General features: G+C 48.6%; 3 protein-coding genes across 31 annotated transcripts in view; 2 read left to right on the top strand and 1 right to left on the bottom strand.

Annotated features, from left to right (window-relative positions):
• CACNA1G (calcium voltage-gated channel subunit alpha1 G) overlaps nt 1-19,573 on the top strand; it is a 62,805-nt gene extending 43,232 nt beyond the window's left edge. For 3 of the 22 annotated variants that reach the window (XM_053568694.1, XM_053568696.1, XM_053568692.1), the window contains 16 exons: nt 726-851; nt 1,722-1,811; nt 2,343-2,535; nt 4,356-4,409; nt 9,336-9,487; nt 10,182-10,291; nt 10,948-11,081; nt 11,331-11,401; nt 11,520-11,598; nt 11,694-11,815; nt 12,152-12,499; nt 13,115-13,258; nt 14,845-14,979; nt 16,578-16,755; nt 16,994-17,163; nt 18,530-19,573. In XM_053568694.1, coding sequence (XP_053424669.1) covers nt 726-851; nt 1,722-1,811; nt 2,343-2,535; nt 4,356-4,409; nt 9,336-9,487; nt 10,182-10,291; nt 10,948-11,081; nt 11,331-11,401; nt 11,520-11,598; nt 11,694-11,815; nt 12,152-12,499; nt 13,115-13,258; nt 14,845-14,979; nt 16,578-16,755; nt 16,994-17,163; nt 18,530-19,264 — 2,841 coding nt within the window. In that variant the 3' untranslated portion in view covers nt 19,265-19,573. Of the gene's footprint in view, nt 1-725; nt 852-1,721; nt 1,812-2,342; nt 2,557-4,355; nt 4,410-9,335; nt 9,488-10,181; nt 10,292-10,947; nt 11,082-11,330; nt 11,402-11,519; nt 11,599-11,693; nt 11,816-12,151; nt 12,500-13,114; nt 13,259-14,844; nt 14,980-16,577; nt 16,756-16,993; nt 17,164-18,529 lie in introns of those variants that run through there. The other 19 variants (XM_053568707.1, XM_053568704.1, XM_053568700.1 and 16 more) reach the window with 13 other exon arrangements.
• Nucleotides 19,574-26,868: 7,295 nt separating this feature from the next.
• On the top strand, nt 26,869-92,608 carry ABCC3 (ATP binding cassette subfamily C member 3). 7 transcript variants are annotated; one of them, XM_053568719.1, is made up of 31 exons: nt 26,871-27,060; nt 57,703-57,879; nt 58,241-58,366; nt 58,534-58,671; nt 59,277-59,402; nt 59,607-59,668; nt 60,343-60,465; nt 61,484-61,747; nt 64,981-65,158; nt 65,251-65,412; nt 66,439-66,531; nt 67,737-67,940; nt 68,059-68,205; nt 68,575-68,662; nt 68,987-69,053; nt 69,551-69,677; nt 69,763-69,939; nt 74,198-74,365; nt 74,620-74,809; nt 76,273-76,390; nt 76,570-76,714; nt 76,813-77,020; nt 77,206-77,516; nt 79,961-80,160; nt 80,322-80,448; nt 81,760-81,861; nt 84,718-84,864; nt 85,047-85,205; nt 85,806-85,972; nt 89,375-89,569; nt 92,003-92,608. In XM_053568719.1, exons 1-31 carry the CDS (start codon nt 27,025-27,027, stop codon nt 92,109-92,111), a joined length of 4,641 nt encoding a protein of 1,546 aa, XP_053424694.1. In that variant the 5' UTR covers nt 26,871-27,024; the 3' UTR covers nt 92,112-92,608. The 7 variants fall into 7 exon arrangements, with proteins under 7 accessions (XP_053424698.1, XP_053424694.1, XP_053424697.1 ...); XM_053568722.1 differs by having other exon boundaries at nt 26,872-27,060; nt 61,556-61,747; nt 76,276-76,390; XM_053568721.1 differs by having other exon boundaries at nt 26,872-27,060; nt 61,556-61,747.
• A 1,492-nt stretch (nt 92,609-94,100) lies between these two features.
• Nucleotides 94,101-108,030, bottom strand: ANKRD40 (ankyrin repeat domain 40). 2 transcript variants are annotated; one of them, XM_053569882.1, is made up of 5 exons: nt 107,641-108,030; nt 100,824-100,972; nt 100,258-100,743; nt 97,496-97,677; nt 94,101-96,473 (listed from the first exon to the last, which is right to left on the bottom strand). In XM_053569882.1, exons 1-5 carry the CDS (start codon nt 107,772-107,774, stop codon nt 96,327-96,329), a joined length of 1,098 nt encoding a protein of 365 aa, XP_053425857.1. In that variant the 5' UTR covers nt 107,775-108,030; the 3' UTR covers nt 94,101-96,326. The 2 variants fall into 2 exon arrangements, with proteins under 2 accessions (XP_053425857.1, XP_053425858.1); XM_053569883.1 differs by having other exon boundaries at nt 100,258-100,737.
• Nucleotides 108,031-120,691: the final 12,661 nt, after the last annotated feature.

The raw sequence follows: 120,691 nt of genomic DNA, 5'->3' as shown, positions 1-120,691 counted from the left end.
CAGCCCTCAGATGGATTTAGGTCTGTTCAGAGCAGCTTGCTCAGATTCCCTGGTCCTCCCTTCTCTGAAATCCCTTCTGCACCAACAGTCATAGCCTGGTATGAGGATGAGCTTTCTAGTCAGGAAGACCTGGGTTTGAGCTCCCTTTCTGCCAACCACTGGTTATGGGACCTTAGTGAGTGAATTATTTTCTCTGAGCCTCAGTTTTTCTCATTTATGAAGTGAGGTCAATGACACCTACCACTCTAGCCCATAATTACTATGAGAATTAAATGCCCAGCTTGGTGGTTCTCAAACTTGAATTTGCATCAGAATTACCTGGACAGCTCAAAGATCACTGGGCCCTTACCCCAGAGTGTAAGGTTCAGCAGGCCTGGAAGAGGCCTGGAACATGCATTTCTAACATGGTTCCAGATGATGCTGATGGGGACATCCTCTTAGAGCTTCGCTGGTCTGGCCCTTAGAAGATGACTGTTACCACCTTTCCACCCCATCCTAGTACCCACCCCCAATACCTTTCCTCCCCTTCTTAGGGAAAGGAAAGGCAGAGTGCCCGCAAGGGAGATTCCCTGATTGACTCTCCCCAGAGTGGAGCACCTCATGCTCACCCATGGTGTGCCCACAGCCCTCAGGCCCCAGGGCTGCTGTAGGCGTGGGGCTAAGAGGTCCTGGCTTTCTGCAGTCACAACTCATTTCTCTCTGTCTCCGGGAATGTGTGTGTCCAGCTCTTCAAAGGGAAGTTCTTTGTGTGCCTGGGCGAGGACACCAGGAACATCACCAACAAATCTGACTGTGCCGAGGCCAGTTACCGGTGGGTCCGGCACAAGTACAACTTTGACAACCTCGGCCAGGTGAGCCCCAGGCTCGGAGGTGGGATGGTGGTGGAGGAGGCTGGAGGGGACACAAGTCCACACTCTGGGACACATGCTGCCTCGACTGGAGGTAGACAGCCACAAAGAGAGCAACCCTTTGCACCCTCTGCTGTCTAACCATCCTCATGTCACAAAGCCCAATCCATGCGGCGCAGCCCAGTAGGTGAATGCATAGGGGCCTGTAGCCTGCCTTAAAGATAAAAAACAGAAGCTTGGAGAGGGTAAGGGGCTCACCTAAGGCCATAGAACTGCATGGCAGAACAGAAAGTCCCTAGGAGGTTGGAGGGTTGCCCTGGGAGTACGTCCTACACCGTCATTGTCAATTCAGTGGCCTTGGGCAACTGACTTATCAGGGCTTCGGTTTCATCGGCTTGTGAATGTGGTCATCACAGTATCTTCTCAGAGGTCGTAGAAAGGATGCGAGGAGAGGATGTGTATATTTGCTTAGCGTGGTGCAGAGTACAGATATATTCACAAGTCCTTCTCTCACTCTGTGTTTACAGAATCAGAGAAATGTAGGAAAGGAAGTAGCTCACTCAGTTTTGCTGGTTTGTTTCCCAGACCCAGCCTGGTTTTGGTTTTTGGATTTCCAGGGTTTGGAGGCCCTTTGCCCTACCTGGCTGAAGTCAGACAGTGTGACCATCTTTCATGGCTCCTCTGCCTTCAGACTAGCTATGGAGCCCTGGGACAGAGAGCTCTCTGGAGCCAGGAGTGGGACTCCAGCCCTCCAGCCTGACCTTTCAAAGACTAGGGTACCCCTGAGCTGCTTCCTGGAGGCAGTTAGGGGCAGGTGGAGGGAGGTTCAGCCACACAACCTAGATTTTACATGATATCCCACCTCTCCCCTAGGCTCTGATGTCCTTGTTCGTGCTGGCATCCAAAGATGGTTGGGTGGACATCATGTACGATGGGCTGGACGCTGTGGGTGTGGACCAGCAGGTAGGGCTCAGGTGGGCAGGATCCATCTTTGGGCTCAGATCACTCAACATGGACTGATTACGGGCATAACTGCATGGGCATAGGGTAGAAAGTTCAAGGCAGGTTGGAAAAAAGCCCTTGAAGCGGTGTCACAGCTTACAACAGAGGCTGTAATTGGTGGCCTCTGGGCCAAATCAGGGCATGTTTTATTGGCTGGCATCATATTTAAAAATTTTAGAATTTGTGATGAACGTTTAAAACCTGGTGAATTTCACATGGATATCCAAATTTGGGTCTACTTGTGAAGAATCTGAAGATCTGAGAACCCTGGGCCTGTATTTCCCTAGGGCAGGAGTCAGCTGGAACAAAGAAGCAGCTTTTGGATGGAGAATGTACTCTCTCCTTGGCGATAGTCTCCACCCCTCCCTACTGCCCAACATCAAACCCTCATCATTTACATCACCTACTGGGTCCCTGCAGCTATTTGGGTTTGCAGGAACTCAGGCTGGGGGCAGCACCTGATGCTACCCCGTCCTTCCTGCTCCCCGCCAGCCCATCATGAACCACAACCCCTGGATGCTGCTGTACTTCATCTCGTTCCTGCTCATTGTGGCCTTCTTTGTCCTGAACATGTTTGTGGGCGTGGTGGTGGAGAACTTTCACAAGTGTCGGCAGCACCAGGAGGAGGAGGAAGCCCGGCGGCGGGAGGAGAAGCGTCTGCGGAGACTGGAGAAAAAGAGAAGGAGTAAGGAGAAGCAGATGGCTGGTCGGTAGTCTTTCCACATCTCTCTGGGTCATGCTTGACCTTGGCCTTGCGACTCAGGGGGGTAGGGGCTGGGGCTGGGGGTAGGGAGAAGATGCTCCCAACCCCCTCCTCATCTCCTCCCCACCTGACAGCATGTCTGCCTTTAGAGCCCGCATGAAGCTGGCCACTTCAGCCCCAGGGGTGCAAGGAGCTGCCTGCACCCTGGGGGACTCTCTGGGTCTCAGCATTATCCTCCTCGGATGATGCCAAGTGGGAGTAGACACATGGCCTCTCCCAGTGCAACGCTCAGAGGAGCCTTGTGGGATGCTGCACTGCCCAGTGCTGCATCCAGCCACCTGGGGACTGGCACCCCAGGGCTGGCAGGAGAATCTCTTGACCCTGTGCCCACCTAGTGTCGAGCTGCCAAGGAAGGCCTCCGCAGAACCTGTAAACGGACAACACCACAAGCGAGAACCCAAGCCCACCTCCCTTCCTGACTCCAACAAAACTACCTGGCTTTCTGACATCATTTTTCATGTTATATTTTTTTGCCAAACTAAACAAGAAGAAAAACTCCCCCAGGCTCAGGGGAGGTCAGGGTCATAGGAATGCAGGGCACTGCAGCCCCTCACCTGTGTTCTCCAGCATCTCTTGGTGTTGGGTGGGTGAGGCCCCCATCCCATCCCTTCTCTTCCTCTTATGCCATGGGTGGGCCGAGACTAAGGGAGAAGACAAACAGGGCAGGAGGGAACTGAGAGAAGTGACAGGCATCCTGTCCCGTTGTTTCTGGTCTGTCTCCAGGTGCCTCTGCACCTGTATCCGTGTCTTCAGGGCTCCCGTCTATCTGTGCTCAGAGTCTCCGTGCCTCTCTTAGTCACAGCCCACACCTCTCTAAGTGTCTTTGTGTGGGTTTCCCCAGGCCTTCGTGTGTCTGTCTGTGTGTCTACCCCTGTTTGGGGTGTAGGTTTCCCTTGCTCTCTCAGCCCTTTCACAAACCGTCTTTCTTCCGCCGATTAAGATGCGTGCAGTGCTCTGAGTTTTCCCTTTGGTGTGTTGAAATGTGAGTATCAACCAAATGAGTTAGGGGCTGCGGTACCCCCGCCTCCCCTCTGCCCTCGGTGCCATCTCCTGCCACCTGGGAGAGGCACCTAAAGGAGGAGGAAGAGTATGGGAGTTGCAGATGAGGGTGGGGGTGGGACAGGGCCCATGCTCTCTGTGAGAGGCGGAGGCTGCTCCAGAGGGACGTGGAGGAGACGCTGGCCTCTGGGCAGCAATGGCGGTGCAGTTCTCCTTGTCCCACATCCTTGACAGCCCCAAGGCCTCCTGCTTGGCTCGAGGTAGGCCTGGGCTTCCCTATGGATGTCTGAAGCTGAGCAGGTGCACTGTCCCCAGTGGCCACGCTCCCACCCCTGCTCCATGCACCCCACCCCCGCCTTGCAGTCAGGCAGATGGAATTCTTTTGGCAGGAGGCACTTGTGGCCCCTGCCTGACCAGCTGGCTCCTCTTCTGGGGTCTGTAGCTGTTTCAGGTGCAGCTGAGGCCACACGAGGTAGGAGTGGACATCTGTTCTGGTGACAGGCTGCCTGCCCTCCTGTTGCCTCCCTGCCCTGTGACTCCGGCCAGCTGGCGGGATCATTTGTCTTCCTCAAGTGCCCTGTGCCCCCACTTGGGGCTAGACATTCAGAACCAGCCACCCATGCTTAGCGCACCTTACTTGTAGGCAGAGTGAGGGTCGGAGCCGAGGGGAAGCGAGCTGCTGAGGGGCCCTGCCCAGCCCACCTGGTCCGGCCAGTGACCAATGTCGTGTTTCGTTCTTTTAGATCTAATGCTGGACGATGTAATTGCTTCCGGCAGCTCAGCCAGCGCTGCGTCAGGTACTGCGTCTTGGGTGTGGGTTCATGCGTGTGGGGACATGCTCTTTGCTCCCTCTCCATGGCTCATTGATTCTATCCTCTTGGGGTGAAGGGGTGAGGGTCCCTGGGGCCCCCAAGAGGGCTGGGACTGAAGCCCTGAGCTGAGCTGGACGGGAGGGGAGGGCCTGGAGCCCTTCCTCCCACACCTCCTGGAGAACCCAACTTCCCAGCAGAGGCTTCTGCAGCCCTGCTTCCCCTCCTGTTCCTGTGCCCTGTATCTCACCGGTCGATTATTAGAGCTGCAAATCTCTCCTGTCTCCTTTTGTCTGAGGGGAAGACTTTGATCCAAAGAGAGCAGGATGAGAGGAGCAGAGAGGGGAAGGATTTGTTTTAAAAATGTAACGATGAATAATTAAACAGACCCATTAATAGTCAAGTAATCACAGTGGCCGCGTCATCGCTACAAACAGCAGGAATTGGGAATCGAAGGCCTGCGTTGGCCACGAGCTTTTCCCAAAAAAGCCAAATTTGGGAGTGAGATGGGTCCTTGTCTGTCTCCGGGAGGGCCCTGTCCAGCTCGCCTTCCTCTGATCCCTTGGTCTCCTGCTCTGCTCCCTGTTACTGCTGGCCCCCAGACAGAGCTTCGAAGGCTCAGAGAGTCCGTGGCAGGACTGTGGGGCCTGGCCACATGATGTCTCAGGCAGTGGTTCTTGAGCTGTTCCTCCCAAAGGTCCCCCTTTATCATCTCATCCAACAGACCCCACATTTTAAAAGGCTGTCTCTGAAGCTAAGAACACTTCAATAACGACTTTGTTTCACATTTTTGCTCATCAGTGGTACATCTAATTGCTAATCAGAGCTTCTGAGCTGCAGAAGGTTACAATCTAAATGATGGCAAAGAAAGACCATTTTGTTGTTAAATTAGTCTGTGGGGTCTTAACGCAGGCAAATGTAGAATTTCATTTAAGCTTTAATATTGAAAAGAACGTAAGGACCTCATGTGGCTACTGAGGGTCTGGGACCTCAGTCTGGGAGCTGCTAGCTGCACCTTTTTCCACTGTAACCCTTCCAGGCCTGGTCAATGGGGGCTCAGAGACTCACCCCATGGAGGACCCCTGAGCCACCATTCAGTAGGTCAGCCCTCGCTGGATCCCTTTCTCCCATCTCCGTGGTGCTGAGCTGTGGTCTTTGGCATTGAGAGACCATCCTTCTGGGAGCTCGGGAGTCTCCAGCTCATTTGTGTCCAGATTGCCAAGGTCCCTACCACCCTGTATCAGGTTGTCTTGGAAATTCCGGAAATGTCAGTGGATTGGGTCTTTCTCCCCACAGATCTACCTAGTCTATAAATAAAAATGCTCACACCTTCATGCTCACCCCAAAACACTACCCTCATACAAGGCAGGCCGGCAGAGGCTTCTCTGTCATAGAGGTTGTCCCGTGCACACTGCCACAGACCCCAAGATAGGACACACCCACTTGATGCCAAACACTCTGGTTACTCTTGCCCTGCACCGCCATTCTGGGGACACGAGGCCTTGCTCCTAATGGCACAGACAGGCATGTACACTCATTACCTTCTCTGGCTGTTAATGAGGACTCAGAGACCCTGAACAGGGGCTCAGATCAGTCCATGTCCCTCTTCCCAGGACTTGGAGTTTTGTATGGTCTAGACTAGAGCTTTTCAAACTTCATTGTTCACAAGCATCACATGGAGAGCATAAACATAGATTCCTAGGCCCTACCCCAGAAGTTCTCCAGAATGGTTTTGGGGGGGACCAGAGCATCTGCATTTCCAATCAGCTCCCAGGTGTTAGTGGTGCTGATACACCAGTCTACCTACTGGGGTGATGGGGACAAAGTCATGACCCTGGCCTGGGGCTGCTAGGAACCAAACACATGCACCACACCCCTCTGCTGGTCCCACTGTCCCAGAGGGGGCAGCCAGACCCTTATCTGGGGAATAGGGCTGACCAGACACCTGGGACCAGCCTAGCCCAGCATCCCTGGTGGAGGAGGGACCCAGACTGCTGGGTGATCCGGCCCACCCCAAGTGACTGCTCAGCCTCTAGCCCCAGCTCCATTGCCCTCGGCCACCAGCGGTATCCACCTCCATTTACCCTCTCCTTCTAGCAGGCTGGTGCCCAGTGATCAGGCTTGACAACCAACAGCTGAAGGTGTGGCCTCTGCTGTGAGGCCTGAGTCTCCCTGAGCATGACTCCTGCCTCCTACCTACTAAACTGCCACTCTCCTTTGCCAATCCTCACCCTGGCCGTGCTTTGGGCTCCAGTGACCCTACTAACTCACCATGCCTGTCACCTCACAGCCCCTCTGCACCCCTTCCCTGCCCTTACCCCTGACTGGGGTCTGGGCAGTCCTAGATGTGCCCTTTACCACTGATTCTGGTATTTTCTCTGGTAAGCTCAGACTGATGGGAGGCAGGAAGATGGAGCCACGGCCACCAACTTGCCAGTGACCAGCAATACAGGCCCTGCCTATGCTGTGGTTCATGCTCTCACAGCAGCAGACCTGCCCTGGGCTCCTCCTTGGGGCTTCTATTTCTCCTCCAAACCCCGTGCTTGCCTATAGAACCGAGGTCTAAGGAGCAGCAACAGGGGATGGGGGGTGGGGTGGCTTTATCCAGAGCCCTCTACCAAGGGCATCTTCCAGGCTAGAGCCTCAAGCCTTGTGTCTAAACTCACCTGGAAGTGAGCGAGGGCTTTGGGCTCACTGGAAGTTCAAGTCCTGCTGGGTCATGCTTCACAGTGTGCTGGAAGAATCACTTTTTACTGGGCCACATTCTCTCTCCCTGTAAAACAAAGGGGATCCCAGGGAGATGCTGATCAGGTTGGCCGTACTCTAGACTTAGGCTCTAACGGGGGATTTCTGGCAGCCTTGGCACCTGCTGATCTAGGGTAGGGGCCAGCAGTGAAGGGGCATTTGTACAGAACTCAGGGGTCTGGGGCCTGTTGTGGTAAGCAGATGCCCTGCCTTGGTCCTTCTGCCCCCACCTTCTCTGTGGGATGTCTGGAAGAGGGTCCTCAGCTGAATCAAGCCCACCCACTCTGCAGGCTCCGGGAGCAAGACTGGAAGGCAGAGTTGGTGGTAGCAGGGACTCCATTTGGCCTGGGGCTGCCTATAGAGTCAGGCTGGGGTGGCAGGGGAGAGGGGAGAGCTCTCTCTTCCAGCCCCTCCCCTCTCCTCTACATTGTTTCTGCTAATAATGGGGCTAATAAGGAGCCACTTTTTCTAACCTAATTGTATTCAAACATTTTAGTTAATTCTCCATTCATATTTTAGCATAATGGGATCGGGTGCTTTCGGCATTTGTGGAGATTAATGCAGAGAAAAAGTTCCGGCTGCTAAGGCAATGAAGGGCGACTAGCGCCCTCTGGTTCTCGTGGTACTAAAGGAAGGAAGGAAGGAAGAGGCCCAGCTCTCCCGGTCCGCCCTCCACCATCGCGGTGTGGATGACCCGGGACCTCACGTCCCCTGCCCAGGGCTCTTCACCCCCCATACTCCTAGGGGACAAGAGGGCAACCTGAATAAATGAAGCCATATCTCTGAAAACAAAAAGATGGCCTGATGTGCCCCTGAGGCACACCAGAACTCAGGGACTCCGCCCCTTGGTTATCCACACCTCAAGGCAGATGCTGGAGAGTGGCCGTGTGGGCCTGGAGCATGACAGCCCGAGAGGCTGAACGTGCAGCTCCTGGGTGCTCTTCTTCCTTCGGCCTTTGGTGGGGGCCCACCCCAGGCCACCCCCTGCCTCAGTTTGCCTCTCCGTTAAATGGTCCTCTGCATGGGAAAGGACAGTTACATCTGAGCTGGCCTGGGCCCAAAGCTTCCTGCTGCCCCTGAGCCAGCCAGCCCCTGGCACGGGCCTCAGAGGCTGCAGCCCTCGCTGGCTGGCATCCACCCTAGACCTCCTGAGACGGGGAAGGGCTGTCTGGGACCTGAGGCTGCCCAAGCCTCCCCTTGTGGAGCCTCCTCCTTCTCTGTGGCTGCCTGGGAGACCAATCTGTCAACCTCCTCCAGATAATATGTGCCCCTACTTGGCCTGGCCCTTCCTCGGCACCCAGAGGAGGGGCCCCCTACAATCTCCTGCCCCCAGATTTATTCTGCCTGCTCAGCAGGCCAACCTTCTGGCACCATGATTTTTATAACTAAGTGGTTCACTAATTATAAGAGAAATATTATGCCTCTGACAGATCTCAGACAGTGTTTCCAGCCTAGCCTGCAGCCTAATGCTGCCCAAACACCCAGGAGCAGGCTAGGCATTGCCTCATTAGAAACTGGGTGAGTCTACAGGTGGGACCCTCCCAGCTTGAGTCTGGGATGGAGCAGAGCCCTGAGGCCTCCCCTCTGTCCTCCCCCACATGAGGATGCAGGAGGCCCAGGCTCTACCCCCTGGAGGCCCTCTGAGTGGGTCAGTGCAGCCAGCCAAGAAGATGTCCAATTTCCAATCTCCGGTTTTATCTTCAAATCCCAGCTCTGTGTAATCTCTGCTCCTCTCAAGGGGCTGAGCTTGGTGAAGGAGCAAAAGCGTTTGCCTCTCCATTGATGGAGCCTCCTCTGAGCCCAATAAGACCGGTTGTTTTTCATCTTATTGATCTGGCCTCTTTGTGGAACACTGAGTCGAGGGCATTAAGAGGGGCTGGTGGATTTTAGAGGCTGTCTTGGGGAGGGGGCTCACCTAGTATCTAATGAAGGTGGGGAGCTCTGCATGTCCTGACCCAACCTGCCTCCAGTTGCAGCCAGTACAACAGATGCTTGAAGGGGGACTTGCCGAGAGAGCGGTCCCTCCCAAAGGGTAGTGGGGGGAGGGCAAGGATGCTGATGACTCTGGAATGTTGGCGTTAGAGGCTGGCAGCTGTGAGGGATTGCGGGTGGAGGGGTGCCAGGGACAGGGGCCTAATGTTTGCTCTGCTCTCTTCCCTGCCTCACCAGAAGCCCAGTGCAAACCCTACTATTCAGACTACTCCCGCTTCCGGCTCCTTGTCCACCACTTGTGCACCAGCCACTACCTGGATCTCTTCATCACAGGTGTCATCGGGCTGAATGTGGTCACTATGGCCATGGAGCACTACCAGCAGCCCCAGGTAGGAGCAACCGACCAGCCACCTGGTCCTCGCTCCAGCCATGGAAACTCTGGATGAGGCTAACACACTTGAGCCAGGGCACTTCTGTGCCAGGCAAGTGCTGGGCATGTTACATGTGCCCTTTGTGGTGACTTGGGAGGTGGGTATCATCTCTGTCTTATAGATAAGGACACTGAGGCTCAGAGATGTTGGTTGACTTGGCCAAGGTCACACAGCTAGAAAGCAGAGGACCTAGTTTCTTTACCTAACAAGTATGTATTAAGTGCCTTTTATGAACCGGACTCTGGACCTTGGAGGGGAAAGAAGGCAGATTGGTATCTGCCCTTCTGGAATTCCACCTGTGATCTTGCCACTTTTCCAGTCAGCTTCCCTTGGCTGCCCTCCAGCCTTCAGTTTCCCTGTATGTACAAGGAGGAGGTTGAATTGGTAATGCATAAGGCCCCTTCCAGCACATTCTTATGTGGTCTCCTCGCCATCTCTTAGGGGAAAAGGGTTTGTATCATTTGTGTGAATAAGGACCTTATTTCATCCTGGGTTGGGGGCGGTGGAGGATGATCAGCCTTCAAGGTAGGAGCAGGAAGACTGGTCCTTAGACTTATCCTGTCTCCCATATCCCAGTGGTATGTTGGAGGGGTGGGGCAAGCCTCAGCCCTAGGCCTCAGGAGACCCTGCATCTTGCCCTCATCCCTTCCAGATCTTGGATGAGGCTCTGAAGATCTGCAACTACATCTTCACTGTCATCTTTGTCTTGGAGTCAGTTTTCAAACTTGTGGCCTTTGGTTTCCGTCGGTTCTTTCAGGACAGGTAATGGAGAGGAGAGAGGTTTGGGGGAGTTGGGTGACAGGTTCAGGGGGAGAGGGGTGTGTCTCTTGGGGAAATACGCAGGAGGACCTACTGCCTAAAGCCCTTTTGTAACTCCCGAAGTCCAGCCCCCATCCTACAGCTGATGCAGGACAGGGCAGCAACCAGGGCCTTGTAGATGGGAGGGAATGGAAGGAGTTTGACAAGACAAGGTCTGGGGGGCGTTGGCAGCCAGAAATGAAAGTGGCCAGACCTGGGGCTTAAGAGTGTAGAGCCTGGAGCTAAACTGACTGCACCGAATTTGAATCCTGGTGTCCTTGGGTATGTTACTTAACTTCTCTGTGCCTTAGTTTCCTCATTTGTAGAATAGACAATTGTGTCCACATCACAGTTGTGAGATTATGAGATTATGAAAGTGGTGCATAGTAAACACCACATAAAAGCGAATGAATAAAAATAAAAAGCAGAGGCCGTCAAGCTAAAGTCCTTGCTCTACCTGTGCCACCGTGTGGCCTTAGGTAAGCCATGCTCTTCTCTGCAGTGGGGAGCCTGGAGCAGCTGGCCTCTGCCCTCCTTCCCATCCCTGTTTTTCTGTGCCACAACTGCCCCTCCTCCACGACCTCTGCCCCCACTCAGGGGGCCGTGTCCTGGACTTTCAGGTGGAACCAGCTGGACCTGGCCATTGTGCTGCTATCTATCATGGGCATCACACTGGAGGAGATAGAGGTCAATGCCTCGCTGCCCATCAACCCCACCATCATCCGCATCATGAGGGTGCTGCGCATTGCCCGAGGTTGGTGTCCAGCCGCCTACACGCACACCTGCTCCCCTCGGCACTAGCCAAGGACAGATGGCAAGGGTCAGCTTTGAGGCTGGCCAGGGACTGGGTGGTGATGGGTTCCCCTGGGTCTTTCTCCAGTCTCTGCCAACAGGGAAGGTTGTAGGCTGGGCTGAGGGTGGGGGTGTGTGGCCTGGCTGTGCCAGCCAAGGGGCTAGGACCCAGAGCGGCCACCTCATGATGTTATCCTGTCCTGTCCTGCAGTGCTGAAGCTGCTGAAGATGGCTGTGGGCATGCGGGCACTGTTGGACACGGTGATGCAGGCCCTGCCCCAGGTAACTGGAAGGGGAAGAGCCTCTGGGGAAGGGGGTGCTCTCCAGAGGGGCTGGGGGTTCAGGGAAGCTGACCGGGAGATCCAGAGGCATGTTTTCCATTTCTTTTCCTCTCTTCCAGGTGGGGAACCTGGGACTGCTCTTCATGTTGTTGTTTTTCATCTTTGCAGCTCTGGGCGTGGAGCTCTTTGGAGACCTGGGTGAGTTGGGGTGGGGGAGGAGGGAGGAGCCAGGGCTGGAGATCCAGGGGCTCCCAGGACTAACACAGTCCTTTCCCCTCCCCCTCCTCCCCCAGAGTGTGATGAGACACACCCCTGCGAGGGCCTGGGCCGGCATGCCACGTTCCGGAACTTTGGCATGGCCTTCCTGACCCTCTTCCGAGTCTCCACAGGTGACAACTGGAATGGCATTATGAAGGTGAGAGCCCACCCTTAGCAGGTCCCTCCTAGGGCTGGCCCAGGGACCAGGGAGGGAGCCCTATTTCCTGAGTCAAGTTTCCTTGGAAAGATGAATTGATTGTGAATAAAAGCATGTGACTTTCTCTTTCCCATCCCAGAACGCTCTGGAACTCCCTCTCCCCAGGACAAGCTCTGACTCACACTCCCCCAGGCAGCATCTAATGCTCTTCTGCCCCCAGGACACTCCCTCCGCCCTTCCCTCCTCTTCCAATGCTCTGTGACACCCGTGACCCGATTTTCTACGACAGCCCCATCCACTGTCCTCCCCGCCTCACCCTCTCTCCTGCCACCCCAGGACACCCTCCGGGACTGTGACCAGGAGTCCACCTGCTACAACACGGTCATCTCACCCATCTACTTCGTGTCCTTCGTGCTGACGGCCCAGTTTGTGCTGGTGAACGTGGTGATTGCCGTGCTGATGAAGCATTTGGAGGAGAGCAACAAGGAGGCCAAGGAGGAGGCCGAGCTGGAGGCCGAGCTGGAGCTGGAGATGAAGACCCTCAGCCCCCAGCCCCACTCGCCACTGGGCAGCCCCTTCCTCTGGCCTGGGGTCACGGGTCCTGACAGCCCTGACAGCCCTGATCCTGGGGCCCTGCGCACCCAGGCCCATGCAGCCTCCCGTCTTTCCCTCGAGCATCCCTTGGTGAGCAAACCACCCCACTGCTGTGAGGGCACCTGGGGCAGGAGTAGGGTGGGCAGGGTGGCCAAGGCTCTTCCTGGATGCTGGGGAGCAGTCCCTGCCCCTCCCCAGAAGGCTGCCCACATGCACCCCGCCTGGCCACCCTCAGCAAACCGACGGACATGCCAACTTATCTGTCCCTTGCTCCTGTGGCCTGGTCTGGCCTCCCCTTTCTGGCTCTTAGGTCCAAGGCTAAGTTTTCTGTTTCTTCCTGTTTCTTTCTTACCCTTCCCCACTGCCAAAACTCTGTCCTCCCCACCCTTTAACCAACCTGATTCCCTTCACCTCTCTATCTTTTCCTCTATCTTCTCTTTCCTTCTCCCTCTCTCCCCATGGGCTCTACTTCTCTTCCACCTCACATCTCTCCTTTTTCCTCTCACACCTTCCCTCTTCCCTATGCCCTCCTCTTCCTCTCTCTCTTCCCTGCTCTGTGTGTGTGGTGTTTATGTGTGTGTCATGTGGTCTCACCTCCTCTTTTTCCCTTTGTCTCTTGTCGACCCCCCATGACACTTCCCCTCACTGCCCCTCTACCCCCTGCTCCTTGGTTCTCCGGCTCCCCTGTGGGCTGGTCCTCCCCAGGACAGACAGCTGTTTGACACCATGTCCCTGCTGATCCAGGGCTCCCTGGAGGGGGAGCTGAAGCTGATGGACGAGCTGGCAGGCCCAGGGGGCCAGCCCTCTGCCTTCCCTTCTGCCCCCAGCTGGGGCGGCTCCGACCCACAGGTTACTGTGCCCTCACGCTGTGCCCCCTCCCCTGACCATGCTGGGCTGTGCCATGCTGTGTCGCGCTTTCGGGGAGGCTGGGGGTGTTGCCTGCCCACGGGGCATCTGTAGGAGGGGCAGCTTCAGGACCTCAGTTAGTGTTAGACCTGGCAGGAGGCTGTCAGGGATTCTTCTAGGCCTTAATGGATCCAGAACAGATTTGGAAGGGAGGGATGTTGAAGTTGCCCTTCCAAGGGTAAAGGATGGAGGGAGGAGGAGCTTGGGGAGGGGTGATTTGTAAGAAAGAATCCAGAAGAGAAGAGGGAGATGGAGGAGAAGACAAGTTAGCAGTGGGACCTTAAGGGTGGAGGGGTTGAGGGGCCAGACACAGGGGGAGAAGGGCCTCCAGGAATAGTGCAGTGGCTAGGGAACCCAATGAGGGGCAGTCCTCCTCTGTGGCCAGCACCCCCTCTAGTCCTGTTTGGTGGTTCTTTAAGCCATGGAGCCCACTGGGCACAATGAGTGCTGTCAGTGGCTGCTGACTTCTGTTCTAAGAAGGATGGAAGGCTCCAGCCAGGTGTGGACTCTGAGACCTGGTGTGAACTAGGACTTGGCCTCCTCGGCAAGCCCAGCCCCTGCCCCCAGCCTCATATGCCTTTCTCCCCCAGTCCCACCGAATTAATCCTGGATCTTCTGCCTTCTGGGTTCCTTCTGCCCTTGACCCCTTCCACTTGGCAGAGGGCCCCTAATGGGCCCCCAGGTGGAAGGTCAGAGGCTGCAGACCTGGACTGGGATAGGAGTCAGCTGGAGATAGAAAAGCCTAGTCTTCCTCAGGCAGAGGCACAGGCAGGTTGCTGGGAACCCTTTAGCCTGATCCAAAAATGTGGACAGGGATCATCTTGTGGGAAGGGACCTTGCCTCTTGTTGGGATTCAGTCTCAGCCAGATGGTGTGGCAGCCCACCCAACTGCGCCCACTTCGGGCCAGTGGGAGCAGAGCACCTCCCTGAGCCCAAGTTGGAGAGGGCGGGCTGCAGGCTGGTGGAGGAGGGCCTGCCAGGGGAGAAGCCAGAATCTGGGGGCAGGCCAAGTCCTGCCAGGCTTTTGGAAGCAGAGCGAATAGTCAGAAAACAGCCGTCAGATTGGTGGCATTGTCCCCAGCGCCCCCCATGCTGCTCTGTCTGTGCCCAGAGGAGAGACAGTGCTTTGCTGGCCTTTCTTCATTTTTCTTTTTGGTACAATCTCTATGAACGTGGAAAGCCCTCCCCCCTCCCTGCTCCCTCCCTGGGCGGTGGTAGTGTGGGAGGGGGCTGGTACAGTTCCTGGGGTGTCTTTAGAATATGTTTCTGTGTCTTCTCGCTTTGTCAGTGTTTGCTCTGGCTCTTTGGTGTCTGCTGCAGCCTCTCTGATCAGAGCAGGGGGTTGAAGTGGGTGAGGGAAGGCGCTGTCGGTTTGTTTGGGAATGTGGTGGGGAGAGAGAAGGGATGCCTTTCTTCCCCATGCTTTGTGGAAACCGGGAAGTGGGGACTGAGAGAGAGTGTGCGTGTGTGCACACGCACGTGTGCACTGCCCTGGTTTCTCATGCCTGATCATCTCTCTCCCTGTCTAGATCCCTCTAGCTGAGATGGAGGCTCTGTCTCTGACGTCAGAGATTGTGTCTGAACCATCCTGCTCTCTAGCTCTGACGGATGACTCTTTGCCTGATGACATTCACACACTCTTACTTAGTGCCCCGGAGAGCAATGTACATACACTGCCCCTCACAGTCCCCGGCCATCCCGCGGGCTGGCTGGCTGCAGGGCTCCAGATCGGCCCAGGGAGGACCCTGGCCATCTCCTCTAACTCTGCCACCAGGCTCCATCCAGAGGCATCAACTTGCAGGCAGGCTTTGCTGACAAGAGATCTTCAGGTCCCCCATGGGGGACAAAGAAATTAGATAAGATTAAATTGGGGCCTTGCCCAGAAGGGTGCAGGGATAGTGCTTATGAAAGGGTTAAATCAGACACCCAGGAGTGACACAGCCCACACAGAGGTGGCATCAGAGCCAGTCTCTGTATTTGGAGCCCTGTGCAAGCCAGCCCTCCTTGTCCCTGCACCCCTCCTTCCCACCCTCCCCGTGAGACATTCACCACCACGTAGTGGGTGACAGCCGCATTTCCTCCACCACTGTCATGGCCTTCTTCACCTTCTTCACTGGGGTGCTGTTCCTGTCTCCTCTGTCACTGTGCCTGTGTCTCCCTGTGTCCTTGCCAAACTCAGCGGGGTGGGGGTGCTTCTTTATGTCTGAAAACTCCCCTACCCTGTCCCAGCTCCCTGTCCTCTTCCAACTGTGAGCAGCCCCTCCTCCCGCCCTTCCTGTCCTACTGTCAGAGCAGGGCCCAGCGTGGGCCAAGCCTTGACTACCGGCTGGGGGTACCTAAGGGTCATGGGTAGCTGGCGAAAGCAGAGCCTGGGGCTGAAGCAAATGGAAGGAAGACTGGCCTCTCACACAGCTGTGCTCGGGCCTGAGGGGCTATTCAGCTGTCTGGGCTCACGTGGGGACAGGAACCTCAAGCCTCCCTGAGAACTAGGAATGGATGGGAGTAGGGGTGGGGGTCCTTAGGGTCATGGAGAAACTTCTTGGGAGCAACCTTTGCTCCCTCCAGCAGGGTCCAAGGCTGATTACCAGAAAAAAAAACCCTCCCACTGCAAGTCTGTCCACTAAGGGAGGAGCTGGTCCACAATACCCAGGCCCCCACACCCTCCACAATCTTTGTGTTGTTACCGTGGAGGTGGGGGAGACTGATGTGATGTCTCCTTGATGTTCAGCTGTCATTCAACCCACATGAGCATAGTGCAGGTCCCCGGCTGGAACTGGGGCTGAATTAACAGCCTTATCCCTATAGGCTATCATGGGCTGCCCAGTCCTCTGCTCACTGCGAGGGCCCTCTCCCATCCCCACTCCCCCCACAGCTCCAGCCAGGGGTTGAGGGCTTCTGTTAGCTTTTAATCCCCTATAGACACCAGAGTCTCTAAATGGGGCTTTGCAGTGAGCTTGTGAATCACCTGCAGGGCTGGGGGCTGGGGGCTGCTCTTCCTTCTCTGGATACCTCCTCCCCTCCTCCATCACCCCACTGGAGGCTTAGAGGTAATAATGTGCATAGGTTCCTGGGGCAGGGCCTCCTCCCATCCTCTTCCTTCTCATGTCTACCCCTCCCTAGCCCCACTCATGTCCATCTCCACCTTGTCCTGGGAGGGGTGGGAGTGAGGCTGGAGGGCTGGCTTCTTTTGTCCAGCTCTGCCTCAGTTACCGGACTCAGACACCCCTCTTTCTCCCACCTTCCTCCCCTGTTCCTTTTGCAGATGGAGCCCCACCCTGAAAAGACTCCTGTTACGCTGGGACCGGACTTACTGACTGTGTGGAAGTCTGGGGTCAGCCGAACGCACTCTCTGCCTAATGATAGCTACATGTGTCGCGGTGGGAGCACTGCTGAAAGGTCCCTGGGACGCAGGGGATGGCGGTTCCCCAAAGCTCAGTCAGGTACCGGGCTGGGTAGCTTGGCTTCGCTCACACAGGGAGACCCTGTCCTTCCCTAAGTCAGTCCTGGCTTGGGTTGGGGTGACTGAGGCAGCAACAGGGGGTTCTCCTACCTCTGAGGAGCCCCCAGCCCAAGGAGAGTGAGGGTAGTTTCTGATGAGAGAGAAAGCATGGAAGGGAGGGGCTTAGGAAAGAGAGCCTCTCTCTTCCTCACCCCTCCACTGCTCCCCTTCCTTTGTAGGCTCTGTCTTGTCTGTTCACTCCCAACCAGCAGACACCAGCTATACCCCACAGCTTCCCAAAGATGCGCCCCACCTGTTCCAACCCCATTGTGCCCTCATGTGGGGTACCATCCCCAAACTGCCCCCACCGGGCCGCTCCCCTTTGGCTCAAAGGCCACTCAGGCGCCAGGTGAGCAGTTGTGGCATGGTGGGTATGGGCCTGGGGGCTGGACCCTCTGCTGGGAATCTGGGCTGGTGGTGATGACTAGGGCCAACAATTTCATTCTTCCAGCAAGGGTGTGCCAGGCCACTTCTAGGTACCCAGGATACAGTGTTGGGCAAAGCAGAAGTGGTCTGTCCCTTCTTGAAGTTCGCACCCACCCAAGGGAGGCCAGAGGGTGCAGTGGTCCCCCGGGGCCACACCTGTCCAGTTGGAGATAGAACCCAGGCTTCTGCACTTCCTTTCCCCCACTCAGAGCAGCTTCCTTATTCTTCTTCACACTTGGGACTGAGCTGAGGGGCATGCAACAGGTTTTAAGTGTCTTCACTTTCAGCCAAGCCTTGAGCCCACCTTCTGGAGCACATACTCCAGGGGCACAGAGCAGAACCACATGGAGCCAGGTGAGGCTTGTCTTCCCTGCCTGTGACAAGGCCACAGTCCATGCCCTGTCTGTGCCCTTCTGCATGAGCATGAGAAGCTGCTCAGTCCCATGCACTCAGGCAGCAGACGCAGTCTGTCTTTATTCTGCAAATATTCACTAAGCAGCCTCTGTGTGCCAGCACTGGGGACACAGCTCCTGCTCCCCAGGGCTCACAGTCTAATAGTGGAGGCTATACACCATCAGACCATTACAGCAATGGGTTATTTTTGCCAGATGGTGCAGTGGGGAGCACAGAGGAGGAAGGGGTCGATTTTACTTGGGGGTAGACATTGTGAAGTCCCACATCACAGAGAACCTGAGTCCATACAGTTGAAAGGTGCTTTCCAACTGGGAAGGAAATTCAAAGCCAAAGGGATGGGGGCTGCAGAGAGCCTTCTGCAAGCTTGAGGGAGACCAGAGCAAGCAGAAAGGAAGACAGGATTTGGGGTGGGGGGAGGCATGGTAAACCATAGACATTAAGCTGTACATGGACCCTCTCTCCCAATAAGAACAGCTACTTAGGGTGGTGCCTATGGCTCAGTGAGTAGGGCGCCAGCCCCATATACTGAGGGTGGCAGGTTCAAACCCAGCCCTGGCCAAACTGCAACAACAACAAAAAAATAGCCAGGTATTGTGGCAGGCACCTGTAATCCCAGCTACATGGGAGGCTGAGGTAAGAGAATTGCCTAAGCCCAAGAGCTGGAGGTTGCTGTGAGCTGTGAGGCCACAACACTCTACCGAGGGCAACAAAGTAAGACTCTGGTCTCAAAAAAAAGAAGAACAGCTACCTATACCTCTGCTGCTTAGGGTGATCCTGTAGCCGCATGGGTGCAGGGCCGATTCAGCATGACAGAAGGGACAATTCACTTTTGGATAGGAGACTCCTGCGCTGACCCATCCCCCCACCCCACACAGGCAGCAATAAGGACTGATTCCTTGGATGTTCAGGGCCTGGGCAGCCGGGAGGACCTGCTGTCAGAGGTGAGTGGGCCTTCCCCACCTCTGGCCCGCGCCTACTCCTTCTGGGGCCAGTCCCGCATCCAAGTGCAGCAGCATCCCCGCAACCAGAGCAAGATCTCGAAGCACATGCCCCTGCCAGCCCCTTGCCCACGTCCAGAGCCCAACTGGGGCAAGGACCCTCCGGAGACCAGAAGCAGCTTAGAGTTGGACACGGAGCTGAGCTGGATTTCAGGAGACCTCCTGCCCACTGGCGGCCAGGAGGAGGCCCCATCCCCACGGGACCTGAAGAAGTGCTACAGCGTGGAAGCCCAGAGCTGCCAGCGCCGGCCTGTGTCTTGGCTAGATGAACAGAGGAGACACTCCATTGCCGTCAGCTGCCTGGACAGCGGCTCCCAGCCCCGCCTGGGCCCAGGCCCCTCGAACCTTGGGGGCCAGCCTCTTGGGGGGCCCGGAAGCCGGCCCAAGAAAAAACTCAGCCCGCCCAGTATTTCCATAGACCCCCCCGAGAGCCAAGGCCCTCGGCCCCCACCCAGCCCTGGCGTCTGCCTCCGGAGAAGGGCTCCATCCAGTGAGTCCAAGGACCCCTTGGCCTCTGGCCCCCCTGACAGCATGGCTGCCTCACCCTCCCCAAAGAAAGACGTGCTGAGTCTCTCCGGTTTATCCTCAGACCCAGCAGACCTGGAGCCCTGAGTCCTGCCCCACTCTCCCACTCACCTTTCTCCACTGGGTGCCAAATCCTAGCTCCTCCTCCTGGGCTATGTTCCTGAAAAAAGTTCCATATAGACACCAAGGAGGCGTTCCTCCCTGCCTCGGTGGCTCTGGGCACCTGCAAGCAGAACTTCCAAAGAGAGTTATAAAACAGTAGCTCTGGCACCTCTGGATGCAAAAGAGAGGCCCAGTGCAGCTGAGGTTCCCGACACCAGGAGCTGTTGGGAGAAAGCAATACGTTTGTGCAGAATCTCTATGTATATTCTATTTTATTAAATTAATTGAATCTAGTATATGCGGGATGTATGACATTTTGTGACTGAAGAGACTTGTTTCCTTCTACTTTTATGTGTCTCAGAATATTTTTGAGGCGAAGGCGTCTGTCTCTTGGCTATTTTAACCCAAAATAACCAGTCTAGTTATATTCCCTCTTCTTGCAAAGCACAAGCTGGGACCACGAGTGCATTACAGCTCCGACGGTGGCCCATCTTCAGCAGAGAGTGAAAACTATTTTGGAAACTGTAATGTAACTTATTTTCTCCTTTAACCTCGTCATCATTTTCTGTAGGGAAGAAAAAAGGAAAAAATGAGATTTTACAAGTGAAATGGAACCTTTTTATATATACATACATACATCTCTATATATATACAATAAAGTAATTTTCCTAAATAAAAAGTATATCACAGTCCAGAGTAAAGGCCAAAGAGATGGAGAGTGAGGCATCTCCAGATGGTGTTGGAGAGAGATTCCTGAAGATGGGGAGTGGGTGGCAGGAAGTGAAGGGGTGTGTGAGTGTGTGTGTGTGCTTGTGTGTGAGGGAGGGAGAACCCAAATGCCTTGCTCTGGAGGACTGCAACCTTTGGCCTGCCCTCCCTGGGCTGAGAAGGACAAGAGAAGCCTTCTGCTTGGTGCTAGGCTGGGGAGGCAGGGTCTCCTCCTTCTGTGCTCAAAGCTTTGTTGCTTCCCCTCAGCCAGGCAGCTCAGTGAATGTGAGTAATTCCAGATTAACTCTTATTTCTGCTGACAGCTATCAGCCACACATTGAAAGCTGGAAATTGGCATAATGAAGCTGTTTTGGTTAATGGAGCTGACTGAGGCTGAGGGAGGCTGCAGAGCTGCACTTGTGAGTTGGTGGAGGAGAGGGGCAAATGCTTGTAGGTCTTCCTTTCCCAGGCTTCAGCCCTGAACTTGCCACACTTCTGGCTGGATGCCTGACCTGATGGGTCTGGGCTTCAGCCTCCTGCCTTAGGGAGGCCCCAGCCTGCCCACCTGCTGGCAATGGAATTAAGCTGTGCAAATCAAGTGGGATGCTCTGACCCAAAGATGAGGGGGCCAGTGCTGGGTGTCTAGAGGCGACCTTCTGATAGAGTTGGCTGCTGAGCCGGGAGCTGGCGCCCTGGGGGGTGATGAACGAGTGCCATCAAGGTGTTTACACGGTCTGTCTGCTGCCTGCCCAGTGGGAACCAGCAGAGGGGGGAGTAGAGAAGGCAGCCACAGGCAGGCAGAAGGAAGACAGAACTGTGGCCCAGAGCCACCTTCTGGTGCTACCACAAGCAATATTCTCTTGCCTGTAATGCTGAGGCCAAGATGGGGTGACCATGGGTTCAGCCAGCCTGTCACCTGCCAGTCACCCCTAAACATCTGCCCCAACCCCACACTCCCTTGGCAGTCCTGCCCCCTCACCTGGGGCCTTCACACCCCAGGATTGGATTAGATTCTGGAAACTTCAGTGGCAGCCTCCATCTGAACCAGGCAGCTGGGAACTGGGGATGCCAGGCCGCTGGGTGGGTGGCCCTGGAGGCATTGTCCAGTCTTGTGTTTTCTAAGCTGGTGAGAGCTTTTCTAATTGCTCTTTTGGACTGAAATGATACCACTGCTTAAAGCAAACACCTAGTTTTATTCCCTGAGGGTGTGCAATAATGTCAAACTCTTTTTCCCCTGGCCTCCTTGGGTTGGGAGAGGAGGTGCTTGTAGGACCTGCTTTTTTTTTTTTTTTTTATAAGCAAAGCTGTACAAAATTCCTAGAGCTTTGTCACCTGGATCTGCAGATGAAGCTTTTATATTTTTGTAGAATTCTATAGCTGCCTATTCTCTATGAGGATGGAAGATGAGGGTACGGGGTGTCTGGAATGTTTTTTTCTTCTAGTGGTTGGAAGCCAGAGAGCTTCCCCTCCATTCCAGCACCATCACCACCTACGCTGGACAGCATGGCACGCTGTAACACTGTAAAGTCATTTGGGTTGACTCTTAGCATAACTGATTCCTTCTGGGGTCCCTTTCTTCTGGCCCCCTCCTCCAAGTAGGGGCCTGGGAAGCTTATTTGGAGTGCACTGACTATGCTTGTGAGTTGCTCTCTAGAGATGTCAGTGGCCAGCCTGATGGAAAGGAAAAGGCTGCCCACCCCTCCCCATCCCCATCGGTGAACTGAAGGGTTTCTCTGGAAGAGGACAGTGCCTGCAGAGGGCATCTGGGCAGTGATGTGGAAATATTAGTATGTAGCAGAGTCAAAGTGGGTATTTTGGGGGAGGAAATTGTGCCTCTTCCCCAATAATGTAAAATCTTTATCAATGATGGAAACTGTTTTGTCTCATTAAAAGGGTTTGAAGTGAAAACGATTCTGCTGAATCTTATGTATGCCAGTAATAATAATGGTGATGCCAACCTCACGATGCTTCTCTGGGTGGTTATTTGATTCTGCTCCAGGGTACATAGCAGGTGGCGGCAAGGGGTGGAGAAGACTAAAGGAGGCTGAGTGGGGAGGGCTGGTGGAGGCAGCAGGCCTTAGATTGGGTCCTCTAGGAGCAGCACTGGAACTGGTCAGGGGCTTCAGGAGTGTGGGGCTTTTGGAGGCAGGAACATCTACCCTGTCATTTTTGCCCTCAGCCTCCTCCTTGGGGGTTCAGAGGAAACTGTGTCAGCAGCTGTAGCCCCCCCCGCCCCCCGGGCTTGGCTGCTTCTGCTTCTTCCACCCCCAGGACTCCAGGAAAAGGTCTATCTGGGGGTGGGGGACTGGGAAGAGGGGCGAGCTGAGCTGGTGCTAAAAACAATTCCGAGGCTCATATGCAGTTTCACTCGTCAAAACACCCTAGCAGGGAAGTATAATTCCTATCGTTTTCCATGAGGCAGCGGGTTCAGAGAGGTTAAATGACTTAGCCAAGGTCACACAGCCAAGAAATGTCACAATTGGGATTTGATCCTAGGTCTGCCCAACCTGAAATCCACACTACCCCGACTCTTCTCATTGTGCCGGGGGCATGGGACATGGTGGGAAGAGTCCTGCTTACAAAATGGCTTGCTAGGGGGCCCTTTTCCAAAGCAGTCACATTTGTGTTCATAGAAATATACGCACACGTTCCCAGCTTGGCATACTCAGAGGCTTAGAGAGGCCTGCAGTGTCACACCTCATAGGCTTCCAGCCTTCAATCACAGGCAACAGTGGGGAGAGGGCTTCGATTTCAGGAGAGGATGTCCCTAGGCTCCAGATGGTTGTGCAAGAGCTGGCAAGGCTGGCTCTGCAATCACTCCAGATTCCCAGGCCCCACCCTTCCCTGGCATAATGTTGCCCTTGAACCTCAAGGTGCCTGTTCTCCTCTCCATGCCACGACCTTCCTTCTTCCTGTTCTCTGCCCCTGTCCCACCCAGACCTCACCCACTTTCCAAACAGCCTTTTTTCTCCACCCTCACCCTGGTTCCCACCCATCACAGCCTGGTGCCCCATGGCCTCTTTTTCCCTCACCTGGGCTGACGACAGCAGTGCAGCGAGGGCATCAGACACCAGGTGGCAGCATAAGGCGGTGCCTCACCTGGTGCTGCTGGTACCCCTCTTGCAGAGGGAGCAAGCTGGGGAGAGGACACCCACACTGGTGTCCCTTCCAGGAATACATGCTCTCTCCGACTCCCTAAAGGAGGAAGCAGGCTTGCAGGGTCCACTGAAGGACTTTTGTGTGTGGAGAAGCCTAGACAAGGATCCTGGCATCTGAGTGTTGAGCCCACGGTGCTCAATGATCCCTGCTTAAAGCTGGAGGACTCAGGACTAATCCAGGACAGTGGTTGCCAGGAGGGGAATTCACTTTCAAAGCAAGTTTAGTTGCTCTGGGGCAGAGCAAGGCCAGTCAAGGAGGCAGCTGCTCCAGAGAACCCCCAGGGGGGAATTCTGCTAAGAACTTTGACCCTCTGCCTGTCTTAGCTCTGGTCCAGGTGTGGGAGCTGCTGACTGTGGCCTGCAGAGCTAATTAATTCTTCTTGCTTTGAAAACGAATGGGCACAGCAGTCAGAGTTTTCGCCTGCATGCCAAATCAGATCAGACACAGGTTGGGGGCAGAGAGGCCGCCAGGCTGGGGTCTGGAGGAAGAAGGCCCACTGCTTAAGAGGGGACAAAGACAGGCTGGGGTGTGGGAGCTGGAGTCTGGTTTGGGGGTGCTCCTGGCCTTCAGGGAGCTGCTAAAGAACTCAGATGGTGAGAGGGGAGGGAGGCTTTGCCATTCTACACCCTGCCACTGTCTCCAACTGCAGTATTTCCTGTGCCTGGGTCTCCCTGTCCCCCCTTGCTCTGCTTTCTTCTCTCAGCTGTCACGCCTGCCCTGAGCTGTACCTTGCAATTATCTTATCTTTCCATCTCCTTGCCAGGAAATCCCTGATGCTGGGTTCCCCTGGGATGCTCTGCTGCGGGGGAGGCTGCACATGCTCCTTCCATCCTGCCTGGAGCTGCAGTCAGTTGGGGAGAGAGGATGGGGCTGAGGCCACTAAGGCTGGGAGAGTTTCAGTCTACCTCTCTGCTGCAGCTTAATGCACAAGGCATTTGTTTCTTCTCCCAGGAACCCTCCCACAGAAACCATCTTGGATCTGAAAATTCAAAAGTGCAGTGGGCAGTGCCACTGCCATAGTAGCATAGACACGATGTTATCACTTCTTCTTAGGAAATGTGGTATTTGCTTTATCAGTCAACAAACACTTCCAGAGGACCAGCTTTGCCAGGCATTTTCCTGAGTGCTGAGGACACAGTCCCTAACTTCAAGGTATCCACAGTCCTCTGGGGGAGGTAAGGAAGATAGTTAGTGAATACAGTATGGGAAAGGGGATTGTGCAAGGAAGCGTCCCTAACCTGGGACTGGGAGGGCAGAGGCCCCAAACAGGCTTTGAGGAGGAGGAGGACTCAAGCAAAATCTTGAAGGGTAAATAGAGTTTTCCAGGTGCAGAAACGGAGATGGGGTGTAGGGAGGAGAGTGTGTGGCTTTGAGTTGGCTGGTGGGGGCATGTTCAGAAAACATGGGGCTTATCCTCCTGGGCCAGGATAAGCCTTAGGGCCCTGGGCAAGCTGTAGGCTGACGGGCTCAGGACCTCAGATTTCTTGCTCTGGTGAGAACAACCAAAACAATAACATCCTGGAAATGTTGTGGGTGTTATTCCAGGGCTGTGTGAAAGGAGTCATATTTCATGAGTGGCCAGGAAGAATGAAGCCCCAGTGCCTCAAATGAGATGGATCTCCAAGGGCCCCCACCATGATCTTAGAGTCTCCCACCCAGTGCTGTAGCCTTGGGAAGGTGATGGCAAGATGAAAAGCCTGGAGTCCAAAGGGATGGTGCCTCAGCCCCAATGCTGAAGCCAGACCTAAGGGTCCTGGCTCCAAGCTTGAGATCTAACCAATGGCTACATGGCCAATCTGAGGCTGGAAGGTCCCACATCAAAGTCTGGGCTGGTTCTGGGCTCTCCATCTCAGGAAGAAGGTCTGATTCAGAAGCTCAATTCCTGAATCAACCTAAAAGAAAATCCCCAGGTCTCCTCAATCTCAGAGCCAGCCTTCCTGATTTATCTGGTGCCTAAGACCCCACAAGCCTTAGAGAAGGACTAGGAGAGGACAGAGAGTGAGGGGATGCTGGCGGGCAGACCAAGGGGTGCTCATGAAGTCTGACCAATGTCGGGAGAGGGGTGGAGGAAGATTCCCAGCTGCCTAGGCCATAGCAGCTTGCATCACCAGGGCTGGAAGAGAGCATAGATGACAGCCTGTCCACGTTGCTCAAGAAACTAAGTCCAGGAGACATCAAGGAGCTTGCTGAGATCACACACGGTATATAAAAGGTACTAACTGAGGCACTGGGGGAGGGGATTAGAGGTGACTCAGTCAGTCCTTGCCCTTGGGGACCTCTCAGACTGGCGGGGAAGACAGAGTCTTCAAAACTAAATATAACCCAAGGCACACTGTGACAAAGCCTGAAAGCTTTGTAAAGTCTTCTGACCAGAGAGGCGGTAAGAGGAACAGGAGAGGGTGGGTGTGAGTGGGTGAGTGCAGAGGAAGGGGGCAGATAAAGAGGAGACTAGGAGGACTGGCCCAATGGAGGAGGGGTTGAGGCTCCCAGTCTAGATGGGGGTTGGAGGAGCTTTATCCACCCCACTCCCAACCCCATCCCAAGCCTGCCCAGATCCCAGCTCTGATAGTCTACAGTTGAAGAGATTTCCCTGTGGTGACTTTCTGCCTGTTTAGAGAGACAGGCTGACCACTTCTGTGCTATCTTGCTGGCTCCTGTCCATGCCTGCCACTGAGAAGCCAAGGAAGGAAACACTTTCTCTTGAGAAACAAGTGCCAGGAAAGGGATCACCAGGATGAAATTAGACCTTGCAGGCAAGGATTGAGGAGAGATGGGCCAGGCAAAGATCTGCCTGGGAGAATTTGTTCTCAGTTCCAGGAAGGGAAGATAAGTGGCTGTTAGGGAAGAGAGAGTGACTAGGGGAGTGAGAGATAGAAGGATCCCAGCATGGCCAAGCAGGAAAAGGCCACTGACCCCAAACCCTTACAGATGGGGAATGTGGGATCTCAGCCTTAGGAGGATGCTAATGGGGGTTCTTCCTGGGGCTTCACCTGCCCACCCTCACCCTGATCAGGCTGCAGTGGAGAAAATTAACATATGTTGGGTGCCTACTAAGTGTGCTGGTCAATATGCTTTTCATACTCTTCCCATTCAGCCTCAGAGAACTCTCTGAGGAAGACTCTACTATGATTCTCCCTACTTTACAGAAGTGAAAGTGAAGACACAGGGAGACACAACATCAGGGAGCCACAGAGCCTCAGAAGGTGGCAATTTTAGAGTGCCATTGGAGGTCACCATCTGGATGATGCTGTGACCTCCTTCCAGTCCCCACTCCACAGGTACACACAGGCAGAGCACACACCTGCTCACAGTGCGCTGGTGTCTGCCAGTTGTCTCTGGCAACTTGTGGGGAAGAGGTAGCCTTCATGGTCGGGCACAAAAACTCTTCCCATTTACAGATAAGGAAATTGATGTCCCAAGATGGCTCTGATCACCTCAAAATTTCTCTTTAAGAGAGGAATGCTAACTCTCTCTGTGTGTCTTCCTGATTGGCTGGACGCCCACGGAGTTGTTGGGAGTGCGTGTGAGAGCCTGTGTACTCCAATTCCTCCCTTGGAAACTCTCTGCTCTGGGCCTATCAGCCTCAATTTCTAGAAGGCATGGTCCAGGGGCCACTGGAAGAGGCTGTCCCTGTGTCAAAGGCTCTCCCGCCTCTGCTCCAAAGTCCCTCCCAGCACGGCAGTTTTGGGGAGGTGCTGTAGCAACCCGCCAAAACAGAGGCAAGAGCCTGACCCAAAGGGCCTGCGGGTAGGGCTCCGCGTCAGGGCGGGGCTCAGGGTGCGGGGAGGCGTCTCCCAGGCAGCCCACAGCTCCCGGCCGGAGCCGCGGTGGTCGCGCTGCACTCGCCTCCTTCCTCGCTGCTGCCACCCCTCGCCCCCATGGACGCCCTGTGTGGCTCCGGTTCCAAGTTCTGGGTAAGGCGCGGGGCTCAGGGGTCACGGTGGCGGGGACCAGGAACTGTCCTGGGACGGAGGGCGCGCACAACAGAGCCCCTGAAACTGCATGGGCGACTAGCAGGGGGAGATGGGGCACGGGTGGCAGAGGAGGGTGCTTTGTCCGCGCCCTGGTCCCCCTCACAGCCAGGTCCCACGCAGGGTCCTGCTCCGCCCTTCTGGCAGCACAGAGAAGCCCACGAGGCATCCCGGGAGTGGGAAAGTGCCTCCACTTTCTGCTTCGCTCCAGCCCCTCTGTCGCGTGCATAAGGAACATTTTGCCATCAACCGGTTCCTACCTAACCCTTCTGCCGCACAGACTAAGGCTTGTTGGCCCGCCCCCTGCTCTGGGACCCCGGGGCATCCAGAGCGCCTGCTCAACCAGGTACTTTGGGAGGTGGTAGTGCAGGTCCTCACGCTTCTTGGGAAGGGTTCCTGCCACCTTCCTTTGTTTGCGAAAGAGCCAGCCAGCTGCAGGTCGGAGAGCAATCCATTGTCACCCCCCAGGACTCAGGAGGGAGAGGCTCTCGGGTACGGGGAATCAGGACAGCCTGAGTCCAACCCTCTCCCTCTCCTTTTACACCTGGAGAAAGGGAGTCCCAGAGAAAGGAAGGGACTTCCCAGAAGTTATCCAGTTCAAGGAAGGCAGAGCTGGGATAGAAAAGCAGGCCATTTGCTGCTGATACCCGCCCCCCGAGACAGTTGGGGTGCATTAAATGTATACAGACTAAGTGCTTTCTTACCAGCTTTCTAAAGCCACTTGCCTCTGTGGGCAAGTGATAGTGTGATGTTTGTCTTACAGATGGAGACAAGGGGTTTATGGATTAAAGGGGTTTATCTGTGGTCATCCAGAAGTGCCCATAGGTTGATCTGAAATCCAGGACCCTGGATCCCAATCTCTAAGTCTTTTCCCCATTTTGAGTATACAGGGACACTTAAAAAATGTATACACGTTTTAAGAAAGCAAAAATCTGTATTAAAATTGTAATGCTCAATATATACCCATAATGTTTTTTATCTCGTATAACATATCTTATAGATAGTATCTCTTGTAATTGGAGAAGTCAAACATGACTCTAATATTACAATTTTAATATAGAGTTTTCCTTTTGAAAATGTGTTTACATTTTGGGGCACCCTCTGTATGTGATCTATGTGCGTATGGATGTGCCCATATGGTCTTACCATAGGTGCGTGCTGTACACGGGTGTGTGCATAAGTTTAAAAGTCTAGAACCACACTTTTGGGCTGTGTTTGGGGTAGGTTGACATTACATGGATTTTTTTTTGAAATTTGGGGCAATGGTAAAAAATTAATTTTCAGGTTCTCTCTTTTCCTCTGGGTGACCAAAAGGTTAATCTGAGATGGTGCAATTTCTCTGTCACTGTCCTTTCCTGGTCCCACAGAAACCTCGTTTATTATTCAGCTTGGACCGTATACTTGTCACAAGGGTCCAGAGGTTGTGCCCTTGCCTCATAAGTATAGTTCCTTTCACTGCTCACTTGACCAGGACATGGTCATAGGGTCTGGAGTGCTTAGGCAGAGAATCAAGAGGGAAGTATGTCCAAGCCTCAGGTATACCCTTGTTCCTGGGTGGACAGCTTAACCTTGTGAGCTCGAGACTGTACAGAGATGGTAATCTGCTCTCAAAGAACCTAGAATTAGAGAATTCAAGACTCTCTTTTTGTCCCAAGTTCAGAGATCCTTCCGTGTGACTGGAGAGTGAAGAAAATCAGAGCTTGGGGGCTAGTCCAACCCTTCCTTGTAGAAATGGGGAAATTGGGCTCGGTGCCGATAGCTCAGCAGCTAGGGCACCAGCCACATACACCGGAGCTGGCGGGTTCAAATCCAGCCCGGGCCTGCCAAACAACAGTGACACTACAACCAAAAAAAAAAAAAAAAAAATAGCCGAGCATTATGGTGGGCACCTATAGACCTAGCTAATTGGGAGGCTGAGGCAAGAGAATCGCTTAAGCCCAAGAGTTTAAGGTTGCTATGAGTTGTGACGCCACAGCACTCTACAGAGAGAGACATAGTGAGACTCTGTCTCAAAAAAAAGAAAGAAAGAAAAGGAGAAACTGAGGCCAGGAGCGAAAAGGTCACATACCAATCAATTATAGAGTGCTGGAATAGGAAATACGACCCCCAACACATGGTTCCAACCTTGCCATTGCCTGACATTGCACCTTTGAGCTTCTGAGTCCTCTGGCCCCTGAACTTCTTGCTGCTCAGGAGCACCCCAGTGACGGTCAACTCATCTATGTTATGAAGCTCTTGTGGGGCCTCTGCTTGGGCACCTTAAATGGCAGGAAAGTGACTACTCCCTTTCCCATCCAATCTCTAAACATCTTTCACATTATCTTCTTGGCTCCTAAGAGCTGTTCCAGGCCACATTTAGGTTTTTTGTTTTTTTTTTTTAAAGGCATTTGACCATCTTCATGTGTACACATTCTTTTTTTTTTTTTTGTAGAGACAGAGTCTCACTGTACCGCCCTCGGGTAGAGTGCTGTGGCGTCACACGGCTCACAGCAACCTCTAACTCTTGGGCTTACGTGATTCTCTTGCCTCAGCCTCCCGAGCAGCTGGGACTACAGGTGCCCGCCACAACGCCTGGCTATTTTTCTGTTGCAGTTTGGCCGGGGCTGGGTTTGAACCCACCACCCTCGGCATATAGGGCCGGCACCCTACTCACTGAGCCACAGGCGCCGCCCCCCAGGCCACATTTAGGGTGGCTGATGAGTGGGAGCAGGGGAGTGGAGGTGACAGGAAGGAGCCAATCTCACCTCTGAGCATTTGAATTGCTGAGAAGAGAAAGGCTGAGATTAGCAACTCACCTGTAACTCAGTGACACACAGAGTCTGGGTGACTCTCACTTGCAGTGTGGTATGCTGTGTTTCATCTGTTCTGCATATTATTTAGTCACACCTCCCCCAGGACCCTTTACCTTAGAGGCCTGTTGGTGACACCCTCTACTGGGGGAAGCAGTTCAAGGTAGCCAGAAAGTACCTGAACCAAGAATGAAAATGGGGTGAAAGGGAAGGAGAGGGGATGGGGTGGGGTGTTCATTCTTGTTTACCAAGACATCCACTAGCTTATCCTCATAGCCTTAGTTTTTCTACCTGTGAAATGGGGAAATAACCTATCTCCAATGCCCACCTCACAAGATTTTCACAAGGAGCAAATGAGATAGGGAACATGACATGATCCTAAGAACTAAGAAACTCTATAGGTAGCAGGTTCTGACACTCCCAGGAAGAGGACAGAAGAGAAAGAGAAATGGAGTTAGAAGGGAATATAAAACCTGGGGAAACCTATAAGAAAAGGACTGGCAGGGTTGCTGGGCCAGAGGGTGCAGGTTAGCTCTTTTCTGGGGCCAGGGGAGCTGAACTTGGCTAGATCTGAGGGTAGGAAACTCAGGTGACACGTGACCCTGGGGCATATGCACGGACATCTGTGTATTTACACATAATATCCTGCTGGATATATGAATTATCTCTTCGCCTGAATCCTTTCTCTCATCTCTATCCACTTTGGACAAGGTTGCCAACATCTCTGAGCATGCCTTGGGAGTTTTTGTGAAAATAAATTTCAAAAGAGGGAGGTGGGGGGAGAAATAAATTTCAAAAGAGTGAATCATGCAACCAAACTACTCATGAAGTCAGAGGTGCCTCTAGAACAAGGGAGGTGGTGAGGTCCCTTCACTCTACTCTCTATCCCCTGCCTGGAGGATTACTCTCTGTTTTGAGCAATAGAGGTTGGGGTGCACTGGAGTGGCAAGGAGAAAATATGGAGGAGACGCCCGGGCTGTTTACTTTCAGATAAACACCCGTTTGCTTAATTAACCTTGATCTGATGGCTCCAGGAAGCACAGAAATCTGAAGATCCTGACCATGAAAGTTGTCCAAAGATGGCACTGATCGCCTGGGAACCAGGGAGCTCCTGGGTCACCAGGGATATGTAAGTGCATGATTAGTGACCACTTGGTGGGAATGCTGGAGAGAAGATTCAGGGCAGGGAAGGAGCTGGGGTCCTCAGAGTCTGTGACCAACTAACTGGGAAGAGGGAAGATGTGGCTAATGAGGATTCACTGAATCCTCCTCTGAGATTTTCAGACTCCTCTTTCCTGGGCACTTTCTGTGCTCTAGACATGGAGTACACTTGGCAGCTTCTGCTAGAGGTCCATGAGTCTCCCTCGGGTTAGGCCCGTGTGGGGAAGGTGCCCTTACCGCTCTCTTTGCTGTTCACCCACCCTGGGGAGGAAGAGCCCCGGCCCCTTGGCGGCTAAGCTCCCTGTGTCTCTTGCTTTGCTCTAGCTAGTCCCCATTCTCCCACTTATGCATTTTGTGACGTTGGGCAAAATACTTTCCCTGGGTCCAGCTGTATTTAGGAGGGGTCCGGGGACCCCTTCAGGTCTGGAGTTGCCTAGTGATTATTCTGGGAGTTGCACCTCGGGCTCAGGGGCTGAGGCCGTGATTAAGGCCCTCCAAGCCTCCCAACTCCTGGGAATCAGGATCCCCTCTGCTTCCTGGTAGGCAGCCGCCAGAGCACATGAGTAATAGACGGGGCTCCAATGTCAATGTATCTCAGCTCTCAAATGGAGATGGTGACCTGCAAAGCTATGGGGAAACTGGTAGAAACAGGTAGCTGAGACCCAAGTCCCTTGAGGGGGTCAGGTGGATGGGAAGTGGACGGGTGTCCACGAGGACAGGCCTATTGGTTCTGTATTCTGTAGTTTACAGTATTTGTGCTATCTAGAGTAGTGCCTGGCAAGGAGAAGGCACTTGGCACCCAAGTGGACTTCCAGTTGAGTGTAAAATGAAGGTGAAGACAGGGTCAGTGGAGGTCATTTCCTGGATCCCATGACACTCTCTAAACTCCTCAGGGCAGGATGGACTGTCCATTCTCAAGGCTCTCCAGCATTCCTTTCTGATGCCCAAAGCCCTCGCCAGCTAGGAAGCAGGAACTGGGCCCATAGTCTGCTCCCCAGCCATCACCCACACAGCTTCCACAGCAACAATAGCTTCCTTAATAATGCGATTAAACAGCTGGATGGGGCTGATAAGGGGGAAGCCCCCAGAATGGACCATGCAGCAGATGCCCCTGCATGGCCACTGAGGCTGAAATCCCTGCAGATTCAAATAGGCGGCAGGTGGGGGTGAGGACCCTGGAGCCTTCTGCTCTAGCTCTGCCAGGGACCTTTCAGCCCTCTGGGCTCAGGTCTGTTGATAGGCTCTGTCATGAGAAAAGTCATTACTTCCTTAATCCTGTGTGGTGGGGGAATGGGGAAGCCACCAGTGCTGTGCTGCTCCTGAGGTCACAGATTGGGATGGGATTGACTGACAGATCATTTGTCTCAGCAGAAATGGGCGTGCAGAAAGGGGAGAGCGTGCTCTGTCTCTGTTCACCCTCACTGGCCAAAACAGGAAGCTTTGGAAGGCCCGAGGGGTCCAAAACTGTCTGTACTGGGTTAGTCTGGCTCACAGGCCCAAGAGGCCAATCTGCTCTGAAAGGGGCCTGCCAGCCCACGATGACTCTGATTCCAGGAGCTCCACTGTGGGCCAGGATTCGCATTTCATATTCGTGGCAGGCAGCTGAGACCCAGGGAGTCTAGCTCCAGAGTTGCAGCCCCTAACTACACTTGCCCCTATGCTCTGTAGGGCTCCAGCATAACGTCCCACCTTGGGAACAGAACACATAAATCCAGATCACCTTTCAGCCAGGCAGCCACCCTGGCATCGCCTGCTTTTTTCTCTTTTTTCTCACGGAGCTGAGGGAGAGGGGCTGCCAACACCTGGGCAGGGGACCAGCTGGGGCTATAGGAGCCCCAGGACTAGAAACCTGAATATCCAGTTAGGAGGGGAAATCCAATTCCAGGGTTAAGCCTCCATTCCCACCCACCTCCATCCAACGACTGCCAACCTGACCCCGGACCTGCACCAGAAACAGAAATAGGTCCAGGTGGGGGAAGGGCCACAACAACAAACGGGCTCACCTCCAGCCCCCAGGGTCCTGCTCCACCTGCCCACCCCTAGGACAGCTCCTCCAGGGAGACACAGCCCAGACACTCTGGTCCTGTCTTCTGAGGGGTCAGCTATAGTCCCCGCTAGGACTTCCCTCCCTGGAGGCCTGCCCAATACTTCAAGGCCATTTCCCTGTCTGGGGGCCACAGGCAAGATTGGCAAAACTCCCTCCCGAATGCCACTTCCCTGACTCACCACTTCTTCTCTAAGTCTCCTACCCTCAGAAACCCAGGCCCAGGGGACTATGGGGGGAACAGCAGGGCTGGGAGAAACCAGCCTGGAGCCACAAGGGAACAAATCCCCTAGCCAGAAGCCAAGAGTTCAGAGGTCAAAACTGTCCAGTACTGAATTCACTGCCCCAGGTGGATTGGAGGAAGGAAATTCGAGGCACCCGGCAAGGACAGGGTTCTTGGGAGCAGGGGTGTGCTCTGGAATAAGATGCAGGGATGGGGTTGGGAGATGGTTGGGAGTGAGTTAAGATTTTAATTCAGAAGGCCCAGAGTGGAGAGGGTGAGAGCTGAGCAGAAATGTGCAAGCTGATGAGCCCAAGAGCCAAGAGAGCGAGAGAGTGCAGGTACAGGCCTGGGTGTGGGGACTGAGAGAGGGGTATGGGGAGATAAGAGTGCAAGAGGAACACTCAGTGGCCTTGACCAGAAGAATGATTTGGAAGTGCTGTCAGCTCAGGTTCCACAGGGGGCTGTCTCTGCTGCTGTGCTGGAAAGACAAGGGCACTGTAGCAGAGCAGGAAGGCCAGCTGGATGGCAGGAGGCAGGGGCAGTGCAGACAGAGACAGAAAGAGAGACAGAGACATGGAGACAGAGAGGGAGATAAGGAGAGACAGAGAAAGATAGGGAGAGACAGACATGCACACATACACAGAAGCAGAGAGATAGACAGACGGACAGACGGAGACAGACTGAGAGAAACCGAGAGAGAGACAGAGATGGAGGGAGAGGCCAAGAGAGACAGAGAGAGAGAGACATATACACACAGAAAGATAGAGACAGAGGCTCAGAGAGAAAGACAGGGAGAGACACACAGAGACAGAAAGGGAGGAGAGGTGCTGGGAGACACGATCGATCCTGGGTCTTCCATGGTGGGCCAGGAGATGCTGCCTCTATAGATGAGAACAGTAGAGCACAGCACTGTCGTGTGGTTCAGCGTAATAATCTGAGGGTAGAGTGGCAGGGTTTACTGGGGGATGGGATGTGGGGTATGGGAAAAGGAGAAGCAGCAAGGGTAACTCCAAGGACTTTGGCCTGGGAGAGGAGGAAGGGAAGGAGTTGTCATCCCCCAGGGCAGGCAGGCCAGGGGAGGTACATGGTCAAGAGCTCAGTTGCAGAAATGCACGTCCCACAGATGTCCTAGCAAGGACTCTGGGCACACAGTCAGGATACAAGTGTAGGCAGGTACCTTCTGCCGCCTAGGGGGCGCTCTTACCCATAGGGACATGCTTATCTGAAGGAAAGGAGCCCAGGCTGGACCTCCCTGAGGTTCAGAGGAGCCACCCAGTCATCACAGCCCCAGGGACTCCTGCTGCCATTGCAGCTCTGTTTAAGGCAAGGTGCTTTGCTGGTCATGTTCTCCCCTGCATGGAGGTGGCTGGGACACTCTTGTTGGTCCCATGAACAAGTGGAGACCAAGCTGAGGCATGAAGGAGCTCATCCACAGTTATGTGGCTCAAAAGTGGGAGAGCTGTGCCAGGTTCCCTGCATCGGGCTTGGGTTCTTCCTGTGGCCACTCCCTGCCTGCCTTAGGAAACCATGCCACTGGCTTGCACATCCACATGGCACTTTTCACTTGCCTTCTTGCACAGGTTCCCATCATCTGCACACAGCCTTCCTGGCTGGGCAATGCAGTTTCTGGGCCCCTCCTGCATACCTGGCCCTGTGCTGGGAGTTGGAGGGTGGCAGGCAAGGCAGGAGAATGAGGGGAGGGCACAGTGTCTACCCTCAGGAGCTCACGTGGCTGTAGGAGAATTTGTCCACACACATAGGTCCAGGCAGCATGCAGCGGGGAGGAACCGCAGCATGGCCTCAGCTCTATCCTGCCCAGCCCCCTTGGACCTATGGCCCAGCAGGTGGAGTCTACTTTCTTTTATGTAAACTGGCTTAACCTGGTCCGCTTCGGTATACCTCTGGAAGTTGTTCTGAGACAACAACTGGATAACGACCACGTAAGTGCAGCAATAAAATGTTAGAGAAACATTAGGGGCCTTTATCACCCCCACTTAACTGGCTGCCAAGATAAAACAAGGAAGAGTCGGCAGCTAGGGTGGCTCCAGAGAGATTTCCAGTAAGACATGAGGCTTGGGCTGGGCCTGGAGAGGTGGGAAGTATACTCTAGGCCTAGAGACCTGCTGGCCTGAGTTAGGGATGGCCTTGGGACAGGCAATCTGGATGGCAACTAACTAGGGTACTTGACCCACCCTAGTGATGTTCCCAGCTCTGTGACACAATGTCTAGCCTGGGCTGGCATGTTGGAGCTGAGCAAGAGTGTATGGGTCCATGGCTTACATCGTTTGAGCAACTACTAAATCCTGACTGGGGCTTTCAAGTACAAGATGTATGTGGTACAATCTCTGCCTGCTTGGGGCTTGGGTGCAACGCCGCCAGGCAGCATGTCCTCGCCCGCATGTTCCACAAGGCAGGGATGGGTTTGTCCAATCAGGGACACAGAGCTGCATTTCGGGAAGAGTCATCTAACAGCATTGGAGGGTGGAGGCTGACCCAGATGGGACTGGGTGGGGGAAGGCAGGCTGAGCCCACCTGACTCAATTTTAAGATTAAGATCACCAGAATGGAACTTCTCAGACCATCAGCGTACTGTGCATTCATTAGCCACATCCTTCCCAAACACATCGTTGATATTTCAAGATGTCTCCACTACAAGGGTTCCACATGGAACTCATATTCAAAAATAACATGAGTTTTTGACTTACCCATGTTTTTACAAAAATTTCTGTAAGCAAAAAAGATTGAAAGATAGTCACAAGCCAAAATGTACATTTGAAAGAAGATGTAGGCTCAGCACCTGTGGCTCAAAAGGCTAAGGCGCCAGCCACGTACACCTGAGCTGGCAGGTTCAAGTCCAGCCCTGGCCCACAAAGCAACAATGACGATTGCAACCCAAAAAACAGGTGGGCATTGTGGAGGGCACCTGTAGTCTCAGCTACTTGGAGGCAGAGGTAGGAGAATCGCTTGAGTTGGAGTTGGAGGTTGCTGTGAGCTGTGATGCCATGGCACTCTACCCAGGTTGACAGCTTGAGGCTCTGTATCAAAAAAAAAAAAAAAAATGAAGAGGATGTAACTTGGGAAAAAAAAAAAAAAGGGCCAGGCATAGTAGCTCACACTTGTAATCCTCGCATTCTGGGAGGTAGAGGCCCGAGGATCCTTTGAGCTCAGGAGTTTAAGACCAGCCTGAGCAAAGTGAGACCCCATAGCTCCTAAAAAATGGAAAAATTAGCTGGGTGTTGTAGCTGGCATCTCAAGTGATCCACTTGGGAGGCTGAGGCAGAGGATCACTTGAGCCCAGGAATTTGAGGTTGCTGTGAGCTAGGCTGACACCAGAGCACTCTAGCCTGAGGCAACAGAGTGAGACTAAGTCTCAAAAAACAAAAACAAAAACAAAACAAGAAGTGTCACAATGAAATGTCAGAGTTATCAACTGTCAAACTTAGTACTTAAGGAAATCGTTCATTTCATACTTAATAACCTAATATATTTACATACAACAGGTTAAACACGCACAGTACTTCCCATTGGGGGATGTTAGTATTACAATTAATTAAAGGGTTCTAAGGCAACTAAGGCAGATAAAAACTGTCCAAACTGGTCTTAAGACTTATGACCATCTACACAAAAGGAACTATTTAAGAATACTCTTTGTCCAAGCCTTGTAGTGGGCACCTGTAGTCCCAGCTACTTGGGAGGTGGAGGCAAGAGCATCTCTTAAGCCCAAGAGTTTGAGGTTGCTGTGAGCTGTGACATCATAGCACTCTACTGAGGGCAACACAGTGAGACTCTGTCTCAAAAAAAAAAGAAAAAAACAGAGAATACCCTTTGTGCTTTGAATTTCTTTCAGCATTTTTGCTTTGATCTATATCTCTGAATTCAAAATAAACCTGCATGAGTTCTGTTCAACATGAAAAGCCAAGGTTGGGAAACTTGTATTTTTCTCTCAGTAGTTTATAAAGAAAAGAGGTTTATTTGGTTCACAGATCTAAGGGCTGTACAAGAAGCATCAACTTCCTGGGAGGGCCTCAGGCTGCTGCCACTCACGGCAGAAGGGGAAGGGGAGTGGAGGGTGCAGAGGACACACAGCCAAAGAGCAGAAGGGGTGGGGGTAGGGTGGAGGGGTGCCAGACTCTGTTCAATAATCAGCTCTCATAGGAATTAGTAGAGGGAGAACTCTCTGCTTAAGAGAGGGTGGTTCCAAGCCTCATGAGGAATCCGCCTCTTATGAGGCATGCCATGAGAGACGTGAGGGAGCCAAAAATATGTATGCATATTTTAAACCATCTTGCTGGTAGCAGCCACTTAATCAGTCTCTAATAACTTCCAATTTTTATCTCATCTTCCTGTTGCTTCTTTTTCCCCTTTTCTCTCTCTCTTTCTTTCTTTCTTTTTTTTTTTTTTCTGAGACAGCATCTCATTTTGTTGCCCTGGGTAGAGTGTCATGACATCAGAGCTCACAGCAACCTCAAATGCTTGGGCTCAAGGGATCCTCTTGCCTCAGTCTCCTGAGTAGCTGGGACTATAGGCGCCCACCTTAATGCCTGGCTATTTTTAGAGACGGGTCTTGCTGTTGCTCAGGCTGGTCTCGAACTCAAGCAATCCACCCGCCTCAGCTCTCAGAGTGCTAGGATTACAGGCGTGAGCCACTATGCCTGGCTCCCCTTTCTGTTGTCTTCTGACTTCTCCAACTTCTGCCCACCCCCCAGTTACAAAGGCATTTCCATGTTTTCGGGTATCTATAGCAACACCTCATTGCTGGTACCAGCTTTCTGTGTTGGTCCATTTGTGTTGCTCTAAAGGAATACATGAGGTTGATGCATCAACTGTGGCTCAGTGGGGAGGGCGCCGGCCTCCTATGCTGAGGGTGATGGGTTCGAACCCGGCTCCAGCCAAACTGCAACAACAACAACAACAAAAATAGCTGGGCGTGGGTGTGGGCTGAGCCTGTGGTCCCAGTTACCCGGGAGGCTGAGGCAGGAGAATTGCCTAAGCCCAGGAGTTGGAGGTTGCTGTGAGCTGGGACGCCACAGTACTCCATTGAGGGTGATAAAGTGAGACTCTGTCTCAAAAAAAAAAATGCTGGGGCATTTATGAGGAAAGAGGTTTATCTGACCCAAAGTTCTGCAGGCTGTACAAGAAACATGGCACCAGTATCTGCTTTTGGTGAAGGCTTCAGGGCTTCAGGCTGCTTCCACTCATGATGGATGGGAAAGGGAAACTGAAGTGTAGAGAGGGCACATGGCAAGAGAGTGGAAGAAAGGGGAGAAGGTGACAGACTCTTTTTAACAATCAGCTCTCACAGGAACTAATAGAGCAAGAACTCACTCATTCCTGGAGGACAGTACCAAACCATCCTTAAGGGATCTGCCCCTACAGCCTGAACAGCTCCTGTTAGGTCTGACCTCCAACTTCGGGAATCAGATTTCTACATGAGGTTCGGAGGGGACAGATATTCAAACTATATCAGCCTGGAATCCCGTGGCAGTTGCTCATGAAGAAGTGAGAGTCTACATCAGTGTGATGGCTGTGGGGCCAAGTAGGAGAGATCACGTGGGAGATATTATCATCCCAATGTTACCCTTAAAGAAACCAAGGCCCAGAGAGGTGAGAGGTTAAACACCTTGCCCAAGGTCACACAGCTTAAAAGAGGTTAAGCCAGAACTCGGACACCAGTCTGTTCAGCTGCTATACCTCTGCCAGGAATCAATGGTACCTGTGTCCTGATAGGTGTCATGGTGGCTGGGAGAATGGTGGTGCCCTTGGCAGAGGCAGGCAAGGCCAGGAGAGGGGCTGGTCCTGGCAGGGAGTAGACAAGCTTAGTACCAGAGGTGTTGAATATGAGGTAGCTGAGGACAGATGGAAAGCCATGTGAGAGGCAGCAGGAAATGGGGGCTGAGGCTCAGGAGGTGATTTGAGCTGTTGATCTGGATTTGGTGCTCCTCAGTGTGGTTTGTGAGCAATGATAAGGGAGACAGCCAAGGACCACCAAGGTCAGAACTTGCGGGCTAGGGCCTATGTCCACAGGCTGACGTTCAGAGGAAGAAAAGGTGACAGTGAAGAATGCCAAGAAACCAGGAAGACAGGGAAAGGGTAGTTCCCAAGGGATGGGGGAAAGCTCACTCTGTTGCAGGGAGGTACAGAGAGGTCGTGCATAGAAGCTAAAAGGGGACTACTTAAATTGCAGATGGAGGGACTTCTGGTTCTATAGGGTGGGTTGAATATGGGACTTTATCCCCCACCTTCCTCATTTTCTGCAGAAATGACAGTGAGAAATAAAAGTTGTAAACCTACAAGGACAAAGAAAAGGAGACAACAGACAAGACAGCAACACCTTTTGGAAAGTGGAAAACAGGTGGAGGTGTAATCACTGACACAGTAAAGGGAAGATGCTGAAACTGAAGGCCATTTGGAGTCTGGAAAAGCTCAGGGATTGGAGGGCTGCAGAAGGCAGGGGGAGGGGCAGGTGAAAGCAGGGTCTGACTGGGAGAATGCCCAAGGAGAGGCTAAAGCCCTGGTTACTTCCCCACACCCTCTCAAAGCCAGGCAATTCCCAGCCATCCTGCTAGAAGAACAGCAGGTTACCCTGAGGATTAAGCAAAAGTCTGCATTCTGAAGGATAGCTTCCTTAGCCCTCAGCCCCAAACTTGTCCTAGAGAAAAGACTCCAGATTCTTCCAGTTGTGGGGAGGTCTTCCCTAAAGGACCAGGCTCCTGCTTGATCAGTCTATACAGTGAAGCCCAACAGCCAACAAGCCCCACTCACCCCCCACCATGCACAGCATTCACCTCTTTAGTGTCTCATTCTAATATAGTGAGACAGTCAAACCTCAAGGGTTACCACACATCTTAGCAAAATTTGTTAAAAGAAAAACTTTATTTATTTTTTTCTTATAATTGTGTCTCACCTCCAAGAGCTGTGTCTCACACTGTGACCCCTCACCCCACTCCCTCGTTCCCTCTCGTCACTCCCCCATTCCCACACCCCCACTATGCACTAGGTCATCAATTGCCCTCATATCAGAATTGAGTACATTGGATTCTTTTCTTCTTTTTCTTTTCTTTTTTTTTTTTGAGACAGACTCTCACTATGTCGCGCTGGGTAGAGTGCCGTGGAGTCACAACTCACAGCAACCTAAAACCCTTGGGCATAAGCAATTCTCTTGCCTCCGCCTCCCAAGTAGCTGGGACTACAGGTGCCCACCACAACGCCTGGCTATTTTTTGTTGCAGATGTCATTGTTGTTTAACAGGCCTGGGTTGGGTTTGAACCTACCAGCCTTGGTGTATGTGGCTGGCACTGTAACCACTATGCTATGGGCACCAAGCCTACATTGGATTCTTGCTTCTCCATTCTTGTGATGATTTACTAAGAAGAATGTGTTTCAACTCCATCCAAGTTAATACAAAAGATGTAAAGTCTCTATCTTTTTTAGTGGCTGAATGGTATTCCATAGTATACATATACCACAGCTTGTTAATCCATTCCTGGATTGGTGGGAGTTTAGGTTGTTTCCAGTATGGCAATTGTAAATTGAGCTGCGATAAACAATCTAGTGAAAATGTTCTTATGATAAAATTTTTTTTTTCTTCTGGGTAGATCCTGGGATTGCAGGATCAAATGGGAGATCTAGTTTGAGTTCTGTAAGGATTCTCCATATTTCCTTCCAAAAAGGTTGTATTAGTTTGCAGTCCCACCAGCAGTGTAAAAGTGTTCCCCTCTCTCCACATCCACACCAGCATCTGCAGCTTTGAGATTTTGTGATGTGGGCCATTCTCACTGGGGTTAGTGATAACTTAGGGTGGTTTTGATTTGCATCTCTCTGATAATTAGGGATGATGAGCATTTTTTCTTGTTTGTTAGCCATTTGTCTTCTTTAGAGGAGGTTCTATTCATCTCTCTTGCCCATTGATATAAAGGATTGTTGGCTTTTTTATGTTGATTAATTTGAGGTCTCTGTAAATCCTAGTTATCAAACTTTTGTCCAATTCATAATATGCAAATATTTTTCCCATTCTTATGATTGTCTGTTTGCTTTGGTTGTTGTCTCCTTAGCTATACAGAAGCTATTCAATTTAATTAAGTTCCATTTGTTTATTTTTGTTGTCATTGCAATTACCACTGAAGTCTTCTTTATAAAATCTTTCCCCAGTCTGATAACTTCAAGTGGTTTCTTCAAGGAGTTTTATTGTTTCATGCCTTAGATTTAGATATTTTATCTATCTTGAATCAATTTTAATGAGTGGAGAAAGGTGTGGGTCCAGTTTCAGTCTTTTACATGTGGTTATCCAGTTCTCCCAGCACCATTTACTGAATAGAGATTCTTTCCCCCAGTGTATTTTTTTGTTTGGTTTATCAAAAATTAGGTGGTTATAAGATGTTAGTTACATTTCATGGTTTTCTCTTCAGTTCCAAATGTCTATGTCTATTTTTGTGCCAGTACCATGCTGTTTTGTTCACTATGACCTACTAGGCCTTGTAGTGACCTACAGCCTAAAGTCTGGTAGGCTGATGCCCCCAGCTTTATTTTTATTATTAAGAATTGCCTTAGTAAAATAGCTGGGCATTGTGGCGGGCACCTATAGTCCCAGCTACTTAGGAGGCTGAGGCAAGAGAATTGCCTAAACCCAGGAACTGGAGGTTGCAGTGAGCTGTGTTATGCCATGGCACTCTAGCGAGGGTGATAAAGTGAGACTCTGTCTCTACAACAAAAAAAACAAGAATTGCCTTGGCCATATGGGATTTTTTCTGGTTCCATTCTGTACAAAATGAATAATTATTTTCTCCAAATTTTGAAAGTATGATGTTGGTATTTGCATTGACTCTTCAGATTGCTTTGAGAAGTATAGACATTTTCACAATATTGATTCTTCCCAGCCATTAGCATGGTATGTTCTTCCATTTGTTAATATCTTCTGCTATTTCTTTTTTTTTTTTTTTTTTGTAGAGACAGAGTCTCACTTTATGGCCCTCGGTATTTCATTTTCTTTGAAGCTCCTGTGAAGGGAATTGCATCCTTCATTAGCTTCTCATCTTCGTTGTTATTGGCATATACAATGGCTACTGATTTGTGGACATTGATTTTATATCCTGTGACATTACTATTTTTTTTTATCGCTTCCAGGATTCTTAAGGTTGACTCTTTGGGATTCTCTAAGTATAAGATATTGTTGGCAAAGAGGGAGAGTTTGACCTCCTCTGCCACCATTTGAATGCCGTTTATTTCCTTCTCTTGCCTGAGTGTATTAGCTAGAACTTCCAGCACTATGTTGAATAGTAGTGGTGATAGAGGATGACCTTGTCTGGTTCCAGTTCTAAATGGAAAAGCTTTCGATTTTACTCCATTCAGTATAATACGAGCTGTGGGTTTATCATAGATAGCTTCTAGCAGTTTAAGAAATGTGCCACCTATGCCTATTTTCTTCAGAGTTCTAATTAGAAAAGGATGCTGGATTTTATCGAATGCTGTTTCTGCATCTATTCAGAGGATCACATGGTCTTTGTTTTTGCTTCTGTTGATATGGTGAATTATATTTATGAACTTGCATATGTTAAACCAATCTTGTATCCCTGGGATGAAACCTACTTGATCGTGATGTATGACTTTTTTAAGGAGAAGCTGTAATCCATTGGCTATGATTTTTATTGAGAATTTTTGCATCTATATTCATTAGTGAACTTGTCTTTTCCTGGTTTGGGTATCAGGGTGATGTTTGCTTCATAGAATGTGTTGGAGAAGATTCCTTCCTTCTCAATTTCTTGGAATATTTCTGCAGTATGGGTATAAGTACTTCTTTGAAGGTTTTATAGATTTCTGGTATGAAGGCTGGGCATGGTGGTTCATGCCAGTAATCCCAGCACTTGGGACGCTGAGGCAGGTGGATTGTCTGACCTCACAGGTTTGAGACCCGCCTGAACCAGAGAGAGAACTCGTCTCTAAAAATAGCTGGGCATTGTGGCAGGCATCTGTAGTCCAAGCTACTTAGGAGGCTGAGGCAAGAAAATTGCTTAAGCCCAGGAGTTTGAGGTTGCTGCGAGCTGTGACACGACAGCACTCTACTGAGGGTGACAAAGTGAGACTCTGTCTTAAAAAAAGAAAAAAAAAGACTTCTGGTGTGAAGCCATCTGGCGTGAAGTTTTTTTTACTTGTTTCTTTGATCTCAGTGCTTGAAATTGGTCTGTTCAGGAGATCTATTTCTTCTTGGTTAAGACTAGGGAGAGGGTGTGATTCCAAGAATTGATCCATTTCCTCCACACACATTGTCAAATTTCTCGGCATAGAGTTTCTTGTAGTATTCAGAGATAATCTCTTTATCTCTGTGGTATCTGTTGTTATTTCCTCTTTATTGTTTCTGATTGAGGGTACTAGATAGAGATTTTACTTTTCTGTTTCTAGTTAGTCTGGCCAAAGGTTTATCTATTTTTTTCAAAAAACCAGCTTTTTGTTTCATTAATTTTCTGAATGATTTTTTTGTTTTCAAATCTCTGGTCTAATTTTGGTTATTTCTTTCCTTCTGCTGGGTTTAGGATTTCATTGTTCTTCCTTTTCCAGTTCCATAAGATGGTTTGTGAGTTTGTTGATGTGCTTTCTTTTTGTTTTTTTGAATGTAGGTATCTATTGCGATAAATTTTCCTCTCACAACTGCTTTTGCTTATCCCACAGGTTTTGGTAACTTGTGCCTTCATTGTATGTTGGAGAAATTTAACAATTTCCTCTTTCATCTCTTCCTGAACCCAACTATCATTCAGCATACAGTTGTTTGATTTCCATGTCTTTGTCAGGGGATGAACATTTTTGTTGGAATTGAGTTCCACCTTTATTGCCTTGTGGTCTGAGAAGAGACAAGGTATAATTTCTATTCCTTTGATGTTGCTGAGGTTTGATTTTTATCCTAGAATGTGATCTACTTTGAAGTATGTGCCATGGGCAGATGAGAAAAATGTATATTATTTTGCTTTGGGATGGTATGTTCTGTATATGTCAATTAATCCCATTTGTTCTAGGGTCATGTTTAAGTCCTTTGTATCTTTATTTAGTTTCTGTTTGGAGCATATGTCCAGTTCCATAAAAGGGGTGTTAAAGTCCCTGGCTATTATGTGTTATGAGAAATCATATTGCTCAGACACCTCAAAGTCTGTTTTCTAAATCTGGGAGCATTTACATCAGTTGCATAAATATTTAAAATTGACATTTCTTTTTGTTGTATCGTTCCTTTGACCAGTATGAAGTGACCATCTTTGTCTTTCTTAACTTTGGTTGCTTTGAATCCACTTGTATCTGAGAATAAGATTGCAACCCCTCCTTTCTTCTGATTTCCATTTGTTTGAAATATTGTTTTCCATCCTTTAACCCTGAGTCCTGATTTGTCCTTCAAGGGTAGATGTGTCTCCTGGAGACAGCATATGGATGGCTTGTGCTTTTTTATCCAGTCAGCCAGCCTGTGCCTCTTCAGTGAATAGTTAAATCCATTGACATTTGTTGAGATTATAGATAAATGTGGTCAAATTTTATTCATCTTATTATGAGAAAGTCTGTTATGTAGATTTAGCCTTTGAGCCATTGTGGAAGCTAAGTGTTAGGCCCTTGCTTCTAGGTGTTTCTTTTGCTGGTGGTCCATTGTGGTGTTCAGTGTTGAGAATAGATCTAAGTATTTCCTGTAGAGCTGGCCTTGTTGTGGTGAATTTCCTCAGTGCTTGTATATCTGCAAAGATTTGATTTCTTTGTCAATTTTGAAGCTTAGTTTAGCAGGATACAGAATTCTAGGCTGAAAATTGTTTTGTTTAAGAACATTTAAGGTGAATGATCATGGTCTTCTGGCTTGGAAAGTTTTAGTTGAAAAGTCTGCTGTCATCCTAATATCTCTGCCCTTGTAGGTCAGTTGGCGCTTATTCCTAGGTGCTTGCAGAATTTTCTCCTTCCTCTTGACCTTGGACAGGTTCTTTACAATGTGGAGAAACTCTGTTAGAGTTGACATGACCTGGGGATCGATATTCATCTGAAAGGAGTGTGTCAGGGTCTTTAGTAAAACTTGGGAAGTTTTCATTTATGATAGTCTCCAGTAGGGCTGGAGGACCTACTTTTAGGACCATCTTCTTCCGCTTCAGGGATTCCTATTATTAGTATGTTTGAATGCTTCAAGGAGTCTCGTAGTTCTCTAAGTGCATGTTCTGCTTTATCTCTCTTCTTTTCTACCTCTGTAACTACCTGGGATAACTTGAACACTTTATCCTCTAGCTTTGATGTTTTTTTCTTCTCCATGGCCTAATCTATTTTTGATACTTTCTACTGCATCTTTACATTCCTTGTCTCCTTCGTTTCCTTAACCATATCCTTTCTATATGCTACATATCTCTCATCTGACTTTTGGTTCTGTCTTTCTATTTTCTCATCCATTCCCTTTATTGTCTTAATCATCCAAAATTTTTTTAAATTTTTAAATTTAATTTTTAATTTCAGCTTGCTTGTTCATTCTTCTTCATTTGAAGTACTTTTTTTTTTGTTTGTTTGTTTGTTTACTTTCTTCTTCCTCTGGTGGTGCTCTGTCCCACTGTTTTTGATGTTAGTAGAGACAGGGTCTTACTCTGGCTCACTGCTGTTCATACTGGTCTCAAACCTCTGAGCTCAGGCAATCCACCCGCCTCGGCCTCCCACAGCGCTGGGACTACAGGCATGAGCCACCACGCCCGACCTAGTCAGCCAAATTTTAAATTCTCTTTCTGTCAAGTTCATTAACTCTTTATAGGAAGAGTCTTCTATAAAAACTGCCTCTTAGTCCCTTGGAGGAGTTGCTGTATTTTGCTTTTTCATGGTGCCTGAATTTTTCTGTTGGTTCTTCCTCATGTGTGCTTTCTTCTCATTAATCTCCTAGTGCTCCTTTGTTCTTCACTCTTCCTCCTTTGCTTTAAATTACCTTGTCTCAAAATTAAGGTGCTGACAGCGTTCTTGGTATGAGGCCAAAGGGAAGAGAAGGGTAAAGAGCAAGAAGGGAGGAATAAGAGGAAAAGAAAGAAAGAGGAAGAAAGGAGGAAAGAATAAAAGAAAAGAAAAAGAAAAAAAGGGAAGGAGGAATAATAGAAAAAATTGAAGAACAGGAAAGGAGGACAGGGAAAGAGGATGAGATTGATAGAAGAAATGGTACTGATCAGCACAGTGTAAGGCCATCCCTGTAACTCAAGGATTTTGAGGGGCTGGGCTGGGTCGGTTCTTTGAAATCAGGAGCTCCTTACCAGCCTGAGCAGAGCCAGACTTCTTCACAGCTGGACCTGGTCCTAAAAGAAAAACTTCAGACTGATTAAATTTAGCAGAGCTTATTTGAGCAAAGAAGAGTTCATGAATCAGGCAACACCCTGAACAAGTAGAGGTTCAGAGGGCTCTACCCAACAACATGGGCAGACAATGTTTACAGACAGCAAAAGGAAGTGATGTACGGAAACGGCTTGATTGATTACAGTTTGCCATTTGCTTTATTTGGACTTGATATGATGAGACATTTGCCTTATGTGGAGGAGGATGTGTTTTGATCAGCTTGTGAGTGGCTGAAGGCTCAGTTGCTATGTTTGGCTGAAGCTTGGATACTTGTTATAAGAATATATTCTCAAGTTAGGTTGCATTAAGTTACAGTTCTCTATCAGTATAGATGCAGCTGTAGGCCATATTACATTTAACTCAGTAAGTCCCCCCACCCCTTTTGATTAACCTTTCAAAACTGAAAGACTGACCAAAACCGTGGCCACTGACAGCACTTCTATCACCATGATAACAGACTTGTTTTGGTCTCAGTATGAAATTCATAATGTCAAATTAGTTGGATGGTTTTTTTATGCTTTCTTCATGTTTTTGTTATTCCAAATGTAGGCCAGATGATGTAGACCATTTAATGTTCAAAGGATGGCTACATACAAGTATTTAGGACACTTAAGGGGATTCAACACACCGAGGAGATTATTATGATAGCAATCAGGAGGGTAATACCAAGAAATTGAAGTATACTTCTTAACTGGAGTCTTTATGAACCAACCTAATCAAAATCAAACTATTCAAAGTTCAGACACTTATGACAGTGATTTTTTTTTTTTTTTTGAGACAGAGTCTCACTTTGTCACCCTCAGTAGAGTGCCATTGTGTCATAGCTCACAGCAACCTCCAACTCCTGGGCTTAGGTGATTCTCTTGCCTCAGCCTCCCAAGTAGCTGGGACTACAGGTGCCCACCACAACACCTGGCTATTTTTTTGTTGCAGTTTGGCTGGGGCCAGGTTCGAACCTGCCACCCTTGGTATATGGAGCCAGCGCCCTATTCACTGAGCCACAGGCGCCGCCCCAAGACAGTGATTTTGCCATGGCACACTGGTGTGCTGTGAGAGGATCTTAGGTGTGCTTTGAAAATTTTTAAAGATAATTAATTAAATTATTTTCAAAACAAGTTCAAAGCACAGTAAGTATATTCTTTTTTTTCACTCTTTTGTTTTTGATCAGCATAATTTAAGTGTGCCATGGAAGTTTAACTATAGGCTCAAGTGTGCCATGAGATAAAAAAGGTTGAAAAACAGGCCCAGCATGGTAGCTCATGCCCATAACCCTAGCACTCTGGGATGGTTAGGCCGGTGGATTGCTTGAGCTCAGAAGTTGAAGACCACCCTGAGTAAGAATGAGACCTCATTTCTACTAAAAATAGAAAAACTAGCCAGATGTGTTGGTGGGTACCCGTAGTTCCAGCTACTTCAGAGGCTGAGGCAAGAGAATAACTTGAGCCTAAGAGTTTGAGGTTGCTAGGAGCTCTAATGATGCCACAGCACTCTACCCAGGCTGACAGAATGAAACTGTCTCGAACAACAAACAGACAACAAAAATAACAAAAAACAAAACAAAACATAAAAAAGGGTTGCAAAACACTGCAGGAAGGATAGTTCAACATGCTTAATCATAGTTTTTGTTTAGTATATGATGGTAATTAAGAACCATAGTCTGCCATAAAACAGACAAATTGAAAGATGTATGTACTTTTATAATTATTCTGGTAACAAGTCCTGGTATCCTGGAGACCCACTGAAAGAAACATAAAGATGAGAAAAGCTTGGAAGAGCCAAGCTTGCCATCCACTAGTCAAGCTGCCTGCAAACCAACTGTTAGCTAGTCTTGTAAACACATCACATGATCTTTTCCCCTGAGAAATTACCTTAGTGTATTCATGGGCATTGTTTAGACAAACAGCAGTTATCAGCCATCTTTTTATTTTTTTGATTTTTCAAATAATAAACAATGAGAAAAATATATATTCAAAACGTATATACTATCCAAACAGTTTTAGTTGTATCATTTTAAATATTTTTTAAATTAAAGAGGGAAAGGAGACAAACAAATTTGTTAATGCCTGCTTTACACACAATCTGAGGGGTGAAAGTAACTAAAACTGAATATCCTTTTAAATAAAACTTTTAAGTATAAATAAGCTCATTGATGCTTATCTTTATAAATAATAACTTTACATAGTAGTTCTACAATTAGGGTTAATGTTATGTGACCATGTATTAGAAAAATATATATTCTTTTTATGTTGTTTAATTTTTTTTATTAAATCATAGCTGTGTACATTAATGCGATCTTGTTTAATTTTTGAGACAGGGTCTTACTTTGTCATCCTTGGTAGAGTGCTGTGGTATCATAGCTCACAGCAACCTCCAACTCTTGGACTCAAGTGATCCACAACAGCCATCTACTTTTTAGAGATGGGGTCTTGCTCTTGTTCAGGTTGGTCTCGAACTCCTGAGCTCAGGCAATCCACCCATTTTGGCCTCCCAGAGTGCTTGGATTACAAGCGTGAGTCAACAGGGCTGGCCTTGTTCTTCATTCAGCCAAACAGCTGGTAATCCAAAAGTTTTTTAACATTTACCATACTAACATGGAGTTTGACATTTGTTTTCATATACAGTCATGTATGTGAAACAATCCGTGAACTGGGTTGTTGGGGCATTTCACTGTTGTGTGCACAGAGTGTTCTTACATAAACCTAAACAGTAAAGCTTATTACCCGCCTAGGTTATATGATATAGCTCCTCAACTACAAACCTGTTCAGCATAGCATAGTATTGTATTGTATTCTGTAGGCTCAGCCATCTTTTTATTTTGTTTTTTTTATTATTATTTTTTAAGACAGAGTCTCACTTTGTCGCCCTTGGTAGAGTGCTGTGGCGTCACAGCTCACAGCAACCTCCAACCCTTGGGCTTAAGCAATTCTCTTGCCTCAGCCTCCCGAGTAGCTGGGACTACAGGTGCCCACCACAATGCCCGGCTATGTGTGTATATATATACATATAATTTTTTATTTTTTATTTTTGCAGTTTTTGACAGGGGCTGGGTTTGAACCTGCCACCTCCAGCATATGGGGCTGGCGCTCTACCCCTTTGAGCCACAGGCACCACCTCCTGGCTGTATTTTTGTTGCTGTTTGGCTGGAGCCGGGTTTAAACCCACCACCCTCGGTATATGGGGCTGGTGCCCTACCCACTGAGCCACAGGCAACGCCCTCAGCCATCTTTTTAATTAAGCTTCTGGTAGTCATGCAATCAAGACGGGACATTCAGTTTTGTTCAGCCCCCAACGCTAGCTCCCAACATGGGCAAAGAGGAGATCTAAAGCCGATGATGCTCCATTAAGTGATTTTGTTGAACACAAATATTCTCATCTACCTTTCAGGGGGTGGCTTCGACCGTCTGAACCCCTGGGAGGTCTGATTGGTTCAAAACCCCAAGATTTTCCACAGTTGACAGATTAGCCTAAATTCCATACAATCAGCACTCCACTACCACCAAGAATAAATCCCCAGGAGCCCTATTGAAATCTTTTCTCAGTGGAAACTAACTTATCTTCATGTATTTTGAGGATTGTACTAATTTTGATTTGGCCTCTGATTATGGGAGGCTTTCTGGGAGCTTTCAGAGAAAGCTGTTCAAAAGATAGGAATGAGCCAGGCCAAGTAGCGAGCCAGATTCAAACCAGTAAAGGAGGCAGGACAAAGACTGCGAATTCTCCCAGCATAGGCCCTGGGGGAGGGGACGGGTGCGTGGAGAAGACCACATAACAGGCATTTAAGCAGAGGAGAATTAAATGTAGTCATCTGTAATTCTGCATAGCTCCTGAGCAAGGTCCTGTGGTCAACCTACTTTTTTCTGTCCTTTGATAGCATCGTGTAAGGGGGCAAAATTGCATTAAGTGGAAAGGGACCTTACTGTATTTAACCCAATGACATCATACAAGCCATTGCTTATACGCACATAGGGAGTCTCCAGGTCTGGGGTACGCTATGCCTGGAAGCACAATATACCTTGCAGGCATCACTTGGATAAGTTTTCTATAGTTGATTGCTATGAGGTTATTAATTGGCAAGGTCAGGGTACTGTTTCCAACAAGCGTAGGAAAGCAAGTGGCAGTGATGTCTGGAATATCAAGGATAGCTTTCCACTCCTTTGGGGTTTCTGTGAGACTCTTATTGGGAACACAGAGAGGCTCTGGCATTAGTGGAACCACTTCCTGATTTGGGGGCTTTAGCTCATATACTGAACAATTGCTTTGGTTTCTTGCTAAAGCCATCCATAGATTATGGTCTTTCTACAACTGTGGTTCTCAACCTGTGGGTCGCAACCCACAGGAACTATATTAAAGGGCCGGGCCATTAGGAAAGTTGAAAACCACTGTTCAACAAGGAAAGGGAAGGAATTAGGACAGCAGGAAATAGGGAAAAAGGAAGAAGATAAGGCTTTCATGATGGCAGAGAAGTCTTGATCTGTAATCTTGGGAAAGCCTTCAATGTCTGCTTCTAGGGACTAATTTCCCTGGTCAGCCTTGCCTTAAGGTCTCCAACAGGTATACAGTCCCAGGAATCTGGAAGGGCCCTTTTGAATTGGGACCCTAAACTTTTGCTGCAGAGAAGAACTTGGAACAGTCCCTTCCAACAGAATTCAAGTCATTTCCAAAAGATTCAATCATCAGGTACCAGATCATGAAAGGTCTGGTTGTCATCAGTTGGGTCACAAAAGGCTTCTTTTTACCTGATAAAAATATTCTTTTTTTTTTTGCAGTTTTTGTCTGGGGCTGGGTTTGAACCCGCCACCTCCAGCATATGGGGCCGGCACCCTACTCCTTTGAGCCACAGGTGACGCCCGATAAAAATATTCTTTACCAGTAAACAATCTAAACAGAAAAAAAAATCATTTTTAAATACCTGATCTATGTTCATGCCAATGCCTTTTCTGAAGTAATTTTTTAAATAAAAATTAAAAAAAATATTCTTTAGCATAGTGCATTAAATCTTTGCATTATTGAGTCAGGTTAAAGTTTATCACAGTGGGAGATACCTGAGTTTCTATTAGTATGGTACAGACCTGCCAGTAAATATTTCATAAGGGATCGATCTGTTTTCAGTGGTAATGAATCTGGTGACCATCAATCCAATTGATTGGATTGACCGAGGCAATCCAATCAATTCAGTTAGCTTTGTCACACCGTTGTGTTTGTAATACTTATTGAACTGCTTTACAACTTGTCTAGTGAAATGAGTCCCTCACTGCCTGTTTCTCTCGGAATGCCCCATAAAGGAGACGCATTTTCTAAAAACCTTTTAACTACTGTTACAGCATCAGCCTTCCTATTTGGGGAAGCTTCTATACAACCAAAACACATATACTACAGATGGCAATAGAAGGAAATCGATCTGTGAGCATTTAAATGATCCAGCAGGTGCTAGAAATGTATCACCTGAGGTTTTTATTGTCTTATCAGAATTATGGGTTTGGCAAATTTTAGCGATTTTAGAACAGTGGCCTCACCAATCTTTTTTTATAGTTTGGATCATTTTATCTCTTACATGATGAGTCATAGACAGCAGAGTTTTTAAAGGACTCAAGAAATACCAGGCAGCCATCTAGGCCCCCTCGAGTTCATGCTTAACATGGGATTTATATCCTCTCAAATATGAATTTTGTTTCAATTTGGGTCTATACCACTGGTTATTAAAAAAGTTGTCAGGATGGACACGGTGGCTCGCACCTGTAATCCTAGCACTCTGAGAGGATGATGTGGATAGATTACCTGAGGTCAGGAGTTGGAGACTACCTAAGCAAGAGTAAGACCCAATCTCCACTAAAAATAGTAAGATTAGCTGAGGATTGTGGTGGGCGCCTGTAGCCCCAGCAACTCAGGAGGCTGAGGCAGGAGGATGACTTGACCCTAAGAGTTTGAGGTTGCTGTGAGTTCTGATGCCATAGTACTCTAGCATGGACAACAGAGTGAGACAGTCTCAAAAAATCAATCAGTCAGTCAATCAATCAAATAAGTTATCATAGGTGATTTCATTTGATCAATCTTAAGGAATTCGTTCAAATTGTATGTCTTTACAATTTAGCACTGGATGACTTAGCATCAAAACTGCCAAATCATTTCCTTGGTATTTAATTAATTCTTGTTCTGCTTGATGTTGGGTTAGCAGATTTAAGAACCAGTCTGTTTTGTTTTTTTTCATGAGAATTCTAGTAATTCTTACCCTAACTAATGTCATGATTTTAAAGTTATCAGAAACCTGTACTTGTCAGAGTCCTTCCCAGGAATTTTCTTGTAGATGAAATACTTTAGGCTTTTTGTTGCTCAGGGAACTATCAGAGTAATGAACTCACTCTCTGGGAGTGACAACATTTAAAGTGGTTGTGCTCTGATGAGAGTTCATTATGGTGCAATTGACAGGCAATTTGGTTATTTCTATAATATACAACATAATAACTAGGATTATGACTGACTGATAGAATTGTGACAGGACTATCAGATGTCTATGAATTTCATACAGTTTCCGAAACACACATTAATAACACATCCATACAAATATAGCACAAAAAAGTTTAGCATTACTTATTTGACAATGCTTCTAAAATAATTTAATGTATCAGATAAACCCAATTAGTTTAATATCTCTTTTGATAAAGAGAAGTATCTTTTTGAGATGTTCCAAGGGCCCAAACTTTTGGGAAATTTGCCCAAAATATTAGAATTTTAAAATACTTGATCAAAATAGGATCACAGGTCACTGTGAACAATAGTCATGCATTTAACCAAAATAATAATTAAAGGACTTCAGAACTACAATTACAGAAAGTCACATAGGGCTAGGCGTGGTGGCTCACGCCTATAACATAGGAGGCCGAGGTGGATGGATTGCTTGAATATCTCTAAAATCTTGAAACCTCTAAAAAAAACTAGCCTGGTGTTGTGGTGGGCACCTGTAGTCCCAGCTACTTGGGAGGCTGAGGCAAGAGGATTCCTTGAGCCTAAGAGTTGCTGTGAGCCATAATGCTATGGTACTCTACTGAGGGCAATAAGAGAGATACTGTCTCAAAAAAAAAGTTACGTAGTTGTCAAAAAAGTTTAGTTCTTATAATAGTAGACTCAGCTTTCTTAAATAATCAAAAACTTAATAAAGACAACGTAAGACACAGGAAATTATCTTGGTAAAACATAGAATCTTTATTATGTAGGCCAATTACCTAAAGACAAAAATTTTTTACAATTACCTATTAAGACCAGATCTATAACCTAAGAAAAACTTGTTTTAATAGGAGAGGACCAAGTTCTAGTTTTGCATCAGTATAATTTTGATATTAATGTTCAATTTCTTTCTTTCTTTCTTTCTTTTTTTTTTTTGAAACAGAGTCTTACTCTGTCACCTTGAGTAGAGGGCCATGGCATCATTATAGCTCACAGCAACCTCAAACTTGTGGGCTCAAGTGATCCTCTTGCCTCAGCTTCCTGAGTAGCCGGGACTACAAGAGCCCACCACAAAGCCCTATTAGCTTTTCTATTCTTAGTAGAGATGGGGTCTTGCTTTTGCTCAGGATAATCTCGAACTCCTGAACTCAAGCAATCCACAAGCCTTGGCCTCGCAGAGAGCTAGGATTACAAGTGTGAGCCACTGTGTCCAGCCAATGCTCAGTTAAAAAAAAAAAAAAATTATAAATAACTTCTCCGATTTCCCTCAGCCTTAACTTTCTATTTTTTTTTTTTTTAAAGACAGGATCTCACTCTGTTGCCGCAGGCTAGAATGCCACGGCCTCAGTCTAGCTCACAGCAACCTTCAACTCCTGGGTTCGAGCAATCCTCCAGCCCCGGCTTCCTAAGTAGCTGGAACTACAGGCGCCTGCCACAGTGCCAGGCTAATTATTCTTTCTTTATTTATTTTTTGTAGAGACAGAGTCTCACTTTACTGCCCTCGGTAGAGTGCCGTGGCGTCACACGGCTCACAGCAACCTCCAGCTCTTGGGCTTACATGATTCTCTTGCCTCAGCCTCCCAAGCAGCTGGGACTACAGGAGCCCGCCACAACGCCTGGCTATTTTTTTTGCTGCAGTTTGGGTGGGGCTGGGTTTGAACCCGCCACCCTTGGTATATGGGGCCGGCGCCCTACTCACTGAGCCACAGGTCTTGTTCTTGCTCAGGCTGTTCCTGAACTCTTGAGTTCAAGTCATCTCTCAACTTGACTTCCCTGAGTGCTAGGATAATAGGCATGAGCCATGGCACTTAACTTTCTATTTGTGATAATAAGAATGTTAAAACCTCTTGCTACAAGAAAGACACTTTTACATGGGAATTTTATCTTATTTACATCCATTTAACTCATTGATTTTTAATAATTATGCTTAGATTTCATAGGAAAGTGAGATATACACAGCTAGCTATCAACGCAAGTTGTTTTTCAAAGTTTGTAAAATAGAGATAACATAAGCTTATTTTACCAGTAAACCTAGATAGAAAGTCATACATTTGTATTATATTTTATCCTGACTACTCTGAAGAAATGCCTATTTAAATCAAACCAACAATGTTATTCACCGAAGACCACTCACATCGTGTGAATTTGAAAAGCATTTGCAGCCAGGTGTGGTGGCTCACACCTGTAATACTAGCATTTTGGGAGGCTGAGGCAGGTAGATCACCTGAGCTCAGGGTTTTGAAACCAGCCTGAGCAAGAGTGAGACCCCTGTCTCTAAAAAAAATAGTCAGGCATTGTGGCAGGCTCCTGTAATCCCAGCTACTTGGGAGGCTGAGGCACGAGGATCTCTTGGACCCAAGAGTTTGAGGTTTCTGTGAGCTATGATACCACAACACTCTACTGAGGGTGACAAAAGGAGACTCTGTCTCCAAAAAAAGGAAAGAAAGAACATTGTTTGGGTTATTTTATGAGTGAATAGTTCATTATACAAGCATTTATTTTTCCTAAAGCCAATTAAATAGAGCTCTTCACAAGTTAATTTGGCAATACATAGTTCATTACAAAAGTTCTGAGATACACAAAAATCAAGAAATGTAAAATCAGTGTGGTCAGAAACAAGAGTAGCCCTTCTAGCAACAGTGATAAGCTGAGCAAGTTGAAACTTACACCAGTGCGTCAGAAAGGATACTGTTGACTGTGTTTCATGGAAGTGAAATAACAGACTATAACATGATCTGTCTTAAAACTTTCATGGTGACCTATGTGTCATAAGGAGATAGAAAACTATCAAACATGTATCTTACATACAGACATACATACACATATAAACAAACAGATCTCAGAGTTTTCATGTAAAAATTTTAGCCATATGCCAGGTATAATAATACAAAACTCACTGATTTATTAAAGAATATCTGTATTCAAATTGTTTTTCTGGCTAATGAACCAAGATTTCCTGACCAGACGGCTAAAGCTTTTAAATAATATTTGTTGAAAAAAGACTTTTAAGTTTTCCTTTTTCCTTTGCTTTTTGTAAAGAACCTTATAAAGAGGAATTTTTTAAATTTATTTACTCCCTTAGATGCCTCTGCATACCAATTAAAGAATATATCCCATTGCTTTTATGGTATTTGGATCCTTTTTTTTCCTGATGTGTTTTACAAAGTGAACAATTTTATCTGGGTCAAAACTTCCCCACTGTGACCACTGTAATTCTAAATTGTCCTTGGTAAGGTTAACCCTTTTCCCCCAAAATACACAGCTTCTGTGCCCACAGATTTTATACATAGAGTTAGCCACAGTCCCAGATTCCTCATATTTGGAGGAACTCATTTTCAAAAGGTAATTTCTGAGGCTCCTAACTGAATCCAATTCAGTTAATTATTAGACCTGATTTGATCCTGGACCCAGCCCTGTCCAAGAAACACAAATCCCAACAGAGAACTCATCCAGAACCTGACAGGTACTGGATGATTTGGTTACTCAATGATCCTGAGGACTGCTGGATTTTTACTTCAGATCCCACTTCTGACACCAATCTGTGAAAAATAAACTTTTAAACAAATTTAATTTAACAGAATTTATTTGAACAAAAAATAATTCATGAACTGAGCAGCAGCCTGAGCAAATAAAGGTTGAGAGAACATCACCCACCTATGTGAGTTCAGGGGACCCACCTGCCTTGGCCTCCCAGAGTGCTAGCCTACTTCCTTTTAAGTCTCTCCCTTAAAGGAGTTTGAGATCAGCCTGAGCTGGTGCAAACCCCGTCGAGATCCCATCTCTAAAAAATAGCTGGGCATGGTGGCAGGTGCCTGCAGTCCTAGCTACTCAGGAGGCTAAGACAAGAGAATTGCTTGAGCCCAAGAGTTTGAGGTTACCGTGAGCTATGACACTATGGCATTCTACTGAGGGCAACAAAATGAGACTCTGTCTCGATAAAAAAGGAAGTGGGTTTTTAAACCATATGCATATATTAATTTGATGACATTTTTAAAGTTTTTTCTTTTTAAGAGTGGGAATCTAGAAAGAAAAAAAAACAGATGAGGTTCAGCGCCCATAGCTCAGTGGTTAGGGCGCCAGCCACATACACCTGAGCTGGTGGGTTCAAACCTGTCCGGGACTGCTAAACAACAATGACAACTACCACAAAAAAATAGTTGGGTGTTGTGGCAAGTGCCTGTAGTCCCAGCTACTTGGGAGGCTGAGGCAAGAGAATTGGTTAAGCCCAAGAGTTTGAGGGAAGAATGAATGCAAAAGAGGACAAGATAACTTTCAGAATGATGGAAATATTCTATCTTTATTATGGCAGTGGTTTTGCAGGTATATACACCTATCAAAACTCCTTGAATTTTACACTTTACACTGGTGCAGTTTTCTTCCTCTGAAATGGTACCTCACTTAGAAAGAGGGAAAACATGTGCAATGGGAGAAGCCATGTTCTCCATGGAGAACTCCCACTCAGCACCAGTATCTGCTCATCTGCATATGTAGGCTCCCTCCTCTTTACCTATCTTCCACCCCTCCCCTGTCTTGGATGGAGCATCTCTTTGACCCAGCCATCTCCCTCAAGGCGGAGCCCAATTCTCTGGGAGGATGCCACAGCACTGAATTGCCCTCTCTGCCCCCAGGACTCCAACCTATCTGTGCACACAGACAACCCGGACCTCACTACCTGCTTCCAGAACTCCCTGCTGGCCTGGATCCCCTGCATCTACCTATGGGTTGCGCTGCCCTGCTACCTGTTCTACCTGCGGCATCACCACAGTGGCTACATCATCCTCTCCCACCTGTCCAGGCTCAAGACGGTTAGGGGCTCAGGGCTCTCCTATGAGTTGGGCTGGGACTGGGGGATTCTGCTTTTAATGAGCCCCTCCCTCCTCTGCCTCCTCAACTGGACAAGTTTCCCCAGCCTCACCTGTCCTGCATCTTGGGGACATGGCAGCCAGTTAAATGGGCCTACAGCCAGCTGAGATATTCCTTGCTTGGGAAAGTTCAAGCAAGTTCAGCAGTGCTCTCCCTACTCCCAAGAAGCTTCTGGTCAGCACTCCTCCCAGCCCTGTGGGCCAGGCTCAAGCAAGTCTAGTGGCTTCAGGTGCAAAGACCCCACCCCAGAAGGACTATTTCTGCCTCTAGGGATTGGGGCTCCAACCTGTGCCCTGTCCATAGGTCCTCGGCATCCTGCTGTGGTGTGTGTCCTGGGCGGACCTTTTTTACTCGTTCCATGGCCTGGTTCACGGCTGGGCCCCTGCCCACATCTTCTTTATCACCCCCCTGGTGGTGGGGATCACCATGGTCAGTGTGGGGCCCAGGATACTGGGTGGGAGTCTGGGGTGTGGATTGTGATGGGAGAACCGTGGGCTCTGTGGAGAAGGAGCTGGGGAAAGGATGAGGGTGGATGGGGAGGAAGGAGGCAGGTCCAGATGTGTGTGCTCTGCCTCGGCTTCGCCTTCCCTGCACAGCTGTTGGCCACCTTGCTGATCCAGTATGAGCGGCTACAGGGGGTGCAGTCCTCAGGGATCCTCATTATCTTCTGGTTCCTGTGTGTGGTCTGTGCCATCGTCCCCTTTCGCTCCAAGATCCTTTTAGCCAAGGCAGAGGTAAGTTGAACAGACTGTGTGATCCTGGGCCTGTTGTGTAACCCTTTGGAGTTTCATTTCCTCAACTACAGAATGAGTGTGTTGAGACACCCAGTTAGATGAGGTGAAAGTCAAGCGCTGGCACAATGCCTGGCCCAGGGCAAGTCCTTACTGAACCCCAACCCCTGTGGTCCTTCTCCCTCTCCTAGGATCCTCTGGGCAATGCCTCCTACCCAAGGGGAGCTGACACCCTACGGCTCTCCCCAGGGCAGGGCTGCAGGCCCAGGCTCCCCAGTATTTCTTTCTTTCTTTTCTTTTTTTTTTTTTGAGACAGACTCTCACTGTGTTACCCTGGGTAGAGTGCCGTGGCATCATAGCTCTTAGCAATCTCCAACTCTTGGGCTTAAGCGGTTCTCTTGCATCAGCCTCTCAAGTAGCTGGGACTACAGGTGCCCACCACAATGCCTGGCTATTTTTTTGTTGCCACCAGTTGTCATTGGTGTTTTAGCTAGCCCAGGCTGGGTTTGAACCCGCCAGCCTGGGTGTATGTGGCTGGTGCCCTAGCTACTGAGCTATGGGCACCGCCTCCCCAGTACTTCTGATACCCACTTCCCCTCTCCTCCCAGGGCAGGATCTCAGATCCCTTCCGCTTCACCACCTTCTACATCCATTTTGCTCTGGTGTTCTCTGCTCTCATCTTGTCCTGCTTCAAAGAGAAACCACCGTTCTTCTCCCCAAAGAATGTTGACCCTGTGAGTTTGCAATGGAGGGTATGGGGGTTCCACAGCTCACAATTCAGCCCTTGCAAGCAGCCCCCAAAGGGAGAGATGTCACTTCCACATTCTGTGCTCTGGGCTTGCAGCAGGAAGGAGTGAGTGTCCCTCCCTTCCTCTGCCCTGCTTTGAGAGGGTGGTGGCCATTCTTGATCACACCATCCTATTCTCTTAACCTTCTAGAACCCCTGCCCAGAGGCCAGCGCTGGCTTTCTCTCCCGCCTGTCTTTCTGGTGGTTCACAAAGTGAGTTGGTGGTTTCATCAGCCTGGGCCAGAGTGGGGGAAGAGATTGGAGTTGAGGGCAGGGAGGGGAGCAAGCCAGAAGTTCAGGGGCTGGGTTGGCCCTCGGACAGGTGAGGGTGGGGAAAAGTAGAGTCTGGGCTGCGTGGCCAGGTCTGGCCCAGCTCTCCTCCCAGGCTGCAGGCCAGCCCTGCATCTGGCAGGCCCGGGTACAGGCCCAGGGTGTTGGAAGGAGGCTGTAATTAGTTCCGAGCTCTTCCATCTGTGATAAACTTGCAGCTTGTCATTTTCTTGGCTGCCCCTCAGAATGGCTTACGCAGAATAATTGTGTCTGTGACCTGGTGACAGCTCATTAAGCAGCTGCACTGAGGAAGCACCTGAGGCTGGAGCTGAATCCACCATGCCCTGTCTTCACGCAGGGCCTAAGCCAGCATGGATTTCATCCCCAGGACCTGTGGGGAGATGGGGCGCAGGGGGAGGAGGAAGAGAGGGCCTAGAGAATGGACCTTGACAGGGGAGGCAGAGACATCCAGCCTGTGCACTGTGGGAATGGAGACACCTCCCTTGGTCACAGCACCCAAGGGAAACCCTCCTTTCTGGAGACCCCAGCTCTAGGCTACTAAATTCTGACCCTTGTGGGGTTGCCTGCCCACCTTCACTCCTCCCCCACACACCTAGGATGGCCATCCTCGGCTACCGGCATCCCCTGGAGGAGCAGGACCTCTGGCCTCTCAATGAGGAGGACAAATCCCAGATAGTGGTGCAGCAGTTGCTGGAGGTGTGGAGGAAGCAGGCACCACGGTGAGGCCCCCCTTGTGCGCCCATGACCCCCACCACCCAGCCCCTTCACATACCCTAGGTCTCCTGCAGAGGATGATAGCAGGATCCTAGGATGGTCACATCACTAGTGTGTCAACAGAGCAGGTTTCAGTGATTCCTTGGTGGCCTCAGGACCATTACATGAGAAGCTTATGCCTGGATAGCACAGGAAAATGGCCAGCTCTTTGGTATACCTAGTAGTGTTTACCGTGGGTTCTATAGTTCCCTGGTTAGAGATGGGGAAACTGAGGCATGGAGATTTAATGATGCACCCAAGGGTCCCCTAGTTAATGGCGGCAGAGGTGGACTCTGCACTCAGCTGTCTGGCCCCAGACATCCTGCTCTAGCCTGCCCTACCCTGCTTGACTTAAAGGTTAGATTCCAGGGACTTCCTCCAGGAGGGGAAGGAGCCAGCAAACTTCCAGCCCAATCTGCCACCTATTTCTCTCTCTGGCCAACTGCCTGGTCAGGAGAGCTGAGGCTCAGAGTCATCCTTCCCCAGCCACTTCTGCCCCCAGGATTGAACCCTCTTTCCTCTCACTCAAGACCTGGGGCCTTGGAGTTCAGTGCTTATGCAGCCCAGAGCTCCTGGTTGCCATTAGCTCTTAGAGGAATCAAGGACCTGGGCCCAGTTAGCAGTATCTTGGCTTCCATGGCTTGAACCTCTTGGCTTCCCAGACTGGGAAGACCCAGTCTGCCTGCTACACAGGAGATGCCACACTCATCTCCTTCCTGTTCAGATGCCTACTGCTCGGGCCACTAGCCATTCTTGCCCTTATTTCCCCTTTACTCTTGATGTCCTTCCTGAGCCAGCCCTGAGGACCCGGGGGAGGGTCAGAAGCTGCAAAGAAGCTGGGTTTCGTAGTCCTCAGGGTCACAGTCTGGCCACCTCTGCAGATGCCCTGTAGCACCTAAAGACAGAGTCACCTGGACGATTCACATTGACCCCTCTCAGTTCTGAAAGTCAGGAAGACAGCTCCCTCCTCCTCCTCCCTCCCAGCCATCGCAGCCTGGTCTTTGGCTCCTGGGACCCCAGGCCCACTCCACCTACTACTCCTTCCTCCCTGACCAGACACCAGGCAGCGGCAGCATCTGGGAAGATAGCTTCAGGCGAAGACGAGGTGCTTCTGGGAGCCCGGCCCCAACCCCAGGGGCCCTCCTTCCTGCGGGCCATGCTGGCCACCTTCAGTTCCAGCTTCCTCATCAGCGCCTGCTTCAAGCTGGTCCAGGACCTGCTCTCCTTCGTCAATCCACAGCTGCTCAGGTCTGTCCCCACTCTCTCCTGCTGCAGGCCTTCCAGAGGGCTGGGCCCAAAGGAACAACACACAGTGAAAAGAACCCAGACCAGGAATGAAGGGGCTAGTTCTACTTTTTGTATGGCCCTTGGCAAGTGCCATTGCCTCTGACCCCAGTTTCCCCATTCACATTCAACTTATATTTGCTGGGTGCATACTATGTGCCAGGTGCTGTAATGGGCATGTTAACAGATCTTTTCTCTGTAAATATTTCCAACAATCCCACATGGACTACTTACTCCCGTTTTGCAAATGAGAAAGCAGGAACAGAAAGGTGAAGTAACTTGGCCAAAGGCACACAGCTAGTAAAGAAGGAATCAGATCTGAGTCCCAGGGCTCTGAACTCCAGTTTTCATTACCATCAGTCTCTCCCATCTATCACTGCAGTGGCTTAGACTAGAAGGGGCTGTCAAATGAGATGGTGGGGTCAACAGCTGCCTAGCAGCTGGGTCCCCAGCCTCATGCCCCTCTAATCATGCATTTATTTGTTCTATGAGCCTCCAGGGTACCAGAATGGTGCTAGCCACTAGGGATACAGAGGTAAATAAAACGTGGTCTTGAGAGAGAAAAGTGTAAATCAGTTGGACTAAGTGGGGGCAGAGGTGTACACACATGTCTGGAAAAGTCTGGGAGGGCCCACAGAGCCAACCTGGGACAGAGCAGGGAGCACTCGCCAGCTCAGAAAGTTGTCAGGTTTAGAGGGACAGGTAGGGGAATACAGGGGAAAGTTTACCCTAAGCAGTCACAAAGTCCTGAAACAGCATGACTCAGGGATTCCAGGTGTTTCTGAACTGGAGAAAGGGTAACCAGAGGGTGGGGCAGGAAAACAAAGAGAAGCAGAGAGAGCTGAGAGCCATCAAATACAGGCATGCTAAGGATAGCCTTGAAAGCCAGTGAGGTGAATCTGGTTTACAAGCTCCCTGACCAGTCCGGTCAGGTGGGGATGAAGAGCAGGGCAGGGCTGGCAGGAAGGAACCCGGCAGAGGCTGGGCATGAGATAAATCTCCTTTGAAGCTATTTGGGAGATGGTTGTGTGGCCAAGGAGAGGGAACGGTCAAGGGCAACCTGGGTTCTGGACTGGGGGACTGGAGGATGATGGATCTTTTGCTGAGATTCTGGGCTCAGGAAGAGGAAGAGGCCAGCCATGGAGCGAGGCAGCCATGTTGGGCCAGAGGTGCCAGTGGTTCCTCTGAGGGGAGATGCCCAGCTAGCTGGGGACCACATTATCAGGACTAGAGAGTGGAAGCTCACGGTCCCAAGAGCCTGTGCAGGGTTAGGTAGAGTACCCCATCAGAGCCCTAGGAATTCTGACAGGCCAGGGGGAGCACAGGGCAGACTGGAGGGCCCAGAGCTGGGAAAAGAAAGAAAAGAACCTGGAATGAGGAGTAAGTGCAGAGAGCATAACACAGAGCCTGCGGAAGGCGCCAAGGAATGGTAAGCGACTTGGCCAAGAATAAGACTGGGACAGAATGGAAGGGCCTAAGAGCAGGGACTTCGGTGGAGATGGGGCCACGAGGGTCTAGAACTTGCTGTAAAGAAAGGGGTATTCATTTCCTCAGGCCACAGTGACAAATCATAGCAGACTGGGTGGCTTAAAACAACAGAAATTTATTCCCTCATAGTTCTGGAGGCAAAAGCCTGAGGTCAAGGTGTCATCAGGGTTACCTCTTTATGGAGGCTCTGGAAGAGAATCTGTCGCATGCCTCTCTCCTAGCTTCTGGTAGTTTCTGACAACCCTTGGTGTTCCCACCTTGTGCGTATGTCTGAGATTCTCCATCTTTTTCTCTTTTTGTTTTGTTTTTGTTGTTGTTGTTGTTCGCAGTTTTTGGCCAGGGCTGGGTTTGAACCTGCCACCTCCGGCATATGGGGCCAGCGCCCTACCTCCTTTGAGCCACAGGCATGCCCATCTCCTTCTTCTTTCTCTTACAAGATATCAGTCACTGCGTTAGGATCTACCCTGCTTCTATAAGACCTCATCTTAACTTGATTATGATGGCAAAGACTCTATTTCCAAATGAGGTCACATCCACAGGCACCAGCACTTAGGACTTGAGCCTGTCTTTCTGGGAGACACAGCTCAACCAATAAGAGAAGGGAGGCCTGAGTATGATCGTGGCTGGAGGGCTCCCCAGGTCCCAACTTGTCCATAGGTGAAGGAGCAGAGCTGCCAGCAGAGGCAAAGATACTGGAGACCAGGACAGTGCCTGTAGCTCAGTGGGTAGGGCACCGGCCACATACACTGAGGCTGGCGGGTTTGAACCTGGCCCGGGTCAGCTAAACTACAACTGCATTGGGTGGCGCCTATGGCCCGGTGGGTAGGGCGCCAGCCCCATATACCGAGGGTGGCAGGTTCAAACCTGGCCCCGGCCAAACTGCAGCAAAAAAATAGCCAGGCGTTGTGGCGGGCGCCTGTAGTCTCAGCTACTCGGGAGGCTGAGGCAAGAGAATCTCCTAAGCCCGGGAGTTGGAGGTTGCTGTGAGCTGTGTGACGCCACGGCACTCTACCGAGGGTGACATAGTGAGACTCTGTCTCAAAAAAAAAAAGAGACTGGACACCAATGGAGCGTGTTCTCAGGGGCAAGGACAGCTGGGACAGTTGGAAGGCACCTCCTCTTCGGAGGCGGGGAAAAGGAAGAAGACAGGTATTTGAGGGCCGTGTGTGGGTGAGTGGGAAGACAGGCAGCTGCTGAGGGAGCAGGGAGTAGGGACAGGCTGGAAGGGAAGAGGAGAGGCGTGAAAAAGGCCCTGGGAAGGGAGGCGGGTTAGGGACCTGTGGAAGGTCTCCAGGCAGCGCCAGGCTATTGAAGTCGGGAGGATGGATTTGAGGGGTAAGAGTCTGTCGTCTTGTGGCAGATTCCAGAGCCCTTAGCAGCCCAGGAAGAGGGGTAGGACAGGGGCGTTTCTTCCTGCCATGTGGTGAGTGAGGCTGGCCATGAGAGTAACAGAGTGGGCAGCAGGGTGCACAACAGTCAGGGAATGAGGTGAAGGCAGCAGCGTAGCACAAGGATGGAGGTCATGGTCTTGAGGCAGCTGGTTTGACCCTCCTGGCCTGGGCAGTGGGTGCGGGCAACAGCTCCCACCTGAGAGGTTGCAGAGGCAGGGGCTGTAGGGGAGGCTGAGGGTGGAAACAGAGGGCAGCAGAGGAGGGAGCACCCAGGACAGGGGTGCCCCTACCCGCCTCATACCTCTCTCCTCCCCACAGTGTTCTGATCAGGTTTACTTCAAACCCCTCAGCCCCCAGCTGGTGGGGCCTCCTGGTGGCCGTGCTGATGTTCGTGTGCTCTATGACGCAGACGCTGATCTTACATCAGTATTACCACCGCATTTTCATCATGGGGCTGAGATTCCGGACAGTGATCATAGGCATCATCTATAGGAAGGTCAGCTGGAGCCAGGGCATGGGGGCAGGCTGGCCCTGGGCAGCTTGTGAGAGGCTCGTGGCCAAGACCTCCCCTTTGCTGTCCACCAACAGGCTCTAGTCATCACCAATTCAGTCAAACGTGAATCTACTGTAGGAGAAATTGTCAACCTCATGTCAGTGGATGCCCAGCGTTTCATGGACCTTGCTCCCTACCTCAACCTGATGTGGTCAGCACCCCTGCAGATCTCACTGGCAATTTACTTCCTCTGGCAGGTAACTCTGAAACACTGACCCCCGCCCCTTCCTTTGACCTTGCTGCAGAAGGGAAAGGGAAGATTGTTCTGGAGCCCAGGTGTGTGCCTGTCATCTCAGCCACTTGGGTGGCTGATTCAGAAAGATCACTTGAGTCCAGGATTCTGGATCAGCCTGGGCAAAATAGCAAGACCCCATGGTAAGACAAAATTAGGTGGGTGTAGTGGCATGCACCTACATGAATCTACTGTAGGAGAAATTGTCAACCTCATGTCAAAATATTTCCTCAGTAGTCCTAGCTACTTAGGAAGCTGAGACAGGAAGGTACTTTGAGCCCAAGAGTTCAAGGCCAGTCTGGGCAACATAGGAAGCCTCATCTCAAAACAACAACAACAAAAACAACAGAAATTAGCTGGGTTCCTATTCAGGGAGCTGAGGTGGGAGGGTCCCTTGAGCCCAGGAGTTCAAAGTTGTAGTGGATAATGATCACACCTGTAAATAGGTATGAGTGCCATTGCACTCCAGCCCAGGCAAGATAGTGAGACTCCATCTCTAAAATGAAAGAAGGAAGGGAAGGAAGGAGGGAGGGAAAGGAAAGGAAAAAACAACAAAATAGAAAAGAGAGGGTTATTCTAGTAGGTAGAGAGGATATGGTGTAGACACCAGAGCGTCCCTCAGCCCTGGAGGAAGGGGAGAAGAAACAGACTTCGAGGATGCTGGGGCCTGCAACTGAATATTCCCAGCCTGTGCTGTTAGCCTTCCTGCAGATGGAAAGAGGGCCTTGGAGGCAGGTCGGGTGTGACTCTATGTTTGCTATCCTGTATGTCTGGACGCCCTTCTATGTCGACTGTTTTTCCCTGTCTATTGTCATTATCTGATGGCTGGCTGCTTCTGCAAACATGTGGTCATTCTGGCTTTCTCTATTTGGCCCACCACCACCTTTTGCTTCCTGCCCATTTGTAAATTTCAGGTCAACAGGCCTCTGTCTGTTAGGTTCTGGCTGTAGACTTTGGCTATCTGTTCATCTGTCTATCTGTGCCTCCTCAGCACCTGGGTCCCTCTACCCTGGCTGGAGTTGCTGTCCTGGTCTTGCTGATTCCACTCAATGGAGCTGTGGCCATGAAGATGCGTGCCTTCCAGGTAGGTGCTGTTAGAGGTGCACTGCTCCTGCCAGAACACCTGGCCAGCTGCCTAGCAGTGTGTGTATGTGTGGCGGGGGTGGGGGTGGGGGGTCTTCTCTGCCTGGTTTATTGATTATGGATGGCTACTAGTCACTTGCACAAACCATAGCTCACTCTTCCCTCACAACTGAGAGAGCTTTAGTAACATTCTCATTTTTTCAGCTGGAGAACCAAGGCCTAGAGAAATTATGGCAGTCCAGAATCAGATCCAGCTGGGCCTTGAACCTGAGTCTTCTGGTCTAATGAAATCTTTCCCCTCTAAGCATAAATAGCCTGTCATTCAGTCTGTTACTTGCAAACATTTGTTGAATTTTTCAGTAGCTACCCACTCCCCCATAGAACTCCCTGAGACCACTGACCAGGTCCCTGATTACCTTACAAGCCCTATCCCACACCACTTCCACCCTGAGCCTGGCCAAGTTTCAGTCAGCCTGGCCTTTCTTTTCTTCAAAGTATCAGACTCAGCATACCTCTGGGCCACCACAAGTACTGTTCCTCTTCCTGGAATTCTCTTTACCCCTTCTTACCTGCCTACTTCCTTTTCTTCCTTTACCTCTCAGCATAAATGTCACTTCCTCCAGAGGCCCACCCTGATTACCCAGTTTAAGTTCGTTTCCCTGCTCCCACCCCGTTGCTCTCTCACTACATCCTGTTATTTTCCTTCAGAGCATATGTAATGACTGCTAATCAAATATAAATCTGGGCAATTGTTTACTTATTAACCACCTCCTCCATCAGACTGTCTGCTGTGTAATGGTGGGGGCCATGTCTGAATTGCATATTATGACACCCTCCGTGTCTAGCATGTGGCCTGGCACACACAGGCCCTCTGTGAATAGGGGTCAATGAATAAATTCATCCTGTGTCCCAAGCCTTGGAATTGCATCTGGGAGAACAAAGAGAAATAAACTTCACATCCTCAGGAAGCTAACATTCTGGGGAAACCTATATAAAAGGATGGTTATGGAAAGAGAAGAAAGTGCTGTGTGCTTTAGATACCCAGGGAAGGGGGAAGGATACTGTTTGAAAGGGTCAGTGACGGTAGCAATGAGGGCGGAGCTGGATTTGGTCAGGCAGAGGGAGGCAGGGGCTGAGCATTCCAGAACAGGGTGGGAGGCTGGGGACGGCAGCAGGTGTGACACAGTCGCTTTTTCTGCCACACAGGTGCAGCAAATGAAGCTCAAGGACTCCCGCATCAAGCTGATGAACGAGATCCTAGGTGGCATCAAGGTGCTGAAGCTGTTTGCCTGGGAGCCCAGCTTCTTAGAGAAGGTGGAGGGCATCAGGTGGGGCGAGCTCCAGCTGCTGCGCAAAGCTGCCTACCTCCACGCTATGTCCATTTTCACCATGATCTGCACCCCATTCCTGGTGAGGCTCTCTGTTGGGGCTGGGCCCCTGCCTCTCGCTGTGCCAGGCAGCCTCTGGTGCCCAGGTATGGCTGGGTCCCGGGAGGCTCCATCCCAACAACCACCCCCATGCTGCCCAGGTGATCCTGATCACCCTTGCGGTGTATGTGAGTGTGGACCAGAACAATGTGCTGGATGCTGAGAAGGCCTTTGTGTCCGTGTCCTTGTTCAATATCTTAAAGTTTCCTCTCCAAATGCTGCCCCAGTTAATCAGCAACATGGCTCAGGTACAGCTGGCGGGGGTTTCCACTGGAGTTAGGGCAGGTCGTGGGTCAAGGAAAGGTCACTGAGGGTCAAGGGATAATCAGGGAGAGTTACTGGAATCAGGGGAGGGCTGTTTTCATTCTGAAGAATTGTTCAACGCTGAAGTCATTGGGATCAAAGGTCATTTGGAGGCATGGGGGTCAGGTGGGGTCTCTGGGGACAGCCTCCTCTTACCCACCTGGACCTTACCTTTGAGTAGTGGGAACCATGGAAGACCCAGTCATGGGAGGGGCCTAGCCCAGGAAGTTTCGAACAGGACAGGGATAGGAGGAGGGGTGGAAGTGGGGGTGGGAAAGGCACAGTCTCCAGAGCTGACTCATACTCTCCTGCAGACTAGCGTGTCTCTGAAACGAATCCAGAATTTCCTGAGCCAAGATGAACTTGACCTCCAGTGTGTGGAAAGAAAGACCATCTCCCCAGGTGCAGGAACCCTTCTCCTGGGCTGCTCACCCCAGTCCTGGCTCCGAAAAATCTGTGTTCCAAATTCTCATTCACCTGTCACAACCCTCCTTCCTCCTCTTCACATCTACTTTAATTCTGTGACTTTCCTCTCCTCTTCTGAGTTCTCTGCTCTCCCCTGACCAGGGCTCTTCTTCCCTCTCCCTTCCTCTCCCTCCCTCGCATCCTCCCTCCCTCCCCCTCCCCCCGTCCTCCCTCCAATGGTCCCCTCCCATGGCCTGGGCTTTCCTCCCCTATTCTCTTCTCCATGTCCCTCCCTGACCCTGTTCACCTTGGTCCTCCCAGGCTATGCCATCACCATACACAGTGGCACATTTACCTGGGCCCAGGACCTGCCCCCAATCCTGCTCAGGTACCAGCTTCTCTTATCCTTTCTCTGCCTCCCACAGTGGGTAGAAGATCAGATCAATAGTAGCACTGAGCCCCTACCCCCAGGGTCTTTTTTTTTGGAGGCAGAGTCTCACTTTGTCACCCTTGGTAGAGTGCCGTGGTATCACAGCTCACAGCAACCTCAAACTCTTGGACTTAAGCGATTCTCATGCCTCAGCCTCCTAAGTAGCTGGGACTACAGGTGCCTGCCACAACGCCCAGCTATTTTTTTTTTGCAGTTGTTTAGCAGGCCAGGGCTGGGTTCGAACCCACCAGCCCCAGTGTATGTGGCTGGTGCCCTAACTGCCAAGTTACAGGCGCCGAGCCACCCCCAGGGTCTTTAACCAGAATACAGAAAGAGCCTCAGCTTGTCAGGGCAGTATCTGGAAGGGAGGAGGGCTTGGGTCTCCAAGTGGAAGGCTGGGAACAAAAGCACTGATCTCCACCTCTGACCGGACTCTTGGGGTTCCTTGCCCCCAGACTAGACATCCAGGTCCCAAAAGGGGCATTGGTGGCCGTGGTGGGACCTGTGGGCTGTGGGAAGTCCTCCCTGGTGTCTGCCCTGCTGGGAGAGATGGAGAAGCTGGAAGGCAAGGTGCATATGAAGGTGAGAGTGGTAGGGGCTTCTGGGCAGGGCATGGGGCTCAGCCATGCCTCGGGGGTACCCTGAGGTAAACTCCTCCTGTGGCCAGGGCTCCGTGGCCTACGTGCCCCAGCAGGCATGGATCCAGAACTGCACTCTTCAGGAAAATGTGCTGTTTGGCCAAGCCCTGGACCCCAAGCGCTACCAACAGACACTGGAGGCCTGTGCTTTGCTGACTGACCTGAAGATGCTTCCTGCTGGAGACCAGACAGAGATTGGAGAGAAGGTACAGGGCCCCCTCCTATCCCTGAGAAGCCACCACATACCACTGCCCTCCTCAACCCAGCCACGGCCATATGTTCATTCATTCATTTAATTGTTCATTCACACATTTCATAACATTATGCCCAGCTCTGTGCCAGGCACTGGGGAAACTTATCTATCACCTACTTAACTTGTGAACAGGTAAGGGCCACAGACTGCGCTGGGGCCAGGCAGAAGGCTTCTGCGGGATACAGGGAGGGCCCTGGGGGGATTTTGCACAAGGAAGAGCATCATTTTTGAGCTGAACCTTAACTGAGGAAGAGAGAGTTCATTATAATCTATTCACTCATTCATCTGATTTTTATTAAGTGCCTGTTGTGTGGTATATACTAATCAATATACACAGCAGTGAATATGCCAGGGTAAAAAAATCTCTGCCTGTGTATAGGTTACATTCTTTCTTTCTTTTGTTGCCCTCAGTAGAGTGCCTTGGCATCACAGCTCACAGCAACCTCAAACTCTTGGACCCTTGGGCTCAAGTGATTCTTTTGCCTCAGCCTCCCAAATAGCTGGGAATATAGGTGCCTGCCACAACACCCAGCTATTTTTAGAGATGGGGTTTTGCTTTGGCATAGGCTGGTCTCGAACCTGTGAGCTAAGGCAATCCATCCATCCATCTTGGCCTCCCAGACTGCTAGAATTACAGGCGTGAGCCACCACACCCGGCCTATAGGTTACGTTCTAGTGGGATAAAAAGACAATAAGCAAGATAAATAAGTGAAATATATAGTAGATAAACGCTGGGGGCGGGGAGGGGAACAAGGCAAGGAAGGAATATAAAATACAGGCAGGGCAAAATTGTTAGGAGACTTGGGAAAGAGTCACTGAGAATCAGAGCAGGGCTGAGTGTGGTGCCTCACGCCTGTAATCCTAGCAATTTGGGAGGCTAAGGCTGGAGGACTGCTTGAGGCCAGGAATTCAAGGCTGGGTTTATGCCACTGCATTCCAGTCCAGGTGACAGAGTGAGACACTCTTTCAAATAAAACAAAACAAAACACAGCTAGAGTGAACCCTAACTGGGACTAGAGAGCCTTGTATGGGGCCATGGAAAGCTGTCTGGGGACCTCGAAACCTGTCTGGGGCCAAGCCACTGGAGGCAGAGAGAGCAAGAAGTGCAAAGGGGAGCCAGGAGTGTGACTAGGAGTTGGAAGACCAGCAAGGAGGCCACCATGGCTGAAGCTAAGTGAACCAGAGGCCAGGAGGAAGAAATGACTCCAAGCAGGCAGGTCATTGAGAGTCCCGAAGGCCACTCTAAAGATTGTGGCTTTTGCCCAGAGCAGTGAAAGCCAGTGGAGGGTGTGAGCCCAGGAATAGTGGGTGGACGTGGATGGGCCTTCCAGGGCACATCAGCCTGAGCGGAGGTTAGGAAGTGGAGGGAGGGCATAGAGTGAGGCAGACCCTTAAGAACCATGTCACACAGCAGGAGGTAAGTGGTGGGCAAGCAAGTGAAGCTTCATCTGTATTTACAGCCACTCCTCATCACTGGCGTGGCTGCCTGAACTCTGCCTCCCGTCCCATCAGCCCCATCGTGGAAAAATTGTCTTTCATGAAACTGCTCCCTGATGCCAAAATGGTTGAGGACCTCAGGTTTAACAAATACAGAGTTTCACTTTTGCAAGATGAAAAGGTCCTGGAGATTGCATAGCAAGGTGAATGTACTTAACAGTTTGGCCTTTATGCGAAAAAACATGGGACATCAGTGAAAGGTTTGGGCCTTGGATTAACATACCTAATTTTTAGCTGTGGTAAAATACACATAACACAAAATGTACCTTCTTACCATTTTTAAATGTACAATTCAACAGTATTAAGTACATCTACCTCGTTATGCAATCTCCAGGACCTTTACATCTTGCAAAAGTGAAAACTATATTTGTTAAACCCGAGGTCATCTTGCAAAAGCGAAACTTTGTATTTGTTAAACCCTTGGTCCTCAACCATTTTGGCATCAGGGAGCAGTTTTACGAAAGACTATTTTTCCACGATGGGGCTGATGGGACGGGAGGCAGAGTTCAGGCAGCAACACCAGTGATGAGGAGTGGCTATAAATACAGATGAAGCTTCGCTTGCTCGCCAACAACTTACCTCCTGCTGTGCAACATGGTTCTTAACAGGCCACAGACTGGACTGGTGAAGTCTGCAGCCCAGGAATTGAGGACCACAGTTAAACAATAGCTCCCTATTCCCCCAGCTCTTGGCAACTACCATACTATTTCCTGTTTTTAGAAACCTGACTACACTAGTAGCCATTTTCTTTTTCAAAGAAAAGGAATGTATAGGCCAGTCATGGTGGCTCACACCTATAATCCTAGCCCTCTGGGAGGCTGAAGCAGATGGATTACCTGAGCTCAGGAGTTTGAGACCAGCCTGAGCCAGAGCGAGACCTGGTCTCTACTAAAAATAGAAAAACTAGCTGAGCACTGTGGTGGGCATCTATAGTCCCAGCTATTTGGGAAGCTGAGGCAAGAGGATCACTTGAACCTAGAAGTTTGAGGTTGCTGTGAGCTCATGCCATGGCACTCTAACCTAGGGTGACAGAATGAGACTATGTCTCAAAAAAAAAAAAAAAAAAATGGAAGGAAGGAAGGAAGAAAGAAAGAGGGAAAAAAGAAAATGAATTTGTATCTTACAGTTCTGGAGGCTGGGAAGTCCAAGGTTAAGGGGGCACATTGGTGGAGGATCTTCTAGCTGGTGGGGACTCTCTGCAGAGTCCTGAGGCTGTCCAGGACATTGCATGGTGAGGGGGCTAAGCATACTAGTTCAGGTCTCTTTTCTTTGTTTTCTCTCTCTCTCTTTGTTTTTTACTAAATCATAAACACATAGATCATGTATACATTAATGCCTATATGGGGTACAATGTGCTGATTTCATATAGATTAGAAACGCTTACATCACACTGGTTAATATATACCTCATCTCGTTAACTTAATTATTGTGTTAAGACATTTATACTCTATGCTTAATAGATCCGACATGTACCCTTGCATTATGCACCATAGGTGTGATCCCACCATTCACCCTCCTTCAATCTGATTTCCCCACTCCCTTCCCATCCCCCCCACTTTTCTTTTGAGACAGAGTCTCACTATGTTACCCTCGGTAGAGTGCTGTGGCATCACAGCTCACAGCAACCTCCAGCTCTTGGGCTTAAGAGATTCTCTTGCCTCAGCCTCCCGAGTAGCTGGGACTACAGGCACCTGCCACAACGCCCAGCTATTTTTTTGTTGCAATTTGGCCAGGGCTGGGTTTGAACCTGCCACCCTCAGTATATGGGGCCAGCGCCCTACTCACTGAGCCACAGGAGCTGCCCCTTCCTTTCTTTCTTAAAAGCCACCACTCCCACGCCCATGATGACCTATTAATTCACAAACTCATTAGTCCATAAATGGATTAACTATTCATGAAAGCTCAACTCTTAAAGGTCCCACCTCCAATTTACTGTCACATGGCAGATTCAATTTCAATATGTGAGTGGCATCATATAGCATTTGTGACTTATTTCACTCAGCATGATGTCCTCAAAGTTTATCCATGTTGAAGCATGTGTCAGAATTTCCTTCCTTTTTAAAGCTAAAGGATATTCCACTGTATGTATATATCACATTTTGTTTATCCATTCATCTGGCGCCAGGGTTGGGTAGGAAACCCAACCAGAGTAAGGAAGGAGGATGGCCTTACCTGCCCCAGAAGGACTCTGAGAGCCCCTTCCTCTGTGGCTTTATAGCTTTGCAAGGACAGCCTCCTCCATAGTCCCTGAAGGGTAATTTGTCTTTCTTTTCTTTTTTTGAGACAGAGTCTCACTGTGTTACCCTCAGTACAGTGCCATGGCATTTATGGCTCATGGCAACCTCAAACTCTTGGGTTTAAGTGATTCTCTTGTCTCAGCCTTCCAAGTAGCTGGGACTACAGGCACCCGCCACAACACCTGGCTTTTTTTGTTGTTGTAGTTGTCATTGTTGTTTAGCAGACCCAGCCGGGTTCGAACCCGCCAGCCCCAGTGTATGTGGCCAGTGCTGTATCCACTGAGCTGCAGGCACCCAGCCAGAAATTTTTCTTATTGTCTGCCCTAAGTCCTTCTTGTTCCCCTTTTCACTGCCTATGAAATGTGGATTCAGAGGTCTGCCTTGCTGAATGACAGTGGACAGGACTTTGTCTCCCGTGGCTTATCTGACCTTCTTCTACCCAGCCCTCACCTCCCACCACGTTCTTCCTCCTTCCAGGGCATTAACCTGTCTGGGGGCCAGCGGCAGAGAGTCAGTCTGGCTCGAGCTGTTTACAGTGATGCTGACATTTTTTTGCTGGATGATCCCCTGTCAGCAGTGGACTCCCATGTGGCCAAGCATATCTTTGACCAAGTCATCGGTCCAGAAGGCGTGCTGGCAGGCAAGGTGAGGCCCGCCAGAGGCTAAAGGGGCTAAGGAGAGATCTCAGGCCCTTGGAGACAAGTGGCAGGAAGCTGAAGGGGCTGGGTGAGATCTGGATGTGTGGGGGCCTAAAAAGCAGGCATGTGGGTTGGGTGGCAGGAGACACCTGTGGGGAGACACCTATCCATACTCCCAGCACACGGGCACTTTACACTTACTCTGTGGCTCCGTGCTTGTGCTGAGGACAGCAGGGTGAGAGCCTGCTGCTTTCTCCCCAGACTCGGGTGCTGGTGACACATGGCATCAGTTTCCTGCCCCAGACAGACTTCATCATAGTGCTCGCTGACGGACAAGTGTCTGAGATGGGCCCCTACACAGCCCTGCTGCAGCGTGACGGCTGCTTTGCTAACTTCCTCCGCAACTATGCACCTGACGAGGACCAGGAATACCTCCAGGACAACAGGACCGGTACTGCCAGGCCTGGCCCTCTGGTCCCCGCACCTTCACGGCATCTTCCCTGTCTGGGCAGTCTCTCGGGTGTCTCTGCACTGGCCCGATGTTGCAGCAGGGAGGTTCTGGGAAACCTGAGCCATCTGTGTGAGTCACCAGAGGGAAAGTAAGGCAGACACAGTCAAGTTCCACCTCTTCCTCTTCCATAATTATGGGACCTTGAATCAGCAGCTCAAGTCTTGGAGCCTCAGTTTTCCTATCTGTCCAAAGGGTATCAGAGCATAGGCCTAGCTTGTGTGGCAAGGCTGTTTTGCGAACAAATTGTTTGTCAATTGTGCAAGTGCTTGGCAAAGTCATTTATCAAACAAGATTTACTGAGAAATTACTATGTCAAGATTCTAGGCACTGATACAGAGAAGTGAGCAAACAAAAAGTCCCTGTCCTGGCTTGGCACCCATAGCACAGTGGTTACAGCGCTGGCCACATACACCAAAGCTGGCGTGTTTGAACCCAGCCCAGACCAGCTAAACAACAATGACAATTGCAACAACAACAAAAAAAAATAGCTGGGCACTGGGGCGGGCGCCTATAGTCCCAGCTACTTGGGAGGCTGAGGCAAGATAATCGCTTAAGCCCAAGAGTTTGAGGTTGCTGTAAGCTGTGAAGCCATGCCACTCTACTGAGGGTGACATAGTGAGACTGTCTCAAAAAAAGTCCTTGTCCTCATGGAGCCTATTGAAGTCTCCAGGCTCACAGGGCATCACTTTCCCCTTGTTGCCTGGTCTCAGGCCTCCAACCCCAAACTCTGGAATTTTTTTTTTTTTTAAATACAGAGTCACTTCGTCACCCTCAATAGAGCACCATGGCGTCATAGCTCACAGCAACCTCAAACTCTTGGGCTCAACTGATCTTCTTGCCTCAGCCTCCCAAGTAGCTGGGACTGTAGGCGCCTGCCATGATGCCTAGCTATTTTTAGAGATGGCATCTTGCTCTTGCTCAGACTGGTCTCGAATTCATTAGCTCAATCAATCCATGTGCCCTTGACCTCTCTGAGTGTCAAAGTCTGGATTGGCTGGCAGACCTCTTCCTGGGCTTTCTTGGCTGCTGTCACATATTCAGCAAACATACCTTGAGTATTAACCTTCCTTGCTCAGCTCACGACACATTTCCCTTCAATCCTCACAATGCTGTGTTGAAATAGATGCCTATATCCCCTTTTTACATGCCAGCCTGAGGTCATGCAGCAAGGGATTCAAGCTCAGCCAGTCTGACTCCAGAGCCCACCTTCCTAACCCTTATATTTGTGTTTCCTCCACGGGCCTGAAAGGAAGTTCTTCTTGTTATCTAACCTAAGTCTTTCTTGTTGCCCTTTTGATCCCTCATCTTTTCTCATGCTTGTCTGTTCAAGATCTTTCAATGGAATGGGGGTTGGGGATTTTCAGGGAGAGCTAGCCAAACCCCATCCACTTCCTCCCACCCAGCAGCAGCCTTGGAAGAAGCAGAGGAGGAGGACATGCTGATCGCAGATACGCTCAGCAACCACACAGATATGATGGACAGTGAGCTTATCACATATGAAGTCCAGAAGCAGTTTATGAGGTGAGCTCCTAAGAGCTCCCAGCCCTCCGCCATCCCAGGGAGGCTGCAGCAGGTCTCCCCAAGACCTGCCAGGTGGGCTGCAGGCAGGCATTGTCCCTGATACTCACCTCCTGGGCCTCTGTCCTAGGGTGGCAAGGGTTGGAGGCCTTCTTTCTGAGCCTGATCAGTTGCTTCCACAGACAGCTGAGTGCCATGTCCTCAGAAGGAGAGGCTGAGGCTCAGCCTGTGTCCCGAAGACACCTCGTTTCATCAGAGAAGGTGCAGAAGACAGAGGCGAAAGCAAATGGAGTGTTGATCCAGGAGGAGAAAGCAGAAGTTGGCACTGTGAGTAGAATGGACCAGGGGGACTGGAGAGAAGGGATAGGCCGCTAGCAGCCCCAGGCCTTACAGAGTCCTCTGTCCCTGACTTCCACTCCCTATAGGTGAAGCTGAGTGTGTACCGGGATTACGCCAAGGCTGTGGGGCTCTGTACCTCACTGGCCATCTGTTTCTTATATGTGGGTCAAAGTGCTGCCGCCATTGGGACCAATGTATGGCTTAGCGCCTGGGCCAATGATGCTACTGTGGACAGCAGACAGAACAGTACCTCCAAGAGGCTGGGTGTCTATGCTGCCTTGGGAATTCTGCAAGGTAAAACTGTGGGGGTGCCCAAAAGGGGCTCCAACATCTCTTCCTCTCTTCTGGGCTGCCAGGCCTGTCAGACCATGGCTTAGAGCATCCCTAATCCACTATGGCCACATCATGTCTGTGAATCTGCCCCTCCATGCCTGTGCCTCAGCCCAGGTAAGCCAGCCACTCCCTACCTTCTCCAACAGGTCTCCTGGTGATGCTGTCAGCCATGATGATGGCAGTGGGCGCCGTGCAGGCTGCGCGTTTGCTGCACCAGGCACTTCTGCACAACAAGATGCATTCACCACAGTCCTTCTTTGACACCACACCCTCTGGCCGTATCCTCAACCGCTTTTCCAAGGACATCCATGTCATCGATGAGACTCTGGGCCCCACCATCCTCATGGTGCTAAGTTCCCTCTTCAACACCATCTCTACTTTCGTGGTCATCATTGCCAGCACACCTCTCTTCGCTGTGATCATCCTGCCCCTAGCTGCACTCTATGCCTTTGTGCAGGTGTGTGAGTAGCTGGCATGGCTGTAACATGTGCAGGGCATGGGCTGGTGGGTGGGCATCCTCATGGGTGGGGCAGGGAGGGGTGGGATACTTTAGGCCCCCAACATTGCAGCTTGTTTTTTTTTTTATTTTCGATGAATGAAACAACATTTATTGAGCAAGAGAAAGGTTTACAGAGCAAGATACATTGGACACAGATAAAGAATGGGCCCCCATTTTTGGGACAAGGGAAGGGCCTCAGCTGGGTTTTGTTATTATAGAAATGGCAGTCAGTTACTGTATCTGTTTGTAACTCATTTTCCTCACCTGTAAAACAGACTCAGAACCTACCTCATAGGAAAAAAAAAAGAACCTACCTCATAGGGTTGGTGTGAGGATAAACTGAAATACTCATAAATCATGATTGGCCCTATGTAGGCAGAATGGGGACAGAAGACCCCATTTCTGGCAGGGGAGGGCACCCCCAGAAAAAGGGAAAATTAAAAAGTAAACTGAAGGAGTCAGAACAAAGAAAATTCAGCTAGTTTACCTTTAAGCTAGCCATTGCTAAATTTCTTTTCTTTTTTTCTTTTGAGACAGAGTCTCAAGCTGTCACCCTGGGTAGAGTGCTGTGGTGTCACAGCTCACAGCAATCTCAAACACTTGGGCTTAAGCGATTCTCTAGCCTCAGCCTCCCGAGTAGCTGGGACTACAGGTGCCCGCCACAATGCCTGGCTATTTTTTGGTCTTAATTGTCATTGTTGTTTGGCAGGCCCAGGCTGAATTCGAACCCGCCAGCTCCGGTATATGTGGCTGGCGCCCTAGCTGCAGAGCTACAGGTGCCAAGCCAACCACTGCTAAATTTCTTTCTTTCTTTCTTTCTTTTTTTTTTGAGACAGAGCCTCAAGCTGTCACCCTGGGTAGAGTGCTGAGGCATTACAGTTCACAGCAACCTCCACTCCTGGGCTCAAGCGATTCTCCTGCCTCTGCCTTCCAAGTAGCTGAAATTACAGGCATCCACCACAACGCCCAGCTATTTTTTGGTTGCAGCCGTCATTGTTCTTTGGCGGGCCTGGGCTGGATTTGAACCCACCAGCTCAGGTGTATGTGGCTGGTGCCTTAGCTGCTTGAGCCACAGGCACCAAGCCCATTGCTAAATTTCTTGCCTGAACAAGTTTCCGGCCTTTCCTGAAACTCTAGCTTATTGGGAATACAGTTTACACAAATACCCCTGCTGAGTCTGTGAACAGTTTGAGGAAAGTAATGGGCATAAAAGAGATTATGGCAAGACCTAGGAAAGATACATCTTCTAGGTGGTTTCCTGCCCATTAAACAGACAAAGCAGATACCCATTATGGAAATTTGGATTTGCATTTAGCTGGGGCAGAGACAAGGGAACAGCTCGAACCCTGAAATATGGGCAGGAGGGCTTACATCCCTTATTGCAGAGGAAAATCCTCTGTGGTGGTGATGAGAGGAAAATGCCTCTCTCCCACCGATTGATTCCTCAGCAGAGATTAATGCCAGTGGTGTTTTACTCCATAGTGAACTAGCAGAGTTTAACACCTCCCTAGGAATCTGTGTGTGTGACTCCAGACAGGAGGCTTCCCCCACACAAAGCTCAAGTTTCAGATTCCTCAAAATTTCTCAAATCCTTAAAGTTAATAATAATAATAGGAGCTGATATGCTCACTCAAAGAACCTGCTGGTGTCTTTGTTCCCTCCCTCAGCTTACCACCTGGGCAGATAGATTTCAATAAAAGCTGAGCAGAACAGAGACTGGGAGCCACTCGCTGGAGCCCACAAACGGGCAGTGGTCCCCTGAGCTCCCACCTTTGAAAATTCCATTCTGCGTCCCGTGTCTCTTTCTTTATTGTTGTTCCTAACTTTCTATTTCTTTAGGTGGTTGCACTAGTTCCACAGGTCTTGGTGGACCCTGCCCCTGGAGCGGGACCCCAACAGCCCTAGGGCTCCTTCCTGTTGGCTACTTTTCAATAAAACACTGTTAATGGTTTGGGACATATTATCCTTCCCTTCTTTTTGTATCTATCTAAACATACATGTTTATGTATGTGTTTAACACGAATGAATTGGTAACATTTAAATATAGATAACTGCAAAAAGCTTTTGCAGACACTGAGCTCCTATTCTGAAATGAATGAATGATAGTAGAAGCTCAGCCACTGATACAGCTAACAGCTCAGCCACATGATCTGGGCTGTGCTCTGTGCTGGGCCTGGGGAGCCTCAGATATACATCCTGTGTGGTCCTGGCCATCTTGGCCCCACAGGGTAGAGGATGGAGTCTTGGGGCTTTGGAAGTAGGGGAAGCCAGCAAGGTCTCTGGGTAGGAGTAAGGCTGGCTGGGAAGAGGCCCTGGGGGAAATGCATGGGTTCAGAGATAGTCAGGACGGAGTTGGGGTTTCCATGGCCTTGACCCCTAACCCTTTCCCTGCCTCCCATCAGCGCTTCTATGTGGCTACATCACGGCAACTGAAGCGTCTGGAATCCGTCAGCCGCTCGCCCATCTACTCCCACTTTTCGGAGACAGTGACGGGCACCAGTGTTATCCGGGCCTACAATCGCAGTCAGGACTTCAAGGTCATCAGTGATACTAAGGTGGACACCAACCAGAGAAGCTGCTACCACCACATTGCCTCCAACCGGTCAGAAGCCTCCTCCCTTACCTCGTAGTCCTCTAGGAGTCCCCCCTAGACTCTGTGGTGGGAACTCCTAGAGTCCTGGCCCTTTCTTTCCCTGAAACAGAAAACTGGCCCCTTCCGGCACCTGGCCCCATTTCCTACTTGTGTGCCCCCCCCCCCCACAGGTGGCTGGGCATCCGAGTTGACTTTGTGGGAAGCTGTGTTGTGTTCTTTGCTGCACTATTTGCCGTGATTGGGAGAAGCAGCTTGACCCCAGGGCTGGTGGGCCTTTCTGTGTCCTATGCCCTGCAGGTATGGAGGAGCCTGGGCCCCAGGACAAAGTCACCACTGATGCAGAGATCACACAGATGCCACAAGCATCTCCTGCGTGCCCCTCTTTACTCAACATGGGAACCAGCCATAGGTTCTGCTCTCAAAGGGTGGCAAGCATGGAGATATACCCCCTCATCTGGGGATTGTGATTCAGGCTGAGCAGGTCTTCGTGGCTGGAAAAACAATGTTTTAAAAGCCCAGAGGAGTTTCCCTACTTTAGGGTGTTAGAGAAATGATCTTAGAGCTTTGCTCCAAAGAACAAACAGAATTTGTCTTATCTGTAGGCATAGATGTAGACCCACACAAGGAAGATCCAGTGGCAGGCATACAGCTCATGTTCATGGCCTGCAGAGAAAGTACACAGATTTGGCAACTAGAGCCTTGGCTGCTGGTCAGGCAAGTCAGCCTGATGCCAGCCTGAATTGTCAAAGAGTTATCTAACTGCAAATGGAATTTTTGTAAAGCAGATCTTATTTTTAATACCTCAGGTGGCTCATTGCATTGCTAAACAAAGAGCAACCCAGAAAGGTCAGTTTTCTTGAACTTAAATGTGCCTGTGAATCACCCAGAGATCTTGTTAAAATGTGCATTCTGATTCAGCAGGCCTAGGATGGGGCTCAGGATTCTGCATTTTGATCAAGACTCCTTGGTATGCAAAGCATGGTCCCTGAGCCAGTTGCATCAACGTCTTCTGGGAGCTTGTTAGAAATGAAGAATCTCTGGGGCGGCGCCTGTGGCTCAGTGAGTAGGGCGCCAGCCCCATATGCCGAGGGTGGCCGGTTCAAACCCAGCCCCGGCCAAACTGCAACCAAAAAATAGCTGGGCGTTGTGGCGGGCGCCTGTAGTCCCAGCTGCTCGGGAGGCTGAGGCAAGAGAATCGCGTAAGCCCAAGGGTTAAGAGGTTGCTGTGAGCCGTGTGACGCCACGGCACTCTACCCGAGGGCGGTACAGTGAGACTCTGTCTCTACAAAAAAAAAAAAGAAATGAAGAATCTCGGGTTCTAGGTCCCATTCAGACCCACTGAATCAGAAGCTGCATTTTAACAAGATTCTCCAGGAAGTCTTATACATATTAAAGTTTGAGAAACAAGGGGTGAGTTAATTCTGCATTGTCACTATTTGAGGTACTATCGTGATTAGAGCTGCAGCTGGCACACTGTGGGCTTTCCTAAGGCCACCTAGGTCAGACCATCATTAAGGGGAGCGCAATCGAGGACTCTGAACTTTTTCCAAGGTCCTTGTCACAGGGAGGGAAAGATCACTCTATCTATAACCCAGTCCCTTTGGCCAGGTGACATTTGCTCTGAACTGGATGATCCGAGCCATGTCGGATTTGGAGTCTAATATTGTGGCTGTGGAACGAGTCAAGGAGTACTCCAAGACAGAGACAGAGGTGGGTAGCGTGATTAGCCTGGGCAGGGGGAATCTGAAATAGCTGGGGAAGAATGTTTGGTGGCCCACCATCCCTAAAACTTAAGGCCATCTGCTTAGGTGACTCTTCATTCATTTATCATCCAAACGTTATTGGGCATCAACCAGAGGTCTATGCTAAGAGATATAAAAGGTTATGAGTTGAGCAAAACAGGGTCTTCCCTCAGCAGATTCTGATTTAGTGGAAGGTGTAAGACATATTGCAGGGCTTTGCAGTGGATAAGAGCTCTGGTGTGGTGTACCCCAGGAAGGCAGATAAGGGAAGTCCTTCCACTGGGGTGATCAAGGGGAGGCGAGCAGATTTGAAGGATGGGCAGGTTTGCTAGACTAGGCAAGACGGTAGGTGGGCAGTGGGGAAGTAAGCATTTCTACCAAAGAGCCTGGGCAAAGGAGCAGAGGTGGGACAGTGTGCCCTTTTTTGTCCTCTATTGGGGTCATCCAGTCTTTTCTCCACCTTGCCCATGGTCACAGCTGAGACCTCTCATGCCCAGAAGCTGCACTGTCTCTGAGATCTCAGTGTCAAGCATTCCACTTTTAGACTACCCTGTTGTCCTTCCCAGCTCACTTTTCCTAGTCCTCCATAGCTATAGCCCTTTGTCCTCATTGGGACCCCCAATCCTGTGACCTGCCTTTGTCTCTCTGTCCATCAGCTCTTCTGGCATATTTTCCCTCCTCAACTAGGCTAGATTCTTTTTCTTTTTTAGACAGAGGCTCAAGCTGTTGCCCTGGGTAGAGTGCTGTGGCGTCACAGCTCACAGCAACCTCAAACTCTTGGGCTTAAACAATTCTCTTGCCTCAGCCTCCCCAATAGCTGGGACCACAGGCACCTGCCACAACGCCTGGCAATTTTTGGTTGTACTTGTCATTGTTGTTTGGCAGGCCTGGGCTGGATTTGAACCCGCCAGCTCTGGTGTATGTGGCTGGCACCCTAGCCACTGAGTACAGGTGCTGAGTCCAACTAAGCTAGATGCTGTACTACACCAGCTCCCTTCTAAGTTGTATCCACCTACAAAATGCCACCTTAGGTGAACCCACCTATGGACCTCCTTTATATACCTACACTGAGCACCTTATACCTTGGTTGGAGAAAATCACTGGTTTTACCTCCATTTTAAAATCACACACCACTGCTGAGTCTTCCTACTTTGCTCCCCCCAGAATCATATGTTTCCACTCTCAGAAAGGTTTCTTTCAAACATTCTCTGGCTGCAGACGTCCAATCTCCTCCCTGGTATTCAGCCATCAACCTTGTCTGACACTTCCATGACAAAATAGTTTATAAGGCAGGAACTCACTTAACCTTGCTGCCTGCAGACCTATAAACCTACCAGCGTCTCCTTCATCTTTTTCCCTTCTCTTTTAGGAGGAATTATCCCTTTTTGTTTCAAGGTCCATTCCCTCTGCTCTTCCTCATGGCGCCTGAGGACTTGACTTCCTCGGTTACACCTTCGTCTCCTATACTGTCTGTCCTGCTCCCTCTGTTGGATGATTCCCATCCACGTGCAAAAATATTCCAGTGCATCTTCCATTCTAGACACACAAATGAACCCTCCCTTTCCCCTGCATTCTCCCACCCCGTTTCTCTGCTCTCCTTTGGCATGAAATTTGTTTTAAGGTATGGTCCACACGTGCCCTCTCCATGTCTTCTGCACCCTTTATCTCATCTGCCCCTGCCGTCTGCTGTCGGGCCCTGTCACTCCACTGAGACTGCTCACCAGTGACCTCTCTCCTTTCCAGGCTCGGGCACTCTTTCCCAGTGACCTCTCTCCTTTCCTGTCCCAGGGACACTTTCCTGTTCTCATCTAATTCAACCTCTCAGTGATGTCCAGATGAAATGACACCTCCTTTCTTCTGGGGATCCTTCGTGATTCTGTGACCCTCACCCTCTCAGTCTGCCTTCACTGAGCGCTTGCCCCAGCTGGCCGTGTTCTTCCTAACCCGGCCCCTCCTACCCCTGTCTTTTCTAGGCTTCTTTCCACACCCCTCCTCTCTCATGATCCTGTCTTCACCCACCTCCACTCAGACACATGACCCTGCCACCATGTTCCCATAGCAGCCAGAGAGATCCTTTAAAAACACACCAAATCACGTCATCCTTTGTGTACAGCCCTTTAATGGCTTTGCATTTACTCGAAGTGAAAAAAAAATAGTCCTTAAAATGGCTAGGCCCTCCTTGATGAGGCTTCCCACTGTCTCAGCCCCCTACCTCTCATCTTTGTCACTGTGCTCCAGAACACACCTGGAGGCATTTACATTTGCTATTCCCTCTGCCTGGAATGCCCTTCCCCCAAATGGTTGACTGTTCCCTTAACTCCCTCAAGTCTTTACTATCACCTCCTCCAGGAAGCCTTCCCTGACTACCCTGTATGGATCAGCCACACTAAACACATCCTGCTCCCTCACACTCATCACTTCTTATGTTAAGATTTGCTTATCTGCTGAATGTAAACCTCAGGAAGGCGAGGACTTTGTCTACCTGCCTGGCACGGGGTGGCCACTCAGTAATCATGAATGGATAGAGGTGGGAGAGAGGAGGTAGGGCAGGCGGAAGGGGGGTGGGCGGCACCTCAGGGAACATGGGGCCCCAGTAGAGCTGGGAGCAGGTAGGAAGGGAAGTTTTAGAGTGGCTCAGTGCAGAATAATTAGGGAGATACAAGAGTCATTGAACCACAAGGTTGAGCCCCAGAAGTGCCAGAAACCTTCCCCCAGGATCCTAGTGGGTGAGGATTGAGGGAACATGAGAGAGACTGAAAAATGGGGGAGTGCCAGGCTAGAGAAAAGATACCACCCTGATGAGACCCCGTCTGTCCTTCCACAGGCCCCCTGGGTGATGGAGGGCAGGCGCCCTCCGCCAGGCTGGCCCCAGCATGGTGAGGTGGAGTTCCGGAATTACTCTATGCGATACCGGCCCGGGCTGGACTTGGTGCTGAGAAACCTGAGCCTGCGCGTGCGCGGGGGCGAGAAGGTACCGTGTGGCACTTGGGTCAGAGGTGTTCCCGCCTGGGCGGGTATGCGGCCGTGGCCGTGGCCTTGCAGGGAGCGTGCGTCTTTGAGAGCGCAGGTGCTCTGGCCCCCCTCTGGGGGTGTCCTAAAGATGCCCTGTGACCTCTCAGCTCCCCACTGACATCCCCTTCCCCACCCGGCCAGGTGGGGATCGTGGGCCGCACTGGGGCTGGCAAATCATCCATGACCCTCTGCCTGTTCCGCATTCTGGAGGCAGCAGAGGGTGAAATCCGCATCGATGGCCTCAACGTGGCAGACATTGGCCTCCATGACCTGCGTTCTCAGCTGACCATCATCCCCCAGGTATGAGCCTGACGTGGACTGGCCACACTGACCAACGGCCCTGGGGGCAGCCAAGACCCCTTCTGTAGTTTGAAGATGGGGATTGGAACCTGGGTTTTGAGGCTTGTGGTGGGTGCTGCATGGACAGTAGGGAGTAAAGCCACCAAGCAGCCACCACAAGCACAGCTCTGGAAGGGTCAGACACCCTTGCTCAGTTAGACCCTGCCCTTTGACCTCCTGAACCAGCAAACAGGGAAGGACCACCTCTAAGCTCCAGTCCCCCGAGATGTTCTGTCCCAGTCTCCTGTTGTACAGCTGAATTACATTTCACTTATTCTGGCTCCTCCAGAGTATATTTTTCTGCCGACTGGACACTTTGGAGTCAGATTAGTGGCTCTGATTCCTGTTTTCGCTGAGGACTTCGTGATTGGCAAAACTGAGCTTTATCATTCCCCTGCAGGCAACTCTGTCTCCTTCCTCCGCTGTTGCCTCCCTCCCAGAGGGCTGGGAACAGAAGCGGAATGCTGCCACCTTAATCCCTCTCTTTCTCCTTGGTCCTTGGGCCCATGGCTCCTTTTGGGCCTGAGCTGCCTCCCCATGAGGACATGTCGTGCCCCCCAGGACCCCATCCTGTTTTCGGGGACTCTGCGTATGAACCTGGACCCTTTTGGCCATTACTCAGAGGAGGACATTTGGCAGGCCCTGGAGCTGTCCCACCTGCACACGTTTGTGAGCTCCCAGCCAGCGCGCCTGGACTTCCAGTGCTCTGAGGGTGGGGAAAATCTCAGGTAAAAAAGCCAAGTGTGGACAGGTCAAGAACAGCAGTTCTCCCTGGGGAACCCTGTGGGTACTGGATGGTCTGGCACCACATGAGAAAGAGTTGAGGCCAACCAGGGTGCACAGAGGGGCATTATCTTATATTGAGCATATTCTGTGTGCCAGGCATGGTGTGCTACCCCACTGACACTTAACGTGGCCCCAGAGGTAGTCCATGATCCCATTTCACAGGTAAGGAAACAGGTTCAGAGAGGATAAGAGATGTGGCCAAAGTTACACAACAGGGAGAAGACAGCTCTGGGAGATTCCAAAACCTTGTTCAGTGATGTGTGAGGTCGTCAATTCTTTTTTTTGTGTGTGTGTGTTTTTTTTTTTTGGCCGGGGCTGGGTTTGAACCCGCCACCTCTGGCATATGGGACCGGCGCCCTACTCCTTGAGCCACAGGCGCCACCCAAGGTCGTCAATTCTATGCTTGGGCTGGGGAAGGTAGCTCTGGACAGAACTGTGGAACAAGTGGCAGAAAGCCTTCTCCCCTCTAGAGCTTTCTTACAGTCTCAGACTTTGTATCTCCCGTCACTGAGCATCAGAAAGGACCAGGAGTCACCTTAGGACTCACTAAGTCCTAAGGCTTAACACACCCATACCAGTGGTAGCTGTTGATCTGGAGCAAGTTACTTAACATTTCTGTGCCTCCTTTGCTTTCCCTCTAAAATGGGGATACTAACAGTCCATACCTCTTCACATCACGCTGCCCAAGAAAAATATAATGCAAGCCACATACAGAGGGTGCCAAAAAATGTATCCACATTTTAAGAAGGGGAAAAACTGTATAAAAATTGTAATAGTAATTATGTATCAATAACAAAAGATGAATATAGGTCAGGTTGAGTGCCCCTTGTAATTGCAGAAGTCAAACATGACTTCAGTATTACAAATTTAATACAGTTGTTTCCTTTCTTTAAATATATATACATTTTTTGGCACATTCTATATATGTAATTAACATTTTTTCCAGTAGCCATATTTTTTAAAAAATAAAAAAGAGGGTCAGGCATGGTGACTCATGCCTGTAATCCCAGCAGTAAGGCTGAGGCATGAAGATTATTCAAGGCCAAGAGTTTGAGACCAGCCTAAGCAGCATATCTTTACCAAAAAAAAATTAGCTCAGCATGGTGGTATGCACTTCTTGTCCTAGCTACTTTGGAGGCTGAGGCAGGAGGATCACTTGAACCCAGGAGTTGGAGGCTGCTGTGAGCTATGACACCTCTGTACTCTAGCCTGGGGCAACAGAGTGAGACACTCTCTTGAAAAACAAAGGGGAAAAGAAACAGTTTTAGATATAGTGGTCTAAATAAAATAAACTATTAAAATTTATTTCAGAGGCTGGGTGTGGTGGCTTATGCCTGTAATCCTATACTCTGGGAGGCCAAGGTGGGTGGATTGTCTGAGCTCACAGGTTCAAGAACAGCCTGAGCCAGAACAAGACCTTATCTCTAAAAATAGCCGGGCATTGTGGTGGGCACCTGTAGTCCCAGCTACTTGGGAGCCTGAGGCAAGAGGATCGCTCGAGCCCAAGAATTTGAGGTTGCTGTGAGCTATGACACATCAGCACTCTGCTGAGGGTGACAAAGTGAGACTCTCCAAAAAATAAATAAATAAATAAATAAAATTTATTTCATATATCATTTGCATGTTCTCATACAAGTTTGAAATCCAGTGTGTATTTTACATTTTCAACATGTCTCAACTGGGACTGGCCACATTTCAAGGGCTTGACGGCCACAGTGGGGCCAGTGGCTACCTGGACAGAGCAGTCTTAGGGCCAGCGTGATGAAATGAAAAGCACTTAGCTTGGATACACTTCTGTGAAATGTCAGCCTATTCTCCCTCCTCCTCTCCGCCTCCTCCTCCCCTCCTCTCTCTCCTCTACCTCCTCCTCTTCTTCCTTCTTATTTTCATTTTTATATTTAGCCCATACTCACGGACCCTCCCCAGACCTTGACAACCAAAACAAAAACCTCTACATTTGCCTGGCACATAACAGTGTTCAAAGCACTTTGGCCTCCACTATCTCATTTAATCTTTACCACAGTCCTGTGGATGGAAGTGAGGCTTCCATAGTATGATATTATTGGCCCAAACCTGCTTAGCTAGTGAGGGGCAGGGAAAGGTCTCAGGGAAGAGAGGCCTTTTGTCCCAAACCTTTCCTTGTACCTCCTCACCCAGATGACTCTTGGGATTCCCCACCAACCAGACAGCCCTTAAGACTCAATATGCATCTTAGCTGGGGTTCACTTACAGAGGAGAGCTGGGGAGGGCTGACAGACGGGCCTGGGCTCTCCAAGCTTGGTCTGTGTCCTGGTCCTTTCTCCTACCCTTCTTGCTATCAGCACTTCCCCCGGAGCATCCCCTATCACCACATACACCAGATCAGAGGCAGAAATCCACTCCCCTCCTCCCTTACGAAGCCTGTAGTCAATTTAAGTACAACCTGTGTCCTGTGCCAGTCCCACCATAAATCAGCCCTGAATTCTATCTGGCAGCTCATTCTGCTGCCAAAACCTTCATTAGTTGCGGGAATGGGCCAGGGAGAGAGCCTAGCCTTTTCTCTGGCTGTGGTGACTCACCCCTTTGGGAAGGGCTGAGGTAGTTGTCCTTGGGTGTGGGGGTGCTGTAGCCTCTGCGGTTGGGAACACAGCCTCACTTTGTCCACTGGCTCTGGCTGCCAAGGAAGGAGAAGGAAGGTATGCATTCCACCTTTCCTTCAGCTCCCCAGTGACCAGACACAGACAGACTCTAGGTCCTCCCCTGCTTTGCCTCTTCCTCATCCCCTAAACCAGTGGTTCTCAACCTTCCTAATGCCACAGCCCTTTAATACAGTTCCTGTGGGTCACGACCTACAGATTGAGAACCACTGCCCTAAACAGAGCCCTGGCCTGTATTTCCCTGGGTGTAGGAGACGACTGTCTGAATTGTGTAATATTAGACACAGCAAGATGGCATAGTGTGGCTTATGTGCAAATATCCAAGAAAAGAAATGCAAGCATATTCTTACTAAAATGTAAATGACTGATAGAATGAAGCAGAGAAACATCACAGCACCGGATGAGAGAAATGTAGATGGGAAGGAAAGCACAGAAAGAGAAGGCTGAGGATGCTACAACAGACTAGAGATTACACAATATTTTTTAGCACAAGTTCTGTCCCCAAGGCCCCTCATTATCCCGTGGTGTCCAGACTTCTACTCTGGTATAGGAGGTTGGGCTATGGCAGAAATAGGAGAGGTTAGACAGAAAGCCAGTTCTGGGCCACTGAGAAGGAGTAGAGACAGAAACAGGTCTGGGAGCTAGGTCTGGAGGCAGGCTGGAGAGGTACCCAGCTGGAAATGTCTGCCTTCTTCCCCCCATTCCCAGCGTAGGCCAGAGGCAGCTTGTGTGCTTGGCTCGAGCCCTGCTTCGCAAGAGCTGCATCCTGGTTTTAGATGAGGCCACAGCCGCCATTGATCTGGAGACAGATAACTTAATCCAAGCTACCATCCGTACCCAGTTTGATACCTGCACTGTCCTGACCATCGCACACCGGCTTAACACTATCATGGACTATACCAGGTAGGACATGGAGACCCAAGCAACGGGGGACCTGGTGGGGCCTGGGGCATCAGGAAGGGGCCAGGAAGATTAGGGTTACGAGCACGGGGGGCAGACCAGAGTATGATAATCTGAGTGCAGGGGTGAGGCACACAGTGACATTTTCTAAGACACATAGGGAAGGGACATGGGAGTACCCCCCCCCCCGGCATTATGAATTGTGTATAGTTCACTTCCATCCTGCCTTCTGTGCATGGTGTGAGGTGGGGGAACCAGAGCCTCATGCCAGTGCCATCACTTCCTCGCTGGAGACACAGTGCTTGCACTATCCCTGTCTTCATTTGCACATCATTACCATCCTATGAGATGGGATAATTATACCAGGGTACAGGCGAGGACACAGCTCAGGGAAGGTGATGCCTGGGCCCCTGCCTTGGTGGCTGGACCCAACAGCACTTGAGTGGCTGATACCTTGTGCCTCACTGTGTCTGAGCCAGAGGACTAAATCCCAGGTTGTTGTGTGCCCTAAGGCAATTTATAAAGCCTTTCAAAAGGAAATGATAATGTCTCTCAGGATTGTTGTGAAGTGTCAATGGCAGGTTCAAACCCCGCCCCGGCTGAACTGCAACCAAAAAAAAAAAAAAAGAAGTGTCAATGAAATGTATTCTCCCCAGCCCCAGCAGTCCCCTCCTGTAATTCTCCCTAGCACTAGGCTCTCAGAGGAATAGGGTAGGATCCTTGCCCTGAGGATCTTGTGGCTTCCTTAGAAAGGCAGGCCATCGGCCAAAGAACAAATCAGACCAACTCCCTCTGGGGGTCACTTGTCAAGGTGTGGCGCTGGAGGTCAAAGGGGCTGAGTGACTCAGATGCCTGACAGTCTTGGCTCCTTAGACTTGGGAGTGGGGGTGGGAACACGAGAGGAAGGAGGCAGGAGGCTCAGACAGGCCTCTGCTGATGGAGTACAGTGGGAATATACCAACAGGCCTCAACAATGGTACAGTAGGGACATGGCAGGGTGCCACAGGCAGGACATTGGGTCAGACCTTGTCTTTCTCCCCATATGGCCAGCAGGATCTCAGGGGCTGGACTGAGAATACCTGATGCTGCCCTTTGTTCCAACTACAACCCATCCCTACCTCCCACCCCCAACAGGACCCCACTGGGAGGAGAACGGAGGGTGAACCCTGGGTCCAGAGGCGAGTCTGAGACAATCTCTCCCCAGGCCTAACCAAAAATCATTCATTCACCTGCAGCCCTAGGGTGGGAGCCTCAGGTCAACTTTAAGTATTAGGAATTCATTCATTCTAGTGGGACAGGCAGGAATGAATCAAATAATCAGGCTATAGAACCTGTAATTAGACCCTGTAGGAAAGGAAGTAGGGGTGTATGTGTATAGCCCAAGGAAGCCTATCTCACAGGGCAGCCAGGGCACTTGCTCTCCTAAGAAGGAAAGCACCAGCAGGCCTGATGATGATTAAGAGTTGGGGGGGTGGAGGTGAGAGAAGCTAAACATTTCAGGCAAAGGATGCAACACGTGCCCTGAGGCAGGAGGGCACATGAGGCTGGAGTGCAGAGGAGGGAGGCAGTACACCCAAGGTGAGGGAAGAGATCAAGCCCCACTATGCCACACTTTGAGGATCCAGGGAAAGCACCCGGACCTTACCCTAACGGCAATGAGAAACTACTGAAGACTTTGATTTGTGGGGAGGCAGGCACCTGAGCTACAATTTGGGCAGTAGCCAGGCAGTGATATTCACAGAAACACTCCTTTCTAGGACTCATGTCTGGGAGCCCAGTAGGTGGGGGGGGGGGGTCAGAGCTTATCCTCCCCCTCCCGTGGTAGGGGAGCATTTCTCTGGGCTTGGGAGAGCCCTTGACCCTTCACCTAGTGGAGCCAGGCTGTTGGCCTTGCATCAGGTGCATCTTATGTGTGGTTGGTGGGAGAGTCTAACCCCCAGGCCCTGGTCCGTGTAGGGGTAGGGGGATGTATCCTCCCAGCAGCAGCTGCCAGATTTGCAGCCCAAGTCCCAGATTCCACTGTCAAGCTCACTGTAACTGGTATCCTGCTGGGTGCCTTTGTGAGCCCGCACAAAGCAGATGGATTGTGCACAAGGCCCAGCACACAGGCCCATGGCTCCCTGTGCATAGCCTGCTGAAGTCCTGTGACCCCAGAGAAGGGAAGGGCTCATTAGGGAAGGTTTTCAGAACTCTGACTAGCAGAGATGAATAGGACCTCATGTTTGATCCTAGAAACCGCTTCACTTGCCAGAACTAAGAGAATGGCTAAAATAACCAGCCTTACAAGCATGTACGTGTGGTATAGTGGCAGTGTCAGGTGGGCTGCCTAAAGTGGGTGGGTCAGCACAGCACCACAGGCCTGAGCAGTGCCCAGAAGGGCAGGGTTGGACTATGTGGCTAGGTCTGGGCTGACCACTTCTTTTATTTTTTGGCTAGGGTCCTCGTCCTGGACAAAGGGGCAGTAGCTGAATTTGATTCACCAACCAACCTCATTGCAGCTAGAGGCATTTTCTACGGGATGGCCAAAGATGCTGGACTTGCCTAAAATGCATTCCTGAGATTTCCTCCTGGCCTTTCCTGGTTTTCATCAGGAAGGGAAATGATACCAAATGTGTCCATGGAATGGACTGATGGCAAAAAGGGGGCATTTGTTAGATTTTGCCCCTGTAAACTGCCTCACAGAGAAACCTTACCTCAAATGGTTGAGAGAAGGAAATACGCCCCCAGAGGTGGATGATATGCCTGAGGACACAGCTGGTTTGAGGCAGACCCTAGACTAGTCCCTTGTCAACTCACTCCCAGTCTAGTGGTATTTCCACATTACACTTTTTTCAATCATTTCATGAAATGACCTTCCTTCCTAGGATTTTTTTCATACTTTCTCAAGTTTTTTTGTTTTTGAAATAAAAAGCTTTTTCCTCCTGGAATAGTCTGCTGGGTTAGGCCATCCCTAGGAACAGAGTCCTGTATTCTGGGGTGCTGCCTGAATCCATTAAAAATGGAACACTAATGAAATAAAAACTATGTGCACAACAGTATGTACACCTTATTGTGGACTTTTTCTGCCTGTTCACAAGGCTGGGAGATTAGGACCTTGTAGAAGGATGGGAAGGGGGAAGAGGTGGAAGACGACAACGTAGCTGCGGTTATCTGAACTTCAGACCTAAGAGCCTTTGGCTGAAAATACTGTCTTGATGGCCAAAATTCAGCGGGTAATTTACAGTAGTTACTGCCCTGTTGTTCAGATACTCTGAAAAGGTGAGAAATCTGACCCAAGGCCTCTGGGGAAAGCTGCAGTGAACACCTCATGTCATCCCTCATCCCTTTAAGCCTCTTTCTCTAAGGCCTGAGAAGTGTGTTGCTTTTATTTCTTAGCTCCTTTAAAAGTCTGTTCCAGACAGTTCCCATAGCCAGTGAGGCCTCCAACTCATTCATTTTCCTCAGTTTCTAGCTGAAGTTGAATGTGTGGGCAGAGAAGCCCAGGAGCTACCCCTGCCTTGACAGTCCCACACTGGCCAACAGGGTATGAAAGGCTGAATGGTTTGCTTTCTTGAGCAGGCCAACAGAGAGTGGTTTTCTGGAGGTCTGGGTCTACCTGACACCGGCCTTGTGTTTGGAATGGATGTCTTCTCTTTGTTACTTTACTAAGAGTTCTGGTCTCCTTGGTCTCACTCCTCCTCCCTATACCTTTACTCCTGGTTATGATGTGAGTGGTCGTAGGTGATTGTTATTTTTTCCCCCACCCTAAATGATTTGCAGTAGATATGGAGATGGCTCCCTTGATCCAGTTTTTCTATATGCCCTGGGTCAGCCTGTGCTGCAGGGCCATTTGTTAAAGGTTAATCACATTTTTTTTTTTTTTGGCAGGCTGTTTCTGCCCAGGATGTTTATGAGTATATGGAAGATGACTTTTTTTCTATCCTTGTGATAAAGCAAGTAAGAAAGCACAAATGCCCAAATTATTCTGCCTCTCCTTGGTGCTAAGAAAAGGTCTCTGCTATGCTCTCTGATTTATTAGGCCAATTTGGCATGACGTCTGCTTTGTGAGGCCCTAGCTGGCCTGAACCAACAGAAAAGCAGATTCATTCAGCATCGTTCTCAGTTGAAGATCTGAAGGTATAAGGCTGTATTTCCTCTCTTGTCGTGGGAGTTTGCTTCTGAGCTCATTGAGGCCTGACAGGAGCTGACAGCCCAAAGGAGAGGCTCAGTTGTATAAACAGGATAATGAAAAAATGTGGTTAATAGGGGATGACCTCCATCTAGCTGGCTCAACTACTCCAGAGAAATGAAGCCGACTGCTGTGAACCCGGAGGAAAGACACCGCACAAAATATCTGTCTCCTGGTGCCACTGACAGGGCATGAGCGCCACCACCGCAGCAGCAGCAGCAGCGGGATGGAGGAGGCGCAGGTGGCGAGCAGCCCTTCTATTCTTTCTCTATAGCATCTGGTCTCTGGGATTGTCCAACGATTTCAACCCCCTGTGATTAGACGTATAGTGCTATTTATGAAGCCAAAATTAAGGAATATTGGCTTGTTAACATTTAATTTTAATAATACTTATTAATGTTTGAACAGTCAGCAATGCACAAAGAAAAATTCTTTAGTGAATGTTTACACACAGTGTGAACACATGCTTTAAATATGCAGTGGAGGAGGAGGGGTGAATTCACAGTTAACAAAGCTAAAAAAAAAAATCCTTGTTATAAATTACACAAAGCATATAAAAATATTTCTCTGAATGCATAGATTAAGACTTTTAACTCACCTACCAGCAACTGTGCAGTCTTATCCCTCTGCCATATGCAGGAGTCTGTTGATCACAGAGAATTTTATAAAGAAGAAGAGAGACCAGCATAGGGCAGAGGCTCATCAGATCCATCTCTCACAGGAGACACCAAGACCCTTGCTCACCTCTGTTTCTAAGCCCGGGAAATGTCCTGGAGCTCTTCCTCTGTAGGCCCCCTCTCAGCCAGGGGCCTGAGCAATCTCTTATCTGGGTGACTTGAAGAGTTAACTCTGGTAATTTGGACATGAATTCATATTGAGTTTACTTCCTCCAGGATAGAATCAGACTTAATTGTAACTTTTTTCAAAGCAAAGGAAAAAAAGTTTACGACATCTAGTTAAACTAGCTTCTGATTGGTTGAAACACAAAGGAGGTTTCTTCTTTAAAGCACTTGAGAGAAAGGGTAATAACCTTCACTCTATTGTGCAAACACTGTACAAGGGTAAGCAAGTCACCAGCAATAATTGGTGAAATACAAGTTAAGTCACTAAACAGAGTGACTCCAAGAAGTTAGCCTTGAAAATCATCTCAACCTCATTTCAGCCTTTAAGCAGTAGCAGGAGGCCATTATCTTAGCACAACATTCTCTTCCATTGACATCTGCACATTCTCACTCAATTGTAGTGTTCTAACAAAATTAAGTTAACACAGTTAGGAAGTTAAGTTTCTTTGGAAACTATAGGCACTATGGGGAAAAAGCTTCTTAAGACAGCAGGAATGCTCTTCAACAGCTGGCTTCAAACCCTTGCTCTCCTGTTTGTCTAAATGTGCTGGTTCTTATTTCTAAAGTTAAGGTGTTTGTTCCAAGAAGACAGTGGCTTTTATTTTAACATTAATGACAATGAAGGAAAAGAAAAGAATCCCTAAATGCAGTCTTCAAAAAATTCTTAGGCCATGCTTAAGAGTGCAGTCAAATGTTTTGTTCTTTGTTTTTGTTGGTAGACTCACAACTGATTTTGTAAGTGAATTGGTGGTGGTAGTGGGGGGGGGATCCCTTAAGATCAAACAATTTGTTTACAAAAGCAACAGATTTCAGAGTTGTGTAAAAATCCTAATAATTTCAAAATAACCTTTATCTTTGATACAAAAATAAAGATGCTAACTTCTTTAGCTCAGATTCCCACAATAACCTTTAAAATAGCAACAGATTCAGCCTTAAAAATTGCTTTTCATTTCTAGTGGAAAAATGAAAGTGGAGAACGTGGAACAGCAATGTTTGTGCTCTTCTCATACGATGCAATAAAACACATATATGACAGGAATTGCTTCAGAGTAAAAAAAGGGGTTGCTCTTTTAGAAGGCATCAGAGAGCCCTCTAGTGACCATGAGGGGAATTAATGCAGAGTTGACTGTTTAGTCTGAAGTGCCTACAAAGGAAAAGTGGGGGAGGGGAAGCTCTTTTGGTTAACAGCATATTTACAATTAGGTAACTGTATTCTTAAATACTTTTAACCTGAGTAACATTTATAAATACGTTATATGAAACGTCACAGTCACAAGCCACACTAAAATTCATTTGTCCAGTACCTGTACGTTCCCCAGTCTTCCTCTCTAGTCACTTCTGGACTTCAGGAGAGTCATGAGCATGCAACAGAAAAAGCACATCCTGGCCCTTCAGGTGCACTGTCAACAGGAGTGGCTAGAAATAGGCTCCGCTCTCTCTCAGATTCTGCTTAGACAACTCTCTTACATTCTGCACATAAAACACACTGGATATAGAACCTTCGGCTTCTGCCTCTCCAGACCACTTCTCAGCTGTTCAAAGCTTCACGCAATAGGTTTATTGTGCACCAAGAGGCTTGGAAGAGTGGCACCGCTGCTCGGGGGTCAGGGGCTTCCTACCTTGGCAGAACAATGTTAGTGTACACTACACAGTGGCACCAGGGGCCCTCATGGGCATCCAAGGCATTTAGATCAATGGCTTGTCCTTGGCCCAGAGGTGACATAAACTGTCATAAAAAGTCCCTGCTGCATTAGTAAGTCAGTTTTGAAGCTCTCCTGTTATAGCAAGGCCTTTCAGTCAATGTGGATGCAGCATTTCTAAACAGAAAATTATTTTCACTTATCATCAGAACCAACTCCAGCTCTTGGAAATCTTGGAGTCGAGCAACATCCTTGTCCTAAAACAGAAATAGGTTAAACAGGTTAAGAGGAGTCACTTGTCACTATATGTTTTGTATCCTATATTGATACCATATCTTGGCTCATTTCAAAACATAGGAGGAGAAAAAAAGTCCCTGTGGCAAGCTAAGTCAATGAGACTGCAATTAAGTCCCCAGGGTATGAGTTGGGTTGGAATGGTGAAAACCCTTAAAGCAGTGGTTCTCAATCTTCCTAATGCCATGGCCCTTTAATACAGTTTCTGTGGGTTGCAACCACTGCCTTAAAGGCAGCTCGGCAGCTGCTACAGGATGAGCACACACCTTAAAGGCAGAGGCAGTGTACGGATCACTTCTCCTGGGTACCCTGAGATGCCAAAAGCCTGATGTTCAAGAATACAGAGATGGGCTCAGCACCTGTAGCTCAGTGACTAGAGCACCAGCCACATACACCAGAGCTGGGGGGTTCGAATCCAGCCCGAGCCAACTACAACCAAAAAATAGCCGGGTGTGGTGGGGGCACCTGTAGTCCCAGCTACTTGGGAGGCTGAGGTAAGAGAATCACTTAAGCCCAAGACTTTGAGGTTGTTGTGAACTATGACGCCATGACACTCTATCAAGGGCGACATAGTGAGACTCTGTCTCAAAAAAAAAAAAGCAGATGCTGAAAGGACCACATTTGTATCTATGTGGGTTAGCCCTGTATTTTAAATTAGTTCTTAACTTGTAAAATATAAGGCACATCTAATATTGCACTAAGTTAATCCTTACAGATTACTATAGAAACAACCAAAAATAGGTATATATGAATGGTAATTCAGAAAAAGCTCTCCAGTATCCTACAACTTTCAAAACTGCTGGTTTTGTAGTCTCTGAAGACTCAGTAGAGGGAAAGAAAGCTTAATGATTACATTTGGAAAACTACTCTGCTCCTTTTCTATTCTCTGTTTATTTCTCCAACTATGACTCATAGAACCAAGGAGGAACCTAGGTATTTTCCAAATGCAAAAAGCAGCCACTTATGCTTACCAGACTTTTCTTACCTTTCTTAACAAAGTATTGGGTAACTTTCTGATCTTCTCCACTTGATCTGGATTAACACCCAGCTCACAACAACTCACTCTGAGCAATTCTTGGTAGGTGAGCTCCTGTCGGTCCAGTTCAATTTCAATGAAATCATTTTCACGAAGAGATGGGTTCTGAATTCTCACCTTGAGTACCAGCTCTAGGAAAAAAGGAGAAAGGTTAATGAATGGTTCTAGCACAGTACAACCCACATGATTTAAGACCTTTTCTAGAAGATAGGTTACACTTAATCGTGCCTTGTCCAAAGCTCTGTCACCTAATGAGAAAACGAAGCACGGTCAACATGGTTTGCCCAATTCTGGCTCTGCTGAGACAGCTGCCTGCATTGTCTTCCCTACATCTAAGACTGTTTCACAGAGTAAAATGGGGGCAGGGCAGCCGTCTCAGCTGTGTAGAAGCATTATTTGCTTCTGCCAGTGGAGCTAAAGAGGCAAAGACTTAGGGTGGCGCCTGTGGCTCAAGGGGTAGAGTGCCGGTCCCATATGCCGGAGGTGGCGGGTTCAAACCCAGCCCCGGCCAAAAACCAAAAAAAAAAAAAAAAAAAAAAAAAAAAATTTAAGAGGCAAAGACTTAAGAATGAGATTGGGTATCAAACTACATGAGCAGGGGAAGGGAAAGGGCTAGAAAGAAGGCATGGCCAAGATATGGTACATGAGTTACTCTAAAAGGTTTAATTATGGACCTAAAGGTATTTGTGAAATAAGAAACTCCTTTAAAAAAGACAGTAAAAGAGCCAAAAGACAAGGCAGTAAGGAAATCTAAAGTATAGCTATGATTTGAATACAGTACACCTTAATAAGGAAGGGGTTTCGGCTTATTATTCATGCATCTAGGATCTAAGAGGTCTGCCTATATATTCTGAGCCTGGCTGCCAGATGGCCCAAGCCAAGCACTCACGTACATTTGGCAGTTCTGTTTTACTCCTTATATATTAATCCCTCATAGTTCCCCTAGGCCACTGTTATCAGCACCTATAATAATCAATCCTCAAAAACAGGAAGTGAGGGAGTTACTTATAGGGAAAAAGAAAGGTTAGACTATACTAGTCTAGACTAGACTAGACCCTGTAGAATTCAATTAGAATTGGAAGTATCAGGAGGAACTTGTAGTTTTTAATATTCTTAAAAAAATACAAATAAATATATGGAAATACATATATACACATGTGTATATGTGAACATATGAATGTGTATGTTTATCTGCTTGCTTGCTTTTTTCTTTCTTATCTGGCTTTGTTCTCTGAACAGGCCTAAAAGAAATGACACCCTATAGCGATGAGGACATCTAGTGCCCACATAATAAGTACCATCCTCCACCAAAAAGAACTTGGGATCCTTAGAGAAATGGCTGATTCCAGGGTTAAGGCAGGGAAAGTCACACTGAACCTGGGGCATCTTGCAGCACCAGGAAGTAAGAAAGTACTCTGAGAATGATGGGGACATGTCTAAGGGACACAAAAACTAGCTTGAAATTTTCCCGCTGGTCAAATCTGGAATAATTAGAATATTTTAAAAAATGATAGTAATGGATTACAACTCATTGAATAAAATAAGAAACTATGCGTTCATGCTGGTATAAATGAGCGAAAAGGGAAAGCCCTTCTTTACAGTGAAATACCAACTAATAAAGAATGAAAGAAGGGTGGCGCCTGTGGCTCAAGGAGTAGGGCGCGGGTCCCAAATGCTGGAGGTGGCGGGTTCAAACCCAGCCCCGGCCAAAAAAAAAAAAAAAAAAGAATGAAAGAAAATCATATCCTACAGAAACAGCTGGACTGGACTCTTCAAAAATATCCAGATAGGCTCAGTGCCAGTAGCACAGTGGTTATTGCGCCAGCCACATGCACCAAGGCTGGCAGGCTCGAACCCAGCCTGGGGCCAGCTGAACAACAATGACAATTGCAACAAAAAATGGCCAGGCATTGTGGTGGGTGCCTGTAGTTCCAGCTACTTGGGAGGCTGAGGCAAGAAAATCACTTAAGCCCAAGAATTTGAGGTTGCTGTGAGCTGTGATGCCATGGCACTCTACTGAGGGTGACATAGTAAAACTCTTGTCTCAAAAAAAAAAAAAAAAATCAAGATAAAAATTGATGAAGAAAGAGTAAAGTGGACTGGGTGCAGTGGCTCATGCCTGTAATCCCAGCACTCTGGGAGTCTGAGGTGGGTGGATTGCCTGACCTCACAGGTTTGAGACCAGCCTGAGCAAGAGTAAGATCCGGTCTCTAAAAATAGCTGGGCGTTGTGGCAGACACCTGTAGTCCCAGCTACTTGGGAGGCTAAGACAAGAGAATCACTTGAGCCCAAGAGGCTGCTGTGAACTATGATGCCCTGGCACTCTACCAAGGATGACAAAGTGAGACTCTGTCTCAAAAAAAAAAAAAAAGAGAGAGTAAAGAAATGTTCCATATTAAAAGAGACAATAAGATAACTAAATGTAATGTGTGATCTTGGGCAGGGGGCAGGGGTGGGCAGAGTAAAGATAGCTACAAGAAGCAAAATTTAAGTCTAATGGATTATAGAATAGTTTTCTTTTTTTGCAGTTTCTGGCTGGGGCTGGGTTTGAACCTGCCACCTCCAGCATATGGGGCCGGTGCCCTACTCCTTTGAGCCACAGGCGCTGCCCGCAGCAAGTTTTTAATTATACCCAAAATATGTAAAGAAATCCCACCCTCTGGACACTGACCCCCGCCTATTGCAGAAGCTGTTTGCTGATGAGGGGTTACCTTGCATATTAAATGGGAATGCTCCTGTGAAGAAAAATGGCTGGAATGCTGGCGCCGGTCCTGTATACGTCCCATTTTGAGGCTCCAGAGACACTGGTGGCTTGGACGGGACAGAAGAGAACAGGGAACGACTCTGACTCACTGGTGGCTGACAAACAGGGCCCGGTTTTGTGCTTTCTGGTGTTCTGAGTATGGCAGAGGGGGCAGATACATCACCATTCTGAACCAGTGCCAAAGAGGTGTGGTCCCGGGGAAAGGTCCCTAGTAGGGGAGGCTCCCCAGTGGGGAGCAACGAAGGAGAGCCATCTGTAGGTGGTGATGCGGGAGGTGTGGAGGGGCCCCCATTCTGCAGCTGGGTTGAATCCTCTGCTGTGGGGGTGTAGATAAAAGGGAAGGCTGGGTTGGCCAAATAGTTGGGAATAAAGGGCAGTTCTGACTCCTTCTTCAGCTGGGGGAGGGTATCATCATCATCATCATCTTCTTCCACTTAAAAAGAAGAAAACAGAACATTTACATAACCCTTTAAAAATTACCAAACCAAAAGTTTGCCCAAAACACAGACTTACCTCCCATAATCTTCTTGATTTCTCTTCTTGATGTTAACTGGACGGGCATTTCTCCTTTGGTGGTAAGAATATCTTTGTCAGCTCCTGATTTCAACAGGTAAGAGACCACCTGACCATGGTTGCGTTTACATGCCCAATGTAAACAAGTCCTAGTCCAAAGAAAAGAAAATAAAGTATTTAAAAGGCCAGGTTCAGTGGCTCATGCCTATAATCCTAGCACTTAAGGAGGCTGAGATGGGAGGATCCCTTGAGGTCAGGAGTTTCAGACCAGCCTGAGCAACAGCAAGACCCTGTCTCTAAAAAATGGAAAAAAAAAAATTAACCAGACATCATGGCCAATGCTTGTAGTTCTACCTACTTAGGAGGTGAGTCAGGAAGATCACTTAAACCCAGGAGTTGACATTTGGTGAGCTAGGCTGATTCCATGGCACTCTAGCCTGGGCAACAGAGTAAGACTGTCTCAGAAAAAAAAAAAAAAAAAAAGAATTATTTTTAAAAAGAAGGGGTAGGCCAGGTGTAGTGGCTCACGCCTGTAATCCTAGCACTCTGAGAGACTGAGGTGGGTGGACTGCCTAAGCTCACAGGTTTGAGACCAGCCTGGGCCAGAGTGAGACCCCAGAGTGGGGAAAGGTGTGGGTCCACAAGTAAACAGGCATTGTGGCTGGCACCTGTAGTCCAGCTACTTGGGAGGTTGAGGCAAGAGGATCACTTGAGCCCAAGAGTTTGAGGTTGCTGTGAGCTATGACTCCATAACACTCTACCAAGGCCGAGAAAGTGAGACTCTATCTCAAAAAAAAAAGAGAAAGAACGATTTGATATTTCAAATCCTAAACATTAGTAAATAATAAGCCTGTTAGAGGGTGACGCCTAGGGCTCAGTGGGCAAAGCACTGGCCACATATACCGAGGGTGGTGGGTTTGAACCCAGCCCTGGCCAAACTGCAACAACAAAAAAATAGCCGGGTATTGTCGCGGGCACCTGTAGTCCCAGCTACTCGGGAGGCTGAGGCAAAAGAATTGCCTAAGCCCAGGAGTTGGAGGCTGCTGTGAGCTGTGTGATGCCAAAGCACTCTACCATGGGCGATAAAGTGAAACTCTTATCTCTACAAAAAATAATAATAATAAAATAAGCCTGTTAGAACTCAGCCAGAACAAGGAAACCAGGCTGGTAACCTCAACCTTTCACGAAGTGGATAATCAAAATATTTAACATGCTTAAAGTTTATTTTTAAAGTTCATTTCCGGTCACTGGGAAAAGCTAATTTATCCTAGGAGCTTTCATTTCAATGGCTTCCAGAAGGGAGACTGGCTAGGTAGATAACTCTAGTGATACTGCAGAGTGTTACTCCATCAGTATCACTCAATATGTTAATCTCTTTAAAATAGTGTTACTCCATCAGTATCACTCATCGGATATGTTAATCTCTTTAAAATATATTTTTATATTGCCACATTCCTTTTCAGGGACTATGGAAACTTCATATATATCAAATGCAACTTGAAGATTAAATATTATCAGTCTAATAACCATCTCCTATCTGCAGCTTGCTCTGCCACTTTAAATGGTTAATACTACAGTATTTATTCCTGTTTGAATCTCAGTTGATCACTCTTTTCCTCTTTTCTGTCCTTTACACAAATACAAGGGATTTCCAAATTTTTCCATTTTTAAAAAAGTTGGTTTTTCTAATTCTCTCCAGAAAGTTATAAACACATCCTCATCTGCATAAATATAAGGCACTGCATACATACTTTAATTTCTATTTTAATTTCTACTTAAAAATCATATATTAACAACCAAAAAAAAGAAAAAAAGATAGTATTTTATTAGACAGAAAGGAATACAGAAGGAGTAAGAAAGCACCAGCGCTTCTGGCAAAGGGGAGAACCCAAGTTGGAAGTCTCTCTTGGATCCTTTGTCTAGGGAACAACCAAAATTTTTTGAGAAAAGACTCTTCTAACATATCAGATTCATTTAAGGAAAAGTAATCATTTCGGTTCGGCGCCTATAGCTTAGTGGTTAGGGTGCCGGCCACATGCAATGGGGCCAGTGGGTTCAAACCCGGCCAGGGCCAGCTAAACAACAATGACAATAATAAGAAAAAAATATCTAGGCGTTGTGGTAGGCCCCTGTAGTCCCAGCTACTTGGGAGGCTGAGGCAAGAGAATTGTTTAAGCCCAAGAGTTTGAGGTTGCTGTGAGCTGTGACGCCACAGCACTCTACCGAGAGTGACATAGTAAGATTCTGTCTCAAAAAAAAAAAAAAAAAAAAGAATGAGATTATCCAGGTGTCTTTAAGGTATACACTCTGGCAAAATGACTGCCAATTTGGAAAAAATAAGGAAGGCCTCCTGATCTAGACTTCTAAACTATAAACTCTGTTAAGGAAAAACTATAAGCTCTGTGAAGATAAGGAAACGAGCTGGCACAGTGGTTCACGGGAGCCTGTAATCCTGGCATTCTAGAAAGCTGAGGTGGGAGGATCACTTGAGGTCAGAAGTTAAGACCAGCTTGAGCATGAGTGAAACCTTGTTTCTAAAAAAAATAAAAAATTAGCAGAAACAAAAAGTAAAAAAATTAGCCAGGTATGGTGATGAGCATCTGTAGTCCCAGCTACTTGGAGGCTGAGGCAGGAGGATTACTTGAGTCCTGGAGTTTGAGGTTACTGTGACCTATGATAATGCCACTGTACTTTAGCCTGGACAACAAAGTAAGACTCTAAGAAAGATAAGGAAATGTATTGTTGGTACATATAGGTGCTTAATTAATATTTGCTAAACAAGTGGACTAAGCATAAGGTAGACATTGCTTAGAGTGGTAGGATCCAATATATCATTAATTCTAAGCAAACTGTAGCCTCAAGTGTATTTGTGTGTGATTATCTGTAGCACAGGCTTGAAACGTGAATGATTATGATAAGTAAGCCCTCGAAAATGAATGGAGCATGATGAGAAAAACATGCTTCCTTTTAGAAGTAAAATGCTCACTTGCTACTAGTAGTAAATCACTTGATCAAGACAAGGTTGAGAGTGAGGGAGGCAATTTACTGTCAGTGGGTCTGAGAGACTCTGAGACAAACCAACTAGCTAAAACATCACCATGTAAAGTGGGGTTAAGTCAACATAGCATGCCCCCGTGCCCTTAGTGATCATCATTTATAGTCCAGAGTGTGTGGCTCTGGGCAGCCCTAACTCAGAGCCATTGCAGCCATGCAATATTTTCAGCTTCTTCATAAGCCATTATACTTGAAACCAAGAGGTATGTATGACACTTGAATTACAATTGACGTGGGAACTCTTATCTTTGAACTTCAACTCTAAGCTTTACGTTTGTAGTCAGAATATCCTATTAGTGCTGGGAACTATTTCAGACCAGAGGCACTGGATATCATTCATCAACTAGGCACCATTCATCAGTGCTGAAACTATGGTTCCTGAGCAACAAAAAATTGAAATCAGTCACTATGCTGTTTCTCTATGCTAGAGAGAAAGTTTTCTGAGGGTAACCCAGCATTGCTTCACAATAAGAAAATAAAAACAATAGTCAGGCCTGGTATGGTGGCTCATGCCTGTAATCCCAGCACTCTGGGAGGCCAAGGTAGGTGGATTGCTTGAGCTCACGAGTTTGAGACCTGGAACCTGAGACTTGAGCTAAGAGGAAGACCCTGTCTTTACTAAAAATAGAAAAACAGAGGCAAGAGTATCACTTGAGCCCAAGAGTTGGAGGTTGCTGTGAGCTATGCCATAGTACTCCACTCAGGGCAACAGTTTGAGACTCTGCCTCAAAAAAAAAAAAAAAGTCAACACAGATACTTTACAAGTGTTAGACACAGTTCTAAAGGTTTTACATATATTAACTCATTTAATCTTCAAAACAACCCATGAGGGCCAGGCATGGTGGCTCACACCTATAATCTCAACACTATCCAGGAGTTTGAGACTAGCCTGGGCAATATAAAAGGACTCTGTGTCTACAATTAAAAAAACATACAAACCCATGAGGTAAATACTATTGTCATGATTCCCCCCGTTTTACGTCTGTGCCTCTGTTCTACAATGCAAGTTCAACAAAAGTTAGCTATTTATATTATGCTTCATCTTAAATACTCACATTAGTCTTCTGCAGTATGTGGAAATAAAGCAAATAAATTAGCAAAGGATATAGTATGCTAGATGATGGGTATAAGGGACTAGGCAATACCAGAGGTTAAGGGGGGCACTGTGCAATTTTAGAGGAAAGGCCTCACTAAGGAGACATCAAAACTAAGATCTGAAAGAGGGGGGCAAGCAAACCATGTGGTTTCTGGGGGGAAAGCATGTGAGACAGTGGGAAGATGAAACACAAGGGTCTTGAATCAGCAAAGTACCTCGTACTCCAGGAAAATCATGAAGGCCAGGGGAAAGAACGGAGCAAAAGGATAAATCCTGAGACATAAGGCACAGAGGTAAGGAGAGAAGATGCAAAGACAGGGGTAGAAACGTAAGCTTTTAATCAAAGTGAGTTGGGAGATATGAGGGTTTTAAGCACAGTGAATATAAGGCTACCCTCAAAAAACATACTTTCTAACATAGAAAAGCAGAATGGTGACTGACTGACTTATGCTTTAAGTCAAGATCCCTCTGGCTATTGTGTTGAGAAAAGAGTGTAGGGTATAAATACAGTCTATGCTTACGCAAGGAGTTAGGAGGCTACTGCAATAATCCAAGTGAGAGAAGTGATGGTGGCTTTGTGACAGCTGTAGTGGTAGGGCTGGCAAGAAGTAATCAGATTCTAGTGATTATGTCGCAAGATGGAGCTAGCAGAATTGGCTGATTGAGGTGCCTATTAGAAATCTTCCCTAATTAAATCTGTAAGAAGTCTCTTCAGGTTATTTCAGATTCACTCTACATTTACTAAACACCTATTATGTGACAGGCATTGTGTTTAGGAGGGTAGGGTCTAGAGTCAGATGCCAGGTTTGCATTCTAGTTCCACTAGTTACTGTAAATTCTCTGATCTAGGGAAAGAGCACTAGGCAAATTGTAGAAATTATTTAGTCTTTCTGAGCCTTAGTTTCTTCATTTATAAATGGAGAGAATAACAATAGCTGTATCTCAGCCAGGTGCAGTGGCTTATGCCTGTAATCCTAGCTCTCTGGCAGCCCGAGGTAAGAGAATTGCCTGAGCAATTTCTCAGTCACCATCTGCTTTTTGCCTGAGGTTCAAGACCAGCCTGAGCCATAATGAGACCTTGTCTCTGAAAATAGCCAGGTGTTGTGGCAGGTGCCTGTAGTCTCAGCTACTCGGGGAGGCTGAAGCAAGGGGATCGCTTGAGCCCAAGAGTTTGAGGGTGCTGTGAGCTGTGATGTCCCAGCACTCTACCGAGAGATACAAAGTGAGACCCCATATCAAACAAACAAACAAAAAAAAAAACACAAAAAACAATACCTGTATCTCCAAGTAGTTGTGAATGAGCTAACACATGTAAAGTGCTTAGAATCGCACCTGTGCTACAGAGCAAGTTCAATGAATATGAGCTATTTATATTATGCTTCATCTCATTAATGCTCACAACACTCTTCTGGAATAAGTGGAAAGTAAAGGAACTCGGGTGAGGTTACATAGCTAGGCAGGAACAGACAAGAACCTGCAGGAAAGACCAAGCCCATTCTTCTACACAACACTGCCTCCTAGTGTCAAAACAGTAATTCACAACTTTGAACCACGGAGCAATGCTCAGGAAAGGTACATACATAACAGCAAGTTGGCACTTTCAAACAAAACAAAACAAAGAGGTGGTCTCCATTGTTTCTTGGCTTTCTGGACAGCTATCCAGGCTATTTTCTTTAGGGAAAGGATGTAGATAGATTTTTGAGGTAGTAAATAAATCTTGGTTCTAAAAAAAAAAAAAGAAATATTGGTTCTGGTCCTACCATATAACCGTGTGGCCTAGGGCAAGTCATTCTTTGACATTGAACTTAACTCCGTGGTCACTTTAGGTTCCAAAATGTAGGATTCCACTTAAAAAAAAAAAATTGCCAACTCACTTTACGCTAGCAAAATCGGCTGACTAAGCATTACCTGGATCAAATCGAAGTTAAAATTTTAAATGCAAAAAGGGCAGAATGATACAGCACATTTAGTAACTTAAAACTAAAAATTTGACTACAACCAATATCTTAAAATGAGACTGCTTGTTTAATTGAGAAGGATACTGTCTGCAGGCAGACGTCTAAAATCTTGGAAGAGATTCTACCTTTAAAAACAAAGCAAATACGGGATAAACAAATGAGTCTCCCCTCAGCAGGCAACCGTAGGCAGCAGCAGCAAATCACTGTTGAAGTGAAACAACAGAGCAACAGAATAGTGATGCAAATGTTTGGTTTTGTTTACTGGTCTTGGCTAAAGAAATCGTGCTAGTTAATAAGATTCCTATTTGCTCAGTTGCTTTTGCTTTTAGTTTTGCACGAAGCGTTCCTCAGAAGGATCTACAGCAAAACAATTACTCAAAAGGGCCCTGTGTTCCAGCGCAAAGTCGCTGAGAATCACAGCCTCCAACACTGTTCCGGCCAAGTTAGCCCGGGAGGGCGGGGGACCGCGGGGACGCCAGGGTCCCAGTGGGCGCTGCCCGGGGTGGACCACGTGGGCCGGAATTTGGGCAGGCTGCGCTCCAGACGGCACTAGGCGGGAGGGAGGAGGGGGGCTGGGCAGGCCTAAAGAGTGCACAACCTCCAAGGCGCTAGGGGACAGGCCTCGCCTTAACCCTGCGTCCAGGGCCAGCGCTGGGCCCAGGTCGCGGCCGGCTGCCCTGACCCTAGGCCTCCCCGGTTCCCCACTTACCAGCCGTTGACCTCATTTTGGGAGTTCACATCCACCCCGCTCTCCACCAGTTTCTGCACCTCCCGAATGTCCCCCAATGCCGCGGCCTCCCGCAGCCTCTCCTGCTGCGCCTTCTGCTCTAGGAGGGTGCTCATCTTCCCCTCGGTCCCAGGCCCCCGCCCGGGCCTGCCTGCCCGCCCCGCCCGGGGCCTGTCAGCGCCTCCGCCGTCGCCGTGACCCGCTCCCGGCCATGTGGAGGGAGCACAGCGTTCGCCCGCCCTGCTCGCGCCGCCGCCCGCGCCCGTCCCGGGACTTCTGCTCCCTCCCGCGAGCCGCCCGCGGTTCCCCAGCTACTCCCGGCCCACAGGGCCAAGCCTCCTCCCAGGCCGCGCCTCCCGAAGGCCGGCTCCGGGGGACCCTATTCAGTGTGACAACTCTGACCCAGATATTTTCCGTTCCGACCCACGGCCCGGGCGCCGGGGCTGGCTGTTTATGTAACTATTGCACATTATTATCTGCCATGATTCATTGACTATTTTTAAACCTCCCTACCCCGCAGTTTCCAGGGAGGTGGACAGACACATGAAAAGAGAAAAAAGCATATTTGAGAGCCAGAAAAACCTTATCCTCTGGTGCAGGCTGTTTTCCAGGCATCAAAAATAATTGGTAGGTTCTTTTCTATTGAGATTTGTGTTTTGTTTTTTTCCCCCAGCTTGGTTAGCTCATTTTCCTTATCTGAGCCAATTTTTGCCCAGCAGGATGGGAGAATGCGCTGAAAACAATCCTACTATAATTTGTCCATTATTGTGGAGATAGATTACACTGTTATTCTTTTTGAGAGTGCTTGGGACAATTGAGTTAGAATATTTATTTCAATTGCTGTTGTTTTACATCTCATTTTAGACAGATTTCCTCTAACTTGATTTTCAGGAAAAATATTAATACTGTGCTTACTGTTTATAAACTATAATTACTGCCTATACATCATAATTACTCTTCATGTAAGCCTTGCAAGGAAATTAAGGAAGGCAGGAAGAACACCAAAGTGGAGATACCCTGCTACTGATCTCAGGTGCATGGGGAAGAGCTATGGTGTGCACATAAACATCATTTTGCCTAATGTCTTGCCGAATCTATCTAATGACACTCAGAGCCTTTGTGGTACTGGTTTTTTTTTTTGTAGAGACAGAGTCTCACTGTACCGCCCTCGGGAGAGTGCTGTGGCGTCACAGCTCACAGCAACCTCTAACTCTTGGGCTTACGCGATTCTCTTGCCTCAGCCTCCCGAGCAGCTGGGACTACAGGCGCCCGCCACAACGCTCGGCTATTTTTTTTTTTGCAGTTTTGGCCAGGGCTGGGTTTGAACCCGCCACTCTCGGCATATGGGGCCGGCGCCCTACTCACTGAACCACAGGCGCCGCCTGCCTTTGTGGTACTGTTAATGCCCAGTAGTAAGAAAGGAAAATACTGTTTTGCTAAGCCCAGGTGCCTGGAAGAGATCCTCCCATGTGGCACACGATGGAACTTTGCAGATGGGGTCAGAAGGATTAAGGAAATAGCCCTGGGGAGGAAGAGAGGAAGGTCTGAACAAAGAGAGGAGATGAAATAGGAAGGGATAAATTTAGGCATGGAGTTTTCATTTCCGTCTCTTGGGGCTGCCAGGATCTGCACAGCAAGCATTTCTCTTGTTACTGTTTAAGAGAAACTAATGTCTGTTTATTATGAGACAGTAATTCACACAGTACACAGTGCACACCAGGTGGTGCTGCGTATACACGTATATTCACCCCCATGGCAAAGTGATACTTTATTTGAGCTTGCATTTTTATTTGTTCCCCCAATTTAAATTTTAATTCTCAGATTCAGCATGATATGCCATCCGAAGCTGACACATGGCACTGAGTTGGTCCCTTTCATACATTTGAGTGACATGGGAGCAGGTAGTGGCCTTTAAAAAAAAAAGTAGTTTAAAATATTGTTAATAAGTTCTCATTATGAGAGTTATTTGTCAAATGTTCCTTCCTTAAGAGGATTAAAGCGGGCGGCGCCTGTGGCTCAGTGAGTACGGCGCCTGCCCCATATGCCGAGGGTGGCGGGTTCAAACCCGGCTCCGGCCAAACTGCAACAAAAAAATAGCCGGGCGTTGTGGCGGGCGCCTGTAGTCCCAGCTGCTCGGGAGGCTGAGGCAGGAGAATCGCGTAAGCCCAAGAGTTAGAGGTTGCTGTGAGCCGTGTGACGCCACGGCACTCTACCCGAGGGCGGTACAGTGAGACTCTGTCTCTGCAAAAAAAAAAAAAAAAAAGAGGATTAAAGCATGTGCCCTACCATAACTGTTGAATCAATGAATATTAATATCTTCTTAAACTCAACCTCTATTTTTGTTTAACTGCAGTATTCTTTTTATCATCCTCAGATAAAACACAAAAACTTCTCCACCCACAAAACCTCTGATTCTGGATATAACTGAATGTAACCCAGTGGCTACTCTATTACTATTTCCATGTGTCCATATTTTATCTTTTCCCCAGGGCAGTGGTTCTCAACCTTCCTAATGCCACGACCTTTTAATACAGTTCCTGTGGGTCGTGACCCACAGGTTGAGAACCGCTGCTCTAGGGAATTATGCAACTCATTGGGTTTATTAAGCATGCACTGTTTGCCAGGCTCTGTTCTAGTCACTGAGGATGCTACTACCAACAAATGAATCCCTGACTTCAAAGAACACACAGTCTAGAAGGGCAGACCAGGCAAACAATAGAATGTGCTGGGCATTACAATAGGAAGCAACATGGTGTATGGCATAATGGTTGCAGGCGTGAAGATAGAAGCCACTGCCTGGATTTGTATGCCAGCTTTGCCATTCATATGATCTTGGATGAGTTACTAAACCTTCCTGTGCCTAAATTCTGCATCTATGAAATAAGGACAATAACACCACCTGCTTTGCAGGATTGTTTTATGTGTTGAACAGATGAATATGAATAAAGAAATCCTGGTCAAGGCTCAGCACCTGTGGCTCAAGCGACTAAGGCGCCAGCCACATACACCTGAGCTAGCGGGTTCAAATCCGGCCCGGGGCCCGCCAAACAACAATGACAGCTGCAACCAAAAAACAGCCAGGTGTTGTGACAGGCGCCTGTAGTCCCAGCTACTTGAGAGGCGGAGGCAGGAGAATAGCTTGAGCCCAGGAGTTGGAGGTTGCTGTGAGCTGTGATGCCACAGCACTCTACCCAGGGTGATAAAGCTTGAGCCTCTGTCTCAAGAAAAAAAACAAAAGAAAGAAAGAAATCCTGGTCAAGAAAGAGCCCCTGATAGAATGAGAGGGAGGGGTGGTAAGGAAACAACACCCAGAATTGTGGCTGATCGGATAGGGGTGCCATTTACTGAGATTTGGGACAAAAGATGAATTAAGAAGGCCTGAAGTTCGGTCATCAATTTATTTGAATCCATTAAATTGACCTTTCTGAGAACCTTTAATTACTACTATTCTCTACTGTCTACTACTATAACTCATTGCCAAGAACTACAGTAAGTGATGTACATGAATTATTTCATTTAATTTTCACAGTAACCCTGGAAGTTAGGACCATCATTATCACCTGAGGCTCAGAGAGATAATTAAGTTGCCCAAAGTCCTCAGCTTAGTGATGGAGCAAGGCTTTGAACTCAAGTTCAACTCCAGAACCTGTACTTTCTTTGCTGATTTTCATTTAAGTGCAGATGTCTAGTGTATAGTTAATGCATTTATGAAAGAGGTGTGGGCTGGTGATTTGCATTTGACATTGATCAGCAAAAGGTGCTAGCTAGCCGGGCCTTGTGGCGGGCGCCCGTAGTCCCAGCTACTCCAGAGGCTGAGGCAAGAGAATCACCTAAGCCCAAAAACTGGAGGTTGCTGTGAGCTGTGACACCACCACGGCAGTCTACCAAGAGTGACAAAGTAAAACTGTCTCAAAAAAAAAAAAGTGCTAGCTGAAGTCATGGGAACAGAAGAGATAGTCCCAAGAGAGTCTGTGACTGCTGAGAGAAGACAGCCAAAGACATAATCCTGAAGAAAACAGATGGTTCCCTACTTATGATGGTTCAATTTAAGATTTTTTGACTTTACAATGGTGCAAAAACAAAACACTTTCAAAAGAAATTATACTTGGAGTGCCCATACAACTGTTCTGCTTTTCACTTTCAGTGCAGTGTTCAATAAATGAATGAGATATTCAGCATTTATTATAGAATAGACTTTGTGTTAGTCAGCGGTTCTCAACCTGTGGGTCGCGACCCCTTTGGGGGTGGAACAACCCTTTCACAGGGGTCACCTAAGACCATCCTGCATGTCAGGTATTTACATTATGATTCATAACAGTAGCAAAATTACAGTTATGAAGTAGCAACGAAAATAATTTTATGGTTGGGGGGTCACCACAACATGAAGAACTGTATTAAAGGGTCGCAGTATAAAGGAAGGTTGAGAACTACTGTGTTAGATGATTTTCCCCAACTGTAGGCTAGTGTAAAAGTGTTCTGAGCACATTTAAGGTAGGCTGGGATAAGCTATGATGTTCAATAGATTAGGTGTAGTAAATGCATCTTCAACATATGATGTAACTCCTTTATAAGTTGAAGTGCATCTATACTCAACATTTTATTTTATTTTTTATTTATTTATTTATTTATTTATTTTTTGTAGAGACAGAGTCTCACTTTATGGCCCTCGGTAGAGTGCCGTGGCCTCACACAGCTCACAGCAACCTCCAACTCCCGGGCTTAAGCGATTCTCCTGCCTCAGCCTCCCGAGTAGCTGGGACTACAGGCGCCCGCCACAACGCCCGGCTATTTTTTGGTTGCAGTTTGGCCGGGGCCGGGTTTGAACCCACCACCCTCGGTATATGGGGCCGGCGCCCTACCGACTGAGCCACAGGTGCCACCCTCAACATTTTAATAATGGACAAAAGAGGAGAAATCTTCCAATGAGACTGAAGAAAAACAGCTGGAATAGTAGGAAGAAAAGCAAAGGAGTGGAAGGGTTTAGAGACAAACAAGTGATCCACAGGGTCAAGTGCTGCAGAAAGGACAAGACAGGACTGAAAAGTGTAAATTAGGTCTAATCATAGGTGATTTCTGGTGACCTTGACCTTCCACTTGAGGTGGAGTGATGGGGATGGAAACCAGACTGTCTTAATCCATTTGAACTGCTAAAATAAAATACCATAAACCAGGTGGCTTAGAAACAACAGAAATGCATTTCTCACAGTTCTGGAAGCTGAAAGTCCAAGATCGGGTGTCAGCATAGTTGGGTTCCAATTAGGGGCCTCTTTGGGATTGCAGATAGCTGACTTCTCACTGCATCCAAGGATGGCATACAGAAGGGGCAAAGGAGCTCTCTTGAGCCTCTTTTAGGAATGGCATTAATCCCATTGCTGAGGACTCTATTGTCCTGACCTAATTACGTCCCCAAAGTCTAACCACCTAATACCATCACCTTGGGGGACAGGATTTCAATGCATGAATTTTGAGGAGGCACAAACCTTGAGACTATAACATAGACTATAATGGGATTCCGAAGGAAAAGGAGCTACCTTCTACATGTTCTATACAGTATTAGAATCTGGAAATACAGAGATGATGAGAAACAGCACCTGAACTCCTTTTATTCAAAAGGAAAATACTGATGTCTGCAATATTGTGTGACAATTCCCCAAACGTCCAAGGATGCTTTAAGGTGAGTTGGTGGCACAAAGAAAAGGGTGTGGCAGACCGAGGGCGAGAGTCCAGATTGGTTTCATGTAGCTGCTAAAACTTAGGTTGCACTGTGGAAGATGGGTACCGGTTGCTGGGTGCTGGGGTGGGGGAAGAGCTTTCTATCCTGGAATGCAAATTGTGTAATGTGCAAGTTCTTTAGAGTGTGGGGAGTAATAGCAGATGAAGTTGGAAAAGCAGCTCATATCATGGGTCTAGATCTGGTACTAGAATCTTAGAGTGGATCTACAACTTACAGCATGGGGCAAAAAAAGAAAAGAATAAAGAAAAGAAAAAAAGGAAAGCCTTAGAGTGGAGATGATGGGGAGCCATTGAAGAGTTTTGAGCAGGGAAGAGATGCAACCAGATTTATGTATAGAAGGATGACTAGCCAGGTACAGTGGCTCACACCTGTAATCCTTTTTTTTTTTTTTTTTGTAGAGACAGAGTCTCACTTTATGGCCCTCGGTAGAGTGCCGTGGCATCACACAGCTCACAGCAACCTCCAACTCCAGGGCTTAAGCGATTCTCTTGCCTCAGCCTCCCGAGTAGCTGGGACTACAGGTGCCCGCCACAACGCCCAGCTATTTTTTTGATTGCAGTTCAGCCGGGGCTGGGTTTGAACCGGCCACCCTCGGTATGTGGGGCCGGCGCCTTACTGACTGAGCCACAGGCGCCGCCCTCACACCTGTAATCCTACTGATTAGAATTAATCCTTGGGAGGCTGAAGCAGCAGGATGGCTTAGGGCCAGGAGTTTGAGACCCAGCCTGGGCAATAAGCAAGACCTTGGCTTAAACAAACAAACAAACAAATAAATAAAATAAAATAAAAGGAAAGAAAGAAAATTGAAGCAGCAAGATAGATGGAGGCTGGACTCATGGGGGTAAGACTGGAAGCTGAGAAGCAGTTAGAAGACCTATGGTGAGTGTGACTTCCTTTCTGTTAATACAGAATACCCTTTGCTAGTATTTCTGTATTTACTATAACAGAGCACCACTGACTGAGTAGCTTAAACAAGACAGTTTTTTGCTTTTGCTTTTTGAAACAGAGTCTCACTCTGTTGCCCCCAGCTAGAGTGCCCTAGTAACTCACAGCAACCTCAAACTGCTGGGCTCAAGGGATCCTCCTGCCTCAGCCTCCTTAATAACTGGAACTACAGGCATCCACAACAATGCCTGGCTAAGTTTTCTATTTTTAGTAAAGACAGGTCTCCCTCTTGCTTAGGCTAGTGTGGAACTGTTGAGCTCAAGCAATCCTACTTTTTTGAGACAGAGTCTCACTCTATCACCCTGGGGTTGAGTGCCATGGAGTTGTCATAGCTCATAACAACCTCAAACTCTTTGGCTTAAATGATCCTCATGTCTCAGCTTCCCAAGTAGCCCACTACAATGCCCAGCTAATTTTTTCTATTTTAATAGAGACAGGGTCTTATTCTTGCTTAGGCTGGTTTTGAACTCAAGCAATCCGCTTGCCTTGAACTCCCAGACTGCTGGGATTAGAGGCGAGAGCCACTGGGTCCAGCAACAAGACAGTTTTATTTTCTTACAGTTCTAGGGGCTAGAAGTCCCAAGATCTAGATGTTGGCCGGTTTGGTTTCTCCTGAGGCCTTTGTCCTTGGCTTACAGATGGCCACCTTATCACTGTGTCCTCACATAGCCTTTCCTCAGTGCAAGCACATCTCTGGTATCTCTTTGTGTATCCCAATTTGATTTCAGCCTACCCTAACAGCCTCATTTAAACTTCTTCACCTCTTCAAAGGCATAATCTCCAAATACAGTCACATTCTGAGGTTCTGGAGGTTAGGGCTTCAACATACGAATTTGGGGATGAATTTGGGACACAATTCAGCCCATATCATTTTTTATTCATAACAGATATGGAATGGGGTCTGAAGACCACTGGGCTGATAAAATCAAGGCGTTTCACATCCCACCATTAGGAAAGAACCAACTCATATAATCCATCAAAATTATATGTAAACTGGGCATCTGTTTAATAAAGACTTTTAATAGATCTTTATTAACGATCTTTTAATAAAGACTTTTACCTCTGGATCCTATGGCCTAGCAGAGTTTGATACAGCTGTTACTGGAGTTCATTGAATTAATGAAGGATGAATGAAGGCGTTGGTTATCTGCAGTAGTTACACACACTTAACTGTGTGGCTGCCCTTACACTCTAATGAAAAAACTGCCTGGTGTGTGATTGAGTCAGGAGCTCAGACCTCTGTGATCCAAAGACATGTGGTGTTTTCATTTTAAGACTGAATTGCAGTTATTGTTACACTGTTGTCTCCCATAGTTCAGGAGCTCTCTGAGAACCAGGTTTCATGCATCCATCTTTGCATTCCCACATAGTAACCAGGTCATGCCATAGAGCACATGCACCATTATAGTCTGTAGAATATGTGAGGTAATTAGATTAAAATTTTTAGTGGGAAAAGAAATTGGTAATCAGGTTGTGCATGTCCTGTTTGTTTGTGGTTCATGATTTATACTCTTTTTTTTTTTTTTCATTATGTCCCCATTGGTAGAGTGCCGTGGTGTCACAGCTCACAGCAACCTCAAACTCTTGGGCTTAAGTGAGTCTCTGGCCTCAGCTCCCCAAGTAGCTGGGACTACAGGCACCTGCCACAATACCTGGCTATTTTTTGTTGTAGTTGTTGTTTAGCAGGCCCAGGCTGGGTTTGAACTCGCCAGCCTCGGTATATATGGCTGGTGCCGTAACCACTGTGCTATGGGTGCCGAGCCGTATACTTTTTTTTTTTTTTTTTGAGATAGAGTCCTATTTTGTCTCCCTTGGTAGAGTGCCCTGGTGTTATAGTTTACAGCAACCTCAAACGCTTGGGCTCAAGGGATTCTCTTGCCTCAGCCTCCTGAGTAGCTGGGACTACAGGTGTCCACCACAATGCTCCGCTGTTTTTAGAGATGAGGTCTCACTCTGGCTCAGGCTGATTTTGAATTTGTGAGCTCAGGCAATCTACCCACTGTGGCCTCCCAAGTGGTAGGATTATAGGTGTGAGCCACCACATCTGGCCTTTATTTATTTATTTTTGAGACTGAGTCTCAAGCTGTAGCCCTGGGTAGAGTGCATTATAACTCACAGCAACTTCCAACTCTTGGGCTCAAATGATCCTCTTGCCTCAGTTTTTCTATTTTTTGTAGAGACGAGGTCTCGCTTTTGTTCTGGCTGGTCTTGAACTTGTGAGCTCAAGCCATCCACCCACTTTAGCCTCCTAGAGTGCTAGGATTACAGGAATGAGCCACCGTGTATATATTTTTTAAGACAGGGTCTTGCTCTGTTGCCCAGGCTAGAGTGCAGTAGTGTCATCATAGCTCACTGCAACCTCAGAGTCAAGTGATCCTCCTGCCTCTGCCTCCCAAGTAGCTGGGACTACAGGTGCATGCCTCCACACTTGGCTAATTTAATTTTTTTTTTTGTAGAGACAATTTCTCCCTATCTTGCTCAGGCTATCTTTGAAACTCCTGGCTTGAAACAATCCTCCTGCTTTGACCTCCTTAGTGCTACGATTATAGGCATTAACTACCATACTTGTGGGTTTTTTTCTTTTTTTCTTTTTTGGTGGTAGTGGCAGTGGAGAACCTTCAATAAGTGCTTTATTAAGAAAAAGTAGCCAGCAGCTGAGAGCTCCCCGATGCACTGCTAAGTCTACAAACTGATTTGTATCGTTTTCTCTCTTGTTTCAGTGGAGAAAGATCCTTTCTCCTAGCAAAGACTCTATAGTTCTACATAAACCCTGGAGTCAATGCCCTCCCTTTTTCAAGATCTTAAAGCCTCAACTATTAACATCTCCTTCTTTCACCTTCCACCTGTCTATTGGATTTTTCCCAATACTAAACACATTCTAATTTCCTACCTCAAAAAAAGCTTCCTATAACCCATACTTCCTTTTAATTCTCACCCTATTTTGCTGCTTTCCTTCTTAAAAGGAGCTGTTCAATCACTATCTCACATCCTCGTTTTCCCCTCACTCTTCAACCCACTCCAGTCTGGCTTCCAATGAGGAGACCCAATGGATACTTTCCAGTCCTCTCCTACCAGTCCTGCAGCAGTGTCCAACAATATTGATTACTTTCACCTTCTTGAAACATTTTCTATTTTTTTGCCTTCCTTGACTCTGAAGTCTTCATCTTTTCCTTTAACTGCTTTGGCTTCTTTTTTTTTTTTTTTTTATAGAATTATATTGTTTATTATGGAAATAACACAAGTTTTTTTTTTTTTTTTTTTTTTTTTTTTTGGCCAGGGCTGGGTTTGAACCCACCACCTCCGGCATATGGGACCGGCGCCCTACCCGCTGAGCCACAGGCGCCGCCCTGCTTTGGCTTCTTTCTCCTTCACCGTGTGCTTTGCTGGTGCTTCCTCTACCCAAGTCTAAAACAGCATCTCTCAAGTGTTTGACATCCTCAGGCCATTTTTTTTTTTGGCCGGGGCTGGGCTTGAACCCGCCACCTCCGGCATATGGGACCGGCGCCCTACATCCTACATACCTAGGATCACCAATTTCAGACATTTAAAATAATGATGAACATTGTTTCCTTTTTTTTGAGACAAAGTTTCACTATGTTGCTTGGTTGAGTGTCACGGTGTCACAGCTCACAGCAACCTCTAACTCTCGGGGTTAAGTGATTCTCTTGTCTCAGCAGACCAAGTAGCTAGGACTACAGGCGCATGCCACAATGCCTGGCTATTTTTTGATTGGAGTTGTTGTTTGGCAGGCCTGGGCTGGGTTCAAATCCGCCAGCTCCGGTGTATGTGGCTGGCACCCTAGCTGCTGAGCTACAGGTGCTGAGCTGAGCATTGTTTCATATGATGAGATGACCTCGGTATATGTTACCCTTTTTTTTTTCTTTTTGAGACAGAGCCTCAATCTGTCACCCTGGGTAGAGTGCCATGGCATCATAGCTCACAGCAACCTCCAACTCCTGGGCTTAAGCGATTCTCTTGCCTCAGCCTCCCAAGTAGTTGGGACCACAGGCGCCCACCACAATGCACAGATATTTTTTGGTTGTAGTCTATGTTGCCCTCGGTAGAGTATCATGGCATCACAGCTCACAGTAACCTCAAACTCTTAGGCTTAAGCGATTCTATTGCCTCAGTCTCCCAAATAACTGGGACTACAGGTGCCCACCACAATGCCTGGCTATTTTTTTGTTGCAGTTGTCATTGTTGTTAAGTTAGCCCAGGCCAGGTTCGAACCTGCCACCCATAACCGCTGTGCTACCCGTGCCGAGCCTCTTATGAATTCTTTTTCGTCCACTTTGCTTGGATGGATCCTTATTATCTTTTAGGTATTAAATAATTTCCACAGAAATGCCTCTGTTACTCTTTGACAGTACTCTTCTTTTCACCTCATCATGATACCTAACGCTTAAATGAACTTAAATGTTTTGGGAAGACGGGCGCGGTGGCTCACACTGGTAATCCCAGCACTTGGGAGGCTGAGTTGGGTAAATTGCCTGAGATCACAGGTGCAAGATCAGGCTGAGTAAGAGTGAGACCCCGTCTCTAAAAATAGCTGGTTGTTGTGGCCCGAGCCTGTAGTCCCAACTACTTGGAAGGCAGAGGTGAGAGAATTGATTAAGCCCAGGAGTTTGAGGTTGCTGTGAGCTATGATGCTAGGGCACTCCTCTACCCAGGACGACAAAGTGAAACTCTTTGTCTCCAAAAAAAACCCCCAAAAAACAAAAAAACAAAAAAAGTTTTGGTAGCAACTCAAAGGCTGAGGTAGGAGGCTTGCTTGAGCCAGGAGTTGGAGGCTATAGTGAGCTATGATCACACCACTGTGCTTAAGCCTCGGTGATAGAGTCACAAAAGGAAACAAAACATGTATTGGACCTGTTATATCAATATGTACTGCCTTATAGTGCAGCAATTTATTTGATCTTTATTTATTTATTTATTTATTTTTTTGAGACAGAGCCTCAAGCTGTCACCCTGGGTAGAGTGCCCTGGCGTCACAGCTCACAGCAACCTCCAACTCCTGGGCTCAAGGGAGTCTCCGCCTCTGCCTCCAAGTAGCTGGGACTACAGGCGCCCGCCACAACGCCCGTCTATTTTTTTTGTTGCAATTTGGCCAGGGCCGGGTTTGAACCTGCCACCCTCAGTAGTATATGGGGCCAGCGCCCTACTCACTGAGCCACAGGCACCGCCCACCATATCTTTTTTTTTTAGAGACAGAGTCTCACTTTATTGCCCTCTGTAGAGTGCTGTAGCGTTACAGCTCACAGCAACCTCCAACTCCTGGGTTTAGGCAATTCTCTTTCCTCAGCCTCCCGAGTGGCTGGGACTACAGGTGCCTGCCACAACGCCCAGCTATTTTTTGTTGTAGTTTGGCCGGGGCAGGTTTTGAACCCGCCACCCTTGGTATATGGGGTCAGCCCCCTACCCAGGGAGCCACAGGCACCTCCCTAGAGCCCATATCCTTAACTGTACTACAGTACAGCGTGATTATATTGATATATTTGCGACTTTATTATTTCACATTTTTATAGACAGAGTCTTGCTCTGTTGCCCAGGCTTGAATGCAGTGGCATCATCATAGCTCACTGCAGCTTCCGACTCCTGGATCAAGTGATTCTCCTGCCTCAGCCTCTTGAGTAGCTGGGACTACAGGCGTCCACCACTATTCCTGGATAATTTGTAAAAAAAAGTTTCTTTGTAGAGAATGGGGGGGTCTCACTTTGATGCCCAGGCTGTTTTCAAACTTCTGGTGTCAAGCAATTCTCCCACTTCAGCCTCCTAAAGTTTTGGGATTACAGCCATGATCCACCGCACCCAGCCTTAGTTGTGACTTTATTTACTGATTGCCTCCCTGACCAATGCACAGGTCTACAGGAGTAAGAACTGTGTCTGAAGGGTTCTGAGCTTAACTTCAGGCACATGGTTAAGTACTAAGCTATGTGATGAACAAATGAATCAATAATTTTTAAAAATTCCACACTGGGAGGCATGATGTATAGGGCTGAATCTTAATACTCCTTTTAGAAACCGCCTTGATTTCCATCCTTCGTATTAACCTGGATGGACGTGGAAGACATTATTCTTAGTAAAGCATCACAAGAATGGAGAAGCATGAATCCTATGTACTCAATTTTGATATGAGGACAATTAATGACAATTATGGTTATGGGGGGGGAACAGAAAGAGGGAAGGAGGGAGGTGGGTGGGGCCTTGGTGTGTGTCACACTTTATGGGGGCAAGACATGATTGCAAGAGGGACTTTACCTAACAATTGCAATCAGTGTAACCTGGCTTATTGTACCCTCAATGAATCCCCAACAATAAAAAAAAAAAATATATATATATATAAAAAAAAAGAAA

Source organism: Nycticebus coucang, chromosome 18 (genome assembly GCF_027406575.1).
Source record: "Nycticebus coucang isolate mNycCou1 chromosome 18, mNycCou1.pri, whole genome shotgun sequence".
Lineage (NCBI taxonomy): Eukaryota > Metazoa > Chordata > Mammalia > Primates > Lorisidae > Nycticebus > Nycticebus coucang.
This window is presented reverse-complemented; position numbering and strand designations above follow the sequence as displayed.

What these genes read in the sequence shown, in the direction of transcription:
- ABCC3 (XM_053568715.1), top strand. Translation starts at nt 57,792, where the DNA reads ATGGGTTGCGCTGCCCTGCTACCTGTTCTACCTGCGGCATCACCACAG. An exon ending in CTGCCCCCAATCCTGCTCAG is followed by an intron (nt 69,054 to 69,550) that starts GTACCAGCTTCT and finishes CCTTGCCCCCAG; the next exon opens with ACTAGACATCCAGGTCCCAA. An exon ending in ACTATCATGGACTATACCAG is followed by an intron (nt 89,570 to 92,002) that starts GTAGGACATGGA and finishes TTTTTTGGCTAG; the next exon opens with GGTCCTCGTCCTGGACAAAG.
- ANKRD40 (XM_053569882.1), bottom strand. Translation starts at nt 107,774, where the DNA reads ATGAGCACCCTCCTAGAGCAGAAGGCGCAGCAGGAGAGGCTGCGGGAG. An exon ending in CAAAATGAGGTCAACGGCTG is followed by an intron (nt 100,973 to 107,640) that starts GTAAGTGGGGAA and finishes TCTTTGGACTAG; the next exon opens with GACTTGTTTACATTGGGCAT. An exon ending in AATCAAGAAGATTATGGGAG is followed by an intron (nt 100,744 to 100,823) that starts GTAAGTCTGTGT and finishes CTTCTTTTTAAG; the next exon opens with TGGAAGAAGATGATGATGAT.